Source organism: Eptesicus fuscus, chromosome 7, assembly GCF_027574615.1.
Source record: "Eptesicus fuscus isolate TK198812 chromosome 7, DD_ASM_mEF_20220401, whole genome shotgun sequence".
Taxonomy (NCBI): Eukaryota; Metazoa; Chordata; class Mammalia; order Chiroptera; family Vespertilionidae; genus Eptesicus; species Eptesicus fuscus.
Window position 1 is genome coordinate 9,130,663 of NC_072479.1, and position 144,179 is coordinate 9,274,841.

The 144,179-nt window shown below is 41.6% G+C and overlaps 1 protein-coding gene across 1 annotated transcript; it reads left to right on the forward strand.

Moving 5' to 3' along the window:
• Positions 1 to 24,737: 24,737 nt before the first annotated feature.
• UBL3 (ubiquitin like 3) lies at positions 24,738 to 107,187 on the forward strand. The gene is made up of 5 exons (XM_054718734.1): positions 24,738 to 24,878; positions 89,997 to 90,105; positions 94,780 to 94,866; positions 104,880 to 104,957; positions 105,521 to 107,187. Exons 1-5 carry the CDS (start codon positions 24,852 to 24,854, stop codon positions 105,571 to 105,573), a joined length of 354 nt encoding a protein of 117 aa, XP_054574709.1. The 5' UTR covers positions 24,738 to 24,851; the 3' UTR covers positions 105,574 to 107,187.
• Positions 107,188 to 144,179: the final 36,992 nt, after the last annotated feature.

Sequence of the window (144,179 nt, forward strand, 5' to 3'; positions counted from 1 at the left end):
CAAACCTGCTGTCCCATCAAAACACAGAGGAATGTTGTTCCCATCATGTAAGACATAATCCTATATAATAAAAGGGTAAAATGCAAATTGTCCCCTCAACTAAGAGTTCAACTGAGGTTCGACCGGGGGAGGGGGCGGGGGGGTGGTGCAGCCCGCCAACCACCTGGGGTACCTCCCCCTGGCTAGCCAACCTCCCACATCCCGTGCCCCTGGCTGGCCCAGCCCAATTGGCCCAGATTGGGGCAGGCTGGCTGGACTCCACCCATGCACAAATTCATGCACTGGGCCTCTAGTATTAACATAACTTTCACCATAGTTCCAAGACCCTAATTATGTAATATTCTAGGGTAAGTCCAACTACTTCAAGGATGTTGGAAAATCACCCCCCCCAAAAAAAAAAAAAAAAAAAAACTTTAAAAATATAATATGCATTTCTATACCTCAATCAAAAAGGTAGACAGGTGGTGTGAATAATTTTTGGAGGTGGAAGCATTAATCACCAATTATATAAATACTAGAGGCCCAGTGTACAAATTCATGAACCAGTGGGGTCCCTTGGCCTGGCCTGTGGGATCGGGCTGAAACTGGCTCTCCAACATCCTCTGAGGGGTTCCAGATTGCAAGAGGGTGCAGGCCAGGCCAAGGGACCCCACCTGTGCACGGTCAGGGCCAGGGAGAGACGTGGGAGGTTGGCCAGCTGGGGAGGGACTGTGGGAGGGCTCCAGGGTATGTCTGGCCGGACTCACTCAGTCCTGATCAGCCAGACCCCAGCAGCAAGCTAACCTACCTGTAGGAACATCTGCCCCCCTGGTGGTCAGTGCACATCATAGTGACTGGTCGGCCAGTAGACTGTCTGCCCCTGGTAGTCAGTGCACGTCATAGCGAGCAGTTGAGCGGCCTTGGCATATCATTAGCATATTACACTTTTATTGGTTGAACGGCATATGGGTCGACCGGACACTTAGCATATTAGGCTTTTATTATATAGGACTAGAGGCCAGGTGTATGAAAATTCATGCACTGGGAAGGGATCCCTCAGCCCAACCTGCCCCCTCTCACAGTCTGGGAGCCCTCAGGGGATGTCCTACTGACGACTTAGGCCCGCCCATGGGGAGCAGGCCTAAGCCTCAATCTGACCTCCATCTAGGGGAGGCAACTGCACCAATCAGGGAAAGTGCCACCCCCATCACCCCACTGCTGCTGCCACTGCTGGCCACAGCAGCTGCTGGCCCTCAGCCCTCACAGCCACCATGGCTGCTGGCCCTCAGCCCTGACAGCCACCATGGCTGCTGGCCCTCAGCCCTGACAGCCACTGTGGTGTTTTCATCAACAGGGACTCCCGTCCCTTCACCATGAAAAATGACAACTTTCTTTAGGCATTTTCAAGATATCTCTTTCATAGGATTTCCTTTCTTCCTTCCTTCCTTCCTTCCTTCTTTCTTCTTTCTTTCTTTCTTTCTTTCTTTCTTTCTTTCTTTCTTTCTTTCTTTCTTTCTTTCTTTCTTTCTTTCCTCACCTGAGGATATTTTTCCATTGATTTTTAGAGAATGTGGAAGAGAGAGGGAAAGACAGAGAGAAACATCAATGTGAGAGGGACACATTGATTGGTTGCCTTCTGCATGAGCCCTGACCTGAACCTGGGCCAGGGAGGAGCCTGCAACCTAGGTACATGCCCTTGACTGGAATTGAACTGGGACCCTGCGGTCTACAGGCTGAGGCTCTATCCACTGAGACAAACTGGCTAGGGCAGGATATGACATTTCTTAGCCTCTCCAGCAGCAGACCTCCATTTTCTCCTCCGGGAATGAGGTGGAAAAACCCTAGGTCACCTTCTTGGATTCTTATTACCCAAGTTACCAAGAACGCCGTGAATGGCTTACCACAAGCTTAGCCAATGAGCAGTCAAAAAAAGGTGTTTTCTATGCAGCTCACGTGCAGAGGCAGGCCCTCGCAGCAGCTGCAGCTGCCAGGTCCTCTCCAGCCCTCGAAGCTGCTCGGCTTTGTCTGGAAGGACATCTGGAAGACGTCTGGTCTAATTAGCATATTACCCTTTTATTAGTATAGATATTTGTTCTTTGCCAATTGCCAAGAACCCAAAGGCCTGCACTCTGAAGGATGCTAGATTGTGCTTTGAAGAATGAAAGGCAAAAAAGTAAATAAACATTTATATACATTCAACTTTGACTACTTAAGGGTTAATTATACAATTGAGGAACCTTTTCTTTCTCTTCCTGATTATACCTGGACATTGGGCAATTGTTCCTTAGGATCTTCCCAAGATTCTGGGTTCAGCAAGAGAGAGGATATGAGCGTATTCAACCGTTCTTGCTCAGCTAAAAATATTAATATGTTGTGTCATGGCCTTATGATGGAACAATATGCAGCCACTAACTATGATATTTACAAAAAGTTGTAATGTTGCCAAAGTGTTTACAACTATGAAAAATAAAGGCAAGACTTAAAATTGTATATACAATATGAGTCCAAATATTTTTTTTTAATGTAGAAAACAAGATTAATGGGAAGAAAGAGGAGTTAGTGTTATGGGTGGAATTTGTCAGGCTTTGTATCTTTTTCACATTTTTCATTTTTTTCCCCCCTCTGGTTTTCTTTTCCACATTTCTACTAAGGATAGATTACTTTTGTGTTTGTGATTTTACACAAAATTTTAAAAGACAAATTAGTTTCTATGCCTCTTTTGGCCACAGTCATTCTTTTTTGTTGTTGTTAATCCTCACCTGAGGACATTTTCCCATTGATTTTTAAAGAGAGTGGGAGGGAGGGGAAGAGACAGAGAGAAAGAGACATTGATGTGAGAGAGGCACATTTATGGTTGCCTTCAGCATGTGAGTGGAATCAAGCATCTAACCCATGACCCTTCAATCTGGAGGCTGACACCCTATCCACTGAGCCAAACTGGATAGGGCCACAGTCATTCCTAATTAATCTTCTTGCCAGTTTTGCAAAGGTTAGCGTTAAAGATGCCCCTTAGGTATTGGTATAAACAGAATCCAAAGGAGAGTTGTAGTCCTGACTCAGTTTCACAGAGAGTGTGGATCAGAGGCTAACTTAGAAGGGGTCAGTCCAGACGCAGTACATAATAGAGTACATATTATATCTCTTAAATGGCCCTCATGATTATTAAGGATTACCTTTGAATGGGTAAACAAAGGATATTTTTTTCCTCTAGGAAAAACTAGATGGCTTAGAGGTGAACAATAGCTTAAAAGGGAAACAGGCAGAAAACAGAGAATAGTTCCAGAAGAAACTTGGTCTTTATTTCAGTAGAAGCTGAGCATCAGAAGAGACCTCTTTTTGAGGTCAGAGAAATTTAAGTGGGAGCTCTGCCAAAACTGGGACCAGAATTGAGGACCCAGCAGAAGCCCCGCTCTGGCATTCAGAAAGACCAGTTGGCCCATTGCAGGAATGGACAAAGATGAGTGGGGCTTGCAGGAGCTGGGCAGTAGATGGAAACAAACAGTCCTGTCTTGTGAGGCTGGACAGAGCTGTCCACATCATGCGGGGGTTGAGTCACCTGCATCAAACCAGATTCTATTTTATTACCTCTGACCACCTGCCCACAGACAGATTGCTCCCCTGCCAATTATTATCTGGAAGAAAATTGTTTCCATCACCACACTTGGCAAAGACTGGCCTGCGTGTGTACTAGTATTGCTGGCGTGATGATGATGACCTCCCAGGAAGAAAAATACAGGGAGGATGATAGATTTTTGGTCAAGGGCAGAAAGAAGAATCTCAAGCTCTTAGGAGATAAAAGCAAGGACACAGAGGTCTGTGCTGTGGCGGCATACTCCAGGACATGGCTGCCACAAGCAGCAACACTAATTAAACTGGCATTCCTTATTGCCACTGTTGAAGCTCCTTAGAACATTTTGGCAGGTAAGTTTGTCCCTGGATTATTATCACTGTCTTTTGGTAATCCTTTCCCTTATATAACCAACTTCTGTGGTCATTGTAGGGGGTCATTTTGGCTGGTCCTGTCGACTCTACCTTAAAACATGTCCAGACTCATCAATTCTTCTTACCTAGTTTATGGTAAAAATCTCCAGGTGTATCTCCCTGCTTCTCCTCAAGCCTCTAACACAAGACCCCATTCTCCATATAGGAACTAGAGGGATTTATATAAAACTTAAGTGAAATGTTGACACTGTTCTGCTTAAATCCTCCATGTTCCCCCTACATTAAAATCAAGCCACACTCTTTGCTGGGCTTCCAAAAACCTGCACAAACTACTTATATCTGGATTCTCTGATTTCATCCTCTGCCAGCTCTCCCATGTATACCAAGTTCAAGCTCCACCAATCCTCTCTTTGTCTCTTCAACTCACCAAGCCTGGCTCCATCGGCATTTGCTGGTCCCTCTGCTTGGACAACTCTTACCTCTACTCTTTTATTAATTTTTATTTTTATGTTTGATTTCATCACAGATATTTTTTAAAACTAAACGTTTTCAAATATAATTACCATTCACAAATACTACGTAAAATGATAATATTTTGCTAGGCAAAGTGATCATAGTGCTTTGCAAGCACGTTAAAGTCTGCAAGACTACACAATGAAGTGGGGAGCATCAGCAATCTTGACTAGGAAAGAACATAGCTGAGTGAACCCGCCCCACAAGAGGCCTCTTAATAACTTGACCAAAGTCCAGATTCTGGCTTTCACTTTTCCCTCTACTCTTTATGTTGTTTTTCTTCTTGCCATTAGGACTGAGCACAAATGTTTTTCTTCAGAGAGGCCTTCTCAACTGAGCGAACCTTCCTTCCTATCACTTTGTCCCATCTCCCTGTGTCATTTTATTCCTAGCACTTAATGCAATCTGAATTGGTTCTATGTGTGTGTGTGTGTGTGTGTGTGTGTGTGTGTGTGTGTGTGTGTGTACATATATATACTAGAAGCCCGGTGCACAAAATTCGTGCACTGAGGGGGGTTGTCCCTCAGCCCAGCCTGTACCCTCTTCAATCTAGGACCCCTCGAGGGATGTCCGACTGCCCGTTTATCGGGCCTAAATGGGCAGTCGGACATCCCTCTCACAATCCAGGACTGCTGGCTCCCAACTGCTTGCCTGCCTGCCTTCCTGATTGCCCCTAACCACTTCTGCCTGCCAGCCTGATCACCCCCTAACCACTCTGCTGCCAGCCTGTTTGCCCCCAACTTCCCTCCTCTGCCGGCCTGGTCAACCCTAACTGCCCTCTCCTACAGGGTTGATCACCTCCAACTGCCCTCCCTTGCAGGCTTGGTCCTTCTCAACTGCCCTCCCTTGCAGGCCGGGTGCCTCCCAACTGCCCTCTCCTGCTGGCCATCTTGTGGTGGCCATCTTGTGTCCAAATGGGGACAGGATCTTTGACCATATGGGGGCAGCTATATTGTGTGTTGCAGTGATGATAAATCTGCATAGTACTCTTTTGTTAGATAGGATAGAGGCCTGGTACAGGGGTCGGGGGCCAGCTGGTTTGCCCTGAAGCGTGTCCCTGATCAGGGTGGGGTTCCCTTGGGGCGTGGGGCGGCCTGAGCGAGGGGCCTGTGGTGGTTTGCAGGCTGGCCATGCCCCCTGGCAACCCAAGCGGAGGCCCTGGTATCTGGAATTTATTTTCCTTCTACAATTGAAACTTTGTAGCCTGGAGCAGAGCCAAGCCTGGGGCTCCCTCCATGGCTGGCAGCCATTTCTGTTGGGGTTATAATTGAAACTTTGTTGCCTTAAGCGGGTGGGCCCGGCCAGGATGTGCGGAAAGCTTTGCTTCCCCTGTTGCCGCCAGCAACCCTGGCCTGCTCTCTCAAGCTCCATTCTGCTGCCATTTCTGTTTGAATTTGTTTACCTTCTATAATTGAAACTTTGTAGCTTGAGTGGAGGCTTAGGCCTGGCAAGGTCAGGCGGAAAGCTTGGCTTCCTCTGTTACCTAGGAAACCTTGCTCTCTGTGGCTGTAGCCATCTTGGTTGGGTTAATTTGCATACTCACTCTGCTTGGCTGGTGGGCGTGGCTTGCGGGCATGGCTTGTGGGTGTGTCGGAGGTATGGTCAATTTGCATATTTGTCTATTGTTAGGTAGGACACACACACACACACACACACACACACACACACACACACATATATTAGTTGTTGTATTAGTTTTATGGGTTGCATTAATTAGTACCCAAGACTGGGTGGCTTAAACAACAGAAATTACTTTTTCTAGTTTTATTGAGATTTACAGCATTATATAAGTTTAAGGTATACAATATAATGATTTGACTTAAGTATATCATCAATAGAAATTAATTTTTCACAGTTCTTGAGTTTGGATGTCCAAGATCAAGGTGTGGACAAGTTTGGTTTCTTCTGAGGCCTCTTTTCTTGGGTTGCAGTTGGCTGCCTCCTCACATGTCCATCCTACTATGCAAACATCCCTGCTGTCTCTCTGTGTGTTCTAATTTCTTCTTAAGACGTCACCAGTCAGATTACTAATGGCCCCATTTTTAACCAATTTACTTCTGTAAAGGGCCCTCTCTCCAAGTACAGTCACATTCTGATGGGGTTAGGACTTCAACATTGGAATTTTGAGAGGAACACAATTATTTATTTGCTTCTTTTGCTTGCCTATTTATTTTTGTCTGCCCATACTAGAATTTCATTATCACAAGAGCAGGACTTTATCTTTTGCTCACAGCCCTGATGCTACCACTGTGTCATTTCAGGGGAAGTGATAAGTGTTTGCATAAAGCAATGATCAGTCACTGGTTTTGCATAATTTTTATTACCTTTTCCCAAACTATTCCATTTCTCTGAAAGATTTTTATCTCCTAAACTGCACTTACTAATAGATTCTCATTTATTAATAGTTTTTATTAAATAGATTCTCCCATGAGATAGTCAATGTCATCACTTTCTAGTCCAAATCTAATAAATCTGATATGTGAGTCCCATGAGCAGCTCATCAGTCATAAATATACCATTTCTATTAACCCTTTTGAAGTGTTGAAAGTATCTTGAGGATTTCTTCCTCCTCTCTGCCCCATCACCATCTTTTCAGATCCCTGCATGAAGAAACCCACGCTGCAAATCTCCTGGATCAACCTTTATGTATTTTGCCACTCCAAGTTTCTCAGATTTTATGAGGCACTAGAAAATGTCGGCTGAACAAAACCTCAAAATGTCACCTTTCTCTCAGGACCATGTTCTTCCTTACTTGTCTGTGTGGGTCAAGTGAATTTCAGACCCACCACCAGTCAGGTTAGTTGAGCTGAAAGCAAAAGAGACTATCTGCTTTAGCTAGATAATCCATGGTGAATTGTCCATAAAGAATGATCCGTTCCAAATGGTAGGTCCCTTGATGTGAAAGCTTTGTCATATCTTATAGTTAACAAAAAGTTTTTACAGAATGAAAACAAACATACCCATCGTACTATCAATAAAGGGTAAAGAGGGAGCCAGGTCAAAGACAACCAACTCACCAAAGCATGGGTTTCACCAGGAAGCTGTTCTGAGAACCACAGCACACTCCTCAAAATAAAGGTACCGATGACTGATAATCAAGAATTTTAATTTCACACTTAGCATTATAAGAATCATTACAAATTCAATTTATTTGTAAACTGGAGACTTCACATATTTGATTTACCACAGGGACTATGACAAAATAGCACATGTACATGTGAAAAGAACATACACAATCTCAAGTATAATTAGGGTTTAAATACAGTATTTGGAAGGAAAAAACACCTCCAATGACAGCAAAACCTTCCCCCAAATAGTTTTATAACTGTTTTATATATTCCAAAGGAATCATTTTATTCAGAGTAAACTGGTCTCTTAATTTAATGGCCAGATGGTATCAGCTCCAAAGAATCTCTAGGTCGGGGGCAAAGCACATTCAAGCTTCCAGTACTAACCCTTCACATTGTCTAATGTGCCTCCTGAAAGAAAATTTGACTTTAAAATTTGACAAGTACATCTTTAAAAAATGAGCTTTGGGCCATGTGCTTCCATCCTAACAGGATGGAACTTGCAAGGAAAAGAATGAAAAGTCACAAGTCTTGTTCTGGCCACCAAGAATTTCATAGCATCAGGATATGTGCTTAAGCTTGTCATCATTTTATACCAATAATGTTAGTGCTGTGAGTTGCTTTTAAATAAATGGTAAAATTTTATTTTTATTTCTTTTACTATTTCATGATGCAGAGCTACCTATAATTATATTTGCACAGAAAGTAGGAACACCCTTCCAAGCATAAGACAAACCCAAGCGTGGCTTTGATGAGCAAATTATATCTTTAAAAGAAAGTAAACTCTAGGACCAGCATTTTATTAAGCCAATACTTATTTCTAGGTTTCTAAAGTTACTTATCTGTTTTTGCTATTTTGGAAAGAAAAGTGCATATGCATGAACTCAGAAGAGTGACACTTATGTTCTATATAACTCATGAGCTCTTTTCTTCCTCTGTAACCTCATGAATTGTCTTAAAGATTGCATAAAGTAAAGTATATAAAGCCCTATGATTCCTGACACATGGAAGTCACCAGAACATTTTGGGGGATGAATATTCCATATTCTTTGCCCCTTGTGATTAAAGCCATATGCAGTCTGAAAACTTACAAGAGCTTCACAAATCCATTCATGTCCATGATTTTGTAATTGCTGAATTCCCCTTGGGAAAGTCAGCTAAACAGCCCAGGAATAATTTACAAATGCAAAAGTTGAGAGCTAGGACATAGAAAGGGTCAAGGACACTTGCCCTGGACTCCTCCTTGGGGAAGAAGCAATAACCCATAAGGGGCTTGCTGCCATCCTCTGTCTCTTGCCCAGAGCATGGCATCTGTGTTGACTGGTCCTGTTTTTCCATTTACTTACTGTTTGGCAAACGCTATGGCTGGGTGTACTGACTCTGTCTCTTCCATTTATGTTTGACTTATATTCTATGTAGCACGTCAAAGTATTTGGGATGAAGTGTGTTCTGAGCTCCCTAGGATTTAGGGAAAAGACAACTTTGCTGAAAATATCATGAATAATGGAAATTGCTGGGGTTCACCATTCAAATCTTCAGACTACCACCTGTATGTTGAGAAAATCAAGTACATCTTTGTTCAAATTTCTGCAGTGTTTTGAAGTTTTACAAAATAAAGCATTTGGGGGAAATCCCTCATCTTAGATTTTCTTTGATTAGGAAGTAACCTATTTTCTCAATTTTGAAGCTGGTTTAGAACTCATCTGTGTTTTCATTTTCACACTCAATCTGAGTGTTTGTGTTTAAAGATAGATGGCAAGACTAAAATTCCACTAAACGAAATTGTGAAATGTGCTCTGGGACTTTACCAGATGTAATAAGATTTCTGTACTTCTCTCTTCCACAGGATTTTTTTTTTAACTTAAAAAAATATTTTTAATTTTTTTTAAATTTAATAAATCTTTATTGTTCAGATTATTAGAATTTTTTCTCCTTTTCCCCCCATAGCTCCCCTCCACCTGGTTCCCACCCCACTCTCTGCCCTTACCTCCCCCACACTGTCCTCATCCATAGGTGTACAATTTTTGTCCAGTCTCTTCCCACACCCCCCTCACCTCTTTCCCCCTAAGAATTATCAGTCCATTCCCTTTCTATGCCCCTGATTCTATTATATTCACCAATTTATTCTGTACCAAAGATTTTTAATTCACTTGATTTTTAGATAGGTATTTGTTGTTCATAATTTTTATGTTTACTTTTTTCTTCTTCTTCCTCTTCTTAAAGAATACCTTTGAGCATTTCATATAATACTGGCTTGGTGGTGATGAACTCCTTTAGCTTTTTCTTATCTGTAAAGCTCTTTAGCCGACCTTCAATTCTGAATGATAACTTTGCTGGGTAGAGTAATCTTGGTTGTAGGTTCTTGCTATTCATCACTTTGAATATTTCTTGCCACTCCCATCTGGCTTGCATAGTTTCTGTTGAGAAATCAGCTGACAGTCATATGGGTGCTCCCTTGTAGGTAATTAACTGTTCTTCTCTTGCTGCTTTTCATATTCTCTCTTTGTCTTTTGCCCTTGCCATTTTAATTATGATGTGTCTTGGTGTGGTCCTCTTTGGATTCCTTTTGTTTGGGGTTCTCTGCGCTTCCTGGACTTGTAAGTCTATTTCTTTCACCAGGTGGGGAAAGTTTTCTGTCATTATTTCTTCAAATAGGTTTTCATTATCTTGCTCTCTCTCTTCTTCTGGCACCCCCATAATTCTGATGTTAGTACGCTTGAAGTTGTCCCAGAGGCTTCTTACACTATCTTCAAATTTTTGGATTCCTTTTTCTTTTAGCTTTTCCAGTTGAGTGTTTTTTGCTTCTTTGTATTTCAAATCTTTGACTTGATTCTTGTGTTCCTCTAGTCTGCAGTTGGGTGTCTGTATAATATTTTTTTTTCAGTCAGTGTATGTTTAATTTCTAGTTGGTCCTTTTTCATATCCTCGAGGGTCTCGCTAAATTTATCAGCCTTTTCTAGGAAATTCTTGAAAAATCTTATAACTGTGGTTTTTGAACTCTATATCCAGTTGTTTGTTTCCCTCCATTTCTTTTGTTTGTGATCTGTTCCTTTGTCTCTGCATTTTCACTGCTTCCCTGAGTTGGTAGGGTAGCTTTGTGTGCTAGGTGTCCTATATGGGCCAGTGGCTCAGCCTCCCCTGTTACCTCAGGTGGACACTCTTGGTGCACCCCTTTGTGGACTGTGTGTACATCCTTGTTGTAGTTAAGTCTTGATTGTTGTTGGTATCAGTGGGAGGAGTTGACCTCCAGGCCAATTGGCTGTGAGGATCAGCTGTGTCTATGCTGGAAGAACTTCTGTGCTGGAGACAGCCTTATGAGACAAGACTTGCGAAATTGCAAAAGCCTCTGTGCTCAGCTTGGATGGGGCGGAGTCTCAGGGCTGAGCAGACAGTCTTGGCTTCCCGTCAGCCTTGCCCTATGAGGCCCCTGGGTCTCAGTGTCCCTCGGTAATCGCTGCAAGCACCTCTGAGAGAAAGCCACCCTAGAGTTTCGCCTACTGCCAGACAGTCCAGTTTCTCCCCCAATTAATCTGGATTCCCGGATTCTTGCCCGGAACTGGAATTCAGTGCAGTCGGGAGCTTCTGATTCCCTCCAGCTAGAGAAAGCCAGCGGCACACTCAGCATTCAGTCCTCTCTGCGCTCACTAGCATGCGTGCCTCCAGACCTCTGCCTTTCGCAGCTCCCCTGAGTTTCTGCCTGACAGTCCAGATTCCCCCCTGTAAGAGCCTGGGTCCCCAGGGGCTCACCCAGAACTGGGGTTCAGTGCAGTCGGAACTGGGGTTCAGTGCAGTCAGGAGCTTCCGACTCCCTCCTGCTAGGGAAAGCCAGCGGCAACCTCAGAGTCAGTCCTCTCTGCAGACCCCTGCCCTCCGCGGCTCCCCCGAGTCTCCGTGTGCCTTTCTCTCTACCTGACAGTCCAGACTCCCCCCCGTATAAGCCTGGGTCCACAGGGTCTTGCCCGGAACTGGGGTTCAGTGCAGTTGGGAGCTTCCTTCTCCCTCTTGCCAGAAAAAGCCAGCCAGGCACTCAGCCACCCTTCCTCTCTGCACGTGTGTCTCCATACCTCAGCCCTTTGCAGCTCCTCTGATTCTCCGTGAGCTTTTCTTTTTCCTTCTAGTTGTAGAATTTCCACTCAGCCAGCTTTCCTGTGGTTCTGGATGATGTCCGTTCTGTCTTTTAATTGTAGTTTTGAAATTGTTGTGCGAGGCAGCAGTTTAGGTGCTTATCTATGCCGCCATCTTGGTTTTCTCCTTCCACAGGATCTTGATCTCACAGAAACACATATATTCCTACATTAATGTCACTTGGGCATAAGATCAGGGATGAGAAACTGACAGAGAAAAAATAAACAGTAGGAAACATACAGAGGAACACTTCATAAAATCCTAGCCACAAAGACAAAATAAAAATCCCTCCCCACATACCCATAGACTTTTGAAACCATCAGAAGGGCTCATACCCAGGAGCCAGTTAACAGTTGTGTCTACAAGTCAGAAACATAGAAAATTCCCACTGGCTCTATTTTCCTGGCTTACCCAAGACAATTAGAGGAATCTTGCAAAGCAATATTTTCCCAACAGAGAATGCTAGGTGTGTCTTAAAAGATGCAGAGTCCAGCTCTGGAGCCTTCCCAGTTTCTTCTGTTTAACAATCCAACTCAGCATTTATTGAGCAACTACTATGTACTGGACTCTGATAACATGCTGGTAAGGTTAAGATTTTAGACATTTGTGCATAAAATTTCCTTTAAGTGAAAAGAACCTGGAAGAATCTGTCCCCTACCTCTTCACTAGGTTGACTCCCTCTTTTCTCTCAGGTCTCAGCTCAAATGCCTTCTTTTCCAATACTTCTCTGACCATTCATTCTAGAGTTGCCACCAGCCTCCTGCCTCTTCACTCTTTATTTCGTTACTCCATTTTAGTTTTATTTTCTTTAAAGATTTATGACAATGTGAAATGATCTCATATATTCATTTCTTTATTTGTGGAGTTTATTGGCCATCTTCCCAACTAAAATACAAGCTACATGAGAGCTGGGCCTTTCCTGTCTTATCTGTGCACTCACCAGGTGTCTGACACATAGTGTGCAAATGGAGGCAAATCAGAGTATATACCTACCGAAGAAGTATCATTCAAATGATACACATGGCTGTCCCCAGGGTCGTCCACTGGTCCTTCTGAAGCTGACACTATGATTGAAGTTTGGGTGGGGTAACAGACTACTTTGGGAGGACACTGAGTTTCTAAGGATCAGTAGCACTAGCCAGGTGATGACTCAGGAAAAAGAGACACCAGGTGGGAGGAAAAGCTCATACAAAGGCATGGATGACAGAAAGAATTTACCAAATTTCAAGTTTGCAAATTTTTTGTTGTAACTAAAGCAGGCATTTAAGGGTGAAAGCAGGTTAAAAAAATTAAGTGGGAGAAGGCACAGGTCAAATACCGAGTGAGACAAGCTAAAGTATCGGGGGTATAATTGAGAGATTTTTAAGCAAGGAGACAAAAACTATACTGGTGATGATCAATCAGTGGCTTCTGAGTGAGTGAAACCTAGGTCCAAGTCCCAGTTCCACTACTTAAAGGCTATATGACATGCTGCCTGTGCCATCTCTAAAGCAGGCATAGAACCCACCTCACATGTTTGTTCTGATGCAAAGTTACTGTGCCCTGTACTAGTCACATAAAAGTGTGTAATTGCTTTTAACTCTGATGATGATTATTGGGAATGATGTGGTTCATTTATACATCTTAGAAAGAGTCTTCTAGAATCAGTGCAGAATAGATGTAATAAGCTTTCAGATTTCATGACCTGAAAAACATTTTTTAAACTTTATTCAGATACAGTTAATGCATAATAAACTGCTCATTTTCAAGTATACAGTTTGATAAGAAAAATTAAGAATATTTGGAGATAAATATAGAATGCTAATTTGTAAAAAAGAAAAATAATGATGATGACCTACTATCAACTGCGTCAAAAGCAATTATTTTAACACCATAAAAGCAGGAAGAACATTTTCTCCAAACAAAGGGTGAACATTTACATTGGGGGAGAAATTGCTTTATGAAAACTTAAAACATTATTTTCAACATTTTTTTATAGATCTCTGAGAACTCACCGTTCACTGGTGTGTTGGAACCTTTGATATTCGGATTTTATTATGGAGTATGAACCTAGATGTGGGGAGGCTATCTGGGTGGCAGTCGGTTCCAGGAAAAACTTGTGAAGAGATGAACTAAAGATGTAGGAATGGGGGCAGAAATATGGGTGATGGTTTAAAAAACACTAAGAGGGTAAAATCAGTAGGGCTTGGGTATTGAGTGATTAGGGAAAAGTCAAGGCTAGATCATGGGGAGAAGGAGGCACAACATGGGAGGGGAGAAGGTTTGGTGGAGAAGGTGATGCTTTGGTTTGTAATGAGTTAACTTTGGAGTTGCTGTGAGACATTCCAGAAGAGAGGTCTAACAGGACAGCTGGGATGGATGGATCTGGAGTCCTGGGAAGCAGTCTATACTTAAGATATAAAAGTGGACACCATCAGTTCAGTAGGGCATTTGAAGCCACTGGAGTAGAGGGTGTGCAGAGCAGAAAGGAGAACAAAGGTGAGAGAAAGAAGAGCCATTGGTATTTTTTATTCCCTTCCCTCCAGGGAATTTTAATGAGCAGTCAGGCAGAGAAGCACTGTCGGAGGGAGCAGATGAGATATTAAACTTTGTTAGGAACACCTCATGTTTATAGAGGGATTTAGAGGTTATAAAGTTCTTTTGCATATATAGTTTTTTATTGAATGTTTTCAATCATCCCCTGAGGTAGAAAGTATACCTAGGTAAGGAAACAGGATAAAATAAATAATTAAGAATCAGATGTAGTATAAAAGCTAGTGGGAAAAGATGGAAAGGGAGCAAAGAGGTAGTTGGAAAACCTGGAAAGGGACATATTGTAGAAACAGGTTTTTAAAAATGTAATGATAGTGAGCATTTCTAGACTGACATATTTATTAGCCATTGTGCTAAATATTTTACAACTATTTCATTGGGCCCTGACAACAACTCCATGAAGAAGTTACTATTATTAACCATATTTTACAGTTGAGATGCTCCAAATTTACACAGATTAAGTAAAATTGCTCACAGTGCTATGAGTGGTAGAGTTGGAATCTAATCCCATGAGGTCTGACTCCAGACCTATCCAAGAGCAAGAGAGTGGCCAGTAGTGCCAAGGACTCAGAGAATTGATTGAGGATGACCAAGCTTAAAATGTGTCCATGGCATTTGGCAGTTAAAAATCTTACCTTGAGAGTTTGAGTGAAGTGTGAGGGACAGAGTGGGTAAGGCTTCCCTATCCACTCATTCATGTGTGGTTGGGATAATTGTGCATCACACAACTCCAATTATGACAGGAGTCACTCCTCTGGAGTTGTGAGGTATACAACCAGCACAGCCTTATGCGGAGTCCTGAGTGGAGGTTAAATGGAATTTATGGGACATGGTCCCCTGTACTTTAAAGAAGCTGATGTTGAGGGAGAAACAAGATGGGGTACAAGATAGAGAAGAGCACTGAGAAATGAGCCTGTATTTTTGTTTGTTGTTTTAAATATGGGAGTGATTTGCCATATTTTCATAATAAAGAGAAATTTGCCTGGAGTCATCCCAGCTTTTCTGAGGAATTATTTATTTTTTTTTTTTTGTTAATCTTCACCCAGTGATATTTTTCCATTGATTTTTTTAGGGAGAGTGGAAGAGAGAGGAAAAGACAAAGAGAACCATCGATGTGAGAGAGACACATCAATTGGATGCCTCCTGCATGAGCCCCAGCCAGGCCTGGGCTGGGGAGGAGCCTGCAACCAAGGTATGTGCCCTTGACCAGAAAGGAACCCGGGACCCTTTGGTCCATAGACCAACACTCTATCCATTAGGCCAAACTGGCTAGGGCTGAGGAATTATTTATAGTGCTCCTTTTCCTTTGACTTTTCCTGGTTAGGACAGCATATTATATGGTCACCCTAAAGAGAAGAACTTCGGGACAGGAGAGGCAGAAGAAGTAATATAGAGAAGGACAGTTTGTTGGAACAAGGTTCTGAGACAGAAGGAGTGGCTCCTAGGCAGGTTAGAGAGCTGAATTTTGGAAAGAGGTTGCTAGGGCTTCCCCTAAAGCAGGAGGTTGATGAGATAAAAATAAGTTAGGGACTGGATACACATTTGTGAGAAATCTTACTTGACTCCTTTTCTGGCCGGTATGGCTCAGATGGTTGGAGTGCTGTCCCATACACCAGAAGGTGGCAGGTTCGATTCCGGGTCAGGGTACATGCCCAGGTTGTGTGTTTGATCCCCAATTGTGTGTGTACAGGAGGCAAGCATATCTCTCTCTCTCACCCATCTCTCTGTCTCTGTCTGCCTTCCTCTTTCTCTCTCCAATAAAAAAGTAAGAATTTATTCCTTTTCTCTGTGAAGTAAGAGGCCATGAGGTCACAGTTTAGAGTTCAAATCACTTTACATTATTAGTCATGAGGCTAACAACCTTTTCATAAATTCCACAACCTTTGCATAAACATGGTTCCTTTGGTCGCTGTAGAAAAGGCAGACAAATGGAGATAGATTTGAGCTGAGCATCAACAAATAGCTGAAAACACATGCCTGAATGGAAGTTGGTTTAGTCCTGTCACTATCACGTATGAAAACATTAGCATAGCAGGAAAATAGTGTGAGACAGACCTACACAAGTAACAGGCGAAGCATCCACCACTGTATCCCACTTCATTACGATAATTATAATAGTAGCTTATTATTGAGAGCTAGAAAGAGTTTTGTTTTAATGTATATATTTTAGTGTAATATTCTAAATATACTTTTCCAAGTTTATTTTTATAGATGAGAAAATTGAGTAAGTCACCCAGTTTTACTCATATAGTAATTTAAATCCAAAGCCCACATTCATAACTAACATGGTATTCCCCTCCCCTTCTCTTTCACTAGAATCTGTTGATTTAAGTTTATTTCAGGTCTTCTCTTTTAAGTCAAAGCTTGTTGTTGTGATAAATTAATCATGTCTGAGTCCTCCCACAAAAGATGATACAGTAATCTGATCTGAAAGCTCCTGGCATGGTGGACTAGATGCCCAGGCAAACAGAGCAGTCTCTTCCTGCTGCTACCCTTACAGGACGGTTAGGCAGTTCCCCTGTGAAATCTCTAACAGGCATGCTGGAGGAGGCAACTGCTAACTGGATTACTAAGTTTAGGGAACAAGATCATGAAATTCAACCATATAGGCAGTTGTTGAATAAGGCCTGACTTAAATACTGAATCAGCATCAACAGAGGCTTCCCTGTCAATGTGACACATTGCAAGGCTTCAAGAGCAAGCATAAAGTTTTGGAGAAATCTCTCCTTGATTCCTTATTTGGCTCTTAAATCCTATCTAATAAAGAGGGAATATACTAATTGACTGCCCGCCCTCAAAGATGGCAATGCCCACAGCCAATAAGGAGAGAATATGCTAATTGACTGCCCCACCCTCATAGATGGCAGCACCCACAGCCACAAGATGGCAGCACCCAGTCCCTTCAGCCCCGCTGGGGTGGCAGGCATGGAGCACGGCTAGGCCCACCCCCACGCGGGCCCAGCCACTCTGTGAGCCTGCCTCCGGAATCCCCCAGTCCCCTCAGCCCCCCAGCCACCCAGGGCTGGCCTGAGGCACAGGCAAGACTCGGATGGTGGCTGCCCAGCCGCCCAGGGCCACCCAAGGCTCAGGTAACCAGGGCTGGCCGAGGCTTGCACTGCAGGCAGTGGCAGCAGCAGAGGTGTGATGGGCGTCGCCTTTCCCTGATTGCCGGGTCACCTCCCACCCCTGAGGGCTCCCGGATTGTGAGAGGGGGCAGGCCGGACTGAGGGACCCCCTTCCAGTGCATGAATTTTCATGCACCAGGCCTCTAGTGTTAATATAATGCACAATATGTTTATTGATAAACAGTAAAGTTACCCCCCTTGGTGAATAGAAAAACACAATTTGAACAATGTGAAGTAATGATGGATCAATCAATTAATAAAAAAAAACTAGTATAAAAATGAGTATGGGGAGAAACCAAGATGGCGGCATAAGTAAACACCTAAACTGCAGCCTCGCACAACAATTTCAAAAATACAACTAAAAGACAAAATGGACATCATCCAGAACCACAGGAAAGCTGACTGACTGGAAATTCTACAACTAGAAGGAAAGAGAAAACCACAAGGAAAATCAGAGGAGCTGTAAAAGCCTGAGGTACAGAGACATGAGTGCGCGCGTGCGGAGAAGACAGAGCCGAAGAGGACGGGGCGACTGAGTGCCTGGCTGGCGTTCTCTAGTGGGAAGGAGATAAAAGCTCCCGATTGCGCTGAGCCCCAGTTCCAACTGTACTGAACCCCAGTTCCGGGCAAGACTCTGGGGACCCAGGCTCATACTGGGGGAATCTGGGCTGTAAGGCGGAAACTCAGGGGAGCGGCGAAAGGCAGAGCTTCGGAGGCGAGCACGTGAATTCGCGCAGAAGACGGACTGTTGACTGTGCCGCTGGATTGCCCTAGTGGGAAGGAGACAAAAGCTCCGGACTGTGCTGAACCCCAGTTCCAACTGCACTGAACCCCAGTTCCGGGTGAGAATCTGGGAATCCAGATTCATTGGGGGAGAGACTAGACTGTCTGGCAGCAGGCGAAACTTGAGGGCGCTTTTCTCTCAGAGATGCTTACAGCGAGTACTGAAGGACACTGAGACCCAGGAACCTCATAGGGCGGGGCTGACGGGAAGCCAAGGCTGTAGGCTCCACCCTGAAACTCCGCCCCATTCAAGCTGAGCACAGAGGCTTTTGCAATTTTGCAAGTCTAGTCGAATAAGGCTTTCTCCCGGCGTAGACACAGCTGGTCCTCACAGCCAATTGGCCTGGAGGTCAACTCCTCCCACTAATACCAACAACAATCAAGACTTAACTACAACAAGGATGTACACACAGTCCACAAAGGGGTGAACCAAGAGTGTCCACCTGAGGTAATGGGGGAGGCTGAGCCACTGGCCCATATAAAACACCTAGCACACAAAGCTACCCTACCAACTCCGGGAAGCAGCGAAAATGCAGAGACAAAGAAACAGATCACAAACGAAAGAAATGGAGGAAAACAAACAACTGGATATAGAGTTCAAAACCACGGTTAAAAGATTTTTCAAGAATTTCCTAGAAAAGGCTGATAAATTTAGTGAGACCCTCGAGGATATGAGAGAGACCCTCGAGGATATGAAAAAGGACCAACTAGAAATTAAACATACACTGACTAAAACAAAAAATATTATACAGACACCCAACAGCAGACTAGAGGAACACAAGAATCAAGTCAAAGATTTGAAATACAAAGAAGCAAAAAACACTCAACTGGAAAATCTAAAAGAAAAAAGAATCCAAAAATTTGAAGATAGTGTAAGAAGCCTTTGGGACTACTTCAAGCGTACCAACATCAGAATTATGGGGGTGCCAGAAGAAGAGAGAGAGCAAGATAATGAAAACATATTTGAAGAATAATGACTGAAAACTTCCCCCACCTGGTGAAAGAAATAGACTTACAAGTCCAGGAAGCACCCAAAACCCCAAACAAAAGAAATCCGAAGAGGACCACACCAAGACACATCATAATTAAAATGCCAAGAGCAAAAGACAAAGAGAGAATCTTAAAAGCAGCAAGAGAAAAACAGTTAATTACCTACAAGGGAGCACCCATATGACTGTCAGCTGATTTCTCAACAGAAACTATGCAGGCCAGACGTGAGTGGCAAGAAATAGTCAAAGTGTTGAATAGCAAGAACCTACAACCAAGAGTACTCTACCCAGCAAAGTTATCATTCAGAATTGAACGTCAGCTAAAGAGCTTCACAGATAAGAAAAAGCTAAAGGAGTTCATCACCACCAAACCAGTATTATATGAAATGCTGAAAGGTATTCTTTAAGAAGAGGAAGAAGAAAAAGGTTAAGATAAAAATTATGAACAACAAATACATATCTATCAACAAGTGAATTTGAAAATCAAGTGAATTAAAAATCTGATGTACAGAATAAACTGGTGAATATAATAGAATCAGGGGCATAGAAAGGGAGTGGACTGACAATTCTCGGGGGAAAGGGGTGTGGGGGTGTGGGAAGAGACTGGACAAAAACCGTACACCTATGGATGAGGACAGTGGTGGGGAGGTAAGGGCAGAGGGTGGGGTGGGAACCAGGTGGAGGCGAGCTATGGGGGGAAAAAAGAGGAACAACTGTAATAATCTGAACAATAAAGATTTATTCAATTAAAAAAAATAAACAAAAATAAAATAAAAATGACTATGGTGAAGGTTATTAAGGTAGAAGAAACAGAATTTATAGTTTATGTCGCAAGATTAATGTTAAAGAGAATTCTTTGCCTCCACTTATGTAATGCTTATGTATGCATAATTGTGTGGTTTTTAAAAAAAAATTTAATTGGGTTGAATTTTATTACACTGGTATTCATATTTTTTTTTTCTTTCATTGACTAACCCTATGATGGTGAGACAATAAAAACCAGGAATATTGATTGTGTTTTAGGATATCAATTTGATAATATATTTTATACTTATTTGGGATATTTGTCATTTTTAGGAAAAAATTATGTAATAATTCAACAATTACATAAAGCCAATAGGAATCATTCTGTCTTTTTGTTTCTTGGAACATTTTAGAGGCAACTCATTCTCATGTACACTTGAAAATTACAGAGAAAATGTGGCTGTTTCTCAAGAAGTTTCTATTTCCTCATTTGTTCAAAAAGAGGGAGATGGCATCATGTGTATAATTCTTTCCAGCTTGAGCATTTGCTGATTCAAAAGTATCAGCAAAATTGGGGTCAAGTCATGAAGGCAATATGGGATGCCAGTAAGAGGCAAACACAAAAGTTATTACTTTTCTGGTGGCCTATGAATTTAAATTGCATAAGGTCCATTGTTGAATATTTGCACACAAAAAATTGCTTAAAACTTGTTATCATTAAAAACATAACTCTTTTTTTTTTTCAAAAACGAACTTCTTTTCACATAAAATTTGTTTTCCTTTCCATTCCTTAATTTAGTCGTGGGAAAACAACTGAGCGAAGTCTTGGATATTATTTTTGTGCTCATGAAACACACTTCTAGATCTGAACATAATAGTGGAAGATAGTTCCTGGCTTTACAGAATCACAGAACTGGGAAAAGCTTTAAAAGATTCATCTCTATAATGCATTATTGACAAGGTTTCTTGGGTGTTATTAATTCATTATGCTAAGCTTTGGGGATACAAAGACCCTTAAAACTCCATGGTCACAACAGTGAGTCTAGATCCTAGAATTTATATATCATTGATATTCCTTTTTACTTTAAAAATAAAAGAGTAAATACATACTGGGTTGAGTATATTATGCAGTAGAGTGATTAATAGTCCTTCTTGTTTTTGTAGAAGTTTGTTGGTAGGAGAGGGGATAGTGGGACAAGCTCTGTATTAGGAGTCAGCTTGATCTCCTATTAAACTGGTAGCTTCCTGATCTGTTAAATAAATATTTGGGATTTGATCATCTCTAAGATCCCTGGAGCACTTTTAAATTATCTGAATCCAAGAGGTCATACAAATGACAACTAATTCCCAAAATATAGACAAAATATACTCTTGGAATTCAGAGTCCTTTTCCCATTCTTCTATCAAAACAAATCTTATCTCAACATTCCCTAGTTTAAAATCTTTTAGTGGCTTCCATTTGCTGTCAGAGTAAATCCAAACTAATTTGCAAAAACTAAATTGCAAAGCCCTTAGTGATTGGCCTTCAGTTTCTCTCTTCTGCCCTTTTCTTATCCTATTCCTCCCCACTCCCATGCAGCATTCTGAATTTCAGCAACTTCCCCTCCCTGTACTCTTTCCCTCTAGTCTAGGTTTTGGCCCACCAATGATCTTATATGCATCCTAGAGGCCTGGTGCATGAATTCGTGCATGGGTGGGATCCCTCGGCCTGGCTGGCCGGCCACAGGAGGTTGGCTGTGGGAGCACACTGACCACCAGGGGACAGCTCCTGCATTTAGCATCTTCCCCCTGGTGGTCAGTGCATGTTATAGCTACCAGCCGGTCATCCAGTCGTCTGGTTGACCAGTTGTAACAGTCGCTTACACTTTTATATATATAGATATGCATTACCTAAGGACACAGACAATGGGGTGGTGAAGGCCTGGGGTAGGGTGGGAATTGGGTGGAGAGGGGCAATATGGGGAATATAAGGAGACATCTGTAATACTCTCAACAATAAAGATTTAAAAAAGAAAGAAGATGCTACTCTTCCCTGCTGTGGACAACTGTGCTCTTTCTGCAGCCTCCTGGCTCACCTGTTTGAGTCTGGAGGCAGAGAGTAAAGATAAGAGAATCTACATTGTGTTCAGTAATGCTCTCATGCCCTAACTCAAGTGAATGAAGAGTTAAAATGAGTTTTACTAAGAATAATGTCTCGGCCATTTTATAAGAGTGATTGGAAACACAGCTAGGTGCAGTGACTTTGCTTTTGAAAAATGTGGTCTCTTCTAGTAGTGCACAGGTAGCTGGCAGCAAACAGCAACATCGTGTTGGAAATGTCAAGGTCATGGGCTCCCTTGGTGGTTGTTACACCCTTGCTGCATGGCCCTTGGAAAACAGCAAAAGAGGTGTGAGTTGAAGCTTGCATATGTCCTGCCATGTTATGCTCCTTGCCTTCCTACTTACAGTAGCATGGAGGCCCAACAAACCTCGGCCAGGGCAGCCATTGGATGAAAGTTGGTGTGAGGGGTAGGTTGGGGACTATCTCTGTGAGCAAGAGCCTTCTAACTGTGTTCCAATATTCCTTCTGAACTCATTGGTCAATTGAAGCATTTTCAACTGTCCTTATTTCTGAAGGACTGGGAAGGGGGCTCTTTGCTTGCTAAACATGGTGAACAAGGAACCAAGTACCAAGGCCATGGAAAGTCATGTAGCTAGAGACTCAGAAATGTTTAGACAAAGTCCTGAAGCCTAATTGTGGTGTGATTGGGCCTTTATTTACTTTGTCCTTTGGTTTCTCTGGGTATTTGCTCTATCCTTCTGCCTGGTTACCAACCTAACTCACCATAGAACGAGGTAGGCTGGAGGAGTGCTTGGAATTTACCAGGCTACTTAAGAGGCAGGCACTCTACATGTCCTGTGAGTTTCTATCCTGATGAGACAAACCTGATTGGTTGCTATGGGGAATGACAAGCTGTCAGACAGTGAGTCCCCTGTGCACAGTGCCCGGATTATACATTTTTACACTCCTGATGCCTAGCAGTGCCTGGCACAGTTGTTTGCTGAATGAAGGAGCAGTAACACTTCATATCAAATGATGCATTATTACTTACAAAGTAATCTATTTTCCCAGCATGAAGTCATTCTACTTTAAAAGTGGAAGGTAGGCAAGACTGTCTTACAGATGAGGTCACATAGCTATAGGTTGGAGAGGTGGCTTTCAGACTCTAAGTCTGCTGGCATTTTTACACATGTGTGTTATTGAGACTGACCTTCCTAAGATATGCTGCCAAAGCACTAAGAGACATATGAATATGGATTCAGAGAGACATTTGTGTTTTCTGCATTTTGTTCCTAAATCTGGGGTAGACATATTCTTCATGTGTTTTGAATGGTATTATTTGGTGCTATTTGCTAATCACTGCAGGTATATAGGTTTTCAATTACATTTTGAGTTAAATAGAATTTAGAGATTGGCCTGGTAAACGAGTGAATCCTTGCTTAGTTTGTAGTAGCTGTTTCCTGATGTAGTTTTGGCACTATTCACTATTACAGTTTTTGGTAATTTCAATTAATTACATCGTAGCTCTAAGGCCCTGGGTCTTCAGGAAACACGTGTTCAAACATTTTCCCTGCTTAATAAGATCCATGTTCCTGTTGAACTTGTACAGCCTCATTGGAAATCAATGATTGCCTCTGATCTTCCAAATGTAATGCTGAGACTCAGGAAATCACTACACAAAATGCTTTCAGATTGCAGGATGTGGAGAGCTCTCTGTCATTAAAACGAATGATTCTGCTTAGAAGTAAACCATATTTTAAATCTGTATGTATATTGTATATGAGGGAACTTCTCTGTGCAGAATTATTCCCAGCCTCTCCCCCCCCCCCCGCCCCGCCCCAAATAATTCTCCAGGTCACACCTAACTTCTGGGCCACAGCTTGGCAAAAACTAGCTTTCCTTTCCTAGCAACTGTTACTAGGAGGGGCGTGGCTTCGAAGTCGGGCGAGGGAGCGTGAACTACACTTCCCGTGATGCTTCAGGGTAGCCTCCGTAGTGATGCACTTGGTGTCCGGGAGGGGGACGGGGGCGGCGGCCGCTAGTGGGGGGCGAGCTCCCGGAGTCCCCGACTCGCGTTCAGGCAGCTGCCGCCGCCATGTTGGCTTGAGGGGCGATGACAGGAGGCGGCTGCGGCGTTTGGCACTGAGAAGTGGAGGCGAGACCAAGCTCTGAGAGGAAGCCGTTCCGGACTGAGCAGAGGGAGGACCGGCCTCTTCCGGGGACCGGCTGGAATCGGCGTCGCGGGACCTCGCAAGGCCGGGGAGGGGAGGGGAGGCCGGGGAGGCGAGCGGAGCAGCGAAGACGATGCGCCCCGAGAGCCGCCGCGGCCCGGAGGCGCCCGCGGCCTGAGCCCCGAGGGGCGGTGGGTCCCTGCCCGACCCGAGCTCCCGTCCCCCGCGTGTCGCCTCGGGCTTCGGGCCTTGGCTCCCAACGAGTTAAATGCCCTTGAGCGCGGCTCCGGGCGGCCCGGCCCCTGGCCCCGGCGGCGCGAGGTAAGCCGTTTCCCCCGCCGGCCACTCAGCGCTCACGCGTCCATGTGTAGCCGCATAGTTATCTGTGTACCTCCAGCCGGGGCATTTTGCTGCTTCATGAGGACTGGACTCGGGCGCGAGTGTGAATCACCGCCGGCCCACGAAGGAGGAAGGCGCACTTAACCCCCTCCCGCCGCTCCGTGCCCGTGTGTCACTCGGCGCAGTCCACCTGGCGCGGCCGGTCCTGGGGCTCCCGCTGCTGACGACGACGACGGGGCTGCTCCCTCCGAGTGACCTGCGCTCCGCCGCTGGGCTCCTGGGGATCGCTCCTCCGCGCAGAACCTCGGCCAGGCCGCGGCTTTGGCTCCAGAGCACTTAGTTTTTGGAAAGCACATCACGAACTCATCGAGATCGTTATCATCGTTATCGGTGATTTCTGTGGCTTGAAGACCTCTGCACCTTTTTGTTGGTTGTGTTTTGTTTGTTTGTTTTTTGTTTTTTTTTTTGCGTGAACGTCTGGGTGTTTATCAAGTGGCAAGATGTCCAGTAATGTCCCGGCGGATATGGTGAGTGAAGGCTAAGTTACGACACACTTTGATTTAATTGTGGTTTCCCATCTTATTTAATCTGAAAGGGTGCCGATGTGGGGCGAGCTTGCATGGGACTGTGGAAAAGCCGTCGCGCTGGGAGATTTGGAGAAGTTGGAGGTTCCGGTTCCCCCCTTTTAGCAAGTCGTGCTTTTAGTGTGGGGTTTCTCATTTGGTTGCGTTTTTCAAATCACTAAAGGCAATGGAGAAGTGGAGAAGTCGGGGACAGGAAACGAGGCAGCTTTAAGGGGAGAAGATCTCTTTGCCAGAAGCCCCTGAACAGTGTATCTTGTATCTTAAAGCTTCGGAAAACGTCAGTGACAATGGGCAGAGCCGAGGGCGGGTGTCCCCACCGGAGACTGAGGTTGACAGGAAAACGGAATCTGTGACACCGACGAGCTCATTAATGCACAGGGTGCAAACTGGATCTTTGCGAGACCAGTGTCGTGTGTCTCGCCAAGAAAAAGTCCACAAGAATTTGCAGTGACTTTTTTGAAGTGTGAACAAGTAAGGCAACAAATATTAAGATGTTTGGGAATTTTCACAAATCTAGGCTCACCCTATATTGGGACTTTTAATGAATATTACAGGACTTTTAGTACCAAATATTTGGTAGTACCTATTACATCATTGGACTTTTAAACGCTAATATAACACATTATTGAGCTTTGATCCTTGACTGTTGAGAACTCGAAACGAAAAGTATTGTTTTCTTTTTGTTTGTAAACGCTAGTTTGTGAGTTTGTTGACCAGCAGTAGTAACCATGTAGACTTACCGTGCTGGAGGCGGGTTTGTGTGAGTGTGAAATTACATTTTGCAGTCCTAGGGATAAACATAATGCAATTAACAAGAAGATGGATAATCTTGTTTATACAAGAATTGTTGTTAACATAGTTACGTTCCATTTGAGTGTTCATGTATTCCAGCCAAAAAAGTAAAATTGAACTTTGTTGATTACATTTTAAAATCTCAGATGTTTCTATAGGAGCAAACCTCAGTTACAGATTTTAAAATAATTAAAAAAATTAAATGACCCTAAGTGGTGTATTTTGACCTTGGTTTAAAGACATTTTGCTTATGTTGGATTTCCATTGAAGGTGCTATTTAAATGTGAAGGAACCACAACGTTCTGCCTTTTGGGTGACCATGCAGCAACCTTACACTCTCCTTCCTGAGTGTTAAAACTCTTCCCTTTCCTCCTGCTGTGCACACAGAATATTCTTCTGCCCACTTAATGAGATAACTGGACATGGTTTCCCCACCCCTCTCTAGAAGTTGCCTGGAGAGGTCTCTGGACTGAGCTGGGAAATGCTGTTTCTTGTTTGGTAGGTGCTTGGGCTCATCACCTCCAGCAAAAATTTGATCTCCATTAGGCCACCATTTTATATCATCCTGCACCCTGCAAGATACGTGCACTATTGTATCAGAGAGTTAGAATGAAATAGATTTGTGTTATTAAAACAGTACCATTACTTTCTTTAGCCCCAGTGATGACGAAAAGCTGAAATGTGCATAGCATCAATCACATTGAAATGATTTAGGAAATACTGTTTCCATGTCAGAGGGAAGGTTTGGAAGCTAATGTTTGTTTGGATCATGGGACTGGGAAATAGTGGCAAGGTTTTTATTAATAGCTGCAGTTATAAAATGTAATTATTTCTGTTCTAGACCTTATTTTAAGGCCTTAATGATTCTGTGGTGCTTTGAGATCCTTTGATTAAAGGTGATATGCAAGGGCACAGCAGTATTATATAATAAACATATAATATCTTGATGCTGTTTCAGAGTGTATCTAAGGTACAGCTCAGATGAGATTGTTGTGCGTATTTCTTAGGTCTTGTTTTCTAGCTGTTGAACTTGTTGAAGGTCCATAGATTTCCCCCCCTATGTCAAAAAGCCTTTTAAGCCTTTATTTGCTATTACTTCACATTTTTATTTAAGAAATACCTTCATTTGATATGCTCCTAGAATTCTTGACTTTTTGAAATATAACATGGTAAATACTGGTTAGAAGTTGTTGATTAAGTGCTTCATATTTTTAAGCTCTTCATAGCAGTAATGGCAGTTAATTTGTTTTTATTCCTGACTTGAAGTGAGAACAATTTTACCACTGTGAAAAGCCTCAGCCTTCCCACCCCCACCACTTTCTACAATCTGACATTTTTCTTGCAGCATACCTCTAAATTGATCAGGATATGTGCTCTTGCAAGTATGAATACATACATTTTTTCTAGGTGCAGTAAAATTTTCACTGTTTTCTAAGTGCTGACAGCTAGTATGTGCTACTTAGCAACAAATGTTGCGCTCTTTTCCATGATAATGGTGCTTGTCAGTTGTATAGGAAAATCCTATTTAGGAGATGAGGTGGGCCAGTGAAGTTGCAACCCTGCCATGTTTTCATTAGAGATAATTTATTCTTGAGCTACAGTAATTGCTAAATCAATTGATGGTTTTGGAAAGTCTTATGGCAATGATTGTGATTCACTTTAAAATAAAATAGATTTTTAGCATCTTTATTTTGTAAATATAACTCACATTATAAAATTTATTTTTAAACATTCAGTAAATTTTTGTGTTTTTATATTCCAAATTTAGCAAGTTGATTTTTTGGAAGGGGAGTAGCATCCCAAGGGAATGGATTTGCTGTACTGTTTTAAAAAAATAATTTGCAGTTGATGCTTTTCCTATTAACATTCTGTAAATATGTTCTGTAAATAATATACATGTGTTTTCATAAAATATTGGCTTTTCTTTTGTTGAGAGTGATTGAGTTTGAACTGAGATTTACTTCCAGCATAATAACTTGTGAAAAAAATCTGAGAATATCTGAACAGAATATTATAATGCATTTATATAAGTGATTCACTGCCTTTTTTTTCCCCAGCCAAATCATAGGTCATGATGGGACAATATTCATTGTTTATAATTGTAGCGTGAATGATGTTAATCACTGTAGGTTTTCTGAAAGATAATGTTTACTCTATTTGTTAGTAATAAGGCCTAAGGCTTGGTAGATAGCTAGTACTTTTATTTTCTGGATTAGGAGAGTTATTAATAAATTGTATTTATAAAAGTATTATATAAAACATTTGAGAGCTTTGGACTTAAAATTGTACTTAATGATATCTATAACATTGAAAACTCTACCTGAGAGGAATTGATAATTAGAGAATAATGGCAGAGCAATTTTGGTATTTGAAACATTTTAGGTGATAAATTAGTTTAAAAAGCCCTGTATCCTTTTGAACTGTTAATGTAGAAATTGTAGCAGATGTAAACATTTTAGTCTGGGATTAAATGAGATAATGATAATTTGAATTTTTTCAGTACTTAATGAATTTATTGTAATGTTATATCTCTTCCATTTGTGGGAGAAATAAATATTGGAGCCCTCTGGTGGACAGGAAATTACTAAAATGAATTTCTTTTCAAAGTGAACTTTTATCACTTTTCCAACTTAAAGTAGAATGACAGGTATAGAATATATTAGGGGAAAAGGCCATGCTAGAAAAAGGTCCAGAGAATAGAAAATTGTTAACTTTGACAAAAGAGTATATTAAGATCTAGTGCCCCAAATTTTCCATTTACTTATAGCTCCTTTTAATTTTTCTTTCTCTTGCTAGAGCACTTATTTTAAGACTAAGTTGAGAGGTTTTATGAATGAAGCTAAAGGGTACCAGTTCTATATATAAGTGTGTGACGATGAACAAACAGCTTAATAAATTACGAGTCTCAAATGGAAACTTTCTCTAAATTGTTTTACTCGAATTGTCTTATATTTGGTGTTCTGAATTATTTGTTTTTATTAACGCAAGTAGCAAATTATTTCCCTCAGCTTTCAATGCCCTTACTGGCTCTGAATCCTCCAGTTCATGTCCCTTTCCTGTGAAAATAGTTATTAGTTCATCTTTCCTTCCTGTAAAACATTTTCTATCAGTATATTTGAGATTCTTTTATGATGCCAAGTTTATATGGATATGTATCTTATATTTATATCTCTTGTACTTTCTAATGCAGAATAGACATTTAAAAACTGGTTGAGTGATTTCTTGACTCGTGAAGCATTACTTTGTTACCTATGGAAAAAGTAGATTTGTTCAATACTACAACAACAACAACAACAACAACTACTACTACTAATGGTGTTAAATATGAAGTCTATGATGTTTGCTTCCATTACTACTTTGAGTATTAAAAAATATTTTAATATTAAGGTTTGAAGTTATTTAAATTAGTGGATAACGTATTAATGGCTCCACTGGTTTTCATAATTGGAACAGTAAATGTATTTTAGGAGACTGAAGTATGTGCTTCTTAAATATGCTTTTTAAGAATTCCTCTCATTTGTAGGTAAAATTGAAAGAGACTATAGAATTCATGGTACCTGGAATCTCTGGGTGAGAGATTCTGAATCAGTAAATTTTTGAATATATGAAGGTTGTTTTTGGAAATATCCCAATCTAATAATTTTGAATGACATGTATGCATAATTTAACTTACATTTGGTGACTTAGAGCCATTATTTCAATATCATTGATTCAATTCAATTATTGTTCATTGAGTACTTCTCTGTGTAATGAAGTATCATTCTATAAACTATAACTGTCATACCCTCTGCACCTAATATAAGTTGTGAAGCTTTTGCTCCTTCACTAGTTCAGTAATTTACTAAATTTGATGAGGAAAGTCAACTGAGATATAAAAATTAAAATATTAGAACTTCTGTTTAATTTTTGCTCCCAAAAGGGGGAAGAACTGGCTTTTATATGAATTATGGATTGGCTCTAAGACTATTTTAGGTTCAAATCTAGGTGATTACAATGGCTGAATGTGGTTTGTTGATGAAAGATGTGGGAATTCTGTAATATAGAGATCAACAATAGCACCATGAGCTTCTCCAAGTTCTTGCATTTTTTCTTTTATAGTATACTAGAGGCCCAATGCACAAAATTTGGGCAAGAGTAGGCTTTCCAGCACCCGGCTTCCCTCTGGCACTCAGGCCCCAGTCTTCCCTCCGGCCACAGACAGGCACCCAGGACCTGGGCTTCCTTCCGGCCTCCAACAGGCACCAGGGACTTGGGCTTCCCTCGCAGCCCTGGCTTCATCCAGAAGGTCATCCGGAAGGACATCCGGTCTAATTAGCATACTATGCTTTTATTATTATAGATTATTATAGATTATTATAGATTATTATAGACTAGAGGCCTGGTGCACAGATTCGTGCACCAGTGGGGTCCCTCGGCCTGGCCCGCGGCCTCTCGCAATCCGGAACCCCTTTGGGGATGACGGACTGCCGGTTTCAGCCTGATCTATGTAGGCCAGGCCCAGGGACCCCTCCTGTGCATGAATCTGTGACCCGGCCTCTAGTATGCATATAAGATCTTTGGTTAATCTCTTCCCACCCTCCCCCCTTCCCTCAGAGATTCATCAGCGTGTTTTATGTTTCCATGCCTGTGCGTTGAGTGTCTGCCCCCTGGTGGTCAGTGCATGTCATAGTTACTGGTTGAATGGTTGAATGGTCACTTAGACTTTTATATATATAGATTATATAGTTACTTTTAAAAATGCTTTTTAAAAGTATGTATACTTTATGTTGAGATAAGAGCAGAGGTTCACTGTAAAAGTATTTAGAAGAGTTGTAGAACTCTAAGCTGCATTATGTATTTTTATTTTACAAAAGATTAATATTCTAGATGCCGATTTTTTTCAGGTTGACAAGAAGCTATCAATAGTATGCTACCTAGCAGATATTTTTGAGAAATCAAATACTAGGTTGTTTCTTCAAGGCAAAATTGACATTTCAACCAATAAATGAGAAAGTACCTTCTTTTCACAAGAAACTAATGTTATGGAGAGAATATTTTGAAAACATGTTTAGGTATTTCCAGTATGTTGAAAAATCTTCCTTACACAGAATTTCAATGGACTTTGAATTCCATTTTTTTGAAACATAAAAAGTAACACATTTTGCTTAGTTTGCAAAAATATATGATGTCAAAAAAAAATAAAATTTTAATAACATTGACATCAGGTAACTGACTTTTAATAAAAGCCTGTGCATATTTGGTGATAGAATAGAAAAATGATATGATTTAGTAAACCAGTAAGCAACATATTCTTTTATATTGATTTATGCCTCTTAGTGAGCTAGGTTTTTCAGTTTTGACTATTTCAGCTCTTAAAATCAAATGTCAAAATACATTGAACTTTGCAAATTGGGAAACCAAGATTTTAAAAAACAGAAGCGTATTCAATAACAGTACTTTCACTTAACATATTAATAGTATTTTTAGTGATTGCAAGATTAAAACAAATTAGCATTTTGAATAGTTAACATATATAATATACATGAATACATGATTTATAAATGAATATGCATATATCAGAAGTATATGCTCAAGTACTTTATATCTGGGATTTTCAGTCAAAAAATTTTTTTGAAGCCATTGCATAAGATAACAAAATTGCCGAGTATTTTAAGTTCTTGTGCTTGATAATTACAGTTTTTCTGTCTCTTGCCTTGTTGAGCGATTATATTTTTCTGTGGTCAGTATGCCTACTTATCCCTCTCTATTTACAGTTGCTGACTCTTATTTGCTCTGGTGTGGAAACCAGATTTTCAAAGTTTATTAGAATAAAGTGTGTTAAAACTGAGGAAGTAGTGTCTGAATAGAATTTTCAGGAGACACCCTATGGCAGAGTGTATGATCTTTATTTCACGGACAACCAAGAGATCTGTTTACTTGGGCTTATTTTTTTAATTTTTTTTATTTTCTTAAATTTCTTTATTAATTAAGGTATTACATGTGTCCTTATTCCCCCATTCCCCCCCAGACCCCCCCAATTCATGCCCTTACCCCCCTGTTATCTGTGTCCATTGGTTAGGCTTATATTCATGCATACAAGTCCTTTGGTTGTTCTCTCCCCCTTACCCCCACCCTCCCCCACCTTCCCTCTGAGGTTTGACTGTCCGATTGATGTCTCTCTGTCTCTGGATCTATTTTTGTTCATCAGTCCATGTTGTTCACTATATTCCATAAATGAGTGAGATCATGTGTATTTATCATTCTCTGACTGGCTTATTTCACTTAACATAATGCTCTCCAGTTCCATCCATGCTGTTGCAAATGGTAAGAGTTCCTTCTTTTTTATACAAGTGTAGTATTCCATTGTGTAGATGTACCACAGTTTTTTAATTCACTCATCTGCTTATGGGCGCTTAGGCTGTTTCCAAATCTTAGCTATTGTAAATTGTGCTGCTATGAACATAGGAGTGCATATATCCTTTCTAACTGGTGTTTCTAGTTTCTTGGGATATATTCCTAGAAGTGGGATCACTGGGTCAAATGGGAGTTCCATTTTTAGTTTTTTGAGGAAACGCCATACTGTTCTCCACAGTGGCTGCACCAGTCTGCATTCCCACCAGCAGTACACGAGGGTACCTTTTTCTCCGCATCCTAGCCAGCACTTGTCATTTGTTGATTTGTTGATGATAGCCATTCTGACAGGTGTGAGATGGTACCACATTGTTGTTTTGATTTGCATCTTTCGGATGATTAGTGACTTTGAGCATGTTTTCATATGTCTCTTGGCCTTCATTCTGTCTTCTTTCGAAAAGTATCTATTTAGGCCCATTGCCCATTTTTTGACTGGGTTCTTCCTTTTGTTAAGTTGTATGAGTTCCCTGTAAATGTTGGAGATTAAACCCTTATTGGTGACATCATTGGCAAATATGTTCTTCCATGCAGTGGGCTTTCTTGTTGTTTTGTTGATGGTTTCCTTTGCTGTGCAAAAGCTTTTTATTTTGATGTAGTCTCATTTGTTTATTTTCTCTTTAGTTTCCATTGCCCTAGGAGCAGTATCAGTGAAGAAATTGCTTCGACATATGTCTGCGATTTCGCTGCCTGTGGATTCCTCTAGTATTTTTATGGTTTCCTGTCTTATGTTTAAGTTCTTGATCCATTTTGACTTTATTTTTGTGTATGGTGTAAGTTGGTGGTCTAGTTTCATTTTTTTGCATCTATCTGTCCAATTTTCCCAACAACATTTATTGAAGAGACTGTCTTGGCTCCATTGTATGTTCATGCCTCCTTTGTCAAATATTAATTGAGCATAGTGGTTTGGGTAGATTTCTGGGTTCTCTATTCTGTTCCACTGATCTATATGTCTGTTCTTGTGCCAGTACCAGGCAATTTTGAGAACAGTGGCTTTGTAATACAGCTTGATATCTGGTATTGAGATCCCACCTACTTTGTTCTTCTTTCTCAGGATTGCTGCAGCTATTCGGGGTCATTTTTTATTCCAGATGAATTTTTGGAAAGTTCGTTCTAGATCTGTGAAATATGCCATTGCTATTTTAATGGGGTGTGCATTGAATTTCTAGATTGCTTTGGGTAGTAGGGACATTTTGATGATGTTGATTCTACCAGTTCTTGAACACGGTATGTTCTTCCATCTGTTTATGTCTTCCTCTATCTCTTTTTTCAGTGTCCTGTAGTTTTCTATATATAGGTCTTTTACCTTCTTAGTTAAGTTTATTCCTAGGTATCTTAATTTTTTTGGTGCAATGGTAAATGGGATTGCTTTTTCAGTCTCTCTTTCTGTAAGTTCATTATTGGTATATAGAAATGCCATAGATTTACTGGCGTTAATTTTGTATCCTGCTACATTGCTGAATTCATTTATTAAGTCTAATAATTTTTTGATGGAGTCTTTAGGGTTTTCTATTTACAGTATCATGTCATCTGCAAATAAGGACAGTTTTACTTCTTCTTTTCCAATTTGGATGCTTTTTATTTCTTCTTGTCTGATCTCAATGGCTAGTACTTCCAGCACTATGTCGAACAGGAGTGGTGAAAGTGGGCATCCCTATCTCATTTCTGTTTTTAGGGGAAATTGTTTTAGTTTTTGCCCATTGAGTATGAAGTTGGTTGTGGGTTTGTCATATATGGTTTTTATTATGTTGAGGTATGATCCTTCTATTCCCATCTTGCTGAGAGTTTTTATCAAGAAAGGGTGTTGGATTTTGTCAAATGCTTTTTCTGTATCAATTGATATGAGTATGTGATTTTTATCTCTCATTTGTTTATGTGATATATCATGTTTATTGATTTGCAAATATTGAACCATCTTGCATCCCCGGGATAAATCCTACTTGGTCATGGTGTATGATCTTTCTGATGTACTGCTGGATCCGATTTGCTAGAATTTTGTTGAGGATTTTGGCATCTGTGTTCATGAGGGATGATGGCCTGTAATTCTCTTTCATTGTGTTATCTTTATCTGGTTTTGGTATTAGGGTGTTGCTGGCTTCATAGCAGGAGCTTGGAAGTGTTCCTTCCTCTTGAATTTTCTGAAATAGTCTGAGGAGGATAGGTTTTAGTTCTTCCTTGAATGTTTGGTAAAACTCCCCTGTGAAGCCTTCTGGGCCCGGGCTTTTGTTTGCTGGAAGCTTTTTGATGACTCCTTCAATTTCTCCCATAGTTATCGGCCTATTGAGATTTTTAGAATCTTCCTGAGTGAGTTTTGGAAGGTTGTGTTTTTCTAGGAATGTGTTCATTTCCTCCAGGTTGTCTAGTTTGTTAGAATAGAGTGGTTCATAGTATTTTTTAACAATCCTTTGTATTTCTGTAGGGTCTGTTGTTATTTCGCCTTTTTCATTTCTGATTTTGTTTATTTGGGTCCTCTCTCTGCTTCTTGGTGAACCTGGCTAGAGGTTCGTCAATCTTGTTTATCCTTTCAACAAACCAGCTCTTGGTTTCATTGTTCTTTTTTTTGGTTTTGTTTTGTTTTGTTTTGTTTTGTTTTGGCCTCTATGTCATTCATTTCTGCTCTGATCTTTATTATTTCCTTCCTTCTGCTCACTGTGGACTTTTCTTGTTGCTCTCTTTCTAATTCTTTGAGTTGTAGAGTTAGATGATTCATTACCATTTTTTCTTGTTTTTGAGGTAGGCCTTTAGAGCTATAAACTTCCCTTTCAGGACTGCTTTCATTGTGTCCCACAGCATTTGCATTGTTGTGTTTTTATTGTCATTAGTCTCCAGGATGTTTTTAATTTCTTCTTTGATTTCATTGGTAACCCAATCATTGTTTAATAGAATGCTATTCAGCTTCCAAGTGTTTGAATTTTTTGGAATGTTTTTATTGTAGTTTATTTCTAATATTGTGCCATTGTGGTCTGAGAAAATGCTTGATATGATTTCAATCTTCTTGAATTTGGGGAGACTTTGCTTGTGCCTCAATATGTGGTCTATTTTTGAAAATGTCCCATGTGCAGTTGAGAAGAACGTATATTCCATGGCTTTGGGATGAAATGCTCTGAAGATGTCAATTAGGTCCATCTGATCTAGTGAGTAATTTAGAATTGCTGTTTCTTTGCTGATTTTTTGTCTAGAGGATTTATCCAGTGATGTCAGTGGTGTATTAAAGTCCCTACTATAATTGTATTGTTGTCGATCTCTCCCTTGATATCTTCCAGGAGTTTTTTTATGTATTTGGGTGCTCCTGCATTGGGTGCATATATGTTTACCAGAGTTATATCCTCTTGTTGTATCGATCTCTTTATTACTATGAAGTGGCCTTCCTTATCTCTTCTTATGGCCTTTACTTTGAGGTCTATTTTGTCAGATATAAGTACTGCTATCCCAGCTTTTTTTTTCATTTCCATTTGCCTGAAAGATGTTTTTCCATCCCTTCACTTTCAGTCTGTGTGAGTGAGGGGCTTATTTTTTGGCATTTAGCATGTTTTGCAGAGATGTAGATTTTTGATAGTGACAAACTATGTAGATGATTAAAAAATAAAATTACATGTTTATAGCTTTATTTTATACTCATAGGGGAGAGAAGCTAATAGTGGTTCTGCACTTGCTATTCACCAGGCAGATGCTTGGCATTTTACATGATAACATTTCCTCTAATCTTCACAGTGATCCAGGGTAAATACAGTTGGTATATAGATAAAACTGCTACTGCCCACTAGGTGAAGACCACCAGGGATGCATCTGTAGTGGAACACATTAGGTTTGTTTATTTGCTGCAGCAAGGAAGAACACATACCTGAGGAACCCTTAGTAGTTTCAGGAAGAGGGATTGAACAAATTTTTGGTAACATTAGTTAGAGACCAGGGTAAGTAGATACTAGCTCTGGATGGAATGCTGTCACCCATGAAGTGGAAGTACAGTAGTGATTAGATGTCATAGCCATCTTTGTTTAAGAGGCAGGAGCAATGAATGGGTTTGGGGTAGATCTTTAGTCATTTTGGAGCTGTAGCATGGCCCTGAGAGAAATTGTTATCGATGGTCTTCTGTTGGCCTTGTCTGTTTTTAAGAAACATCACAGTGTGATTATCAGCAGAGATGATTTTTATTTTCTCAAAGCCTAGGTTCATAGGGGTTCATACTAGCTACATGACCTCAAGGAGCTTCTTTGAGGTCATATAGCTAGTAAAACGTAGAGCTAGGATAAGAATTTGGATCTGATGGTAATAGTGATAAACATATTAAGCCCTTATCCCCTGCCATACATGAGCAAATCTTGCTAAATCCTTCAGGCACACTTTCCTAAGCAGAATATCTCAGATTCCTTCCCCAAGACCTTGTTTCATGCAGTCACTGCTGATTACTCTGAGTTAGCATGGTCCAGTAGAGATAACACTTACTTAAATATGTTTGCAAACTACTATATATATATACTCTCTGGGTTGGAATTATTTTAATGAAGGTAAATTGTTTTATTGCTAAAATTAAAGGGAGTTTTCTATATAGTCTTTGGAACTTTGAGTTCTCTTGTGTATCTCATATATAGAAAAGAATTTTTCCCTATAAACTTACCACTTTGAATGCAGAAACTATATTGTTTTATATATGTAAAACAGATTGATATACAACGATTTAGTGCTTTTAGGGTATTTTGTTTTTTTCTTTATGCTATAACTGCTTATGTATGATGCAAATTTTCTGTTGATTTGTTTAAATCTATTTATGGTGTAAATAAAATACATACATGGGCAATTTTCTATGACTAGATTTTGAGAAGGAAATGTTCTTTCCACTAAAGAAAATTGTCCAAGTTAGGCATTATATTTTTGTGAATTTAAATTAAGATGGCAATTCATCGTGTCTAGACAAAATGTTCTCTCATGATACATGTTTAATTTTCGTTACTTTCAAATAAAATTAGTGCCTTTGCCTTAGAAATATTCCTGCTTTTGTATCCTGCCTCTTTCATTTAGTAATATATCAGGAACAGCTACCATACCTATAATTATAGAACCACATGCTTTTGAATGGATTCTGATAGATGTACATAAATTGTTTAGCTGATTCCGTAGTCATGCATATTTAAAAGCTATTATAAACGAAATAATGCATATTTTAAAACATATCTCTATACTTGTCAGATAATTTTCTTAGGATGAAATTCTTAAGAATATAGTTGCTGTGTGTTGGATATGTGTTAAAAATTTGGTGGGATGGAGGAGACACATATTTACTGATTTCAAAATATCCTTGAATTTCTGGATAAACCTCACTTCATTATGCATTATCTTCTTTATATGCTAGATTATATTTCATTTATAATGTTTGCAATTTTCATGAACAAGATTGACTAGTAATTTTAATTTCTTGTAAAGTCTGACAGATTTAGGCATCAGGGTTATGCTGACTTCATAAAATAAGCTGGAAGATGTAGTTTTACTCTCTGGAAGAGTTTGTGAAGATCGATTTTATTTCATCCATAAATGTTTGGAAGAATTCGCTAGTGAAGCCATCTGGAGTTTTCTTGGGGAATATTGATTCAATTTCTTTATGACATATAGGACTATTCATATTTTATATTGTCAGTTTTGACAAATTTTGATTTTCAAGGGATTTGTCCATTTTATCTAAATTTTCTTATTTGGCTTAAAATTTTTCACAATATTGTTATTATCTTTTTGATGTTTGTAATAGTATCTGCTTTGTAAAATCTGTTGGTAATTTTGTGCTTTCTGCTTATCAGTCAGTTTTTTAAAGCCAACTTTTAGATTTAAATATTTAAAAAATTTTCTATTGGGTACTACTTTCACCTTTATTCTGGTTTTTATTTTTAATTAACTTGCTGTTTTTTTTTTTAGGTTTCTTTACTTTTTTTTATTGATTAAGGTTTTACATATGTGTCCTTATCTCCCCTTTGCCCCCCACCCCACTCCCGTTTATGCCCTCACCCCCCTGGTGTCTATGTCCATTGGTTATGCTTACAAGTTTCTTGAGATGGGTACTCAAATCATTGATGATCAGTCTTTTTTTCATTTATGCATTTCAGTCTGATATTTCCATATAAATGCAACTTTAGCTGAATCTCACAAGTCTGATATATTTTTATTTATCACTTAATTCAAAATACTTTGAAAATTCCACTGTGATTTCTTCTTTGATCCATGGGTTATTTAGAAATAGTATAATGTACAATATCTAAGCATTTGGGGATTTTTTTTTAAGCTATAATTTTGTTGATATTCAGTTTAATAGTACTGTGGTCTTAGGATTATTTTTTCTATGATTCCAATCATGAGTAACTTGTTATTTGCTTTATAGTTAATTTTAGAAAATTGAGTGTGGTGTGCTTAGTATTTAAATCAAATTTGTTAATTATGTTCAAAGCCTTATTTTGGGGGGTTTGTAATCAATTTAGAGAAGTGTGTTAAAATCTTCAACTGTGTGAGGATTTTTCTCTATGTTTTTTTAGTTACCTCCAATTTTGCCTCATATTTTGAGGCTAAGTTAATGGCTGCAAATAAATTTATGATTATTGTTCAGCATCTCTTGATTGCATCATTTTCTTTTGTGCTTAATTTAATCTCGTGTTATTTTGTACAGTAACATATTGTATAGGCTTATGGCCTAGGAGTAATAGGCTACAACATATGGCCTAGGTGTGCAGTAGGCTATGCCATACAGGTTTGTGTAAGTGCACTCTGTGATGTTCACACAGTATGAAATAATATAATGACCCATTTTTCAGAACCTATCCTGTGGTTAAGAGGCACCTGATTGTATTGTGAACTTATGTGTGGCTTTTATTGTAATTCTGCATGGCATTTGTAGAGTGCCTTGAATCTATGGTTTGCTATCTTTTTTTTCACTTTGGGAATTTTCTAAGCTGGTATTCTTTAAATATTGTTTCTATTTAAATTCTCTCCTTTACCTCTGGGACTACAGTTACATGTATGTTAGGTCATTTCATAGTTTCCATCCTCCCTTCCCCCACTGTGTATCAGATTTGATATTTTTCACTGATCTATCTTCAAGTTCACTTATGTCGTTTCTGTCCAATATCCAGGTATACCCAATTATTGAGTTCTTAAGTTTGGATTTTGTATTTTCAGTCTTAAAATTTACACAGATTCAAGTTCTCATGATGTTTTCATCTACTTTTTGGTTATATTAATCATGGTTGTAATATTCTTGTCTGATGACTCTAATATCTAGATCATCCATGAGCCTGTTTCAGTTGTCTGGGTTTTCGATCATTTGATCCTTTTTTGTAGTATGCCTGGTAATGTTTTATTAACATTGTGATGAAAAATTATAGAGGAGCAGAATGATATTATCTTTCGATAGGATTTCATATTCTCTGGCAGGGCAGTTAAAAAAACATGGATCACTTTGATTCATCAGTGATTGATATGACATAAGGCGGAATTCAGGGCAATCAAGAGATTCAGATAGACTCCTAGTGCGTAGTGCTTATGAGGTTTCACTTGAAAGTTTGGAGTATTTACTAAGATTTGTCTTTTTTGGCAGGCCCTGAATTCCAAGTGGTGTGAAGCTGATAAAAGCTGTGCTTAGCTTTTTTAGCCTCTTTGCAGCATCTTTTCATTGAGTTTTCCTGCCTGTCAGTTCTGTTGTCTATGATTCAGCATATTCCTTCTTGAAGGGCAAAAACTGAGCAGAATATAGGGCTCATTCTTTTATCTGGGAGCCTCAATTTCTGGCTACTGTGGTAGTGCAGAATTTCAATTTTTGTCTTCCTTACCCAGTGAAACTGATACCAGGGCCTGGATGTTGTTTTCTGTGTGGCTCTGTTCCCTGTACTGGTAATTGGCAGATAACTCGAGGGGAAAAAGTAGGGATCTTCTCAATGTGTTCCCTTCTCTAAGAGCTCTTGATCCCTAATGTCCTGGCACTCTTAATTACTCTCTCCATATCTCAAATAGCAGAGTTTTTGTTTATTAGTTTTGTATTTTATTTCTCACTTTCATAGTTGTTTTCAGTGGGAAATTTGGTCTGATATTGCTATTCTTTCATAGCTTGACCCAATTGCCCTTTCTTTTTGTATAGCTAAAATTAATTAAATAATTAACCATGGCACCATCAGCCAAACAATTTGCTTAAGTTAGACATCTAGGAGTCATCCTTGATACCTCTCTTTCCCTCATCCCCAAATTCGATCCATTTCAAAATATATCTGGAATCCATCAACTTTATTTTCATACTACCACCCTGTTGCAAGCCATCTCTCTCTCCTGGACTGCTGTATTGGTCTTGGGACTAATTCTTTCATTTCTGTTCACATTCCCCTGTAATACATTTTCCAGAAATAGCTTGAGTGATCTTTATGAGACATAAATTGAATTATCTTTTCCTCTGAAAAACAGGAAATTTCAGCAGGTTCCCATCCTATATAATAAAAGCCTAATATGCTAAGTGTCTGGTCATCCATTCAATCAATCAAAGCCTAATATGCTAATGATATGCTAAGGCCTCTCAACTGCTTTCTGTCATGTGCACTGACGACCAGGGGGCAGACAGTCGACCGGTCCAGTCACTATGACGTGCACTGACCACCAGGGGGCAGACAGTTGACTGATTGACCAGTTGCTATGATGTGCTGGGGGCAGACAGTTGACCGGTCGACCAGTCACTATGATTTGCACTGACCACCAGGGGGCAGATGCTCTGACTGGTAGATTAGCTTGCTGCTGGGATCCAGCTGATCAGGACTGAGCGAGACGAGCCGGACATATCCTGGAGCCGTCCTGCAGTCCCTCCCCAGCTGGTCAACCTCCCGTGTCCCTCTCCGGCCCCGATCATGGGTGGGAGGTAATCAACCAAAGACCATCCTATATAATCAAAGGCTAATATGCAAATCGACCTAACGGTGGAATGACTGGTCACTATGATGCGCACTGACCACCAGGGGGCAGACGCTCAACGCGGGACCTTCCGCCTGGTGGTCAGTGCTGCACTCCCACAAGGGGGAGCGCCACTCAGCCAGAAGCCTGGCTCACGGCTGGCGAGCACAGCCCTGGTAGTGGCATCCTCTCCGTGTCAGTTGGACATCCCCCGAGGGATCCTGGACTCCTAGAGGGTGCAGGCCAGGCTGAGGGAACCCCTCCCCCCCCAGTGCATGAATTTCGTGTACTGGGCCTCTAGTTGAAAAATAATTCTCGTGGCATAAGATCACGGATCCTTACCAAGGCCCTGCAGAGTTCTGTAACATCTGGCTCCTGTGTGTCTCTATGATCTTACCTCATTGGCTTAATATGCTTCCACTAGAGGCCCAGTGCATGAAATTCGTGCACAGGTAGGGTCCCTAGGCCTGGCCAGAGATCAGGACCGATCTGTGGGGCGACTGGCACCCACCTTGGTCAGCCTGGTGCCACCTGCTCGCCAGCCCCACCCCCCCACCACCGCTGCCGGTCCTCTCCCTCTGGGGGGTGATGCAGGGCAATCGGGGTGGGGGAGGGGGCTTGCTGGCACCTGCCTTGACTGGCCTGGGGCCTGAGGGCTAAGGGGAGTTCCTGCATTGAGCACCTGCCCCTTAGTGGTCAGTGCGCATCATAGCGATCGGTCGTTCTGCCAGTCATTCTGCCGTTCGGTCGATTTGCATATTATGCTTTTATTATATAGGATTATACTGGGTTCCTCTCAGTTTCTCACATAAGCCAAAAGCTCTTCATATAGCTGGGCTGAGCTTTTGCATGTTATCATCAGTGTTTTGCCTAAAACACTTACCAGTATACTGTGTGTGTGTGTGTGTGTGTGTGTGTGTGTGTTTTACATTTAGGTCTAGGACTCATTTTGAGTTAATTTTTATGACACTTCCACACCCTCATATTGGTAATGCTTTCTTAGGTTTTCTGTACTCAGAAACACTTTTTTAAAAATATATTTTTATTGATTTCAGAGAGGAAGGGAGAGAGAGAGAAGGAGATAGAAACATCAATGATGAGAGAGAATCATTGATTAGCTGTCTCCTGCACACCCCCTATTGGGGATAGAGCCCGAAACCTGGGCATGTGCCCTTGACCAGAATCGAACCAGGAACCCTTTAGTCTGCAGGCTGACGCTCTATCCACTAAGCCAGTGGTCAGCAAACTCATTAGTCAACAGAGCCAAATATCAACAGTACAACGATTGAAATTTCTTTTGAGAGCTGAAAACCGACTTCTGTGCATGGGCCACGAAGTTTCAATCGCACTGTACGTTTTAATCGCACAGATATTTTGTGGAAGAGCCACACTCAAGGGGCCAAAGAGCCGCATGTGGCTCACAAGCCTCAGTTTGCCGACCACTGCACTAAGCCAAACTGGCCAGGGCAGAAACACTTTTCCTGACCACATCTAAAGTTGAGTTTTCTCTCTCCCTTTCTGTCTCAGGTCCTTACTGGCTTTCTCCATAGCACTTGTCACACTTTGTAATTCATTTGTTTGTCTTTCCAGTAGACCATACATTCTGAGAGTAGGTGTGTGTCTTGTTCACTTGCCACTGTAGCCAGCATCTGGAATGGCACCTTTTGTGTAGTAGGTAGTTTCTTCATGAATATTTGTGGATTAAAGGAGTAAATGACTGTGATAGACGCTATGCCAAACTTATTACTTAAAATATATTTAATCCCCCCCAAAAAATCTCAGAACAAGTCTATCAGGTAGGTAGGTGCTAGTGTTAACATTTTATTAATGAGGAAAATGAGGCATAATCATTGTGTTCTTGGATTTTTTTATTTTTCTAACTTTTTGGCCATTCTTTACCTATCTTATGTCATATCCTTTTCCTATATCACTATATCTTAAAGCTAATGGCTATGATTATACTAATATTCCAGTATTTCAATTTTAGCTACTTGCCTTCGCTTAACATCTAATAATAGCCAAAATGAAGAAAAGAAATTAGAAATTTGGAAAATCGAGAAAGTGTTAATACTTAAAGTGGTATATTTGTGGTGTGTCTATCAAGTATTGTGAATGATATTTCAAGCTATAAAATTCTCTCATTACTTTGTAACTATAAATAGACTGTTACAATCCTATCTAATAATAGAGTAATATGTAAATTACCATCACTCTGCTACGCCCACGATTGGGCCAGCGGAGGCGCAGGGGGTGGTACTTGGGGTGGCCGGGGTGGCCGATTGGCGACGCTGGGGTGCGACGGATGGCAGGCAACTGGCGGTCAGGCAACTGGCGGTCAGCTCCTGCGATCCAGGACGCTGGGGTGCGGCCGAGCCCAAGGAGAGCCTGTGACGGATGGCAGGCAACTGGCGGTCGGCTCCTGCCACAACCAGAAGCTGACTAACTGGAAGTCAGTGCTGGCCCCGCCCCCAAGCAAGCGGTTAGGGGCAATCAGGCAGGCAGAGGGGTTAGGGGTGATCAGGTAGGCAGAGCAGTGGTTAGGGGTGATCAGATAGGCAGGCAAGTGGTTAGGGGAGATCAGGTAGGCAGACAGACCCTCACTGGGCTGGCCCCGCCCCCAAGCAAGCTGTTAGGGGCAATCAGGCAGGCAGGCAGAGTGGATAGGGGTGATCAGGTAGGCAGACCAGTGGTTAGGGGTGATCAGGCAGGTAGGTTAGTGCTTAGGGGCAATCAGGTAGGCAGACAACCCCTTGCATGGCTGGCCCCACCCCCCAGCAAAGAAAGAGGGAGGCCCAGGCCAGCCAATCCATTGCACCCCAGCCTGTCGCCTGCAGAGGGAGGCCACCGGTGGCAGGGAGTGGAGGCAGTGCTGCACAGATGGCAAGCAGTGGCAGCGGCGGGGGTGGGGCCAGCTTCCTGCAGACCTGGGAAGGAAAGACCCGATAGGTCCTGATCTCAGGCCAGGCCTAGGGACCCTACCCGAGGGGTCCCGGATTGTGAGAGGGTGGTTGGGCTGAGGGATGCCCCCGAGTGCATGAATCTTCATGCACTGGGCCTCTAGTTATGTACATTTGAATATGTTATATGTATAAAATATATATTTTAAGAAAACTTTGACCTTTTTTACTTAAAAGACTGTTTAGTTATACAGATTTTTAATTTTGGCACTCAGAATAATCAGTAGAATTTCCATGTTAGATATTTTATATCTATAGTCTACATGTAATAATCCTGCTCTTTTTATTCTTGCTCTTTGCATTATTCATTCAATCAAATCAACAAGTATCTGTTGAACACATGCTATATGCCAGGCACTGTTTTAGGCTCTGGTGTGCAGCGGTGAATGAAACAAAACAAAATAGGCAAGTAAAATGTATAGAATGTTAGATATTGATAAGTACTATAGATAAGAATAAAGAAGGAGAGGGTTGGAAAGTACTAAGAGAGTATGCCTGTGTTGTCCAATTTTAAATAGTATGATCAAGGGAGAGGTCACTAAGATGTTGACATTTGTACAGAGGTCTGAAGGAGACGGGAACAAGCAATCCAGATATCTTGGGGAATCCCCTTACAGACAGAGGGATTATTGCCTCTTGATTTCTTGGTTCCTTTACAGTTTCTCTCACTCTTTCTTCTACCAGTCCTTCCCTTAAATTTTTGTATTTCTCGAGGGTTTTTGTTTTCTTCCCTTCTCTGTGATCTAAGTGGTCATTATCTTATTCAGTAATTTGTGCAACAAACATTTATTAGACACCATTGTGCCAGATAGGTTCTGTCAGGAGTTAGAGCCAGTTTTTTTTGTAATGTCTCAAATCAATTTCCTCTTCTTTACCTTCAATCAGTCTTCATCCAGATATGTTCCCTTTATTTATCTACCACTGTCTGAATTTCACCCTTTCCCCAAATTTGTCTTTTGAAAACACAAACCTCATCATTTGTTGATTTACTTAATAAAGGCTGGAAGGCAGGGTGGGTGGGTGGGAAGAGATCAACCAAAGAACTTATGTGCAGATACAGTGTAGTGAAGGCCTGGGGCGGGGAAGGAAGGGTAGGGTGGGCTAGAAAGGGTGAATGGGGAAAAGGGACAGATGTAATACTTTCAACAATAAAGATTTTTAATAAATAAGTAAAGTTGTCTGTCACTTACAGACTGGTCCAGGCCAAATGTTTAGATGGTGGTGTTCAGAGTCTTAGTAATTGGGCTGTGATCCAGCCTCATCTTCTGCTGTGGTCCCCTTGTATGTACCTTACATTTGAGTTGTAATGAATCCTCTGCTTGCCCACAAATCTTTCCACTAACTTTTATGCTTACCTCTTGCATCCTGGCTTCTTAGCCTTCCCTTTTTGCTCCATTGGCACATGAGACTTGTTTTCAATTGAAGCTTTAATTTCTTGGTCATGCCTTCACACTTTGCCAGATCCTTAGCCACTATAGGTATAGCATATGCTGGGAGCTCCAGACCCAAAATGACAGTTGAGGCAAAGCTGTCTCCTAGGATGGAGTAAGGGAAAATAGCCAGAGTGGCAGAACAGCTTCCCCTCCTGCCCACTCCCCTCCCCCCCCCCCCCCCCCCCCCCCCCCGAGCTGCCAGCAGTGTAAGCCATCAAGTCCAGAGTGACAGAGCTAACTTAAAGCCTGTGTGTATATCAGCATCTGGTTCTGACAGCCCAGAGATTACTAGGTAGTGGTGAGTGTCAGCATTAATTGCTATACCATTCATTATAACACCTGTTAAATAAGGCCAAGTCTGCAAAAAAGGCTAGGGAAAAGGATTGGAATCCTAGCTAATTGGTCTGAAATTCAGAGTTGGGCCCCTTAACAATTACTCTCTCATAAATATCATTATCTCTACTCTAGAACTTGTAAATATTTTGTTTTCTACACTAGACAGGCATATGCTCTTTTAAGGCATAGAGAAGCCTCTTACTACTTTTTTATCTCCCTGTGCCTAGCATGGTGCCTACCTACACATAGAGAATACTCAATAAAGGCTCAGTCAGCACTGCAGCTTTGTCCAGTAGAACTTTCTGGGATGATTCTAATGTTATTTTTCTCTGTTGTCCAATAAGGTACCTGTGGCTAGTATAACTGAGGAACTGAGATTTTTTAGTCATCTGGCTAATGGCTACTATGTTGTAAAGTGCAATTATATGTAGTTTATGTAAATCTTTCAGTGGACTAAAGAGATCTCTGATTTTTTGTGGAAAGGGGACTTGTATTCCAAATGGTCCCTGATTGCTAAGCTTTAGGTTTTACATTGTGATTTTTTTGTTCTTTCAATGTCAGCATCTGTTTTTTGCTATTATTATTATACTAGAGGCCCAGTGCATGAAATTCGTGCACGGGGGTGGGGGTGGGGGTGGGGGGGGGATGGTCCCCTCAGCCCAGCCTGCACCCTCTCCAATCCAGGACCCCTTGGGGGATGTCCGACTGCCGGTTTAGGCCCCATCCCCAGAGGCCCGATCCCCAGGATTGGGCCTAAACTGGCAGTCGGACATCCCTCTCATAATCCTGGACTGCTGGCTCCTAATTGCTCACCTGCCTGCCTGCCTGGTCACCCCTAACTGCTCCCCCCACTGCCGGCCTGGTCGCTCCTAACTGCCCTCTGCTGCCAGCCAGGTTGCCCCCAACTGTACCCTCCCTGCCGACCTGGTCGCTCCTAACTCCCCCGCCGGCCGGGTCAACCCTTTCTGCCCCCCCCCCCCAGCTGGCCTGGTTGCCCCCAACTGCCCCCCTCTGCCAACCTGGTTGCCCCTAACTGCCTCCCCCGCCAGACTGGTCACCTCTTACTGACCCCCCTGCTGGCCTGGTCGCCCCAACTGGCGCCTGCCCCCCCCCCCCCCCCCCCGCTGCCTGGTCGCCCCACGCAGACTGCTTGTTCAGTTGTTTGGTCGTCCTTCACTTACCCCCTGCCAGCCTGGTCATAGGTAGCCATCTTGTGAGGGCATGAGGGTCAATTTGCATATTACCTCTTTATTATATAGGATGTATACTAGAGGCCCAGTGCATGAATTCATGCACAGTGGGGTCCGGCTGGCCTGGCCCCAATCAGGGAGGATTGGGGCCGTGCCTTTCAGGAGGAGGAGATGGTGGGAGGTTGGCCAGCCAGCCTGCCCCAATTGGGGCCCGATCAGGGCTGGGTCAGCTGTGGGGAGGGGCTGAGGGTGATTGTCCAGCAGGCCCTGCCCCCGATTGGGTTGGGAGGGCCAATTGGGGGTCAGCGGCTGGGGGAGGGGGCATGGGTGGTTTGCTGGCCGGCCCTGCCCATGATCCGAGTTGGGAGCCGATTGGGGTGGTGGGGGCCCATCGGGGTCAGGACTGGTCGGGGGGAGGGGCCTCAGGTGAGTGGCTGCCCAGCCTTGCCCCTGATTGGGGGGGGGGGTGGGAGGGCTGATCTAGGGTGGGGCCTGGTGGGGGGAGGGGCTTCAGGAGGTTGGCTGGCTGGCCCTGCCCCCTATTGGGGTAGAGGGCTGATCAGGGGTGGGACTGGCCAGGGGGAGGGGCTGCGGGCCGATTGGACAGGTGGGGGCCCATCGGGGACAGGGCTGGCCGGGGGGAGGGGCTGCAGGCCGATCAGGGTGAGGGGGCCAGCCAGGGAGAAGGGCCTTGGGGGGTGTTGGCCACTGCCCGACTCTCGATCGCTGTGAGAGAGGCCAATCAGGGGCGGGCTGGCTGGGGGGAGGGGCTGCGGGAGGTTGGCCGGCTGGCCCAATCAGGCTGGTTTGCTGGCCACAGTGGGCATCATAGTGACCTGTCGTTCTGTTCATTCCAGTATTCCGGTTCCTGGCTTTTTATATATGTAGACTAGAAGCCCGATGCATGAAGATTCGTGCTAGAATGGGCTTTTCTTTCCCTGGCTGCCGGCACCACCTTTCCACTCGGGCCCAGCCCCTTTCCGCTCAGGCCCCGGAGCCGCCTCTTTCCGCTCCAGGAGCTGCCTCTTTCCACTCCGGGAGCAGCCTCTTTCCACTCCGGCCCCGCCTTCCCACACTGCCTAGAGGCCCTGAGAGACCGGGGGTGGGGCAGAACGCCTGCGTCGCCTCCATGGCGCCTGTGTATGCAAATTAACCTCCATCTTTGTGGGGTTAATTTGCATGTCACTCCTGATTGGCTGGCGTAGCGGAGGTATGGTCAATTTACATGTTTGTCTATTATTAGGTAAGACTAGAGGCCCAGTGCATGAAATTTGTGCATGGTGCGGGGGGTGGGGAGTCCCTCAGCCCAGCTTGCACCCTCTCCAATCCAGGACCCCTCAGGGGTTGTCCAACTGCCTCTTGCAATCCAGGACCGCTGGCTCCTAACTGCTCGCCTGCCTGCCTGCCTGATCGCCCCTAACCACCTCTGCCTGCCTACCTGATTGCCCCTAACTGCTCCCCTACCGGCCTGATTGCCCCTAACTGCTCCCCTGCTGGCCTGATTACCCCTAACTGCCTCTGCCTCACCCCGCACCCGGGACCCAAGATTCTCTCTGGCTGGTCGCAGGCACCGGGGACCTGGGCTTCCCTCCCTCTGGTCGGCTGCAGGCACCCAGGTCCTGGGCGGGCTTCACCCGGGCCAGCCGCAGCCGCAGCGGACCGTGGGCGGGCGACTTTGCCCAGGCTGCAGCCATAGGCACTGGCGCCCAGGACTGTGAGGCGGGTGGCTTGTCCCTCTCCCAGGCTGCAGGTGCAGACGCAGCTGCTGGCGCCCGGGACTGTGGGGACTATGGGACCATGGGGCATGCAGATTGTCCCTCTCCCAGGCCACAGGCACTGGCGCAGCTGCTGGTGCCCGGGACCGCGGGGCAGGCAGCTTGTTCCTCTCCTGGGCTGCAGCCTGGCTGGTCCCCATTCCTCTCTCGTGAGCTTATTTGTGCCTGGCTGGTCCCTATTCCTCTTCCCCAGTTTTGAGTGTCTGAGCCGTTATGGTTTTGAGATTACATTGCATGTTAGCTCTTTATTATATAGGGTTGTCATCAAGTTTATAGAATTACTTTTTTTTTTTAAGTATGTTTTTATTGATTTTTTTTTTTTTTTTTTTTTTTTTGAGAGAGAGAGAGAGAAACATCCATTGGCTGCCTCCTGCATGCCTCCCACTGGGGACTGAGTGCGCAACTTGTGCATGTGCTCTGATCTGGAATCCTACCTGTGACCTTTAGATGCATGGGATGATGCTTAATCCATTGAGCCACATCAGTTGTGCTAGAATCCTCTTTTTAAAAAACCAGATACTCTAAGAACCTGGGAGTCATCACTGACCTCTCTTTAACCCCCAGTAAGAATGTGAAATTAGCCCTCAGGAAAGAAAGAGAGGGCTAAAAATATAAATTAGTGTGGGCATTTAATTGAAGAAAAATAATACCAATATGAGATTACATGAATTCACCCAGGGGAGGGAGGGCATCCTAAAAGCACAGTGGAGAATTTTAAAGTGACTAAAGTAATAGAGTTACAGGAAAAGTAAAAAAAAAAAAAAAAAATTATCTTGAAAGCCATTCAAGGAGAAACTCAGGGAGGAGGAGTGTTTGGGTAAAGCATACACTGAAGGGTGGTGAAGAATAAGGACTAAAGTCCATCTTGTGTAATCTGGTGAAGGCTGTATCTTAACTCATCAAGTGTGGTCAAACAGTGTTTTTGTTTTAATTACCAGTTTTCTTTCATATTGAAGTGTTATGCATAGAAGAATTAAGTATGTACACTTTTTTTGAAGTTATTACTGTTTTTGCAGTTTCTGTGCTCATATCTAACTTTTCTCAACACTTTCTATTTGTTAGAATGTTTTGTTTTGTTCCTGTATATAATCTGGACAAGTATTAATAATATTTGCTTTTTGCTCTGAGATTGAGCCTTTTAAAATCCGGCAGAAGTACAGAACCTAATAGGATTGTTGGTTCCGTAGCAACCATTCAGTTCATGTTTTGGTGCAGGGTTTACTAAGAGATGTTGTGTCTTGTTAAATTCTCTATATCCAGAGAAAGACATTTTACTTAAAAATTGGGACATCTTGCCTTTCAGAGGTGTTGTCAGAATTCCAGCTGGCACAGGAGGCAGCAAAAGGCTCTTTCATTTCCCTGAGTACTGTCTACCTTACTCTTTTGGGACTTAGGACAGACAGCCAAGAAAAATAAAAAGATGAGAAAACATTTTCCTTCAATATTTTTATTATGAAGTAGAGGTGAGTTCACTCTTAAGTTGTGTATAGTGCAGATGTAAGCTTATTATTATATCTTTTATTTTCAAATTTGCCAATACATGAGTCATTTGTGAAATATCATTTCTTAATTAGAACCATTAGATATACAGCTGAAGTCTTCCTGGACCAGTTCAAGTGGCCATCCCATTGGACAAAAGGGAAAGCAGTCTATCCTGAAATTGTAAAATTATTTTGTTGATTCCTAGGTGACTTGAATAACTATGTACATTATAGTTACCTGTGAAGTACACCAAAGATAGTCACAAGGACAAAAAGGAGATGTCCCAGAATAGGTACATTAGATAGTATTAGTACAAAGGCAAGAACTGTATTACCCTTTTACTCTATTTGAAAACAGTCATATATGTGGTCATTTATTATTAATTTTTGCTAAAGAGCTAAGTTTCTAAGATTTTCCTTATTTTGTTAATCTTAGCATCTGATAGTTTTAAAAAATAAACTATTTAGATTAAGGAAAGGTAATCATAATTATGCAATATCAAGTAGGTTAATGTGATTGCCATTCAGCTATGGGTGAAATGTAACTTATCTCTATAGTGAATTGAATGACATTTATCCTTTCTGTGATCTCTTGATATACTTGACCTTTTCTAAAGGGAAGTGTTTTTTTGGCTTGCCTTATTTTGCCCTTTCTTGGCCAAAGTCTATTTATTTTATATATTTGTATTTAAATATAAACCTTTTTTATTGTCTTATTCTAATTGTGTTACTGACTAGAAAAACAATAGGATTATTGTAAAATAGGAAACATTTAAAAACATATAATGCCATTTATAAAATTTTGTTACTTAGTATAAATGTTGTGAATGTTTTGTTCTCTTACCTCTATCTAGACTTGGTGGGGGGAATGTTTGTACAGTTGATGATTCATTTTTATATGTTCTGATTTGGGGAGGTTTTAAAGATCAAATTTAACTATGTGTAGGCAGTTTATATTCATTCACTCATTAGAAACCTCTAAGTCTTTGAGTTTTTCCAAATAATAAAATTGGCTTCTTTTTAACACATCTTATCTGTACCATTTTTCCTTTTTAAAATGCAGTGTTCTTTCTGGGGATTCTATAGAGTCTAATATAGATGTGCCAGTGACAAGAAACATTTTGCTAATTTTAATTCATGAATCACCCTAAAGTTAAAGCAAAATAAACATTTGCCTAAACAAGAGTACGTTATTTCAGTAGAATAAAAAGGAGGGGGAGTTTGAGCTTATGTATATTTGAGATTTGCAGAAATGATTATTTTAGAAGTCCTTGGGACCTCACAGAAGGAATTTTTTTAAAAGCTCCTCGCCCCCCATTAGTACATTATATTGTCTATCCTACTTATAGGTTTGGAAATACATATATGGTATATAGATACAACATCTATATATGAGATTTTTTAAAATAATCATACACTTTAATGTTTTATAGTTTATTTACTCCCCCTTCCACCTGTCTAAAGTAAAAAAAAAAATCTCTGAATGTATGATTTACAAAATTTATACATTTTGTTTAGAAAGTCAACCAAAGAAGTTAGGACCTCTCAATCAGATTCTTCTCATCTCTGGTATATCTCTTTTGTAGGGTCGCTAACATACCACTATCACTAAGGTCTTCATTAGAGAACCTTCTTTACAGAAACAAAACAAAATACCTGGTGCTGGAAGTTAAGAGACATTGTTAGGCTTATCTAAACACCATAAATCATTCTATTAAGCTGACATGTAGAATCTGTGACATTTCTGAAGTGGTTGAATTTTATCCTTGCAATTGTCTGTAGAAAAATTTGGGGAGTAAGGGATGAGGAAAATGGATTATTCTTGAGTTATCACCTGTGATAGAGGTCTAAGGTCTTTTAATCAGCTTTGACATTAGTGAATGTTGCTCATTAATTCTATTGAGAGGAGGTCCTTGGATTCTTTCAAAATCGTCTCTCTCCAATTTGCTAATATGATTCTTTCTCTCTCTCGTTGTTGTTAAATGGTGTCCTTTTTGGTAGAAAGAACACATTTTATTTTAGAAAACTGCTCATGAAAAATCTATATAATTTGTAGTGCCCTTGTATTTTAATTCATTATTATAAGTAAACAGTAATTATCCAGGATTGGTTGCTGAAAACATACTGCTTTTATTAGATAAAATCTAATTCCATGAATAGGTAGGTTAATTTTTTTCCAGATATATGGTAGTACTGTTATAGCAATCTCCTTAGTTTATGCTCGTGGCTCACTCTTTTATTCATAGGCAGCTGTATTTCTTATGAATTCTATAATTATGTTTTTTTATTCCAGGATTTCTACAACTTTACTTAGCCTTTCTCTTCCATCTTTCATTATTTCTCATTTTCTGTCCCAAAGCTAAATTACTAGTTTTACAGTTGGATTTAACTTATTTATTTATGTACTAGAGGCCCGGTGCATGACATTCATGCACTGGCGGTGGAGGGGGGGGGGCAGTCCCTCAGCCCGGCCTGCGCCCTCTCACAGTCTGGGACATCCCCCGAGGGGTCCTTAGCACTGCTGCGGAGGTGGGAGAGGCTCCTGCCACCACTGCTGCACTTGCCAGCCTTGAGCCTGGCTTCTGGCTGAGCAGCGCTCCTCCTGTGGGAGTGCACTGACCACCAGGGGGCAGCTCCTGCATTGAGTGTATGCCCCTTGGTGGTCAGTGCATGTCATAGTGACTGGTCATTCCACAGTTTGGTCGATTTGCATATTAATTAGGGTTTTATTATGTAGGATTTACTTTTTATTTTATCAATTTACTTTTTATTTCATAGTTTGCATTCAGTATTAGTTTGAATTAGTTTCAGGTATACTGCATAGTGGTTACATAGTCATATACTTCACAAAGTACTCCCCCCCTCCCCGATATTTCCAGTACCCACCTAACACAATACATAGTTATTACAGTCTTATTGACTATATTTCCTATGCTGTACTTTTCATCCCTATGACTGTTTTGTAACTACCAATCTGTACTTCTCAATCACTTTACCGTTTTTACCAGTTGAGTCAACTCTTTTAGATTATAACATTGAATCACTTGGGTGGGATTTTGTAAGCACTGTTTTAACTTTTATGAAAAATTTCAGACAAACACAGAAGTGGAGAAAATAGTATAATGAAACCCCATGTACTCATGTCCCAGATTCAACAATTATCAACTAATGGTCAATAATTTTTTATCTGTAATCTGCTGTATTTGCCCTTCCTGGATTATTTTTAATCAAATCCCGAATATTATATATGATATTTTAAGTATATGTATGAGATATACACCTCTTTAAAAATAGCCATAATACTCATCACAGTTTCAAAGTTAACAATAATTACCTAATATTATAAAACATACAGCTATAAAGCATATAAAGACAAATTTTTATGCTAAATTTTAGCAATATGAAGACACTAAAAATTAACATTTCAAAATATGTTTAGCATTAAAGTGTTTTTTGTCTTATGAACGTTGAGAAGTGGAGAAGGCACAGGAAAGACAGTATTCTTTAGTTCTCTGTTTTTCTATCTTACCTCTAAAAGAAGTAAAAAATATTCTGACTTTGCTGCCCGAATTTACAAACTATTATACATTGGCCACTGATGTTGAATACAAGCACATTTGCAACAATGAAATAAGAACTTTTAAAATAAATAACACTTTTTGTTAAGATTTAGAGATAGTTTTTGAATAGGGAAATATCATTCAGGAGATTGATTGGCTTTGATTTGGGAAATCACTAGGTTGCTGTCGCCCTCTTTTATTGGAAGAGAAAGGGTAGTATCTGTACCTCTGGTCAAGTGACCTAGTTTGTTCTCTTTTTCCTTTGCTCTATAATAGATTAGTAGTTCTTTAAATAATTGATGTTAAGTGTCTCTGAATCCCTGTGGTTTGAAGGCTCTATAGATACTATTAACTTTCTTTTCCTGACTAAAAAGGATGTGTTAGTATCTTTGTTTCCTTAGACACTCTAAATTTAGACTTTTTGATCATGAATTAGAAAGCTTGTGTGTTGACTAGAAGTAAATTATGGCTGTTTTCTTATTTTTAGCTTTTTTTTTTTTTTTTTGCTTCTTTTTTTTTCACGCCTTGATACAATTAAGGGTTAATGGAGAGTTACAAATAAATGTTTGTGAACAGTTCAAACTAGAAGAAGTTACTTTCCTATTGCTCTTGAACTAAATAAAAGCAAAAATTTTAAAAAATTATCTGAATCAAGTTTCATTTGGAATCCTTGGTTTACAGAGAAAGTGTTTCTTTATTTCAGGCTGCCATTTTACTTAGCTGTCTACTCTCCCAATCTCTCAAAACTTTGGCCCAATTCTGGATTAGAGTAGGGATTGGCCACATGCACAAGAACATACATGCTTATGTACGTGTACATGGGAATTTGTACTTGAGTCTCCCTTTTAACAAATGATAATGATCTGTTGACTGGAATTTCATTTTTTGTGTGGTTTGTTTTTTAATATATGATTACTTTCTGATTTTAGAATTGGATGACAAGATTGACATTTTAAAAATAGAATACCTCTAGAACCCTGTCCTTTCTAATACGTTTAGGCTATCTTGTTTATGGTCCCTTTCCTGTTCCTTCCCAACCCATTTTCTCATTCCCATCAGTGCAGCTAGCCTTATTATATCACTAGAGGCCTGGCGCATGAAATTCATGCATGGGGGTGGGGTTGGGGGGGGGGGGGGTTCCCCTCAGCCCAGCCTGCACCCTCTCCAATCCAGGACCCCTCAGGGGATGTCTGACTGCCGGTTTAGGCCCCATCCTGGGGATCGGGCCTAAATGGGCAGTCGGACATCCCTCTCACAATCCGGGACCACTGGCTCCTAACTGCTCACCTGCCTGCCTGCCTGATTGCCCCTAACTACCCCGCCTGCCAGCCTGATCACTCCTAACCGCCTCTGCCTCCCCCCCCCTGCTGGCCTGGTCGCCCCCAATGGCCCCCCCACCTCCAGCCTGGTCGCCCCCAACTGCTCCCCTCTGCTGGCCTGGTCGCCCCTAACTGCCCCCCCTGCTGGCCTGGTCGCCCCTCACTGCCCCTCCTGCCGGCCTGGTTGCCTCCAACTGCCCTTCTGCCGACCTGGTCGCCCCACACAGCCTGATGTTTGGTCGTTACTGTGATGGCATCCCTGACAATTTGCATATTCCTCTATTATTAGTATAGATAACCCTGCACCCTCAACCTTCAAAGGTGTAGAGGGTCTAAAGCAATGATTAAAACATAAGAGCAAGGCTGGGTGGCTTAAATCATATGGTTAAAAATTCAAGGTTTCTGCTGCTTCTACAGATTTGTCAAACAGGAGGCAAAGTAAACAGAAACAAATTTAGTTGTTACCTTTTATATTTTCACTAGAGGCCCGGTTCACGAAATTTGTGCACGGAGGGGGGGAGTGTCCCTCAGCCCAGCATGTACCCTCTCCAATCTGGGACCCCTCGAGGGATGTCCGACTGCCCATTTAGGCCCGACCCCAGTGGGATCGGGCCTAAATGGGCAGTTGGTTATCCCTCTCACAATCCAGGACTGCTGGCTCCCAACTGCTTGCCTGCCTGCCTTCCTGATTGCCCCTAACTGCTTCTGCCTGCCAGCCTGATCACCCCCTAACCACTCTGCTGCCAGCCTGATTAATGCCTAATTGCTCCCCTGCCAGCCTGTTTGCCCCTAACTTCCCTCCTCTGCCAGCCTGGTCACCCCTAACTGCCCTCTCCTGCAGGGCTGATCACCTCCAAATTCCCTCCCTTGCAAGTCTGGTCCTTCTCAACTTCCCTCCCTTGCAGGCTGGGTGCCTCCCAACTGCCCTCCCCTGCTGGTCATCTTGTGGTGGCCATCTTGTGTCCACATGGGGGCAGGATCTTTGACCACATGGGGGCAGCTATATTGTGTGTTGTAGTGATGATCAATCTGCATATTACTCTTTTATTAGATAGGATAGAGGCCTGGTACAGGGGTGGGGGCCAGCTGGTTGGCCCTGAAGGGTGTCCCAGATAAGGGTGGGGGTTCCCTTGGGGCATGGGGCAGCCTGAGCAAGGGGCCTGTGGTGGTTTGCAGGCCAGCCATGCCCCCTGGCGACCCAAGCGGAGGCCCTGGTATCTGGAATTTATTTACCTTCTACAATTGAAACTTTGTAGCCTGGAGCGGAGCCAAGCCTCCTGCATGCTCCACCAGCAGCCATTTCTGTTTGAGTTAATTCACCTTCTATAATTGAAACTTTGTAGCCTTAAGCAGAGGCCTGAGCCTGGCCAGGGTGTGCGGAAAGCTTTGCTTTCTCCGTTACCGTGGTTAACCCTGGCCTGGTCTCTCCAGCTCCGTGGCTGCCACCATTCTGTCTGAATTTGTTTACCAACTTCTATAATTGAAACTTTGTAGCTTGAGTGGAGGCTTAGGCCTGTCAAGGGCAGGCGGAAAGCTTGTTTCCCTCTGTTGCCTGGGAAACCTTGCTCTCGGTGGCTGTAGCCATCTTGGTTCGGTTTATTTGCATACTCGCCCTGATTGGCTGGTGGGCGTGGCTTGGGCTGGTGGGTGTGGCTTGGGTGTAGCGGAGGTATGGTCAATTTGTATATTTGTCTATTATTAGGTAGGATTTTAAACACTATAGCATCCTGAGCTATAGTAACTAGTAGCCTTACCCCACATTGACATTAAAAATCTAAGAATCAAAAATGCTTTTGTTTCTTTATTCCAGAATGAATAAAATATAGTCAATAAGAAATTAAAGTACTCACCTTCTACCCATGATTTCAAAGATTGAAGTAGTATTTTGCACTGTAGCTTGGAATTGAACAGTCAGTCCTCAGCACAATGTGTTAGAAATAAAGAGGAAACAACACAGCGGTATTGCTACAGTTTTCGTCTTGATCTCGAGGATTGTTACATGCAGTTAAGATCATGTGTGTTCCATATTTAGAATTGAGACATTATACAATTTAGGATAAATAATCCCTAATTTAGCTAGTGGTTATCTGTATAACAATCCCTGTTCCCTAGAGCATAGCCAAGACCAAGAAAATAACAGTCTCCAAACAGCAAAAATTCTTGTAACCAACTTGGTTCCTAAAAGATTTTCAGAATTCAACATTAACGGCATAGTTGTTCTTAATTTAGACACAATTTAAAACTGATTAACTCAGCCCATAATAAGAGATATGCTCCCTAAGTAGCCACAACTGGTAGCTTCTCTGATAAAAATTTCTTATTAGTTGGTTTCAAAACGTTGTTCGTAAAATAAAACTATACCAGTTGCTTAGGAACAGGAAATTTTTTCTCATGACACCGAAGTCTGAGAGAAATTTCTTACATAGGCCTTTATTAGGAGATATCAAGTAATATAGTAGCTTTCTCCAAGTAAATATAAAAGTGAGGCTTTAATGGTATAACTCCTAGTCACAATTGGGTAAAAAAATGATTTTTTTAAAGAACAGCACTGTCCAATAGAAACACAGTGCAACAATATATACAATTTTAAATTTTCTATTAGCTATATTAAAAAAGTAAAAGAAACAGGTTAAGTTAATTTTAATATATTTAACCCAACATATCAAAAATATTATCTCTAATTAATTATCTAATTGTCTGTAATTAATATAAATGATTATGGTATTTTAAATTTTTTCATACTAAGTCTTTGAAATTGACTTACAGCACTTGTCAATTCAGATGTTAAATTTTTATCAGAAATAGTCATAAAATATTTCATAACATTTACAGTCAAAAAGTAAATATATGGACCCAAATTCCAAACATACTTAGAATTTTCCAGTAACTGAATCTCACATATCAGATTTAAATTTAAATTAATTTCAAATGCTCAGTATCCACATATAACCAATAGCTAACATATTGAACAGTGCAGCTGGAGAATACTAGAGTAGAAAAAACTTACCCAGAAGTATACATCAAAATCGCCTGGGGCCTTGAACATACGTGCCCTTGGAAATGATTCAGTCACTCTGGGGTGCTTCCTTGGCATATGTATTTTGGAAAAGTTTCTCAGATATATTCTAACTTACACTCTTAATTAAGAATCACTGATGCTGGGAATGAGTTGTATATATTTAAAGTAATGTGACAAGGACATTTTTGGTAAAGGTTGCAGCAGCAGGAACATGGATTCATGTATTCTGTGTTCCCAGCCTGAAACCTCTTAGAATTGTTTTTTTAAAATATTTTTTATTGCAGTCTTGGTCTTTCTATTCTGTTGTTAGGGTTCAAAATATCTGGAGAAGGGGCTGCTGTAAATTAATCAAGAGACTAGAAATATAAATTTGTAATCCATGGGGGAGCCAGAAGAGGGCTTAGCTTCAGTAACCAAGTTCTCTCTGTCTCAGGACTCCTTGCTCTTTATTAACACAAATTGTCCTAAGGCAAGGTAGATATACATATCAAACGTTAAGGTTTAGTATACAGAGGCATTGTCAGTTTTGGGGAAACGGCCTTCGGCTATTCAGGTGTTTGGCCAGCAGGAAGCAATAACATGTAGATTAAAATGCCCTCAGCTGTCTGGCAACAGGCAATAATATATGCAAATCTTTAGGTGTGGGGAAATGCCCTTCAGCCATTCTAGTAGGTAATAACATGTATTCAGCCCTGCTGAATCCCCAAGTTCCATCAACCTTTTGATGAAACTTCTCGCATTTATGACATGCTGGAATTAGCTTCCGGCAATTTTTTAATTGATTTTTAGGGAGAGAGAGAGAAAAAAAAAAATCAATATTATAGGGAAACATCTATCAGCTGCCTCTTGCATGCCCCCTACCAGGGACTGAGCCCAAAACCTGGGTATGTGCCCTCAACGGGAATCAAACTGGCACAGGATGACCCTCAATGAACTGAGTCACACCAGCCAGGGCTAGAATTGAATTTTGAATTGGCTAAATACTGTGCCAGCTTGAAAGTGAGGGTTTACATGGAGAATAAAATACAGGAGATGAAGAATAGGGAGTGACTGTCAATAAATGAATGGAGAGAATTGTGGACTTCAGGACATAATCCTATGTTTCGCTGGGGAAAGTCCTTGAGGGCCACAGGAATTAAGCTAGACTCTATAAGATTAGATGGGAGAGCATTCCAAGGATGAAACTAGTATAATTTCAACCGATATTGGAGAAGACATTTTGAAATGAGATACAAAGCCAGAGTAATGGAGGAACTTTTGTTTACTCAAAGGGTAGCATGAAGGCACATGGATATTTGAGAGAAGGAAGGAATGCTTTTAGCTGGAGGAAAATCCCACCTTTAAAAAATGAAGGTTACTCTATTGATAATGACTATCAATAAAGGCATTTATCTTATACTAGAGGCCTGGTGCACAAAATTTGTGCACGGGGGGAGAGGGTCCCCTCAGCCCAGCCTGCACCCTCTCCATTCTGGAACCTTTCGGGGATGTCCGACTGCCGATTGGGCCAAAACCAGCAGTTGGACATTTCTCTCACAATCCGGGACTGCTGGCTCCTAACTGCTCACCTGCCTGCCTGCCTGATCGCCCCTAAATGCCCCCCCGCCGGCCTGGTCACCCCCAACTGCCCCCCCGCCGGCCTGGTCACCCCCAACTGCCGCCCCTGCCGGTCTGGTTGCCCCCAACTGCCCCCCTCTGCCGGCCTGGTAGCCCCCAACTGCCCCCCCTTTCGGGCTTGGTTGCCCCTCACTGCCCCCTCCCCTCGCCGGCCTGGTCGCCCCATGCAGCCTGCTGGTCAATTGTTTGATTGTCCCTCGCTAACCCTCCTGCTGGCCTGGTCGACCCACGCAGCCTGCTGGTCAGTTGTTTGCTCATCCCTCGCTAACCCCCCTCCTGGCCTCGTTGCCCCACACAGCCTGCTGGTCAGTTGTTTGGTCATCCCTCGCTAACCCCCCTCCTGGCCTCGTTGCCCCACACAGCCTGCTGGTCAGTTGTTTGGTCATCCCTTGCTAACCCCCCTGCCAGCCTTGTCACCCCACGCAGCCTGCTGTTTGGTTGTTACTGTGAAGGCGTTGTGACCAATTTGTATATTACCCTTTTATTCGTATAGATAACAAGAAATCTGGAGAAAGCTACTCTGTGTCTGGTATAACAGCTTAATGATGTCAACAAGCTGCCAGGTTTTTTTTCATTATTAGAGACTAGGTTTTTCACCTTTGTGCTTGTTGCCCTGTGGTTTCAAGATAGCTATGTGGTTATGGATATCACAGCCTGGTCAAAGGCAGAGGGCAAAGGATGGGGTGGAGGGCATAGCAATGACAGCCCAACTACCGTTTTCCTTCAGCTCTCTTATCAGCAAAGGATAAAATTTCCTGGAAGACCCATCAGTCTTTCTTGTACCCCATTGTTGAGAACTAAATCACATAACCACTACTTGTTGCAGTGGAGTTTGTTATAGTTCTAATGTCTTCTTGTATTAAACATTACTTCTTTTTAAAGTACTGTTACTTAGGAAGAAATGAAATGAACTAATATGGCATGTATCAGTATCCTCCACGCACTTTCCCACAAGTTGTCTTTTGTTTGTTTCTTTGTTTACATATCCAGTATGTCCATAGTAGGTGCTAATTTGTTTTTTCTGAGTGCATGATTAATACCATGGAGAGATTCTTATATTATTTGGGAAAAACAAAAGAAAGAGCATTTACATACTATTGAGCATTATCACACGTTAAAACCATTAATAGTCTTTAGATAGTAGAAATATTTTCTTAATTAACTTTTCTAATAGCAAAAGAAAACTTAAAAACTTCTAACTTGAACTGACTTCTAGATATAACTTTAGAGATCATTGAATATAATTACTACCTCTCTAATAAGGGAACATAGATAATAGTATGCTATTTTATATTTTTATGAAAAGTTTACAAAATACATTAAAATACATGTTGTCTCATTTGAGCTTCAAAACAAATTCTGAATAGGTAGGCTATTATCTGTATGTAAGCCCTAGTCTTGCCATCAGGAATGTGACCTTGGGTAAGCCATCTGCAAAATGAGAAAAGGAGAGTGGTATGGGTATCATTTGCATTAAAATATAGGAAAACATTTTGCAAACAACAGTATGAGCTGGCCAGTGTGTCTTAATGGTTGAGCATCAATCTAGGAACCAGAAGGTCACAGTTCAATTCCTGGTCAGGCCACATGGCCAGATTGCAGGCTCAATCTTCAGTGTGGGGTGTGCAGGAAGCAGCCAATCAGTGATTCTCTGTCATCATTGATGTTTCTATCTTTCTTTCCCTTCCTCTCAGAATCAATAAAAATATATATTTAAAATACACACAAAAAAAATCAGTATGAAACAAATGTTTGTAGTAGTGGTGTTAAAACTGAGAAACTTAGCATCCTGGACAGTCAGGTATGTAGTATGTCCAGAATGTCACAGCTATTAAGTGGTAGGGCTGATAACCAAACCCAGGCTGCATAGTAAACTGGAAAAATCTAGGGTTTTGGGTAATAACATATTAGAATGTCTTCATAACTTTGTGTTTTTGGACAGGCAATACCATGTACTTTTTTTAGAAACAATACAATAAATTGGTAGTTATTTTCCTAATTCCGAAATTCGTGCACTGGTAGGGTCCCTAGCAGCTGCCGGCTGCCAGCCAGGGCCTCCCTCCCTTATGGCTTCCTGCTGCTGCTGCCGCTGGCCAGGGCCTGCCTCCCTTCCCCTGGCCGGCCCCGCCCCTTGGTCCAACTCCAGGATGAACTCCTGGTCGAGAGGACAGTTTGCATACTACGCTTTTATTATATAGGACTAGAGGCCTGATGCACCAATTTGTGCGAGAGTAGGACTCCCTTCCCCCAGCTGCCGGCACCGGCTTCCCTTTGGCACCTGGGACCCAGGCTTCCCTCCAGCCACTGCCAGGCACCTGGGACCAGTGCTTCTCTCCAGCCACCGGCAGGCACCCAGGACCCAGGCTTCCCCCTGCCACCGCCAGGCACCGGGGACCCGTGTTTCCCTCCGGCTGCCGGCAGGCACCCGGAACCCAGGTTTTCCTCCTGTTGCCACCAGGCACCTGGGACCCGGGCTTCCCTCACAGCCTTGGCTTCGTCCGGAAAGACTTCCAGTCTAATTAGCATATTATTCTTTTGTTATTATAGATTATTATAGATAGTAAGATCATGCTTTAAGTTTATTAAATGGACAAATATATATATATATATACGGTACAGAATGCATTGAGTATACATAGAGACATAAGCAGTGTGTGGCACCATTTAATAAGTTTGCTACAAAGTTAATTTGCTAGCTGTACATTAAATATTTAATATTAAAAGTTGTACCCTAACCGGTTTGGCTCAGTGGGTAGAATATCACCCTTGGACAGAAGGGTCCTGAGTTCTATTCTGACCATAGCCATGTACCTTGGTTGTAGGCTCAATCCCCAGTAGGGGGCATGCAGGAGGCAGCTGATCGATGTTTCTCTCTCATTGGTGTTTCTAACTCTAGTCCTCTCCCTTCCTCTCTGTAAAATAAATAAATATTTATACACACACACACACACACACACACACACACACACACACATATATATATATATATATATATATAAAGTTGTATAAAGACTCTAAAATAGATCATTAATTAAAGCTGCCTACACAGTGACTCCTTTTCTATCACTTTTTTCTTTAGCAAACACTTTAAGAATTCCATTATATATACCTGATACCTCCTGAAAGTACTATAAAAGCTATTTAATGCACATTTGTTAATGATAATTGTGATTTTGCCCACTACAAAGAATTCATAAAGTAGATTATAAATTGCATAATCCATTAAAAATAAATAATTCTTTTAAAAATTTAGAAAGTATAGAAAATATTTTTTAAAGTTGCAGAAAAATCACCCATATTGTTCCCACCCAAAGATGACCAGTGTAAATATTATGGTTTATTTGTTGTTAATCTTGCAAGTAGTAATTGCTCAAAGTAAATCTTTGAATCAACTTTGTCATCTTTTCTTCAGAGTTCTTTAGATTCCCCGCCCCCCCGAAACTACACTATAATAAGCAAAGCTGGTTATTGTTAGCTCAAATACAGCCCTCAAGGAAGCAGTGGTGCAAACTTCCACTTGACACTATGTTCACAATTACTAAACAATTCATACTTCAATGAACAACAATAAAAAGTTACTGTCACTACTGGAGAAAAAAGAGCTCTAAAAATTAATAGAATTAATATGGCAAACTGGATGTAGAATTGTGGTTAAAAAAGTAATTAGGTGGGGAGGAGAGAGAGAAAGGGTAAAGGTAGTGAGAATTGAAGTATGGAATACTAGATTCACAGAACTCAGAAGCAGTATAGGGAGCTAGACTAGCAAGCTAGATTCTTGTCCAGCTCTCCATTTTATTGTGGGCTGGGAGTCAGGCCATATCCTATCTAATAATCCTATCTAATAAAAGAGTAATATGCAAATGACCATCACACCAGGACACAAGATGGCCGCCCCCATGTGGTCAAAGATGGCTGCCCCCATGTGGACACAAGATGGCTGCCACAAGATGGCCTGCAGGGGAGGGCAGTTGTGGGAAGTTAGGGGTGACCCAGAGAAGGGCAGTTGGGGGGGGACCCAGGCCTGCAGGGGAGGGCAGTTGGGGGAGACCAGGCCTGCGGGGGAGGGCAGTGGTGGGCGATCAGGGAGGGCAGTTAGGGGTGACTGGGCCGGCAGAGGGCAGTTGGGGGAGACCAGGTCAGCAGGAGAGGTCAGTTGGGGGAGACCAGGACTGCAGGGGAGGGCAGTTGTGGGGGGGGGGGACCAAGACTGCAGGGGAGGGCAGTTGGGGGGGACCAGGACTGCAGTGGAGGTCAGTTGGGGAGGGGGGACCAGGCCTGCAGTGGAGGACAGTTGGGGGGACCAGGCTTGCAGGGGAGGGCAGTTGGGGGGGACCAGGCCTGCAGGGGAGGGCATTTGGGGGGGGACCAGGCCTGCAGGGGAGGGCATTTGGGGGGGGACCAGGCCTGCAGGGGAGGGCAGTTGTGGGTGGGCAGGCCTACAGGGGAGAGCAGTTTTGGGGGGCCAGGCCTGCAGGGGAGGGCAGTTAGCAGGGGACAAGGTCTGCAGGGGAAGACAGTTGGGGGGACCCAGTCCTGCAGGGGAGGGCAGTTGGGGGGGATCAGGCCTGCAGGTTGTGAGAGGGATGTCCAACCACCTGTTTAGGCCTGATCCCAGTAGAATCGGGCCTAAATGGGCAGTCGGACATCCCTCGAGGGGTCCCAGATTGGAGAGGGTGCAGGCTGGGCTGAGGGACATCCCCCCCCCCCCCCCCGTGCACGAATTGCATGCACCAGGCCTCTAGTCTATATGTAAAAGGCTAAGCAACCATCTGACCAGTAACTATGATGTGCAATGACCACCAGGGGGCAGACCTCAACACAGGAGCTGCTGAGCTGTAGTGACTTGGCAGCGGTGGTTCTTGGGTGACGCACCCGGAACCAGAGAAGAGGGAGCCCAATTCCGGGGTGCATCACCCAAGAACTGCCCTCCGACAATCTTGGACCCCCTCGGGGGATGTCGGAGAGCCGGTTTTGGCCCGATCCCTGCAGGCCAGGCCGAGGGACCCCTCCTGCCGGAGGGACCCCGCTCATTCCACAGACCTTTGAGCTATGGCAGCGCCCCAGGTGCAGCCGGCCGGGGAGGGACCAGGGACCGCAGGAAGTTGGCTCCAGGGCGTGTCTGGCCTATCTTGCCCAGTTCTGCCCTGCTGGCCACCTTCTAATTTTCTTTCAATGTGCATGAATCTGCACCGGGGCACTAGTATTGTATAAAAGCCAGGATTAGGAGAATCCAAGGCTCCTGACTTCCAGTTTATTTGTTATTCTCCTATACATAAAAAAGCAAAAAGTAGCCGTGACTTTATAGAAGGTGAATTATATAAACGTTAACATTCATTATATGAAATTTGTGTATTCTCTAACAGTTGAATCTTCGTGGAAAAGAAATGAGAATAGCAGAAACTTTCTAATTCAAAAACCTGAATTCAAATTCTAACCAGTTTCTTTTTGATATCATTGATCGTTGTGATTTCATCATTTTAAGCAACACCTCATATTAAGTGATATAGTATATATTAAAAATTAATTGGGAAATATAACCCCACAGTAGGAAAAAAAGAGGTGATTATTGTAAGACCTAAAAACTGCTCCATTGATGCACAAGCTCCTGAATAAACCATTGCTAATTACAAAACAAAACAGAATTATGAGTATGCAGATGTGTCACTGGGTTAATGGAGATGACATAGCCAAGGCCAATATATCTTTTCAGTCAATGGCCATGTGATATACACAGAAGCAAATTTTGGAATAAACAAAATGTTTTTTAATACAGTCAGTATTTAAGCTAAAGAACGCCTCACTTAGTATTCACAATGAAGAAAATATGTTGGTACAGTTTTAAAAGGCATTAGACTGGAGTCAATAAATATAGGGTGACCTCCCCCAAAAATGTATACACACACTTTGAGTAATTATAAAGGCAGTGCTTATTAAACTACATTTCATTTTCAAAATTGAGCTACCAGCTGTTAAAGTGTGTATACAATTTTTTGGGACACCCTGTATATGGCACCCTTTTACCTTAGCTCTGGACACCACCTCAGTCTCCAGCCCTACTCTTTGCTCATGACAGACATGGATAACTAACCACAACTAGAGTTCCCCAAGAACATTGTCTTTGTGTTTCAACAAGTTAAAGAGCTTAATCCTATGATTCTTAACTAAGATGATTTTGCCCCCTGAAGACCTGTGACTATGTCTGGGGATATTTTTTTATTGCCATGATTTGAGGGAGGGCAGGGTCTACTAGGGATGATATTATACATCTAACAATGCACAAAACAGCCCCCACAACAAAGAATTATCCAGTATGAAATATCAATCATGGTGAAGTTGAGAAACCCTATCTTAGCCTAAGATCTTGGACTCAGAAATCATTAGATCTATATTCAGTCTTCCAGTTCACTTCGCAAGATTTTTAATCTCAGTCTCAGTTTCCTCATCTGGAAAAAAAAATATCTGCTTTATGTAATTTTAGTTACCACAGTTCCTGACAAACGGTATTGTTATTATCACTGCCAACAATAATATCAAGCATGTCAAAAATTATTAGAGTGGTAAAGTTTGATGAGTACTATAAGACTTACAGTTTTTCAATTTCTTTGCTAAATTCCCCTGTTTGAGCAGTAGTAATTCACCTATACTTTGTGTATGTAACAGCTGTGTAACAGCAGAGTGAGACCACTAGAAGTCTTTTGTTTTCCATGTATTTTCTAATTATACAAGCTCTGGCTACCTAATTTAGGTTTAAATGATTGAAATAATAAATGGTTTCAAGACTGAAAAATTTGTAGAATGGTTGCAGACATTCCGAGTACCTTGGGTCTTTGGAATAAGGATTATTTCTTCCTAAGGCTGTGTGCTGAGCTCTAGCTACTGCTCCTTGGGATCAGTTCTTCAGTAGTTGCTGGTGCTTGTTAGAGATTGTGGTTGATGATGGAAATTGTGGTGTTTTCTCTTTCTCTCCAACGGCCCCCAGTGATTTTATTGATGCAATTAGGGAGGATGATTAGCTGGTTCAGTACTTGTACCATGCCTTCATTAAACATGTATATGGAGCCCAGCTGGTGTTGCTCAGTGGTTGAGCATCAATCTATGAACCAGAAGGTCACGGTTCAATTCCCAGTCAGGGCACATCTCTGGTGTGGGGCGTGCAGGAGGCAGCCGATCAATGATTCTCTCTCATCATTGATCTTTCTATCTCTCTCCCTTCCTCTCTGAAATCAATAAAAATCTATTTAAAAAAACACACAAAACATATGTGTAATGATGCTAGCACAAATACATACCCACTGTGAAAAACTGGCTAATGGTGAGAGAAAGCAGAAAGAAGTGAAGACATAGAAGGAGTACAAGGCCTTGTGATTCCTGCCCTTGAGGAGTGTACTGTCTAATCAAGGAGATATAACTTACACATTGAACACTCAAAGGATTTATAGACCTAAATGTATGGCAGATCTCATATATAAGGTAGTAAATAATTGAGCAAGGTTAGGAAAAGGACAAATCAAAGATAACCATCTCATTTGATTGAAGCTAATTACTACTTACATATAAATATGAGACTTATGGCACTTTAAGGTCTTATAATTTACAGTAAATGTCCATACTTGTTTTATTGGATCTTTGCAGTAGCCAAAAAGATAAAGTAATAATTATTAAAGTGCCTGCCAAATGCATGTAGGTAATATATGTGATATAAATTAAGTTATAGATTTGAAAATATATTGGGACATGCCAGTTAGAATTAGAAGAGTAATAGTCTGTCTCCAGCACTAGCCTGGCCAGTGGACATAAATGTGTTAGGAGACCTTGAAGAAGAAGGGTATTCACTTGATGGAACCTTCCTATAGAGACATTTCACTCCTTTAATTCTAAAGTTCTGTCTGAACTCCTCAAACTTACTTTACTCACAAACTAAGCCTGTTTTCTTTACTGTCAGTATTACGTTTCTTTCACAAGTTAGCAAAGCATATAGAACACATTTCTATCTCCTTTTTCTAATCTGAAGACATGTTGGGGTGTTTTTTTTGTTGTTGTTTTTAAATCCTCACCCAAGAATATGTTTTTATTGATTTGAGAGGAAAGGACAGAGAAACATCGATTGGTTGCCTCCCCTGCGTGCCTGACTGGGGATCAAATCCACAACCTACGTATGTGCCCTGCACAGGAATTGAACCCACAGGGCGTGATGCTCCAACCAACTGAGCCACCCAGGCAGATCTGATGAAATATCTTTTATATGGGAAGACAAAAACCAATAGAACACAGGTGCTAAAATATGGAGAATAAGAAAAATACATCACAAAGTGTTTTTCTTTATAGCCTATTTAATAGGTTGTGTTTTTATAAGGTGTTTATTTATACTAATTAATTTATAAATAATTGATTTATAAATATATTAACTGTTTATTCCATGGCTCTATAATTGAAATGTCAGTGGTTATAGAAAAGAGACACTTAACAAACCATGTTCTCTTACATAACAGATAGTCCCTGTCCTCAAATTTTTTCCTATCTCTTCCTATAATTTCCCTACATGTAGAATATGAAACCCTTGGGGAATATCAGCTGAATTTTGAACAGTACTTAATGAAAAAGCTGAAAGAATCTACAAATACCTTTCAGTGGAATGATATTACCACTTGTGATCAGAATTCAAATCAAGTCATGAGAAGGATTCAAGATTAATTCATTTTCTATTTTATCACCTAAAAGAATTGTAGCTCAAAAAGATAGGAAATATATGAAAAGATACATAGTCTATCTACCAAGTTTGAGGTTCTTGGATAGTGTATGAAAAGACATTTACAACATCTTTTTAAAATTTTTATTATAGACCTTCATTTACACATCTTAAGGTTCAAATAAATAATAAATCTAATCAGTGCTGTAACCATCTGAGGAAGGGTAGAGATTTCTTTGAGTAGGCAAAAAATTAGCCCTGACTTGTTTGGCTCAGTGGATAGAGCGTCGGCCTGCAGACTTGGGGGGGTCCCAGATTCGATTCTGGTCAAGGGCATGTACCTTGGTTGCGGGCACATCCCCAGTAGGGAGTGTGCAGGAGGCAGCTGAGCAATGTTTCTCTCGCATCAATGTTTCTAATTCTCTATCCCTCACCCTCTCCCTTCCTCTCTGTAAAAAAATCAATAAAATATATATATTTTTAAATTAGATAGTATACACATCCTATCTAATAAAATAGTAATATGCAAATTGACCGTACCTCCGCTACACATAAGCCCCACCCACCGGCCAATCAGGAGTGAGTATGCAAATTAACCCAACCAAGATGCCTGCAGCCACGGAGCGAGCAGGAGGCTTGGGTTTCCCCGGCACTGGAGGAAGCCAAGCTTTCCACACACCCTGGACTCCACTCAAGGCTACAAAGTTTCAATTATAGAAGATAAATAAATCCCAACAAAAATGGCTGCAGCCACGGAGCAAGCAGGAGCTTGGCTCCACTCAAGGCTACAAAGTTTCAATTATAGAAGATAAATAAATCCCAGATACCAGGGCCTCTGCTTGGGTCGCCGGGGGGCATGGCTGGCCCGCAAACCACCACAGGCCCCTCACCCCAGGCCACCCAACGCCCCAAGAGAACCCCCACCCTGATCTGGGACACCCTTCAGGGCAAACCAACGGGCCCCCACCTGTGCACCAGGCCTCTATCCTATCTAATAAAAGAGTAATATGCAAATTGACCATCACTCCAACACACAAGATGGCTGCCCCCATGTGGTCAAAGATGGCTGCCCCCATGTGGACACAAGATGGCCACCAGAAGATGGCCAGCAGGGGAGGGCAGTTGGGAGGGAAAAGGCCTGCAAGGGAGGGCAGTTGTGGGCGATCAGGCCAGCAGGGGAGGGCAGTTGGAAGGGACCAGGCCTGCAAGGGAGGGCAGTTGGGGGAGATCAAGCCTGCAGGGGAGGGCAGTTAGGGGTGACCAGGCCGGCAGAGGAGGGAAGTTGGGGGTGACTGGGCCTGCAGGGAAGGGCAGTTGTGGGGGGGACCCAGGCCTGCAGGGGAGAGCAGTTGGGGGAGACCAGGCCTGCAGGGGAGGGCAGTTAGGGGTGACCAGGCCTGCAGGGGAGGGCAGTTAGGAGCAAACAGGCTGTCAGGGGAGCAGTTAGGCATCAATCAGGCTGGCAGGGGAGTGGTTAGGGGGTGATCAGGCTGGCAGGCAGAAGCGGTTAGGGGCAATTAGGAAAGCAGTCAGGCGAGCAGTTGGGAGCCAGCAGTCCTGGATTGTGAGAAGGATGTCCGATTGCCCGTTTAGGCCTGTTCCTACCTGGATCGGGCCTAAACAGGCATTTGGACATCCCTCAAGGGGTCCCAGATTGGAGAGGGTGCAGGCTGGGCTGAGGGACACACACCCTGCCCCCTGTGCACGAATTTCGTGCACTGGGCCTCTAGTTTATATATATAAAAAGCCAGTGACCGTAACGACCAGTGGCTATGATGCCCACTGCGACCAGCAAACCAGCCCGATCTGGGGTGGGGACAGCTGTCCAACCTCCCGGGGCCCTGCCCTCTGGTCAGCCCTGCCCCCGATGGACCCGCCCCACCCCAATTGTCCCCCAGCCCCTCCCCCTGGCCGGCCCCACACTAATAGGGGGCAGGGCCAGCCGCCCAACCTCCTGCAGCCCCTCCTCACGGCCGGCCCTACCCCTAGTCAGCCCCCACCAGATGGGTCCCCAACACCCCGATCAGGGGCAGGGCCATCCGGCCAACCACCCATGGCCCCTCCCCCAGGCCACTGGCCCCTCATGGGCCCCTCCACCCCATTCGGGGGCTGGGCTGGCCAGCCCACAGCCCCTCCCCATGGCCGGCCCCACCCCCGGTCAGCCCCCACCAGCCCAATCAGCCTGTAGCCCCTCCCCCTGCCAGCTCCACACCAATTGGGTGGGGCCCACTGGCCAATTGCCCGCGGCCCCTACCCCCAGTCGGCCTGGCCCTGATTGACCCCAATCGGGGCGGGCTGGCCGGCCAGGCCAACCTCCTGCCATCTCCTCCTCCTCTCCTTGACAGGCCTGGCCCTGATCCGCCAATTGGGGCTGGGCTGGCCAGACCCCGAATTCGTGCACTGGGCCTCTAGTTAATAATAAACCTAAATCTAAGGGTCATTCAGGTTGTCTCATCCAAGGTAAAGGCACCTTTCATATCAAGTGGATCTTTGATTATTTTGGAAGTTTTAAAAATCCTATATAATAAAAATGTAATATGCAAATCAACCGAACAGCAGAATGACCAGTCGGTGGGGGCAGGGCCGGCGAGCAGGTGGCACCAGGCCAGCCAAGGCACGTGCCAGCAGCAGAGGGAGGAGTCGGCGATGGGGGGGGTGGGAGGCGGCAGTGACCAGCAGAGGTGGAGGGGCAATGGAGGGGGCGGACGGGGCCATGCTGGCTGGTGCATCCCCTGATTGGCCTCCCGGTCTCCTCCCGCAGAGGGAGGTTGCTGGTGGCAGCAGCGGCGGGGTGATGGGGGCGGCGCCGTCCGCTGATCGCCCGCCCGGTCACCTCCTGCAGAGGGAGGCCAGCAGCGGCAGCACTAGTGGCAGCAGCAGGGTGATGGGGGCGGTGCTGTCCCCTGATTGGCCCACCTGGTAGCCTCCCACAGAGGGATGCCAGACTGCAGCTTAGGCCCGCTCCCTGAGGGCCTAAGCCGTCAGTAGAACATCCCCCGAGGGCTTCCGGACTGTGAGAGGGCACAGACCAGGCTGAGAGACACCCCCCCTGAGTGCACAAATTTTCATGCACTGGGCTTCTAGTTCTTTATTATAATTGTTGACTGCAAAGATAGGTGATTTGTATATACTTTTTGACAACCTTCTGGCAGATAATAGTCAAGTGTCTTGTTTAGAGGAGAATAAGTGATCATTTAGGTTTGAGGGAGGCTTCTGAAGGACCTGCCTCTTTAAGTTATGGAGTCTTTGATATCTATCTAACAATAGGGTAATATGCAAATTGGTTGGGACACATCATGTAACAACCAATCAGCAGGCTGCGTGCACAGCGGGGCCGAGTGGGCAGAGACTTGCAGCATCGGGGACGGGGACAGGGGAGATGGGGCCCAGCGGAGAGCGGCCTGTACTCCCCTCATGGTGGCGGCGGCTGTGAGTGCTCCCGATGGCCACTGCCGCTTGCCCAGAAGGACCACAGGTTCCTTCTGTCAAGTGGCAGCAGAGCTGCTCTGCCGGGAAACCTCTGCACTGGCAGTGAAGGCAGGTGAGCGAGGGAAAGCCCAGCAGCGAAGGCAGCTGAGGGAAAGTCCAAGCTCCAAGGTTCAGAGCTCCCGGCCCGGCCACGACCCATCTTGGCCTCTGGCACTGCAGGTGAGGGGTTCTGAGAAAGGCAGCTCCTTCCTGTGGCTCCTCAAACTCCCAGGCCATCTCCATCGCCCCGCAACTCCCCTCTGCACTGGCAGTGAAGGCAGGTGAGCGAGGTCAGGGTCAGGAATCAGTGGAGGCCTCCAGGTATCCAGGCAATCAATCAATGTAGGGAATTTCCTCTAGCAGCCGGACCCAGTGACCAGGGCCAGAGTTAGACCTGCACCCTCCCCTGCATCCAGGAGAACCCTGGAAGACGTGTCTGTCCATCACCAGATGAGTGCACCCGATTGGTTAAGTACGGGGAAGCTCATGGCCGATGGCCACTGCTGCTTGCCCAGGGCCATCCTGGGGCTCCGGCAAGCCGCCAATGGCCACTGCCACTTGCCCAGGGCCGGCCCGGGGCTCCGGCAAGCTGCCGATGGCTGCTGCCACTGCGAGGGCCTGAGGCTCAGGCAATGAGAGCTGGGCAAGGCTCAGGCAGGCCGAAGTAGCTGCAGTGGCCGAGGCTCAGGCAGCCTCGCGGCTGGCAATGGCAGCAGCAGAGGCATGATGGGGGTGTCGCCTTCCCCTGATCGCAAGGTTGCCTCCTGCAGAGGGAGGCCAGAGGCAACAGTAGCTAGGGGGTGATGAGGGCAGTGCCTTCCCCTGATCAGCTGGTCACCTCCCACAGAGAGAGGCCAGACTGTGGGAGGGAGTGGGCTTAAGCTGTCAGTAGGACATCCCCTGAGGGCTCCTGGACTGTGAGAAGGGGCAGGCCGGGCTGAGGGACCCCTCCCCGAATATCGTGCACTGGGCTTCTAGTAACAGCTATAAAAATAAGTTCAGTCTGGCAGTTGTAGTTGCAGGCAAGAATTCATCCTTGTCCTACCAGGGCCTCTCTAGTCTTGAAGCAACTGTAGCAGCCAAGAAGGTCACCCTAAAAGTTTCATGTGAAAGTTTTCTTAAAATTGTTAGTGATGATATGTTTTATTAGACAAATTTCTTTTACTTCCTGGAAGATTTTGAATTAAGTTTAAAAAGAATGCACAAATAAGCAACCTGTATATTTGGCAGTATATGTAGTTTTCATAGTTAAGACAGTTTGACTTCCTACAGCAGGAGTGGGAGACCTTTTTTCTGCCAAGGGCCATTTGGATATTTATAACATTATTCACAGGCCATACAAAATTATCAACCTACTAATTAGCCTACTGTATTTGGTCAGACATTTAATTCACCTCTAATGCCTTGACCAAATGATTTTTGTGGGCCTCATACAGCCTTTGGGCTGGACATTCCTCACCCCTGTCCTAGAGTAATATGACTGCCTTATAATTATAAGTTTTTGAAAACTTTCCATTATACAAAGTTTCAAACATTCATTAAAGTAAGAAAGATAATCTAAAAGACCCCTATGTACCTATCACCTACTTTAAATATCAATGGCATATACTACTTATTTTTTTTTATATTTACCCGAGGACATGTTCATTGATTTTGAGAGAGAGAGAGAGAAACATCAATCAGTTGCTTTCAGCATGCATCTTGATAGGGCTAGGGATTGAAACCACAACCTAGGTATGTGCCCTGACCTGGAATCGAACCTTTGACCTTTTGATGTATGGGACAGTGCTCCAACCAACTGAACCACACCAGCCAGGCTATATCATTTTTAACTCTGTATCAGATGATTTTCTTATCTCCATTTCTTTTATCTCTTCTTCTGGAGAATTCTCTTGTTCTTTAATTTGTGGGTTGTTTCTTTGTCTCATTTTGGCTGTCTGTTTGGGTTTGTGACTATGTATTAGGTAGATCTGCTACACCTCTCAATTTCTAGTGCAGGACAGTGTGAAACGCTTTTTCTGTCTAATCAGATCAGGCAAAAACTCAAAGCCTCCAGACACTGCCTCTGCCTACAGACTGATAGGATTTAGTCTTGAATTGCCCTCAAGCGATTGTCCACAGGTGTGGGGAGTTTTTTTTAGTAGGGTGGGGCAATTGCTTCTGCCTGAAGGCTATTATTCTCAGTCTCTTATTGAGCCTCAGAAACTCCCCACAGTGGTGCAGGGTGTTTTTCAATAGGGTGGGTCAACTGTCTTCCCCCCAGGTAAAGTCGCCTATATAGCTAATGCCTGTGTGAGAAAAATGTCCTTCACAGCATGAGGGAATGACTCAGCATAGGAAGCCAGGGTGTCTGCCTTCTGAGTTCTAACCCCTAAGTCCCTGATCCTGGCTTCTGCACACACACCTCCAGTCCACTCTGCCCTCCCTCTATCAGAGCACAAGATGGGTGACTCCTCAGGGAATTTTGTGCATTGGCTCTTTAAGAGGGTGCCTAAATTTCCATCCATCTCTCCCTGGCAGGCAGCAACCCCACTGCTTTTCACAGCCAGATGTTATGTGGGTATCCTTCTCAGTTGTGGTGCTCTCTGCTGGGGGGCCCAGCTTGGGGATTAGAACCTAGAGTTCTCAGTGACAATCCCCCCCAGCTGAGATATCTCTCTGGAACTTCAGTTGCTGTTTGTGGGTGCCTGGACAACCCTTTCGAGCCTCCGCCTCTCCTGCCAATCTCTGTGGTCTCCACTTTCTATCCTCAGTTATCAGGGTTCTCTCTCACAAGTCTTCCATTGATTATTTAGGAAGTTTTTCTGTATTTTAGTTGTAATTCCAGTTTGGACCTGGGAGTGTGTCAGAGCAGCATCCACTTACTCCACCACCATTTTTAATCTATTTATATCATTCTTATTACATCTAGTCACCACCATCCTTCCCCACCAATTATTTTTAATAGAGTATTTTAAAACAAATATCCCAGATATCTTGTAATTTCCTCTTGAATTTTGTAGATATGAATCTCTAACAGATAACAATATCTATAATCATGACTTCATTATATGACAGTAATTCCTTGGTAACACTTAATCCCCAGTCCATATTCAAATTTCCCTGATTAATAGTTGGTTTGTTCAAATTGACATCTAAAAAGGATTTGCACATTACATTTGATTGTCACTTAAGTCAGCGGTCGCCAACCTTTTGGACCTCGCGGATCACCAGTGGTGAAAATGTCTTTTATTCTTGAGGTTCCCTCTCTCCTTATCCCCCTTTCTCTCTCCTATGCCATTGATTTGTTGGAAGAAAAGGACTTATATCCTGTAGAATATACTACATGTTAAATTTGGTTAAGTTTTGCTTTTTCATAGTGTCATATTATTTTTTCCTCTATTCCCCAGTTTTCCTGCAAACTTAGAGACTCAATTAGATTCAGGTTCAGTGTAATTCCACTTCTTAAAAGTTGCGATATAATTCACACACGATAAAAATTCACCCTTTCAAAGTATACAATTCAGTGGATGTTTAGAATACTCATAAAGTTTTACAAATATCTGCTTAAGGTTATGTATTGATTGGTTGATGAAAATGTTGTGACCACAGACTCACAACCTAACCCTGTATTTCCCCAAAAGATGTAATGGTTCACTATTCTCTAGTTCAGTCTTCACAGGACTGTGTAGAACGGAACTACTGTGAATAACAAGAATCAACCATACCTGAGGACTGGAATTGTTGGATTGTAGGATAAATTTATGTTTAACATTTTGAGGAGGGCTAAACTATTTTCCAGAGTGACTACACCCTTTAACATTCCCATCAGCAATATTTGAGAATTCCAATTTCACCACATCTTTGCCAACACTTGGTTGTCTTTTTAATATAGCAAACCTAGTGGGTTTGAAAAGGTATCTCATTGTGGTTTTGATTTTTATTTCTTTGATGATTAACTAATGATGTAAATCTTTTTTTTTTAAAATATATTTTATTGATTTTTTACAGAGAGGAAGGGAGAGGGATAGAGAGCTAGAAACATCAATGAGAGAGAAACATCGACCAGCTGCCTCCTGCACACCCCCCACCGGGGATGTGCCTGCAACCAATGCACATGCCCTTGACCGGAATCGAACCTGGGACCCTTCAGTCCGCAGGCCGACGCTCTATCCACTGAGCCAAACCGGTTTCGGCTAATGATGTAAATCTTTTCATGCACGTATTGGTCAGTGTACTTTCAATTTAAAATATGTAATTGAGTTGATGTAGCTTGTGACAAGTTTATTTACATTATTGTAATAACATGTACGAGAATTTAAGGTTCAGTTTTTGTAAGTTTATTTTATTAGTTTTATAAGAATTCTTAATTAATTGAAAAGATTTGCCATCAGGTGGTCTAAATAGCTAAAAGGTAAAAAGAGTCTATTCAATTATAATTGCAGTTTAAAATCTAAAGAATTAATGGAAAGCTACTCATAAGTGATACATTTTGACAGATTTGTAAATTGAATAAAAATTAAAGGTAACTTTAAAAGCTAGTACTAACTTTGAATTTGTAATTTTCATAAATCAAGTGTTAATTTAATAAACCAAAATGGAAGTAAACTTCTAAATATAATTTTCTGTGTACAAAAAACTATTTGTGGCACACAAAAGCAACCTCTGTGGGCTCAAAAGCAACTCACATTATTATTTTTTATTAGGATAGCTCTAATAATGCCTCCTCCTTTGCAATGGATCTTTATCATCAGTTCTCTTTTCTGTCTTTTCCATCTCCATCATAAAAATTGACCAGCAGAACGAAATTATTTTTGATGTCATTGAAAATAAAAACTTTAAAATTACTTATTTAAAAAAACAAAACTCCAACCACCACTACAACCACTCATAGACTTTTAAAAAGTTGTCCTCAGTATTGGTTTTACATCTCATCAGAAGCTCTGACTTGGTAGAGACTATGGAGTTTTAGTTTAACTTGTGCGTGGACCAGTTTGCTTGGACCAATATTGGACAGGTTATTTATTTAGTAGAAGTACAGTTTCAAGAATACCGGTATGATTCACAAGGAATTATACGATGTTTTTACTTTTTATTTTAAAAAAATATTTATTGTTGACAGTATTACAAATGCCCCTCTTTGTTCCCCTCATTGTCCCTCTCCACCGGGTTCCTGCCCTGCCCCAGGCCTTCACCACCCTATTTTCTATGCCCATAGGTAATGCATATATGCATATAAGATCTTTGGATAATCTCTTCCTGTCCCCTCTTCCCCCTTCCCTCTAAGATTTGTCAGTCTCTTCCATGTTTCTATGCCTCCGATTCTATATTATTCATCTGTTTATTTTGTTCATTAGATTTCTTGTTCATTTTTTTTATTTTTAGATTCAATTGTTGATACAAATGTATTTGTCATTTTATTGTCCATATTTTTTATCTCCTATTCTTCTTCCTCTTTCTTAGTCCTCTTCTTCACCTTCTTCTCCTTCTCCTTCAACATTTAATGTAATACTGATTTGGTGGTGATGAGCTCCTTTAGCTTTTCCTTGTCTATGAAGCTCTTTATCTGCCCTTCAATTCTAAATAGCTTTGCTGGGTAGAGTAATCTTGGTTGTAGTTCCTTGCTCTTCATCATTTTGAATATTTCTCATCAATCCCTTCTGGCCTGCAAAGTTTCTGTTGAGAAATCAGCTTACAATCATATGGGTGTTCCCTTGTAGGTAACTAACTGCTTTTCTGTTGCTTTTAAGATTCTCTCTAATTTTAACCTTTGGCATTTTATTTATGATGTGTATTGGTGTGGGCCTCTTTGGGTTCCACTTGTTTGGGATTCTCTGTGCTTCCTGGACTTGTAAGTCTATTTCTTTCACCAGGTAAGGGAAGTTTTCTGTCATTATTTATTCAAATAGGTTTTCAATATCTTGCTCTCTCTTTTCTCCTTCTGGCACCCCCATAAATGCTTGAAGTTGTCCCAGAGGCTACTTAGACTATCTTCATTTTTCTTTTCCTTTTCGCTTCTGATTGGGTGTTTTTTGCTTCCTCGTATTCCAAATTGCTGATTTGATTCTCAGAATCCTCTACTCTACTTTTGAATCCCTGTAAATTGTTCTTTATTTCAGTTAGTGTATGCTTACTAGTAATTTCTGACTGGTCCTTTTTTGTGTCTTTGAAATTCTCACTTAATGTCCTTGAAAGTCTTACTAAGTCCCTTGAAACTCTCATTAAGTCCCTTGAAGCTCTCATTAAGCTCTCATTAAGATCCAAAACCATTGTTTTGACTTTATATCCAGTAGTTTGCTTACTTCCATTTCTTTCACTTGTGACATCTTTCTTTGTCTCCTCATTTTGGCTGCTTCCCTGTGTTTGTTTCTGTACTTTAAGTAGAGTTGCTATGTCTCCTGGAATTGGTAGAGTGGCCTTGTGTAGTAGGTGTTAGGGTCCAGTGGCTCAGCCTCCCAGTCACCTGGGCTGTGTGCACAGTCTTGTTTTAGTTGATTGCTGTTGGTGTTGCTGGGAGGAATTGACCTCCAGGAAAATTAGCTATGAGGACCAGCTGTGACTATGGTGGAACAGCTGCACACATGCTGTGTTGGAGACATCCCTATGGAGCAGGATTTGCTTCAGTGGAGCTGTGGTGCTCACTTAGTCTGACCCTAGAGTGTGTAGCTTGTGGGTGTGTAGAGTTGTAATCTAGTATGGCCTGAAGCTGCCCACTGGGTACACTGGCTCTGGGGTCTCCTGGGAGATGCAAAGTCAGCCACTGCCTGGGGCCACCTGGCAGGAGCTACAGAGAGATCTGCAGATGGCTGCTACTTATATTGGGCTTGGAAGTGCCCAGGGAGGCTCAGCTGTGAAAAAAGGCTGGCTGATGCTAGTGCCAGGTCTTGGGCCTTTTATTGATAGGTTTGGGGCCTGCTGATGCCAGCTACAGCTTGTTTGAGAGATTTTAGCAAAGTTTTAAGGCTGAGCCTGGACAGGCCATTCATATGTAAAAGCCACTGCAAACAACTTGGGTGAGGCTGCAAATTGGATGGGGCGGGGTCTCAGGGAATCACCTGGGCATAGGGAACAGTGTGGGCAAGGTGATGGAAACTCAGATATGGCTGCCAGTAATCTCTGTGATGGGAAATGTCCCAGCACAGGAACAGTGACCCCTATGAGCACCCTTGTCTGGGAGAAAGCCATCTGGAAGTTCCTCCCATGATGCCAGACAATCCAGTTCCTCTCCATATGTTCCTGGTTCCCCTCAAGCTGTTACCCCAGTGCTGGAGCTCAGAGAAAGCAGACTGTGTAAGTTTGTGTGCCAGCCCTTGAAGAGGAACTGACTGGGATACCAGCAGCCTCCATGTCACTCAGCCACAATCCCTGATGGTTTTTACAACCCAAAATTATGGGACTTCTCTTTCCAGCTCTGGAACCCTGGGAGTGGGATCTGGTATGCGGCTGAGACCCCTTGCTCCTCACAGGAGGCCTCTGCAGAGACAATCTCCCTCCTGATTAAAAACAATGCCACACGTAGGTGTCAGACCAGCCTGTTACGCATCTCCACACCTCCTACCTGTTTCGATGTACTTTCTTCTTTACTTCTCTAGTTGTAGGACTTCCATTCAGCCAGATTTCAGCTAGTTCTGAATGTTGGTTGTTCTGTATTTCAGTTGTAATTTTGATGTGGTTGTGGGAAGCAGCAAGTACTGGTGTTTACCTATGCTACTATCTTTGTTCTCTGCATATTGTTTTTAAGCAGATATGATTACTCTAAAGTTAAGCTGCAAGTCATGGGAGAAGAAGGTATTGTCCCTAATTTGTGGGTTCATGTAGTGTGATCACAGCCCTATGTTTTCTGCTGCTCCACAGTTGTTCTGTTCACTTACACCTTGGTGAAGAGCTAGATTTTTATTTCACACTTGTGCTTCCATAAAAAGTGATTAAGGTATCCAGGATTATTGACCTAAATTGTCTGCAAGTTATGGGGTCAACAAATAGTTCATACTTCACACCTTCAAGGATTTTTCTTTTTTTCCCCCTCTTACTTAGAGACTATGTTTCTTCATTTCTTTCACTTTAATTTGAATCATTATTGAGCTTTCTTCTCTTCTTTCTCCAGTCCTTCACCCATCCCTATTCTTTTCTTCACAGAAAAACTAGTCTAAAAATAGGCCCATTCACAAAAGTGAATCTTTGTGATTTGAACCCATGTTAGTAGCTTCTTTGAATCTTTGTTTCTTGGGGCAAGATGGTGCTACCAAGGTTAGTATTGCCAAGATCAGTGGCGGAGGAGAATTGACAGAAAATGAACAGATGAAAATGTCAAGTTATAACTTTGCCCCAGTAAATATAACATACAAGACAATATTAAAAACTGAAATCAAAATTTAATTCAAGCCCTGGCCCGTGTTTCTCAGTGATTAGAGCTAGTCTGCCTGTGCACCGAAGGATCGCAGGTTCGATTCTGGGCATTGACCTATACCTGGGTTGCAGGTTTGATCTCCGGCCCCCATTGAGGCACGTATGGGAAGCAGCCAGTTGATGTGTCTCTCTCACATCGATGTTTCTCTCTTTTTCCCCCTCCCATCTTTCTAAAAAATCAATGGAAAAATATTCTTGGGTGAGGATTAACAATAACAAAAAAGTTAATTCATTATATTTCTGGAGTGATTGGAAGTCATGGCAGTATTTGCCCTTGCAGTTAACTTCCTGACCAAGATTTTTGTTTTGTGTTATTTTTTGTTTGTTTTAAGCCAGACAACTCATATTTTTTTTATTTAGGAAACATATATTTTGGAGACAAATGGGGAAGTCTATATGCTTCAGCTTCTCCGGGGTCTCTGACTATATAGACGGATCCTGAAGTAAATTCTATCTATATCACAAAAGGCCTGTGGACGTGAAGCCACCATGGCGTCATGACCAAATACCGGACTCACCAGGAGGTGCATTGATGGGTCCTGTGGAGGCCGCAGCGGGCGGTACTTCTGGAGCATGGGGGGGGGCGGGGGCACCAGCAGCATCTGAGGAGCATCGGGGGCCGCCAGCAGCGTCCGCGGAGTGTGCGAGGCTTCTCGGAGTGTGCGAGGCTTCGTGGTGCTGTGACATGGCCCTGATGGAAGGTTAGGCCTAGGGGACCCTACATGCACAAGATTTAATCTTGCGCTTTGCTTCTAGTATATACATATGTGAGCAATTCCTGAAATAACAATGACTAAGTGAAGAAATGAAACCCTTAGTCTTCAGGAGAACCTTAACCCTTTGCACTCGCTTGCTTTTTTCTCGAGCTGCTACCGATGCTAACCGTGTCGAGTCACACTCGACATCCGAGTGCAAAAGGTTTAAAGTATGAGATGAGTCATTTGAAGTAAAACCATGATGTACTTTAAAAAATTTGGATTCTCCGTATTAACTACCATAAACTTTGTAATAGTCCTAGTCAATTGAACAGTGGTTAAAAAGCACAGACCTTGGACCCAGGGTTGGTTGGAGACCCTGCTCAGCTACTTCTTAGCTGTTGGCCCTTGGACCAGTATTTAGTCTCTATTATAGTTTCCTCCTCTGTAAACATGGATGTAATAATAGCAATTTTCCTCTCGGTTGCTGTGAGGATTAAATGAGGCAATGTATGTAAAATAGCTAAAAGAGAACCTGGGTGTTTGTGATTATTAATAATGTTACTATTTTCACTGCATATTAGGTATACTTTAGTTATGTTATGAGGTTAAATAGATTTAGGAATTCCCTGGGAAACTAACTGCCATAAATAGCCTTTTTCTATAGAAATGTAATCCAGGTTACAAACAATGGATTTACAAATGTGAAGCCTTGGGACATAAAAGCTTACTAGTATACATTAAAATTGGTTAGAGTCCAAAGTATTCAGTATTTGCTATATTAAAGCCATTAATAGTAGAGTTGTTCCTGGAAGGCATTAAGTTCTGTGCACATAAAAGCTTATAAAAATTATCAAAACCATTAACTTTATTCATGAGTGAATAGTATGAATACTGGAATATGCAATTAATGTTTTCAAGTCTTACCACTTAAGAGTGCCAAGAAAAGACTATATTGGCTCCAATAGACAATAATCATAACAGTAACTTTGAGTAGAATTCTGCCTTTGTTTTTTTGCTACCTGGATGCAATTAGTTCTTCCCCACAACTGCTGCAAAAAAACATAATCAGATGCATAGCCAATTTCATGATCTCAGAAGCACATATGGGAAGTTTACCTGCTGGTTTCTATTACTTTGTAGGTCTTGAATATTAAAGCATTCACATAGTAGGTCCATGATAAGTGCCTGGTAAACGTTTGTTGCATGGATGAGTTATAGTGCACAGGATTGATTAGAGCAAGATGCATGAGGGGAGGGTGCAGAATGCCCAAGAAAAACCAATTAATGGTTTACTTAACGAGTGATAAGGGTCTAAACTAGGATATTGACAGATGAATGTGGTTGTGGGGACAACAGATACAGAAGGAAAAACATTAACAAAACCTGCTAACTGTGTGGCTATGGAAAAATAGTTGTGATCAAAATACCATTTAAAATCATATCACTAGTAGCCTCACTTGTTGAAGAATCCATGTTCTTCATTATCTTCTACTAATTTCTAGAATCATTATTGATTCTCTAAATTAAATTAACGTATACCTGGGTTTCCTCCTGAAAAAGAATAAACTAGGCCACAAAAGGTCAGTATACACATTGGTATGTCCATGTGCGTGTATGTATAGAGCTATTACATATTCCCTTACCATTGTTGAGTTGCTTTTGAAGAAACTGGGGGAAAATAATTTTACTATATTCCTTAAGAAAGCATTTTATGCTGTAGTCATACTTTCTGAAAATAAAAATCTAATTATTTTAATGAGAGGTCCAGAAACTCATACCTTTGTCTGACTTTTATATCTGTTTTATGGTGTTAGTTATTCTGAATTATTATTGATATAACAGCAATTTTTGAAATTCCTCACATATTGTTGCAGTTGTGTTAATAGACACAAATGTAGGCTATTTCATTGATTAAAAATTAGCACATTGTTCAGCATATAGTCCAAATCAAAGGATTGTCATACATAACTGACCTGAATAAATTTACTTGGATTTCGAACTGTTTTCTGGTTTCTTTATAACTTGAGATAATTTTTCTTTAATTCAAAAGCTAAGTCTAAATATGCAAAAAGTATAATGTGGTATTTTCTAATTCAGTGTGGCGGTTCTTTATTTCCTGAATTGTTTCTCTTGTGATGATGCATTCTTCTCTTTTCATGTCCATGTCTTTAGATAATTGTCTAATCTGCTCATAACAATCTTTCCGGTTTATAAATATTCCTTCTTTTTGCTGTTTGTTAGTCATTTACTTTTTCCCAGGAGTTCATCTGTTTTTCTGCTTAACGATTTCTTTATCAAGTTTTTACTTTTAATTTATACTTTACTACTCTGTGGTTCTCTTTATTTCTGATCTTTGAAACCATATCTTTTGCTTTCTGTATTATAATACTAAATGTTTTTGTGTTTATGGATTTATATTCTGTAACCACTTTTTATGAGCATTCAGCGTTTTCTTAAAATGAATAGCACCAGTGATTATATTAATTAACATTCTTAGCTTAGATGGTATGTGCTGCATAGTTGCAGGATTTTATGCTATCTTTTACTGGTAATTGTGTTTAATATTACATACTGATCCTGATACATTTGTTACATTTGCCCATCTTATTCCTGCTTGTACAGAGCTCTGCCTCTGAATAATTTGTCATGCTGATCCTAAGTAAGCTGATAAATTATTTATTAGGATTAAAAATTTTAATAATAATTAATATAACACAATTGCATTCAAGTATGAATTCATGAGTATTCAAGAGAGATTAATTTATAAATGAGAACCTCAATCTTAAGAACACATGAGGTCATAGCTGTCTGGGACACCACTAAAGACAGTATCCCTAGTCACAGGTTGATGCAGATTGCCTGTGCAAGCTGAACAGGACTGCAGAGCACAGGCAGCCTAAACAATTGTTTTCTTCATAGTCAGACAGAGTGTATTCTTCTTAACTAGGAGAGCTTGCTATCACTTTTGAACAATGAGTGGATTGACAAGAGTATGGTAAAGAATAGGAAGATTTTTCTTAGTGACTTTTTTTTTTTTTTCCTTCTTCGGGTCAGCTGATTTTCATTATTATCCTGTGGTCTGTTTCAGAGCCTGTATTCCATGATAGCTGTGTGTGGGAAATAATGTGTCATCACCCACTTTGTATAACAGTAAAACATGTTACAGTGTATTTTATCATGGTAATTGTTGGTAGATTCACTTCCTCGTTGTATTTAAAGTATCCTATTACCTTTACATTATTGAAATATTTTAGGAATGTTGGCTACAGTCTGAAATATTCTGGTACATTATTCATTCATCTTCCAATATATTAAATACCTGCTATTTTTCAAGCACGGGTAACTATATACGTTAACTATATGAATTAATTTAAAATGTATACTGGTATTTTTTTTTAATCTAAAAGCAGGATTTAATTAGGAAACAAAACTCAGCCAAAGGCACATCATTTCCAAAACCAGTCTATAGTCACACATGCAAGAGACTGTGCTATTTGATATAAGTTATCAATTTCTGAAAGAAGAGAACTATTAAGGAGTCTTAAGATTGATTTTCCACCATCAAGGAGCATTATTTAATTGCACAGTTAAGAAACATACGTAAACTGTCTGTTGATTCAATAAAATGTTATAATATGTGTAGAATGGCCTTATAATTTATTGTCTAGATTGAAATACTTTTGAGGGCCCTGTTCATAATAGTGAGAAAGCAAATATAAATCAGAAATGTCTCAGGCAAACATTGACACATAGGGTCTCCCTGATCCTCACCTGTGATTGGATAGGAACTCTGAGGGAGGAATGAGCAGTGTAAGCCAGAGTGGTCACATAGGCTTCAAAGAAGGCATTAGAACTTCAGTGAGGAAAATCATTCTTGTGATTCTTGCCAGGATATAAATATATTCATTTATAATGAATATATCAATTTGGATGGTTTAGAAATTTGGATAGGGAAATACTAGTAGTTGGATTGGGCTGAGAAGTTTGGGTTATGAACTATGTGATCTTCAGAAGTTACTTAAACTTAGTGTCCCAGTTTGCCATCAACAACATGGAGATAGCAGTACCTATCTCATAAGGTTGTACAATTAACTATGTCCTCCTAGAAAGTACTGTGTTAACTACCTGTGGCACACTGACAGAATTTTAAACCGTTGAAAGTGTTTGGCAATGTGCAGAATAGATTGGGATGAGAGAGGCAGAAGAGGGGATTTTAAAGAATTTAGTAAGTGATGAAGAGGAGATGAGAAAAGGGGGCTGAGTAAATTATGACTCTGAGCTTCCAAGCCTGCATGACTGGGAAACCAGGAGAATTTAGCAAAAATAGTAAGTCAGGAGGGTTACCTATTATTTAGGAAGAAAAAGTTCAAATTCAAACATACCAATTTTGAGGGGAGAACAGGCTATCCAGTTAGAAATGGTCAGCTGGCAGTTGGAGGAATGAAAGTGGTGCTCATTAAGAATGAGTTTGGGAATGTTCCAAATAGGTAACAGCTGAAGCCTTGGGCATAGATGATGAGCTCTCTCAAGGATAGACTGTAGGGGGAAGAAACAGTTGATGAGGGAAACTTGGAAGCCCATATTTGTAGTACAAGAGGAAAAAAACAACTAAAAGAGAGAACCAAAGAAACAGGTATAGTATTTCCCAGAGTATGTTTTACCAAACACTAGATCTATAGTGTGGTAACAAGGCATATCTATACTAATAGAAGAGTAATATGCTAATTAGACTGGGAGACCCTCTAGACAAAGCCATTGTGGCAGGGCCGAGGCAGAGGCAGTTGGGGGCAATCAGTCCAGCAGGGGGGGCAATTGGGGGTGAGCAGGCCGGCAGGGGGGGGCAGTTGGGGGCGAGCAGGCCGACGGTGGGGGGGAGGGGGGGAGTTGGGGGCAATCAGTCCAGCAGGGGCGGGCAGTTAGGGGTGATCAGGCCGGAAGGGGGGCAGTTGGGGTTGATCAGGCTGGCAGGCACAGTGGTTAGGGGCAATCAGGCAGGCAGGTAGGTGAGCAGTTAGGAGCCAGCAGTCCTGGATTGCTAGAGGGAGGTCCGACTGCCGGCAGTCGGACATCCCCTGAGGGGTCCCAGATTGGAGAGGGTGCAGGCTGGGCTGAGGGACACCCCCCCCCTTGTGCGAATTTTGTGCACCAGTCCACTAGTAGGAAAGAAAATTGGTTCTGTGGTTAAATTCTACAACTCTGTTAAATTAGTTCATTGCAAGAATTACCTGGTTTTTAGTATGTTAACATGCACAGCAAATCTCCAAGAAGGAAATATATGAAGTAATGGTTTGCAGATGTATTCGTTTGCTGAACCCTCTTCTCCCCCAAAATACTTCATAGAGGCTAGTGCTCCATAAAACACACTTAGGGAATTATAGAAACCTAACAAGGAAAGATTTTCAAGAAGGAAGGAATTAAACTTGTCAAATGTTGTAGAGAGATTAAGGAAGATGAGAAATGAGAAGAAGCTATTAGATTTTTTTTTTATTAAGTTATCCTACATGGCCTTTAAGAATACAGTTCAGTAGGATGGAGTGTGCCATGCCAGCACAGCCAAGGGTTCAGCAAGTCTGAGGGAGGGTGGTGAAGGATTGAAGAAAAGACAAAGAGAATAAGCTGGGTCTAGGTGGATCTCCTGAGCCTGGCTAAGGCCACAGAGAAAAGATCCAGATGGCAAGCTGATGCTTTATTTTACAGTCAGAGGTAAACAAGGTAGTGGTCACCATAGTTACAATGTTCTTGTGAGTTTCACTTGTTTTGGCAGCACTTGCTGCACCTCCCATAGCCCATTAGCTACCCAGGAAGGATCTAGGGGGCATCATAAGGTCAAGCTTAATTATGCTAAGAGGGCTGTGACCTCTAAGCTGGGACTTGTTTGTGGCTTTGCCAACAGGTCAGTCCGAGGCTTAACCCTATAGCCGCTCCCTACATTTCACCCTTCTTTTATTTTTAAGCTACTGCAGTAAAACTTACACATCAAGAATAAAGCTCTGACTATTAGAACAATAACAGAACAATGCCAATGCAAAACCCAAACTACAGACATGTTAACATTTTAAAACTTGAACATCAAGAACAAAACAATGCCAATGCAAAACCCAGACATGGCTATTAACAAAACAATGCCAGTGCAACACAGCAATAAGAGAGAAATCAAACTACAGTAACATTTTTTCTACTAAATGAAAGCTTCTTTTGCTGATTTACTCAGAGTCCTCGGACTTGGCTGCACAAGACTTTTCAGAAGACTGGCAGCTAACCAATGCTAGCATGGCCAGAAACATGGTTGAGGGAGTAGCTTCCACTTCTTGCTTTTCTACCATCTGCTGGGCCTCAGTTGTTAACTTCTTCAGCTGACCCCATGTTGGCACCTCAGTCCCTTGCGTAGCCTTTGTTTCTTCTTTTTCCACTTTGCTGTCATCGGGGCAACACTCAGTCTTTTGAATGATGGGACAAGGAGCGTCTCTGGGTCCATTGTGGTGATGCACGTAACGCTCTGGCACCCTAATTGGCTGCTCTGCTCCTTCTGGAAAGATAAAAACACAACCTCTTCCCCACATTATTACTGAATCTGGTAAAACTCTTTGTCTGGTTTGTGCATCCTTCCACCAGGCTAACCCGGCAGAGGCTATTATACAGGAAGCCCGGTGCCTTTCGGCTGTTGTACAACTCTCTGCATTGTAATTCAGAAAATGTAACACATAACATCCTTCTCCCCCTTTTTTTATTTTTAAGAGTAGAATTGGCTCTTTCCACTATTGCCTGAGTCCTGATCTATCACCCCAGGGAGAGCTTGCCAATCCTGCGCTTCCCGGGGTGACATGATAAAGGTTTACTGAGCCGGCTGGAAAGACTGCAGTGGGGTCAAGGATAAGGACCCTACTGTCTGGTGGGACCCAGGCTGGCCCCGCTTGAAGTTTCCCTGCCTAGGGGGCATTGGATTATCATCAACATCAGTCTTGGAGCGGCATTTATTTACCCAATGCTTTCCTCTCCTGCATCTTGGACATAGTCCAGGCTGCTTGTTTCCACTCCATGTAGCCCTTTGACTTCTATTTCCAGTATTACAGTCTTTAGCAAAATGCCCTAGTTTGCCACAGTTAAAGCAGCCCCCTTTCCTTTTCTGATGACCAGTGAGTACCTTTCCTTCCTCAGGAAACCATGGGCAGGTTTTACTTACAAAATCCAATAAATCGAAAAGCTGTTGATACCTCACACAACAGCCCTGTACTTGGAGCATAGCATTAAGCATGGATACGTATCTTTTCCTGTGATCCTGAATTGCCCATGTTTTTACACCAAGTTATTACTAAACTTCGCTCCTTACCTTCCTTTTTGCTTTCTGCACGTGCTTCACTGGAGCGTCCTTTCACCTGACAACTGCAGTTCCCCTGAACTCAGGCCCCACATTGGGCGCTACATGTGCCCTGCCAGCACAGCCAAGGGTTCGGTGAGCCTGAGAGAGGGCGGTGAAAAGACAGACAAAGAGAATAAGCTGGGTCTAGGTGGATCTCCCATGCCTGGCTAAGACCACAGAGAAAGATCCAGACGGCAAGCTGATGCTTTATTTTACAGTCAGAGGTAAACAAGGTAGTGGTCAACATAGTTACAGTGTTTTTGTGAGTTTCACTTGTTTTGGCAGCACTTGCTGCACCTCCCATAGCCCATTAGCTACCCAGGAAGGATCTAGGGGGCGTCATAAGGTCAAGCTTAATTATGCTAAGAGGGCTGTGCCCTCTAAGCTGGGACTTGTTTGTGGCTTTGCCAACAGGTCAGTCCTAGGCTTAACCCTATAGCCGCTCTGTACAATGGAGGACCCGGTGCACTCTCCCTTCCACCTTTCCTCACTCCCAAGCTCTAAGGGCCCTTCTTTTACATCTATGGCGTGTTTCCTAAGCCTATTTATTCTAGGAATTACTTTTTCTACCTCTGTGATTTACCAAATAAATGTTCTCTTATAGTTTCGGGAAAAAATACAGTTCAGTAGTGTGGCTTCAATAGACACTGGTTTATAGGGAATTAAAGATAAGAGTTATTCATGAGGAAATGAAGACACTAGGTTTACATCATTCCATTTCTATTAATTCAAATATAAAGTGTGATTGATAGGAACAAATTGGTCATTACTGAATATTTTGTGTCCTGTGTATATTTTATTATATGTAATAAAATTGTTATTTTTATAAATAATATGGCCTTTTGTTTAATGCTAATCCTATCTAATAAAAGAGTAATATGCAAATTGACCATCACTCTAACACACAAGATGGCTGCCCCCATGTGGTCAAAGATGGCCACCCCCATGTGGACACAAGATGGCCGGCAGGAGAGGGCAGTTGTGGGTGATCAGGCCAACAGGGGAGGGCAGTTGGGAGGGACTAGGCCTGCAGGGGAGGACAGTTGGGGGTGACCAGGCCTGCAGGGGAGGACAGTTGGGGGTGACCAGGCCTGCAGGGGAGGACAGTTGGGGGGATCCAGGCCTGCAGGGGAGGGCAGTTGGGGGGACCAGGCTTGCATGGGAGGGCAGTTGGAGCAACCAGGCCAGCAGGGGAGGGCAGTTAGGGTGCAATCAGGCTGGCAGGGGAGCAGTTAGGCATCAATCAGGCTGTCAGGGGAGTGGTTAGGGGATGATCAGGCTGGCAGGCAGAAGCGGTTAGGAGCAACCATGAAGGCAGGCAGGCAAGCAGTTGGGAGCTAACATTCCTGGATTTTGAGAGGGATGTCCGGCTGCCCGTTTAGGCCGGATCCTACTGGGATCGGGCCTAAACGGGCAGCCGGACATCCCTAGAGGGGTCCCAGATTGGATAGAGTGCAGGCTGGGTTGAGGGACACCTTCCTCCCCCACCCCCCGTGCACGAATTTCATGCACCGGGCCTCTAGTATATAAATAATTATATATCAAATTCCCATTCTCTAAAAAAATGTTTGCAGAGCTTAAGTTAAATAAAAATGAGAAATTGGTAATAATTTAGAATGTGATTAAAATAAAAAAAACTGAGTTATTTATTACTTTAAAATTTCAAGGTTTATATTAAGAGCATCATTGTCTTCTTTCAGATCAATTTGCGTCTCATCTTGGTAAGCGGAAAGACAAAAGAGTTCCTGTTTTCTCCAAATGACTCTGCTTCTGACATTGCCAAGCATGTGTATGACAACTGGCCAATGGGTGAGTGGTGTTTTTCCTATTGAGATTGAATACTGTTACTTCTCCATGCCCTTATTTCACAAACATTCTGAAAAAGTTTTAAATATATAAGAGATAAGAGAACAAACTAATTGAGGGTATAAAGGTCAAAGGTAAAAGGGACCACCTTCCCTATTTTGCTCTTCAGCTACCTCAGTGCAAAATGGTAAAGGACTCATAATGCCAAGTCCCTGTTTTTTACTTAGAACTGCTTGATGTAAATGAAAACTGTTTTTAAAAGTAAAACACAATGTAGCAAACATACACTTTCATTTATGCTGAGACACAACGTAAAGGGAAAGAAAAACTACCTTAACAGATTATAATACGTTCTCTTTGGTCTGTTCTATACATAGCCTATTTAAAATTGAGTTTAACACAAAGTTAATTTCTAATTCATGTCACTTCATATGTTTTCTGAACTACTTACAAGGTCAAGAAGGTATTAAGTCCATTTGTGCTTTACATATTTAAGCTAGTATCCATGACACCAAAATTGGGGGGTGGCATTCCTTCCTTTCTCTGGTTTTCTGTGTAATAAGACTCCATCTTGCCTTCCTAATGTGAGTCTTTAGCTTATGTTCTTCCTTTGCACTTTCCCCATGTTCTCTTGATCCTTTTATGGCATGTACCATAATGATATGACTGTTTCAGCTGATTTCACTTAATTTTACTAGCCAAAGCAATTTGGACTTTTAAAGGACAAGACTTGTTTCAACAAAGAGCGAAGTATATACAAATGACTAAATTATATCAGTGTCTCTCAACCTTAAATAATATATGGAATTCCTGTAGAGGAAGAAAATCCTTATAGATTCCTTAGTGCTGACTTAAATTATTTTTATCACAATGTTTATTTTTAAAGATAGAAACATGAAACTCAGTTAAAACTCTTTATTCTTATTAACTGATATACTTAACTAAAATAGATCCACAAGGAAAATGCAAACATAACTCTAAAACCAATAATATTCAAATTAACAACATTATTGTGCCCTATGATGTATTTTTACTAAAACCAACTTAAGGCTTACACCGTAAGTATGGTTGTTGAGTTGGCGTGCATGTGTTCTTGCTTGGGGAATGAGGACCCAGTCACCACAAAACCTTCATTCACACAGTGTACCAAATTGTCATTCAGCCTTCACTCAACAACAATTGATTGATTATGTATTAAGTCAACCTCTGTTCTTTCGTTGTTAGCCCCTTGGCAATTAAAAGTTAAGTCCTACTTGGCACCAGTTCAATCATGAACTTAAACACATACATGGCTTTAAAATCCCAAGGCTGTATTCTTGGTTATAAAGTGATTATTTGAATTATATAGAATATTTCTTCCAGATTATCATTAAAATGAAAACACAGTTTAAAAATTCTTGAAGAGGACTTTCAGATCCTAAGAATATGTCTTTGTGGATTCATAGATCTGAGTTTAAGAAACACTGAGAGACAGATACTTTCAAATAACTAGATCTTTCTTCCCATTGGTAACCAAGGGTCAAGTCAGTGTTAGTCCTGAAGCAGGGAGCTACTGAAGCTAAAGGTTATAGGTAAGAAGGAATTTCAGAAAAGATGAAGTGGGCTAAACTTGGGGCTCTTGGGATATTGGAATTTCTTCATTGCCAGGAGCCAGGCAGGAAAGATAGCTGTCAGTATGAAGAGCATTTTTAAAATACTTGTTTAGTAGTGATGTTTTAATAAGTATGACACAACATTACTTTTGTGATTTTGGAGGAAAAGGAGGGTAAAGATGACATATATGGATATTATAGAAAAGATCAAACAAGACAAAAAACGAGTAATCAGTCTCAAAAATTTTTTGAGGGCAACATTGTAATTTGAGCTAAAAGAAATACTTTTACCTTCATAATTGTTTGACTTGGATATTAAAATTAGTTTTAATTCCTTAGAATATACTGACTAATGGGAAACAAAGTTACAACCCAAGTGCAGGTCTTTGCTATAAATAGTTTCCTAAATGAATGAACCATCTACAGCATTGGAAATTTATTGTGTCAATCCTATGGTAAGTACACAAAAAAAGCTTTTGAAAATTTTTTATTTTGTATTGATTTTTAGAATAGGAAGGGGGAGGGAGAGAGCGAGAAACATCTATGTGAGAGCAAAACATAGATTGGCTGCCTCCCACATGCCCCCTACCCAAGATCAAGCCTGCAACCATGGCATGTGCCCTGACCAGGAATCGAACCAGTAACCTTTCAGTGCATGGGACAATGCCTAACCAACTGAGTCACACCAGTCAGGGCAAAAGTTTTGAACCCAGCCTTTCCTCAGTTTGTCAGTTGTACTCAACAATTTTAGACAATGCAGGGAATAAAAATAAATAATTTTTATTTTCTATAAAATATTTGTTAAAAATACATTTCTACATTGTATTACATAAATGCACCAAAAGTCAATAAATGTAAATATTTACTTAGTAATAAAACTGTAGTAAAAATTAAATCAGTCAAGAAAATACTTTGCACAATATATTTTTGGAAGGAATTGGATTTTCTTGGTATAATCCTATGCAGTGTAGTGGATTATTGTTAATAGTTGGAATAGTGCCACACATAGCTGTTACTGAATCAGAGATTCAAAATATAATTTACTAAAATATGTTTCTATAGCTGAAATTGCTCCTTGAAGCATTGTTCTTCTGCAGTTCTCTAAATTTCAGATCCTCTGAGAGGGTAGGGAGTTAGCATATTAAATCAGTGGTGTATGCAGAAATCAGGACACTCTGTGTAAGATAATGAAATAAGGGTGCTGGGTAGGGGCTGGGAAGAGTTGGGAATGGGGGAAAATGGGAGATATCTGTAATACTATCAACAATAAAAATATATTAAAACAAAACAAAAAGGTAAATATGTGGCTTCAAGTTTCTACAGCACAAAAATACTTTAAATATTTTTAGAATATGTTTTCCTGTGAACTGGACATTTGCTGTAATTTTTCTTTTATATCTATGAAACACATCTTGACCATAAATATTCTAATAAACCATAATTTTGGGTATGATGGATTCAGAGTAATCCATACAAAAGTGTTCAAGGCTTACTTGACCTTTCTTCTAGAAGAGGAGGGAATCTAGGAACTCTAGAGTCAGAAGGAGTGAAGACATGCCAGGGGGAGGGAAGAGGGACAGGAGGAAAGGCTAGGGGAAGGGAGAGAGGGGAAAGGAAGGCGGGAGAAATTACATTCATTTTTTCACTACCCAGTTTGTTGTGCTGAGTCACACTGAGAGGCACTAGTTTTATCAAATTCATATTCATTATTTTGCACACACACACAAAAATGGCAAAAAGGAAGTGCTCTACTTAGCCCCATTCTCTGCTATCACTTCCTCTTCAGGATTTTTAAAAAAAGATAACTTTATTGATTTCAGAGAGGAGGGAGGAGGGAGAGAAGGATAGAAACATAAGTGATGAGAGAATCATTGATAAGCTGCCTCCTGCATGCCCCCTACTGGAGATCAAACCTGCCCTGACCTGGAGTCAACCAGTGACCTCCTGGTGCATAGGTCGACACTCAATCACTGAACCTCACTGGCTAGGCTCTTGGGGATATTTTAAACTAGTTTATGTGTTGGGAGTTATCATCTGATAATAGGAGCTTCTGTAAGAAACAAACACATCATACTAGAATTGTTGAGAAAGATAATGATGGAAATCTCAAATCTCTATAAAAATCAGAGCTTAATTATATCCACAAGCTAGAGAAAATTACTAACCCTATACCCTATCACATGCCAGTGTCCTTACACCATCATGTTAACAGAGTAGTGTTTCATAAGTTACACACTAAAATGAACTATTCTGTTATTCATCCTGCCCACCAGTTTGTCTTTTGACTTTCTTTATGAACTTTCCTAGCTTCCATCATACCTTCTAATATATGGGGTGTGTTTGTTTTTTTTCAAGTTTCTCAAGTATTTTGGGTAAAGTGAATTAAAGTTGTGTCTTCTGTAATATTTATCAAATTACTTAAAAAAAGACAATAAAGTAATAAGTCACCATTGTCCAAAAGTAAACACAAATTTTTTGTGATTCTCTTTTAAAATTTTTGTTCTCTAGTTTTAGTGAGATATAATTTTTTGTTATTCTCTATAGCAGTATATTAACCCTTTGCACTCGCTTGCTATTTTCTCGATTCCTTTATTCTAATGCTAACCGTGTCGAGTCACACTCAACATCCGAGTGCAAAAGGTTAATTCTTTTCAAAATCTATGTGAAACATATTGTTTCTAGCCTCATATATTTTAACAGGTACAAATATTAGAATATTAAAATATCCTCTGTTAATTACTGGTAATTGAAATTAATTTTCAAATGATATTTCTCTTCACCAGGGATTAGATTTTTTGCAGCTTTTTTTTTTTTTAATTTTTAAACTTCAGGACTCTATTTTGGCACATGTTAGTGTTCTCAAAAAGCAAAAACTAGTCTTTCTGCAGCTCTGACTATTTAAGGCGAAGAACTAACAAGAACCGAGACCGCAGTGATTGCATGAGTAGTGCCTGCTTTTACTGAAGTGGAAGCTCCAAGTGTGTTCCTTGATGTATCCTATTTGATTTGATCAGAAGTTTAGAACAATGCAGTAGTATTTTAATTATGCGTTGAAATACTTAACAAGTTCATTGGTTCTTTTCAGACTGGGAAGAAGAGCAGGTCAGCAGCCCAAATATTCTACGACTTATTTATCAAGGACGATTTCTACATGGAAATGTCACATTAGGAGGTAATAGTCGCCTTTGTTAATGGGATTTATGTCTGTTCATGGCAGCATTATCCATTTGTTTGTTTAATGCTAATGTCTGATTTTACTAAAAAATTATAACTTCAAACTTAATGTGAATTCTGCCTAGTTTTTTATGTCCACTTCTTTATATTTTGCATTCTGTTAAATTTAATTTTAGCATTATAGTGTTTACTACCTTGTGAAATAAACTCTGTCCATACCTATTTTATAAATATAATTTTATTTACTTCTGGATAATATAATTTAAATGTAATATTTAAAGGTAAAGCCAGACAAACTAGGAAACATTTATAATTGGTTTTCAAATATAATGATGAAGGAATGTTTTCAGTTTGACTTTAACTGTTGTAATGGCCATTCATGCAAGAATGATGAGTAACATTAGAGAGACGGTGTCATATAGCGGCTGAAAGAGCAGATTGTAGAGCCAGACAGTCCACGCTGCACCCTGGCTCCACTGCTCACCGGCTGTGTAACCTTGGCAACTGACTTAACTGCTTTGTGTTCCAGTTTCCGCATAGTAAAATGGAATAGCCATAGCACCTGCCTCCTAGGTTTGGGAGGGTTAAATTTTAGGGTGAAGCTTTTAGAACAGTGTTTGGCACTTAGTAAACACTTGTTAGCAATTACTACTCTTTACATGTGATTGGAGATATGTAGCTCAATGGTGCCCCCTTATGGCTACATTTTCTACCATCATCAGGGTTTGTTTTGTTTTTGGTACATGTATTTCAAAAATATTCTGATGATTAGAAATTTGTAGGCAAATGAATGATCTACTTCAGCGGTCGCCAACCAGTGGTCCGTGGAGGTCCGAAAGGTTGGCGACTGCTGATCTACTTTAATATGTCTTTGTTTAAATTACAATCTGACTTTTTTCTCTAAAACTAACATGAAATGTTTAATTTGTTTTTCCTTGAAGGTAGACTATTTTCATTTTTTCTTCAGCATATACTAATTCCTATGTGCCAAAACTGTGCTAACCAATTGAAGATATATCAGTAAAGGGTAAATAAGATAGAATCTCTTCCTTCAAGGTGCTCTAGTAATACATAGAAACAGATAAAATCCACTATTAAAATACTGTGTGATCAGAGCTGGAGTAGCTAAGTGCAAATGATGAGTATAATAATATCAAGTAGGTAGAACATTTCAGGATATATTTTCACAAATAACCACGTTTCAGTGGCAGTGTAATAACTGGCTAAGGGTTGCTGCTACCTACTAAGAGATATCTGTTATTTCAAATACAGTTTTTTTGGCTTATAGTTTTTTTTATAGCTCTTTGTGTAGTTACATGGACCAACTCTTAGTGTAAGAATTGACTATTAGCTCCCTGGCTGTATTGAACATTCATTAAGGATGGGGCCATGTTTTAGTTTCTTTTTTAGTGTCTGTGTCTCACATAAGCTCTTGTACTGTTGATGGGTAAATGTTGAGTGAAGTTAATCTATTGACTACGTAAATGAATCTTGACACTCCGTTTCCTTTGAGTATTGATCTATGTGAGCAATTTCCCACCAACTTGAATTCTTTATCTTTTTGTTGTGCCCCACAGTTCCAACTATGGAATTAAAGATTGTGGAATTTGTGTTAAAATCAAACTATTGATTTTATTCCTATTACAATTTAAATTTTTACCAGTATTTTCTGGGAATTTTTTTGGAATAATTAACAGATTGATTTACTGTTGTTATTGTCATGCTGTGGTGCTGTCAGTGTTTTCAAAAACAAAATAAACCATCTCTGGCTTTAGTGATTTAGGCAAATAGCATAGGAGCATAACCTAGACCTTTCAAGTTGGTCAGTATTTCTGGGTGTTTGATAAAGGTTGAGTCATGTTCAACTATTTGGTGTTTTGGTTGCAACTTTTCTTTTTAGTCTTCTTTGTCCTTGAATGTGGATAATGAAGAAGATAGCACACAGGGTCATAGCAACTGTCTCCTTATATTCTAATGGCAAGTGTTGGGAAGACTTCGGCTTGTGACTTGCTCTATAGCCCGGTGACTTAGATGTTGGACCAACAGCTGGAAGTCAAAGGCAGACAGCTTTCTATTCAATACCAGAAAGAATATTTGAACAGTGGCACTGCCTAAAGAAAGAATGAACCTCCGTGAGAAAGAGTGAGGTCCTTGTTATTGGTGACATTCAAATAGTAGATGAATACAGCCATGGGTAGGGGTCAGTCATTATGTTAAACCAGGAGACCTGGGCATTCTCTGCCACTGTTGAGATTTTGTGGTTTAATAAATTTCAGGTTTAAATTTTTGTTAACAAGTTTCTTAAAACATAGCCCTGGACCCCTTTTTTGTTCTCAGTTACATAGAATTTCAATCTACTAAAGAAAAGGTTTGATAACAGCCTTACTAATTGGGGATAAAGAAGGTCAGCTACAGGTTTGACGTTCAGTACATTCCAGATCAGTGTTTCCCAAAATGTGGATGAGCTGGTGAGCTTGAGACTCCCTTGGATACTCTTAACAGATTCCTGCATGTCCTCTCTCCCTTCCCCCATCTCCCATCTTCTACTGAACTGAAGTCCTGGGTGATGTTCATGTGAAGGTTGAAAACCTCTGTTCTGGATATTGCGCAGTTTCATAGCAGAAAGCAGAAGCATGCGCAGTGAAGGAAATACAAAGCATTTCGGATCCTTGTACTCCCTTCCTTTAGCTTCTTTGATGCTATTAGTATCAGTACCTATTCTTTCTAGTGAAAATTAAAATGGAGAAGAAGAACTATAGCCTCCTCAATCCAAGTTTTAGCTTCAAATGGCCAGCTTCTCAGCAGCTTTCCAGGCCTGTCCAACATTTCTCTAAATTGCCATCTCAGTTCTCTGCCCTGTTTCCTGAGATCCATTTTCCTTGCTGTCTCAAAAGGTTGATGTTAATGATGGCCATGGTAACACATACTGATTGCTTTCCTTTGTGCCAAACCCTGAACTAAGCACTTTACTTGGATATGTTTAATTTAATCAATAGAACTGTTAAGGGGCAGGTGATAGAATTACTATTTCCAATTTAGGTGGAGGAAATTGAGGCTTAGGGAGGGGAGGTCAATAACACACAATTCCTTTCACACAGTTGGTGAGTAGCAGAGGTGTGATTTTAAAAATATATATTTTATTGATTTTTTACAGAGAGGAAGGGAGAGGGATAGAGAGTTAGAAACATCGATGAGAGAGAAACATAGATCAGCTTCCTCCTGCACACTCCCTATTGGGTATGTGCCCTCAACCAAGGTACATGCCCTTGACCAGAATTGAACCTGGGACCCTTGAGTCCGTAGGCCTACACTCTATCCACTGAGCCAAACCAGTTAGGGCAGAGGTGTGATTTTTACCTCAGGTCTTGGCATACTAGAGTTAACAAGATGATATGACAGTGATGCACAGGTGGGCATGTGTACATATTAAATTAAGTCAGGCTTTCCCAATACATTTAGTGAAATTTTTAATAATAATGACATCTTATTTGCATTTTAATGTTAAGTCAGGTTTAGGAGAATATCCAAAAAAGGCCCTCCTTTTTCCATTATCATGTGTATTTATGGGCCATCATGCTTCATTTGAATTTCAGAAGTTAAGAGAATAGACCAAATAATGGCTGGCTAATTTTAAATAAGGTGGAAACTCACCTTGATTACATGAAATACTAAGATTGAAGATAATTGTGACTCTTAATCCACAAGTTGAATATCATTCAACAGAGCAGGATTTAAAAGGCAGATAGCAAACAGGAGGATCATACTTGCTAAGTAATGGTCCTAAGCCTGCCTCCAGTTTGTAATTAGTGAAGAGCAAGTAGTTTGGGATGTCAGAACTCAGAGGTCACAATGATGGAAATAACTCTAGAAGTTAGATATGCTGGATCTTCTAATTCTATACACTGAATAACAAAGGAATATACCATGAAACTTGATGTTTTATGTAACCCTATACTGTTTTTCATAGTGGCTACACCAGTTTACAGTCCCACCAACAGTACCCTAAGGGTCCCCTTTTATCCACATCCTCGCCAGCACTTGTTATTTCTTATCTTTTTGTTGACAGCCATTCTGACAAGGTGTGTGATGATATCTCATTATGGTTTTTATTTGCATTTCCCTGATATTTAGTGATGTTGAGCATCTTTTCACTTGTTTGTTCGATATCTATGTGTCTTCTTTGGAAAAGTGCCTTCTCAGGTTTTCTGCCCATTTTTAAAATGGATTATTTGTTTTTTTATGCTGAGTTTTATAAGTTTTTTATATATTTGGGATGTTAACTCCTTATTAGGCATATCATTTGCAAATATTTTCTCCCATTCAGTAGGTTGCATTATTTTTTTCATAAAAATATATTTTACTTTATTGAATTTCAAATTTTAATCAAATTTCTTTCAGTAAAACTAGAGTACCTCCAGTGACAATATGTAAGTACTAAGAAAGAATAAGGTCCATTGCACTTGTCTAAAGATCCTTAATATTTTGGTAACTGAATAATATGTTCTTTATTTTTTTTTATTTCTTTATTGATTAAGGTATTACATATGTGTCCTTTTTCCCCCATTACCCCCCACCTCCCATTCATGTCCCCACCCCCCTGTTGTCTGTGTCCATTGATTAGGCTTATATGCATGCATATAAGTCCTTTGGTTGATCTCTCCCCCTTACCCCCACTGTCCCTTACCTTCCCTGAGGTTTGACGTTCTGATTGATGTTTCTCTGTCTCTGGATCTATTTTTGTTCATCAGTTTATGTTGTTCATTATATTCCACAAATGAGTGAGATCATGTGATATTTATCTTTCTCTGCCTGGCTTATTTCACTTAGCATAATGCTCTCCATCTCCATCCATGTTGTTGCAAATGGTTTATTTTGTTCATAGTTTCCTTTGCTGTGCAAAAGCTTTTTATTTAATACAACCCCATGTATTTATTTTTTCATTTTGATGCCCTTGCCTAAGGAGACACATCCAAAAATGTATTTCTAAGACCAATGTCAAAGAGTTGACTGCCTGTGTTTTCTTCTAGGAGTTTTATGGTTTCAGGTCTTAAATCAAATCTTTAATCCATTTTGTGTTGATTTTTTTATATAGTGTAATCAAGTGGTCCTGTTTAATTCTTTTTCTTGTAGCTATCCAGTTTTCCCACCACCACTTATTGAAGACTTTTCCCCATTGTATATTCTTGCCTCCTTTGTTGTAAATTTAATTGACTATATAAGCATAGTTTTCTTTCTGTGCTCTTTATTCTGTTCCATGATCTATATATCTGTTTTTGTGCCAATACCATACAGTTTAGATTACTATAGCTTTGTAGTGTAGTTTGAAATCACAGAGAGTGAAGTCTCCAACTTCAATTTCATTTACTTTTGCTCTGGTCTTTATTACTTCCTTCCTTCTACTAACTTAGGGCTTTGTTTGCTTCTTTTTCTACTTCTTTTAGTATAAGATTAAATTATTTGAGATTTTTCTTGTTTCTTGAGGTAGGCCTATATTGCTGTAAACTTTATCCTTAGAATGGCATTTGTTGCATCCCATAGATTTTGTAACATTTCCATTTTCATTTGTCTCAAGATTTTTTTAATTTCCTCTTTGATTTCTTCATTGATCCATTGGTTTTTTTGGTAGCATGATGTTCGGTCTTCACATATGTTCTTTCCAGTTTTTCTCTTACAATTAATTTCTGGTTTCATGTCATTGTGGTCAGAAAAGATGCCTGATATGATTTCAGTCTTTTTAAATTTATTGACATATTTTGTGGGCTAACATTTTATCTATCCTGGAGAATGTTCATGTTCATTTAAAAAGAATGTGTATTCTACTGTTTGGGAATGGAATGTTCCATATATATCTATTAAGCCTATCTAGTCTAATGTTTCCTTGTTGATTTTGTCTGGATGATCTGTCCATTGATGAAAGTAGGATGTTTTAGTCCTCTATTATTATTGTATTACTGCCAATCTCTCTCTTTATGTCTGTTAATTTTTGCTGTATATATTTTGGTGCTCCTATGTTAGGTGAATAGATTTTTGTGTTACTTTCTCTAGTTGGATGATCTCTTTATTATTATGTCGTAACCTTGTGTTTTGTTACAGTGTTTATTTTTTAAGTAAAGCTACCCAGCTTTCTTTTCATTTCCATTTGCATGGAATATCTTTTTCCATCTTCTTTCAGTTTGTGTGTATCTTTAGATCTGAAGTGAGTCTCTTATAGGTAGCACTAGTGTTCCCGTTGCAGGAAAAATCCTGCAATAGGATTTCCTGCTGCACTCTACCCCGCCTCCGTTCCTCCCTTGTCACCTGCCCCGCCTTCTCCGCCAGCCCGCCTGCTTTTCCCTTCGCCCCCGGCCCCGCCTCCGCTCCACTCTTGTCACCCGCCCCGCCTTCTCCTCCAGCCCGCCTGCTTTTCCCTTCGCCCCCGGCCCTGACTTCGCTCCTCCCTTCTCCCCCCCCCCCCCCCCCCCGGCTTGCTTGCTTCTTCGAACCTTTACTCCCTTCTGCAGCTCTTGGCTTCTTTCGATGCTGTCTTGATATGCAAATTAGCCGTCATCTTTGTTGGGGTAATTTGCATACTCCTCCTGATTGGTTGGTGGGCGTGGCTTGGCTGGTGGGCGTGGCTTAGGTGTAGCGAAGGTGCGGTCAGTTTGCATATTTGTCTACTATTAGATTAGATATGTGTGCATCTTTTTTTTATCCATTCACCCACCCTATATTTTTTGAATGGAGCACTTAGTCCATTTACATTTAAAGTAATTATTGGTAGGTAGGTATTTATTACGATTTTGTTTTCATACTTGCTTTATAAGTGGTTCGTCTACTACCTTTATTACACGTTTGCCCTTATTAGTGAGATTTTCTTTCTTTTATATATTTTCTTATTTCTAGTTTTGGTCTTTTCAAGCTTAAAGAATTCTCTTTAACATTTCTTATAATGCTAGTTTAGTGGTGATAAACTCCTTTAGCTTTTGCTTGTCTGAGAAACTATTTCTCCTTCAATTCCAAATGATAACCTTGCCTGGTAGAGTATTCTTAGTTGTAGGTTTTTCCCTTTTATCATGTTTAATATATCATGCCACTCCCTTCTGGCCTGCAAATTTTCTGTTGAAAAATCAGCTATAAATCTTAGGAGAGCTTCCTTGTAGGTAACTGTGTTTCTCTTGCTGCTTTTAAGAGACTCTTTATCTTTAACATTTAAAAAATATGTAGTTCTATTGATTTCAGAGAAGAAATGAGAGGGAGAGAGAGAAATATCAGTGATGAGAGAGACTCATTGATCAGCTGCCTTCTGCAGGCCCCATACTGGGGATCAAGCCCACAACCCCGGCATGTGCCCTGACTGGGAATCGAACCATGACCTCCTGGTTCATAAATCGACACTCAACCACTGAGCCATACCGGCCAGGCTATCTTTTACTTTTTTTAACATTTCATTTATGAGGTGTCTTTGATGTGAGTCTCTGGTTCGTCTTGTTTGAAACTCTCTGTACTTCCTGGACTTGGATGTCATTTCCTTCACAAGGTTAGGGATGTTTTCAGCCATTGTTTCTTCAGATAGGTTTTCTGTCCCTTTCTCTTTCCTCCCTCTGAGATTCATATGGTGTGAATGTTAATATGCTTGATGTTGTCCCAGGTGTCCCTTATGCCATCCTTATTCTTTTTAATTCTTTTTTTTTGTAATCTCCCAGTTGGATGATTTCCACTATCCTGATTGTTGATACATTCTTCTGCATCATCTGATCTGCTGTTGATTCCCTTCAGTGCATTTTTCATTTCAGTTGATATAGTCTTCAGTTCTGATAGTTTTTTTTATATCATTTTTATCTCTTTGTTGAAGTTCTATACTTATATGCAGAGTTTGATGCACATCTTTATGATTGTTACTTTGAACTCTTTATCTAGTATACTAGTGGCCCGGTGCATGAAATTCATGCACATTAAAAGGGGATTAATTAGAGGAAATATTTTAATATTGCTATTTGCCCTTTCTCTATAATAGAAGTATCAGAGATGAAAGAAAATTAGTAAAATGTATATGAAAATCTTCCTCCTGTCAGAGTCTAGGGTGCACCATGGGACCCAGAGTCAAGTCCCCGCCCACCCATGTGTGCCTCAAAATCGCATGAGACCCAGACCCTGCCGCCCCCCTGCCCCATTAGGCTAGATCCAGACCTGGCTGGTCCCACCCTTGTCAAGCCCTGCTGGGCAGGGGGCGCAGCCTCAGGTCCCCTGGCCTGGTGCCGGGGTAATGGGGGCGATGCCTGAGGTCCCTGCTGATTGCTCATTAAGGCTCGTTACGGGAACACGGCCTCCACTGTGGGTGCAGCCATCTTGTGTTACGGAAACCCCGCCTCTGCTATGGGTGCAGACATCTTGTGTTATGGAAACCCCCCTCACCCCCGCTGTGGGCGCCGCCATCTTTGTGGCAGAGTGACAGTGAATTTGCATATTCCCTCTTTATTATATAGGATAGCTTCCTTTTAGTTTAGTTCTGTTTCTGGGGTAATGTCCTTTTTGTTTGTTTGTATCATATGCTTTTGTCTCTCCATTTTGTCTGTTTCTATAAATTAGGTAGATGAGTTACATCTCCTGGCCTTGAAAACGTGACCTTATTGAGGTGTACTGTGGGGCCCAGAGGTGGAATCCTTTCTTGTCACCAGAGCCAGATGCTCCAGAGATGTGCACTAGTGTGGCCTTCGGTTGTGGTTGGTCCCCAGCTGCTAAGGACTTACTGGCAGGCAAGGCTGGTCCCTGGCCCATCTAGCTGTGGACTGGCCACAACTGTTGTGGGCATGCTGGTGTGCAGGGCAGTTTTTTGGTATGAATGGCTTCAAAGCCCAGCTTCGACTACTGGAGACACACTGCACTGTGTTGATGCTGACTGAGGCAGTTCACCAGGTGTAGCAGGGCAGGAGTCCCTTTGGAAGGTGGGCAGCTATATGAGTCTTCAGGGAAACACCAGAGTGGACTGAACATTCTTAGCAAGGTTAAAGGAGAATGTCGGAAATGACGCCTGCCAGCATCAGACCAGCTAGGTGGAAGGAGAGTTTAAAAGGGGGGAAATGGTGCCCACCAGCACTCTTGTCCCTGGAGAAAGTTTCAGTAGATCCCTATCCCTCCAGCACATGCCCTCAAATTAGTCAGTGTATCACCTTCACATATGGCCCAGGTACTTTTCAAATTGCTACCTTTGTGCTCATTTCCTACAGCTCTTTGACTCTCCTAGGCGTAAGCCCCACTGGTTTTCATATTTTATGTGGGCTCCTCTTCCTGGTGCAGGTCCTATAGGCTGGGGCTAGGACCACTCCCTCTGCAAAGGGGTACATCACAATTGTGATATCCCTCCCACTTGTGGGTTACCACACTGCAAGTGGGGGTAGGGTAGGTCCTGACTATACTGAGTCTCTGCCCCTCCTACCCTTCTTAATGTGGCTTTTTCTTTATATCTGTAGTTGTAGAAAATCTGTTGTTAGTCTTCAGGGCATTCTCAAAGATAGCTATTCTTTATATTGTTGGAGTTTTGATATCAGGGCGAGGAGGTGAGCTTAGGATCTTCCTACTCCACCATCTTGAACCTCGGTTCTGAGCCTTGCTCTTGAAGGCAAATTTAGCTTGTCCGTGAGACGTTGTTCCTTGTGGTTGGTGCATTGTCCCTGGTGCATTGTTTCCAGATCACCAAGGTACTGCCTTCAAAAATAATTTTTTTATTCCTTTTCTTCTCTCTTCTAAAGGTAATTTCCAATATTAACCAGTTATACATTTTCTTTTGTTGCCTTCCTTAAACAGTGTAGTTTATGTATCAAGCTAATGGCCATATCTGAAATTCTGAATTGTAAAAATTGTTTTCAATAATATTAACCTAATTTCATTTTTTAAGAGATATTCTATCCTGGATGCAGTTTAACCTGTTGAGAAAGTCATACAAAAAACAAAAAATGTGTTAAATGGTTTCAGTTCTGGTTAGTGATTTCGATAAGTTGATGAATATGTAACAAATTGTCTTCTACTTTCACACAGCATTAAAACTTCCTTTTGGCAAAACAACAGTGATGCATTTGGTGGCCAGAGAGACATTGCCAGAGCCAAACTCTCAAGGTAAGCCAGGCACTGGAGAAGGGTCTCACTTGAGCCACAGAGACAAGCATTAAAAAATGGCTCAGTTTTGCCCTACCTGGTTTGGTTCAGTGGATAGAGCATCGGCCTGCAGACTGAAGGGTCCCGGGTTCGATTCCGGCCAAGGGCACATGCCTGGGTGGCGGGCTCAGTCCCCCAATGGGGGGCATGCAGGAGGCAGCCAATCAATGGTTTTCTCTCATCATTGATGTTCCTATCTCTCCATCCCTCTCCCTTCCTCTCTGAAATCAATAAAATATATATATATATATTTTTTTTTTTTTAAAGGCTCAGTTTTTCTTGAACAAGAATTCTTAGGGAAAGGAAGTTTTCATAGTTTATGAATAGAATGTGTTGAGCAAATAACCAGACATTCTGGAAATAGACTAAAATTAAAAGCATTTATTATAGCTTTTTAATTGCAAAAAAATGCAAACATTAAAAAAACACTATTGTAATTCTTGGGTTGGGTGCCTTTCTTCCCACTTCCTCCTACCTCCATTTGAAGCGTTATTATAAACAAGGCTTTTCTTCATTTTCTCCAGGTCAGAGGAATCGTGAGAAGACTGGAGAGAGTAATTGTTGTGTAATCTTGTAAACACTGTCTGCTAAATGTGATGTGATGTCGTCCTTGTCTTTCATGCTGCTGGGACAGAAGAGACCCAACATTGCTTCAGAAACCCTTAGACAGTCTGCCTGTAAAGCCATGGAACTGAGTGATCACATGAACACTGTCATCTTCTCTCATGAAAGTAAAAAGAACCGAGAACATTTTTCACTATGATTTTCTGTTCCTAGTATTTTTGTTTATGTTGAGCAGTTTTAAAATACTGGTTTTTGAATGCAGTCAATCTCCAAGGGAAAAGTTAACCAAGTTACTTTTCATAGCAAAAGCCTTTCTGCTATCACAAAAATTTTATCACCAGAACTAACAAATCAACTGTTCCAAATACACTTTGCACTAAAAAAGTTTGACATTATTTTTTTCATCAGCAGAATTTATAGTTTAGTTTATGGTACCTAGAAATACTCATGTATACAATTCCACTGGAAAACACTCAGCAGTTAATGTAGTTAATTACTGGGCCAACTGGAGAGGAAAAAAATGGAAAAGAAACTAAAATGGGTGAATTCTACCCAAGTCAGCCGTGGTGGCTGACCTGGCACGGACACTAAACTGGGTGTGACGATCTTCACCGCAGCAAGTGAAGAAACTGAAGAAACAGATGTGCCTGGTGTTTGAAGCACTCAGTGGAGAGCTGATGAGCAAATTGTTTTCCTTTCACACATGCACTCTTGAGTCATAAGTAACCGAGTGCTAGTTCACACAGCACAAAAGGGATGAGTGTGCTTCCTAGCCTTAATGTGGAGGGGTAAATTCCAATCACTCATAGACTTTCATGATTGGGCAGAAATATTAGAAAACCTCATTTACTGTTCAATTTTATGTATTTGAATATCAGTAGATGGAATTTTTTCATAATTTTTGCTCATCTATAATTGTGTCCAGTGTCAGACTTACTCATTAGAGAGTTCAGATGAATTCTTAAAATTTAAAAATTCTCCATAATAACTGACTTGTTTCTTTATGTAGTTTGCATTTGGTATCAGTGCTTGCAATTGTATTAAAATCAATTATTTCATTTTAAATCAATAATTTAAAAATGGATATGCTAAAAACAATTTGCACAGCACTAAAGCATGAGCTAGTTTCATCTAAACCTGTAAAAATATGAAAGATTTTATATTTTTTCACTGGGGAGAAATTTTCTTCCTAGATGAAATTACAAATATGTGTAGATTATATTTAATAAAAAAACTTATAAAATACCTAACCATAGAACTTAAATATAGATTGGCGTGTAGTATATAGAACAATAATCCATATTAATAACTTTAGCCTTTATAAAATGAAGTTGCAGGCTGACATGTTCTGTACTTAAATTTAAGTGTCCACGGTCCTTACAAACATTAAGTGTAAAGAGTTTCAGATTGTCAGCTTTGTTTAAAGATAATCAGATTATTTTATTCATTGTTAATGCATTGATGAAAAGGCTTTATATGCAGGTCTACGAAAATATTGTTCATACTGATAGAATTAAATTTGTATAGAGCAGAGTTTTAAAAATGAATGTAAATAGCACTAAACATTTTTTTCTGCAACCTGTACTTATAGATTCTTTCTGTAAACTAAATAAAAAAGTATCGTGCATTTCGGTGGTCATTCTAAAAGGTCTTGATTAGGTTAGTAATTGTTTAAGTGCTGTCATTCATGTTATATTTGTCTTCTACTTTTATTTCTTAATCTTTAAAATTTTGTTTAATTACTATTCTGTTGTTAGTTTTGGGAGTTATTTACAGTGTATCTTTGATATTTAACCTGGTTAATTTGCACACAGTCAAAATAATGGTTAGAATTATGTAGTCTCTGTTATCACTAAAATGTTATATTCAAGAGATGTTAAATTATGCTTTGTTGACTAGCTCAAATGTGAGTTCTGTTAGTGTTGACTAAAGAAGAATCTGGTAATTACTTAATTGGGCAATTTAGTCATGTATGGTTCTTCTTCTTTTGTAAAACAAACTACTGGTAATTATTTTTAATACCTACTTTAATTCTATTTACTTTTCTGTTTTTCCATAGTTAAAAACTATCAGCTAATTGTGATTGAATTTTTACTATGGTTAAAAATATTCTCTACTGGTTTTTAATATATTTTCCTGTGTGCTCCCACATTATACATTTCCCTCTCACAAGACCTCAATTTAAACTTTGCAAAATGGATAAACTTGTTTATTATTAGAAAAAGAATTATGTCACTTAATATGTAATATCATTGTTGTGCAAATGAAAAAAAAATAAAAAATAACAGTAAAATTATATACTGAAAACACCAAAAATATAGATGCCTTAATAGTATATTCATGAAAATACTTATCTCTTTAAATAGTCCTTGGACTGCCTGATGTCTGAAATATGATTAGTCATAGCCACGGCTACTGCTGAAGGTCCCTCTGTCAAAACAACAGCTCACTTACCAAAAGGTGAAAGCTGCATAGACCCAGTAATGTAAATAAAGCCTGAATTGTGGGCCTGTGACACTGCCCAGCGCTTGGTATCTATCACACCTCTTTTACATAAATTATCCTAGACTTTAAGTATTCTGGACAAGGCTAAGCTTTCCTTCACCATTAAACCTCAGCATGTCTCCTTGGTCTGAACTATTTGCTTTCTCTTCAAGATAAGTTGTATCTTACCCTGTCATGAAAAACATAGTATCTCACATTGTCATTCACATTAAATGAGGTTTTCTCATAACAAACATTTATCCTTAATTTTATGTCATCTTGACCTTTGTTACAGTAATTTCTGTTAGCTGATTGTGGTAAACAATGTTTAATGTGAAAAGAAATTAAAAATTTCATCTGTTGTAGAATACTTCCTCTATTTCTATTCACAATTTTGGTGTATTTTCCTGTTCTTTATCTTTCTACTGTTTTTCTTTCTTCCCTTCAATTTACTTTTATTACATTCTTCAGTAAAATCAGTATTGTGTGTTCCAGCCTTTATTCTTTTAGAAAGAGAAGCAATCAGCCAAAATTTAGTGTGCCATCTTTAATGGTAACTCACAGGCATGTCTTCAAGTTTTCCACAACATTTCTATAATAATATAGTCTCTTGTTAGCCAAACAGTGATTTGGGTGAGATGAGGGCTTGAGAGAAGAGTATAAAATCTAGAATTATGATGGACACACTTGTGCAGACTGCTGCCCGTTATCCAGGCACACTTTCCCCAGCCCAGGCGGAAAGGGGATGTCGGTTACTGTACAATTCAAGCGATACCAAAGGAGTTGGTTGGGTAAGCACACACACACTTCTTACAATGAATCTGGAAGGGATTTAAGTTTCACATAGAGACTTCCATTGTTTTCAGATAGAGTTCAACATTCAAACATCATTTAGTATCTGATTTTTATTTTCTACAGACTTTTCTTGAGCCTTATTTTGATGATGTCTACAATGTAATGAGAAATTTCACTCTATTTTAAATTTACTTTAAATATGTTTTTGATTTTAGGGAGAGAAGAAGGGAAAGAGAGAAACATCAATGAGAGAGAGAAACATTGGGTGCGTAGGACATTGGACGATGCTCAACTGAGAGCCACACAGGCCAGGGCAACTTTGCTGTATTTAAATAACATGAAGGAACAGACTCTAGAAGTAGTAACTGACCATCAGCAGAGCTAGAACCTCAAGGTTCCAATGGGTGTTGCATCTGCCCAGACATTCCATGTGAGTATTTATTCAGTTTCCAGTGGGTGGCCTTTAAGATGGTTTTTCCAGCATTCTGCAGCCTTATCTCACTGTTTAGTTTTTCACTGGGGGCATTGCTTTCCTGAATTCCACTAATTGGTATGCTGCCCCCCACCCCCACCCCTACACACACTTTCTCAGATGCCCTTTTGTTCATTTGAACAGTCCATTTTGACTGACACTCATTTGGTCGTCAGATTTCAGAATCCCATGAGATTGCTGGGCTTTGAAGTCAGGCCTGGTTTCAAGCTGGGTGACTGAACAAATTAATCTTCGGACTTCTGTTTTGTTCATATCTATACTAATAAAAGAGTAATATGCAAATTGGTTAGGACACCCTCACACTAATGACTGAACAGCAGGCTGTGTGGGGCGACCAGGCCGGCAGGAGGGGCAGTGAGAGGCAACCAGGCTGGTGGAGGGGGGGGGGGGCAGTTGGGGATGACCAGGCTGGCAGGGGGGGCAGTAAGGGATGACCAAGCAACTGAATAGCAGGTTGCATGGGGCAAAAAGGCTGGCAGGGGGGTTAGTGAGGGATGACCACATGACCGAACAGCAGGCTGCGTGGGGCGATAAGTCCAGCAGGGGGGTTAGCGAGGGATGACCAAATGACTGAAGAGCAGGCTGCATGAAGCGGCCAGTCTGGCAGGGGGGTTAGTGAGGGACAACCAAATGACCTAACAGCAGGCTGCATGGGGCGTCCAGGCCAGCGGGGTGGCGGGGGGGGGGGGGTCAGTGAGGGATGACCAGGCTGGCAGGGGGGGCAGTTGGGGGTGACCAGGCCAGCAGAGTGGTGCAGTTGGGGGTGACCAGGCCAGCAGTGTGGGCAGTAAGGGATGACCAAACAACAGCAGGCTGCATGGGGCGTCCAGGCCAGCGGGGTGGCGGGGGGGGAGGGTCAGTGAGGGATGACCAGGCCAGCAGTGTGGGCAGTAAGGGATGACCAAACAACAGCAGGCTGCATGGGGTGACCTGGCCAGCAGGGTGGGTTAATGAGGGATGACCAAATGACTGAACAGCAGGCTGCATGGAGTGGCCAGACTGGCAGGGGGGTTAGTGAGGGACGTCCAAATGACCAAACAGCAGGCTGTGTGGGGTGACCAGGCCAGCAGGGGGGCAGTGATGGGCCACCAGGCCAGCAGGGGGTCAGTTAGGGGTAACCAAGCCCGCAGGGGGGGGAGTGAGGGGTGACCAGGCCGAGGGGGGAGCAGCCATTATGGAAAACAGTATGGATTTTCCTCAAAAAAATTAAATATGGAACTGCATTTGACCCAGTGATCCCACTTCTGGAAATATATCCTAAGAAACCCAAAACACAAATCAGAAAGAATGTATGCACCCCTATGTTCATAACAGCAAAATTACAATAGCTAAGATCTGGAAACAGCCCAAGTGCCCATCAGTAGATGAGTGGATATAAAAAGCTGTGGTACATTTATATCATGGGATACTATGCAGCAGTAAAAAAGAAGATCTCTTACCCTTTGAGACAGCATGGGGGGACCTGGAGAGTGTCATGCTAAGTGAAGTCAGTCAGAGAAAGACAAGTATCACATGATCTCACTCATATGTGGAATCTAAGTAACAAAGTAAACTGATAAACCAAGTGGATCCAGAGACATAGAAGCATGGAACAGAGTGCAAAGTCTCAGAGGGAAGGCTGGGGAGGGTAGGTGAGTGGGAAGTAATCAACCAAGAACCTTGTATGCATATGTGCATGGCCCATGGACACAGACAATGGGGCAGAGGGGTCCCAGATTGGAGAGGGTGCAGGCTTGGCTGAGGGACACCGCCCCCCCCCCCCACAGTGCATGAATTTCGTGCACTGGGCCTCTAGTCTAATATATTTGTCAATGTAAGAAACATTCAAACTGGTAGAGAATTTTTGTGAGTTTATTTAAGCCAAACTGACAATTCCCAGGAAGCAAAATCTCAGTGAATTGAGAAAGTGCTCTGGAAAAAAATGGCAGTTTTGCACCTTGTTTTATACATTACAATCAAAAGAAGACGTAAGTGGGTTACATGAAATCTGGGTGATAGATTAGGAAGGTGGGAAAATGCAAAGCTGGGAAGCCTCTGTAACTGGATAAAGAAGTAAAATGATAGACTCATTTCTTTTACATAGGTGGGTACAGGATAGTTAACAGTCAACAATTAACAAGACAGCAGTAACAATGAGGAGGGTTGTATTCTCCACTTCAGGTCTAGTACCTGTGCTTTGAGGGGTCTGGAAAAAGGAAAATTACTTTGGCACTCCAAAGGTATGTTATTGTAGGTGCAGAAAGGTAATAGGCTCAATGAAGGTAAAGATTGACTTTTGTCAGGGAGGATTCTAGCTTAGGACATGACTACCAGCCATAAACTGCTTTCAGACCATCCTATGTGGTTACTTTAGGTCTCTGAGTTTGTAAGGCCACCACACAGACCTCCCTTTAGCTTGTCAGGGTTAGTATGTGACCCCTTTCATACATAATTTCTTAGAGTTTTTTCCTACTTCTGTTACTGGTGGAAATGGGATTCTTGCAATATCCCAAGAAAAGGAATTTTCTAAGACTAGCACTGGAGGATGAGATATTATAGAAAGCTTTATTTCTGTGGAATCAAGTCCCTAAGTTCCCAAGGTCCCCTTCCTCATTGTGCTGCCAAAGAAGTGTAGCTGTGGCTCAGGAGAGCAAAGATCAAAGCCAGTGTCCAGAGTTCTCGCTCCATGTTAGGGCATAGTCCGGTGCAGCATCAGGCTAGTTTAGTTTGAGTTTCCTGCTGCAGTCCATTGTGTGTGGAGTTTATGTGGCTGTGGCCATGCAGCCATAGAGGCAACATGTCAGGGAAAAAGCCAAAGGAGTCAGAGAGCCAGGAGAGAGAGATCCATTTTCTAGGGGATTATATATTCCCAAGTTTTCATGGGCTTGCAATGGCCCTTCCCATTCTGACCAATGATTTCTGTTCCCAGGTTTGACTGACAGGCATCTTACCCACACCACCCGGACTTTACTGCACATGCGTCCATGTCCGTTTTGTCCTGTCCCTTCCCTCAGTGATCTGTGGGGAATGAGCTGGTGGTTCCCTGGGGAGTGTGAAGTTACAACTTCCTGCTGAAGCTGCCCAAATGGCATGCCTATAATGTCTGGCCTTCCCTTTGCTCCTTTCCTATCCTATCTAATAAAGAGGGAATATGCTAATTGACTGCCCCGCCCTCAAAAATGGCAGCGCCCACAGCCAATAAAGAGGGAATATACTAATTGCTGCTGCCATGCCCTCAAAGATGGTGGCACCCACAGCCAATAAGGAGGGAATATGCTAATTGACTGCCCCGCCCTCAAAGATGGCAACACCCATAGCCAATAAGGAGGGACTATGCTAATTGACTGCCATGCCCTCAAAGATGGCAGCACCCACAGCCAATAAAGAGGGAATATACTAATTGCTGCCATGCCCTCACCAGACATCCGGAGAATAGAGACCATGAGGAGACAAAGAAATAGCCCCCACAGGAAAGAGAAGCAGGCATCACCAGAAAAGGAAGTAAACGATTTAGAGGCAAACAACCTATCAGAGAAAGAATTCAGAGAAATGGTCATAAAGTGGCTGAAAAGGATGGAAGACAAATTCGACAATATGAGTCAGAACCAAGAAGAAATGAAGAAGAACCAAGAAGAAATGAAAAATGACATCGCTGCTGTAAAGAACTCAATAGAAAGCATCAAGAGTAGACTAGACGAAGCAGAGGACCGCATAAGTGAGCTAGAAGACAAGATGGAAAAAAAATACCCAATTACAACAGCTTCTAGAAACAAAAATTAGAAAGATTGAGGAGAGCCTAAGGGAACTTCGGGACAACACAAAACAAAACAACATCAGGATAATAGGGGTGCCAGAAGGAAAGGAAACTGAGCAAGGAATAGAAAACCTGTTTGAAGAAATAATAACAGAAAACTTCCCTGATATAGGGAAGAAAAAACCCACACAAATCCAAGAAGCTCAGAGTTCCAAGCAAAATGAACCCCAAAAGACCGACACCAAGGCACATTATAATTAAGTTGGCAAACACCAACGACAAAGTAAGAATCTTAAAAGCGGCCAGAGAGAGAGAGAGACAGTTACATACAAAGGAACCCCCATCAGACTAGCAACTGATTTCTCAACAGAAACTCATCAGGCCAGAAGGGAATGGAATGAAATATACAAAGTCATGCAAAGGAAGGGTCTAAATCCAAGAATACTGTACCCAGCAAGGCTATCAATCAAAATTGAAGGTGAAATCAGGAGCTTCACAGACAAAAAAGGACTAAGGGAGTTTATCACCACCAAACCAGCAATGAAAGAAATGCTAAAGGGTCTGCTGTAAAAAAAAAAAAAAAAAAAAGAAAGAAATAGGAAGCAAAGAAGGAACACAGGGGTATAGAATAAAAATGGCGTCAAATAAGTACCTATCAATAATAACTTTAAATGTAAATGGATTGAATGCCCCAATCAAAAGACACAGGGTAACAGACTGGATAAGAAAACAAAACCCAGATATCTGCTGTCTACAGGAAACCCACCTCAAAAAAAAGGATGCATACAGACTGAGAGTAAAGGGATGGAAAAAGCTTTTCCAGGCGAATGGAAATGAAAAAAAAGCTGGGGTAGCAATACTTATATCTGACAAATTAGATCTCAAAGTGAAGGACATAACAAGAGATAATGAAGGCCACTTCATAATACTAAAGGGAGAAATCCAACAAGAAGAAATAACTCTGGTAAACATATATGCACCCAATACAGGAGCACCAAGATACATTAAAAAAACTCCTGGAAGATATCAAAGGAGAGATTGACAGCAATACAATCATAGTAGGAGACTTCAATACCCCACTATCACCATTGGACAAATCCTCTAAACAAAAAATCAGCAAAGAAACATCAATCCTAAATGACTCACTAGAACAGATGGAATTAATCGACATCTTCAGAACATTTCACCCCAAAGCCACAGAATATACATTCTTCTCAAGTGCACATGGGTCATTTTCAAAGATAGACCATATGTTAGGACATAGGCAAAGTCTCTCCAAATTCAAGAAGATAGAAATCATATCAAGTATCTTCTCAGATCACAGTGGCATAAAACTGGAAATCAACTACAATAAAAACAACCCAAAGAAATCAAACACTTGGAGACTATACAGCATGCTATTAAACCATGACTGGGTTACCAAAGACATCAAGGAAGAAATAAAAAACATCATGGCAACAAATGACAATGAAAACACAACAATCCAAAATCTATGGGACACAGTGAAAGCAGTCCTGAGAGGGAAGTTCATAGCTCTACAAGCCTACTGCAAAAAACAAGAAACAATGGTAATAAATTACATAACCCAACAACTCAAAGAGTTAGAGAGAGAGCAACAAGATAAGCCCAGTGTAAGCAGAAGGAAAGAAATAATAAAGATCAGAGCGGAGATAAATGACATAGAGACCAAAGAAACAATACAAAAGATCAACAAAACCAAGAGCTGGTTCTTTGAAAGGATAAACAAGATTGATGAACCTCTAGCCAGGCTCACCAAGAAGCAAAGAGAGAGGACCCAAATAACAAAATCAGAAATGAAAGAGGTGAAATAACAACAGACCCCGACGAAATGCAAAGGGTTGTTACAAAATACTACGAACAACTCTATTCCAACAAACTGGACAACCTAGAGGAAATCGACATATTCCTAGAAAAATACAACCTTCCAAAACTCAATCAGGAAGAATCTAAACAGCTCAACATGCCAGTAACTATGGAAAAAATTGAAGCAGTCATCAAAAAGCTTCCGATTTCTTGATATTTTTAGATTTAAATTGGTAACTTTCTATAATTAAAATGTTTAGCCACTGGTTCATTAAAAGTGTTAAAGTCATAAAAAAAAAAAAAAAGCTTCCGGCAAACAAAAGCCCGGGGCCAGACGGCTTCACAGGAGAGTTTTACCAAACTTTCAAGGAAGAACTAAAACCTATCCTCCTCAGACTATTCCAAAAAATTCAAGAGGAAGGAACACTTCCAAGCTCCTTCTATGAAGCCAACATCACCCTAATACCAAAACCAGATAAAGACAACTCAATGAAAGAGAATTACAGGCCAATATCCCTCATGAACATAGATGCCAAAATCCTCAACAAAATTCTAGCAAATCGGCTCCAGCAGTACATCAGAAAGATCATACACCATGACCAAGTAGGATTTATCCCAGGAATGCAAGGATGGTACAATATCCGCAAATCAATAAATGTGATACATCACATAAACAAACTGAGAGATAAAAATCACATAGTCATATCAATAGATGCAGAAAAAGCATTTGACAAAATCCAACACCCTTTCTTGATAAAAACTCTCAACAAGGTGGGAATAGAAGGATCATACCTCAACATAATAAAAGCTATATATGATAAACCCACAGCAAACATCATACTCAATGGGCAAAAACTAAAACCATTTCCCCTAAGAACAGGAACAAGACAGGGATGCCCACTCTCACCACTCCTGTTTGACATAGTACTGGAAGTATTAGGTATCGCAATTAGGCAAGAAGAAATAAGAGGCATCCAAATTGGAAAAGAAGAAGTGAAGCTGTCCTTATTTGCAAATGACATGATATTGTACATAAAAAACCCAAAAGATTCCATAAAAAAACTAATAGACAATAAATGAATTCGGCAATGTAGCGGGATACAATGTTAACGCCAAGAAATCTATTGCTTTTCTATACACCAATAATGAACATACAGAAAGAGAGACTAAAAAAGCAATCCCATTTACCATCGCACCAAAAAAATTAAGATACCTAGGAATGAACTTAACTAAGGAGGTAAAAGACCTATACGCAGAAAACTACAGGACACTGAAAAAAGAGATAGAGGAAGACGTAAACAGATGGAAGAACATACCATGTTCCTGGATTGGTAGAATCAACATCATTAAAATGTCCATACTACCCAAAGCAATCTACAGATTCAATGCACTCCCCATCAAAATACCAACAGCATATTTCACAGACCTAGAAAGAACTCTCCAAAAATTCATCTGGAATAAAAAAAGACCCCGAATAGCCACAGCAATCCTGAGAAAGAAGAATAAAGTAGGTGGGATCAATACCAGATTTCAAGCTGTATTACAAAGCCACTGTTCTCAAAACAGCCCGGTACTGGCACAAGAACAGACATATTGATCAATGGAACAGAATAGAGAACCCAGATATCGACCCAAACCACTATGCTCAATTAATATTTGACAAAGGAGGCATGAACATACAATGGAGTCAAGACAGTCTCTTCAATAAATGGTGTTGGGAAAATTGGACAGATACATGCAAAAAAATGAAACTAGATCACCAACTTACACCATACACAAAAATAAACTCAAAATGGATACAGGACTTAAACATAAGACGGGAAACCATAAAAATACTAGAGGAATCCACAGGCAGCAAAATCTCAGACATATGCCAAAAGAACTTCTTCACTGACACTGCCCCTAGGGCAATGGAAGCTAAAGAGAAAATTAACAAATGGGACTACATCAAAATAAAAAGCTTTTTTACAGCAAAAGAAACAACAACAAAACAACAAGAAAGCCCACTGCATGGGAGAACATATTTGCAAATGCTATCACTGATAAAGGTTTAATCTCCAACATCTACAGGCAGCTTATGCAACTTAATAAAAGGAAGATAAATGATCCAATAAAAAAATGAGCAACAGACCTAAATAGAATCTTTTCAAAAGAAGACAGAAGGAAGGCCAAGAGACACATGAAAACATGTTCAAAGTCACTTATTATCCGAGAGATGCAAATCAAAACAACAATGAGGTACCATCTCACACCTGTCAGAATGGCTATCATCAACAAATCAACAAACGACAAGTGTTGGCGAGGATGCGGAGAAAAAGGAACCCTCGTGCACTGCTGGTGGGAATGCAGACTGGTGCAGCCACTGTGGAGAACAGTATGGAGTTCCCTCAAAAAACTGAAAATGGAACTCCCATTTGACCCAGTAATCCCACTCCTAGGAATATATCCGAAGAAACTAGAAACACTAATCAGAAAGGATATATGCACCACTATGTTCATAGCAGCACAATTTACAATAGCTAAGATTTGGAAACAGCCTAGGTGCCCATCAGCAGATGAGTGGATCAGAAAACTGTGGTACATCTACACAATGGAATACTATGCTGCCATAAAAAAGAAGGAATTCTCATCATTTGCAGCAACCTGGATGGAATTGGAGAACATAATGCTAAGTGAAATAAGCCAGTCAATGAAAGAAAAATACCACATGATCTCACTCATTTATGGATAGTAAAGAACATTATAAAGTGATGAACAAAAAGATAGATACAGAGACAGTAAAGCATCAAACAGACTTTCAAACTATAGGGGGAAAGTTAGGGAGAGGTGGGGGAGTTATGAAATCAAACGAAGGACTTGTATGCATGCATATAAGCATAAACAATGGACGCAAAACTCGGGGGGGTGAGGGCATGAATGGGTGTGGGGTGGGGGAGGGTAATGGTAAGATATGTACACATATAATACCTCAATAAAAAAAAAGAAAGAAAAAGATGGTGGCACCCACAGCCAATAAGGAGGGAATATGATAATTGACTGCCCCGCCCTCAAAGATGGCAACACCCATAGCCAATAAGGAGGGACTATGCTAATTGACTGCCACGCCCTCAAAGATGGCGGTGCCCAAAGCCACAAAATGGTGGCGCCCAGTCCCCTCAGCCCTGCTCGGGCAGCAGGCACCTGGCAAGGCCGGGCCTGCCCCCAGGCAGGCCCGGCCTTGCCTCGCACCTGCCTCTGGAGTCCCCTTGTCCCCATAGCCCCTCCAGGCCCCCAGCCATCAAGGGCTGGCCCGAGGCACAGGCAAGCCTCGGATGGCGGCTGCCCAGCTAACGCCTGAGGCACAGGCAAGCCTCAGATGTCAGCTGCCCAGCTGCCCAGCTGCCCAGGGCCAGCCCAAGGTGCAAGCAAGCCTCGGATGGCAGCTGCCCAGCCGCCCAGGGCTGCCTGAGGCTCAGGTAACCAGGGCCGGCCGAGGCTTGCACTGCCAGCAGTGGCAGCAGCAGAGGTGTGATGGGGGCATCGCCTTCCCCAGATCACCGGGTGGCCTCCTGCCCCTGAGGGCTCCCAGACTGTGAGAGGGGGCAGGCTGGGCTGAGGGACCCCTCCTCCAGTACATGAATTTTCATGCATTGGGCCTCTAGTTATTAATAACTAGCTAATTACAACGTGTCACTTCCACTCATAAAGCATCCCTAATGGTAAATAGAAGGGAGGGTTGCATTTCAACACATACTTCAAACTTTATGAAATTAGCTTACAAAAAGATGAGAAAAAATAGGAAGATGATTCTGTGTTCAGATCTCCCCAAAATACATCTCTGAATGTATGAGCACAAATTATCTATAATAATAAAAGCATAATATGCTAATTAGACCAGAAGGCTGGACAACCTTCCAGATGAAGCCAGGGTTGCGAGGGACAAGGCAAAAGCCATGGCTGCGAGGGCTGAGTCCCTTGCACAAATTTCATGCATCGGGCCTCTAGTACTGGTGATGAAGGAAAAAGATGTCTAAAGAGACCATTGTGGCTACAAATCAGTTCTTCAATCTTATAATTTTTAAAGGCATGAGAAGAATGAGGTTTTGGGTCTATAAATGAAGGATGAATAGCAAATGTCAACCACTTCTGATAAAAATGTTAGGAAGGCCTGAAGTAAGCTGGAGTTGACAAAACATAATAAAAGTATGTGTTTGCTCTGTTTAAAACAGAAGAGCAGTGAAACACACACACACACACAACAGAAGAGCAGCGCAGGGCTGCACTGCTGGTGGCCAGCCCTGCCTCCTTCACCTGGATTTAATCTGAGCACTTGTGGCTTGGAGCAGTCGCCTTGGTTTTTGCAGATGACCAAAACAGAACCATGTAAATATTTCAGGGGGATACAGCAGAAAGGTGGGGATAAGTGTAGTTAAGATGGCATTGGAAACCAAGTGAGATGATGGAGACAGGCACAAGGTGCCATCTACTGTGGGAGTAAGTTGCCAGACCCAGATAACTTGCACTTTAGGATTCTAAGAAAACTCGTGTACTCTCCAAGCAATATTGTCCTCTGCCCACCTCCTGGTGCCATCATCAGGAGTGAAGAGGGAACCGAGACCCTCACCTTCCTACAGCCCTGGCACAGGCTCACCACCACTGCCCGCTCTGAGACCACAGAAGGCACAGACAGCCAGGCCCCCACTCGGTGTCCTCACCATGATCCCCATGTGGCCCTAGGATGTCCACTTCCTGTCCCATTTCCTACCACTTACCTGCCCCCCTCCCTCCCCCCGACCCAGAAACTCAGGAACCAGTAGAAACCTGCCAGTTGGCCTCTGCCTTGTCTCTGGAAGTCCCTTTCATTCTTTACTCAGACTCCATCTCTCCCCTGAGGGGACTTTCACCCTGCAATCCTGGGAGTGTTATGCTTTCAAAGGCTATCATTTACTGAGTGTTCACCCAGTGATAAGCACTGTTAAGGTCATGATGTAGGCCTATTTGCAGGTGATAAAACAGGCCCAGAGGAGTATAGGATATATATATATTTTACATAAGAAGTTCATTTTTATCAGGCAGAGATTATTCTTAAAAATATTCTTTTTTCCTACTTTTAAAACTGATATTTGTTCATTGTAGGACATCTCATGATTATGGAAAAGTATAAGGAAAAGTAAACTAATCCCTCCTCTGGAATCAACTATTATTATCATTATAAATTTCTTCTAGTCCTCTTTATTAACATGTATACATTAAAATAAAAAGTGTACTTCATACAGAGTTTATAAGTTGTTTTTCATCTTTAACATATCATAAGCATATCCTCAATATTGTATTATTTAACAACACATTTGTTTATATTTATATAATACTCCATTTCCATGGGCATATTATTTTTATTTACACAATTAATAAAAGTTTAGTGTTAAAACTACAATAAAATATCACTACATCCTCACTAGAATGGCTGAAATGAAAAGGATTGACAATATTAAGTGTTAGCAAGATGTGAAGCAAACACCTGGTCGGTGTTGCTCAGTGGTTGAGCATCAACCTATGAACCAGGAGGTCATGGTTCAATTCCCAGTCAGGGCACATGCCCGGGTTGTGGGCTTGATCCCCAGTAGGGGGTATGCAGGAGGAAGCCAATCATTATTGATTCTCTCTCATTATTGATGTTTCTATCTCCCTCTTTCTCTCACTTCCTCCTTCTGAAATCAATCCTATATAATAAAAGCCTAATATGCAAATTGACTGAATGCCAGAACGACCAGCAGAACAATCAGTCGCTATGTTGCACACTGACCACCAAAGGGCAGACACTCAATGCAGGAGCTGCCCCCAGCCCACAGGCCGCAGGCCAGCCAAGGCGGGTGCCAGGGGGGGCCCTCCTGATCGCCCCACAGAGGGAGGCTACTGGTGGTGGTGGAGCCGGCGAGTGGTGGCAGCAGGCCGGTCAAGGCAGGTGCCAGCAGGGGCCCCCTGATCAGCCTGCCAATTGCCCCACAGATTGGCCCTGATTGCCATCCAGGCCTAGGACCCTACCTGTGCACAAATTTCATGCACCAGTCCTCTAGTAAAAACATATTTTAAAAATATATATGTGAAGCAACCAAAACACTCATATATTCCTAGTGAGAATGTAATTGAGAACAACTGTATTACAAAAGCATTTTGTAGTATCAACCAAGTATATGTATATGCTATGACCCAGAAATTCTTCTCCTGGATAAATATCCAACAGAAAAAACTGTGTCTGCCCATAAAAGACATGTACAAGAATCTTCACAGCCACTTTATTCATAAACAAAGAGCATCCCAAATGTCCATCAACAGTAGAGTAGACTTTGATATTGTGCAACAATGATATTAAGGGAAGAAGCCAGACATGAAAGAATACATACTGTGTGAGCTCATTTAAATCAAGTCCACAGAGAGCTGCTATAACTGGGAGCCCAGCCTCACTTCCACCCAGGGTGCCCTCAGAGAATACCTGGGACTCTACAGCCACCCCTGCCAGGGACCTGCTACCTAGGCTGTGGTCCCATAGTCAATGAGTCTCCAGCCACCCTGGGAACAGGCTCCTGTGAGTTCTGAAGCGCGCTCCCCTCTGACCGGCCCAACGCTTTAGCCCAGGGCACTGCAACCATGTGAGCAGCAGACACGTGAGCAGCCCACTCCTGTCCAAGGAGAAGCAACCCCGTGAGCAGCCCGCCCCAGGCCTAAGAGCAGCAGCCTCACGTGGCCTGCCCCTGTCCAAGGAGCAGCAGCTGTGTGAGTGGCTCAATTCCCCATCTGAGGAGCAGCAACAACGCGAGCAGCCCATCCCATCTGAGGAGCAGAAGCCGCAAGAGCAGCCCGCCCACGATTGAAGAGTAGCAGCTGCACGCAGCCCGCACCCTGCACCTGTCTGAGGAGCAGCAGCCACACGAGCAGACTCCCCACGTCCGAGGAGTGGCAGCCACGCAAGCAGCCCACCCCTGTACAAGGAACAGCAGCCCCGTGAGCAGCCCATCCCCCATCCGAGGAGCAGCAGCCACACGCAGCCTGCAACAGTCTGACCAGCAGCAGCTTGGTGAGCGGCCCACTTCTGTTCAAGGGGCAGCAGCTGCATGTGCAGCTCACTCCTGCCTGAGGAGCAGCAGCCACGAAAGCAGCCCGTTCCCCGTCCGAGGAGCAGCAGCCACCCGAGCAGATCCCCATGTCTGAGGAGTGGCAGTCCTGCACAGCCCACACTACTCTGAGGAGCAGCAGCCACACACAGCCTGCACCTGTCCAAGGAGCAGCAGCCACACGAGCAGCCCACCCCTGTCCAAGGAGCAGCAGCCATGCAGGCAGCCCATCCCCCATCAGAGGAGCAGCAGCTGAGTGAGGAACCCGCACCCATACGAGGAGCACCAGCCTGCCAAGCAACCTGCCCCTGTCCAAGAAGTGGAAGCCTCACTAGCAGCCCGCCCCATCTGAGGAACAGCAGCAGCGTGCAGACAGACCCAATCCAAGGAGCAGCAGCCACGTGAGCAGTCCGCCCCTGTCCGAGGAGCAGCAGCCACGTGAGCAGTCCGCCCCCATCCAAGGAACAGCAGCTGCATGAGCAGTCTCCCCCACCAGCCAGAGGAGACACCACTGCTGCGAACAGCACCCACCAGAGGAGCTGCTGCCAACTGAGGAGCAGCCACTTCAGCGAGCGCCTGAGGAGCAACCGCAGCCCGAGGAGCCACTGCTACCCCAGGAGCAGCCCCTGCACGACTCAACATCTAGATCAGTTGGTGAGACCAAAAATGGGTAGACAAAGAAACCCCCAAAGGAAAGACAAGGAGGAATCACCAGAAAAGCAGGTAAGTGAAACAGAGGTCAGCAATATGTCAGAAAAAGAATTTAGAATAAGAGTCATCCAGTTCATAAACCAACGGAGGAAAAAATCAACAACTTATGTAAGAATCAAGAAGTAATGGATGAAAAAAATCAATAACTTATGTAAGAATCAAGAAGAAATGAAGAGTGATATAGCTGCAATGAAAAACACCATGGAAAGTTTCAACAGTAGACTAGGAGAAGGGAAGGACCGAATTAGCGAATTAGAAGACAGGGAAGCAAAACACACCCAAACTGAACTGCAATTGGAGAAAAAAATTAAAAGACAGGAGGAGAGCCTAAGGGAGCTATGGGACAACATGAAATGAAGCAACATACAAATAATAGGGGTGCCAGAACAACAGGAAGAGGAACAAGGGTTAGAAAACCTATTTGAAGAAATAATGTCAGACAACTTCCCTGGTGTGGGGAAGATAAAGGTCACATAAGCACAAAAAGTTCCAAACAAGATGAACCCGAAAAGACCCAAACCAAGACACGTCATAATTATGATGGCAAATGTTCAGGACAAAGAGAGAATCTTAAAGGCTGCAAGAGAGACAGAAAGTTACATACAAGGGAGCTCCCATTAGATTATCAAATGATTTCTCAACAGAAACACATCAGGCCAGAAAAGAATGGAAGGAAATTTACAAAGTGATGCAAAGCAAGGGACTGAATCCAAGAATACTCTATCCAGCAAGGTTATCATTCAAAATTGAAGAGAAAATAAGGAGCTTCACAGACAAAAAAAAGGGCTAAGGGAATTTATCACTACCAAGCCAGCAATGCAAGAAATGCTAAAGGGACTGGTGTAAAAAGAAGAAATAAAAAGGTAAGAAAGAACATAGGCACAAAAAATAAAAATGGCTACAAACAATTACCTTTTAATAATAACTTTAAACATAAACAGACTAAATGCTCCAATCAAAAGACATCGAGTGGTGTAATGCCCGGAACGCTGGCCGCACTCACAAAGCACCAAGAGACGTTCTCATGCAAAAAGCAAAGGGTTTATTGGTACAGGCATGCCCGGTCCCACAACATACTCTGAACACAGAGCAGAGGTTGTGGGCCCCGAAGCAGGGTTTGAGCACAGGTTAAATACACTTTAGGGGGCAGGATCTTTCCATTTTACAACCCGGTAACTTTCCACTGTGGTTTTCTGCTTCCTGGAACAATTAAGACAATTAAGTCTGTTGACATACAAACATTTTTCTTTAGGTATACACAAGCTCTTGGTATCGGTTCCCCCCAGCCATAGATGGCTATCTGGTTTCTATCTCAACATTCTTGGCTGACTTGTCCTAATTGTCTTCAACTGACCTTGTCTTCAACTGACCTCAGGCCCTTACTGAAATGCTGGCTTTTAGGATTTTACAACTCTTCAGTGGTTGAATGGATAAAAAACATGACCCATATATATGCTGTCTACAAGAGACCCACCTCAGAACAAGGAACTCACACAGACTGAAAGTGAAGGGATGGAAAAATATCTTTCAGGCAAATGAAAAAAAAAAAAAAAATCTGGGGTAGCAGTACTTATATCTGACAAAATAGAACTCAAAGTGAAGGCCATAACAAGAGATAAGGAAGGCCATTTCATAATACTAAAGGGATTGATACAATAAGAGGATATAACCCTGATAAACATATATGCATCCAATGCAGGAGCACCCAACTACATTAAAAGACTCCTGGAAGATATCAAGGGAGAGAATGACAACAATACAATCATACTAGGGAACTTTAATACACCACTGACATCACTGGATAAATCCTCTAGACAAAAAATCAGAAAAGAAACAGCAATCCTAAATGACTCACTAGATCAAATGGACTTAATTGACATCTTCAGAACATTTTACCCCAAAGCCATGGACTATATGTTCTTCTCAAGTGCACATGGGACATTTTGAAAAATAGACCACATATTGGGGAACAAGCAAAGTCTCCCCAAATTCAAGAAGATTGAAATCATATCAAGCATTTTCTTAGACCACAATGGCATAATATTAGAAATAAACTAAATAAAAACAACCCCCAAAATGCAAACACTTGGAAGCTGAATAGCATGCTATTAAACAGTAATTGGGTTACCAAAGAGATCAAAGAACAAATTAAAAACATCCTGGAAACTAATGACAATAAAAACACAACAATCCAAAATCTATGGGACATAATGAATGCAGTCATGAGAGGGAAGTTTATAGCTCTACAGGCCTACCTCAAAAAAACAAGAAAAATGGTAATAAATCATCTAACTCTACAACTCAAAGAATTAAAAATAGAGCAAAAAGAAAAGCCCAGAGTGAGCAGAAGGAAGGAGATAATAAAGATCAGAGCAGAAATAAATGACATGGAGACCAAAAAACAAAAACACAAACAAAACAAAAAAAACGGTACAAAAGATCAATGAAACCAAGAGCTGGTTTTTTTGAAAGGATAAACAAGATTGATGAGCCTCTAGCCAGGCTCACCAAGAAGCAAAGAGAAAGGACCTATATAAACAAAATCAGAAATGAAAGAGGAGAAATAACAACAGACCCCACAGAAATACAAAGGATTGTTAAAAAATACTATGAACAACACCATTCTAACAAACTAGACAATCTGGAGGAAATGGACATATTGCTAGAAAAACACAACCTTCCAAAACTTAGGAAGATTCTAAAAATCTCGATAGGCCAATAACTATGGAAGAAATTGGAGCAATCATCAAAAAGCTTCCAGCAAACAAAAGCCCAGGGCCAGACGGCTTCACAGGGGAGTTTTACCAAACATTCAAGGAAGAATTAAAACCTATCCTCCTCAGACTATTCCAAAAAATTCAAGAGGAAGGAACACTTCCAAGCTCATTCTATGAAGCCAGCATCACCCTAATGCAGGAGCCCCTTTCACGTCCCGTGTGTTTCAGGGTTCCCGTTCAGGTCCAGTTTCTGGAGAAGGCCGCAATCAAAATGAAAAGAGACTGGAAAAAGAGTTAATTTGGGTAAATGGGGGGCCAGGCAGGAGTCCACCTCTAGGGGGAGGACTACCACTAGGCTCTGGCCTTGCTATCCCTTTTATTGAGACTATGGGATACACCCATTACCCTTAAGCAGGTTTGGGATACACCCATAGCCCTTAGGCAGGTAATAAGCGGATTATCATATCAGTAAGTATTTACATGGTTACAAGATGGGGAAGTTGCCTCAGTTACCATTGTCTCAATTAGATAGACAGTGGTTGGCTCTGACCTTTCAGAGCTTCAAGGTTGACCAGTCTTTTACATCTTTTCTATAGTGAGACAATGGTCGATTTCCGGCACCCTAATAACAAAACCAGATAAAGACAACACAATGAAAGAGAATTACAGACCAATATCCCTCATGAACATAGATGCCAAAATCCTCAACAAAATTCTAGCAAATTGGATCCAGCAGTACATTAGAAAGATCATACAGCATGACCAAGTAGGATTTATCCCGGGGATGCAAGGATGGTACAATATCCACAAATCAATGAACATGATACATAACATAAACAAATTGAGAGATAAAAATCACAAAGTCATATCAATTGATGCAGAAAAAGCATTTGACAAAATTCGACACCCTTTATTGATAAAACCTGTCAGCAAGGTGGGACTAGAAGGATCATACCTCAACATAATAAAAACCATATATAACAAACCCACAGCCAACATCATACTCAATGGGCAAAAACTAAAACCATTTCCCCTAAGAACAGGAACAAGACAGGGATGCCCACTCTCACCATTCCTGTTCAACATAGTACTGAATGTACTGGCCATTGCGATCAGACAAGAAGAAGAAATAAAAGGCATCCAAATTGGAAAAGAAGAAGTAAAACTGTCCTTATTTGCAGATGACATGATACTATACATAGAAAACCCTAAAGACTCCATCTAAAAAATTATTAGACTTAATAAATGAATTCGGCAATGTAGCAGGATACAAAATTAATGCCAAGAAATCTATGGCATTTCTATACACCAATAATGAACTTACAGAAAGAGAGACTAAATAAGCAATCCCATTTACCATCACACCAAAAAAATTAAGATACTTAGGAATAAACTTAACTAAGAAGGTAAAAGACCTATACACAGAAAACTACAGGACACTGAAAAAAGAGATAGTGGAAGACATAAATAGATGGAGGAACATACCATGTTCATGGATTGGTAGAATCAACATCATTAAAATGTCCATACTACCTAAAGCAATCTATACATTCAATGCACTTCCCATTAAAATACCAATGGCATATTTCGCAGACCTAGAACAAACTTTGCAAAAATTCATCTAGAATAAAAAACGACACCAAATAGCTGCAGCAATCCTGAGAAAGAAGAATAAAGTAGGTGGGATCAATACCAGATATCAAGCTGTATTACAAAGCCACTCTTCTCAAAACAGCTTGGTACTGGCACAAGAACAGACATATAGATCAAAGAAATAGAATAGAGAACCCAGAAATCAACCTAAGCCAATATGCTCAATTAATATTTGACAAAGGAGGCATGAATATACAATGGAGTCAAGACAGTCTCTTCAATAAATGGTGTTGGGAAAATTGGACAGATACATGCAAAAAAATAAAACTAGACTACCAACTTACACCATACACAAAAATAAACTCAAACTGGATAAAGGACTTAAACATAGGATAGGAAACCATAAAAATAGTAGAGGAATCCACAGGCAGCAAAATCTCAGACATATGCCAAAGCAATTTCTTCACTGATACTGCTCCTAGGGCAATGGAAGCTAAAGAGAAAATAAACAAATGGGACTACATCAAAATAAAAAGCTTTTGCACAGCAAAAGAAAGCATCAACAAAACAACAAGAAAGCCCACTGCATGGGAGAACATATTTGTCAATGTTATCACCGATAAGGGCTTAATCTCCAACATTTACAGGGAACTCATACAACTTAACAAAAGGAAGATAAACAACCCAATCAAAAAATGGGCAATGGGCCTAAATAGATATTTTTCGAAAGAAGACAGAAGGAAGTCCAAGGGACATATGAAAACATGCTCAAAGTCACTAATCATCAGAGAGATGCAAATCAATACCACAATGAGGTACCATCGCACACCAGTCAGACTGGCTATCATCAACAAATCAACAGAGGACAAGTGCTGGTGAGGATGTGGAAAAAAGGAACCCTTGTGCACTGCTGGTGGGAATTCAGACTGGTGCAGCCACTGTGGAGAACAGTATGGAGTTTTCTCAAAAAACTAAAAATGGAACTCCCTTTTGACCCAGCAATCCCACTTCTAGGAATATATCCCAAGAAACTAGAAACACCAGTTAGAAAGGATATATGCACTCCTGTGTTCATAGCAGCACAATTTACAATAGTTAAGATTGGAAACAGCCTAAGCGCCCATAAGCAGATGAGTGAATTAAAAAACTGTGGTACATCTATACAATGGAATACTACGCTGCTATAAAAAAGAAGGAACTCTTACCATTTGCAACAGCATGGATGGAACCGGAGAGCATTATGTTAAGTGAAATAAGCCAGTCAGAGAATGATAAATACACATGATCTCACTCATTTATGGAATATAGTGAACAACATGGACTGATGAACAAAAATAGATCCAGAGACAGAGAGACATCAATCGGACAGTCAAACCTCAGAGGGAAGGTGGGGGAGGGTGGGGGTAAGGGGGACAGATCAACCAAAGGACTTATATGCATGCATGTATGTAAGGATAACCAATGGACACAGACAACAGGGGGGTGAGGGCATGAGTGGGGGCATGGGGGGATAATGGGGGAATAAGGACACATATGTAACATCTTAATCAATAAAGAAATTTAAAAATAAATAAATAAATAAGAATGCTTATTATAACTGCTTAAAAAAAATCAAGTCCACAAACAGGCAAAACTAGTGTATTGAGATAGCATCAGAATAATTGTCAGCTTTAGTGGGGAGGGGTGCTACTAACTAGGAGAGAGTGAGGGGTGCTAAAAATGTTCTATATTTGAAATGCAATATACATACACATGTAAAAATCAAACTGTACACTTCAGATTTTTATATTTAATTGTATGTAATTTCTGGCTATAAGTTAGACCTCAAGAAAAAAGAAATTTAATAAGCCAGGAAATATGCCACCTGGTAGAGATATAATGGCAGTAATCCAGGGCACTTCTGAGCTCACTATATTTCACCCATTCACCTAATTTTGGACATTTAAGCTATTTCAAATATTCATACACATAAATCAGTAGAAGAAATTACAAAGAAATTATGTCAGAATTGACTCTATAAAAATGGAAAATTTTTAAAATTTCCTTAACTTTGTATTTGAAAAATGTAAAACTTAGAGAAAAATTGCAAAAATAGTCTATTGAAAACTCATTTTTCCTTCATCTATATAGTCATATTTGCTAACATTTTGTCATATTGTTTTCTATATGTAGAGAGAAATACATATCCTAATATATAAAAATCATGGGTCCAGCATGACTGGAGGCTCGACCAACCAGAAGTCAGTCCTGCAGTCAGCACTGGGTTGCCATGGCGACCCAGCTCTGACTGCTGTGGCTGCAGGCACGGTGACCCAGCACTGACTGCTGAGGGGGCTGCGAATCAGGCCTGGAGAGAGGCCTGAAGAGAGAAGCAGGGTCCGATCCGCAGCCTGTGTGGCAGCTATTGACCAGCACTTGCTTCTCTCTTTCTCTCTGGGCTAGGCCAGCAGCCACACCTCCATTTCTCTCTAGGCCTCCAACAGGGCTGCGGATCAGCCCCGCCTTTCTGATCAGGCCCTGTTGATAGGCCCAGAGAAGCTAACTAGCATAGAAACCTACCAATCAGAACCAAATCTGGGTGATGTATGAGGAGCCAATGGCTGCCTAGGAGGCGGAGCTTTTGACACTGACTGGCATAGAAACTGACCAATCAGAACCAAATTGGCCAGCAGAGGAGGGCAATTGGGGGTGAGATCAGGCCTGCAGGGGAAGGCATTTGGGGGCGAGATCAGGCCAAGAGGGGTGGGCAGTTGGGGGCAACCAGGCCGGCAGGAGAGGGTGGTTGTGGACGAGATCAGGTCGGCTGGGGAGGGCAGTTGGGGGCGAGATCAGGCTGGCAGGGGTGGGCAGTTAGGGGCCATCAGGCAGGCAGGCAGAGAGGTTAGGGGTGATTAGGCAGGCAGGCAGAGGGGTTAAGGGCAATCAGGCAGGCAGAGGCAGGTAGGGGCAATCAAGCAGGCAGGCAAGCGGTTAGGATCCAGCGGTTAGGATCCAGCGGTCCCTCTGGGATCGGGCCTAAACCGGCAGTCAGACATCCCCCAAGGGGTCCCCAATTGGAGAGGGTGCAGGCTGGGCTGAGGGAACCCCCCCCCTCCTTGCACAAATTTCGTGCACTGGGGCACTAGTAAGTAATATAAAGAGATAGAGATTTGGGGAATAAAAGCTGAATCCTTTGAAAGTAGATTTTGAGTCTTTTTATCCCTAAATTCTACAGCATATATTTCTTAAGAAATATTCGAGGAATTCACCTTATATTCAAGAAATGTAACATTAACTCAAAATATATTATCTAAAATACTAGAGGCCCAGTGCACAAGATTCATGCACTGTGGGCTGGGGAGGGGATTCCCTCAGCCTGGCCTGCACCCTCTCGCAGTCTGGGACCCCTCAGTGGACATCCGTTAGCACTGCCGTGAAGGCGGGAGAGGCTCCTGCGACTGCCACTGTGCTCGCCAGCCATGAGCTTTGTTTCTGGCTGAGCAGCACTCCTCTGGTGGGAGCGCACTGACCACCAGGGGGCAGCTCCCGCATTGAGAGTCTGCTCCCTGGTGGTCAGTGCATGTCATAGTGACTGGTCATTCCACCGTTAGGTCAATTTGCATATTATCCTTTTATTATATAGGAAGGATAGCCAATATTTAAATCCTACAATTGTCCCAATAATGCCTTTGAAGCTATTGGATCACAAAACTGGTACATGTATGACTTGGGGAGCATGCATGATGGTTGATGTGTCAACTTGACTGAGCCATGGGATATTATTCTAGGTATTTCTATAAGGGTGGTTTTGGATGAGATTAATATTAAATTTATAGAATGAGTCAAGCAGATTGTCCTCCCTAATGTGAATGGACTTTATCCAATCAGGTGAAGATGTGGCAGAACAGAAAGGGCGATCCTCCTGGAGTAAAAGACTTTTCTGGCATGTGTTACAAGGATGAGCATTGAAGACACTCTTCTTGTAAGTGAAATAAGCAACACAAAGGTCAAATACTGTTTGATCCTATGAAGTACCTTGAATAGGCAAATTTGTAGAGACAGAAGGTAGAATAGAGGTCATCGGGGCTGGGAAAAGGGGGAATGGAAGTTAGACAGAGTTCAGATTGGGAGGATTAAAAGAGTTCAGGAGATGGATGGTGGTGATTGTTGTACAACAGTGGGAATGTTCTTAATGCCCTTGAATTGTACAATGAAAAAATGGCTAACATGGTAAATGTTATGCTACATATTTTACCTCAATAAAAATGATAATAATGAAATATGAGTAAACATTATCCAGGAGCAGGAACATGGATGGTGGAGGGCCAGAGAGAGAGAAGGCAAAGGTTGGACAAACAGAAATGCAAAAGGCCAGAAGTGAGAGCAGGTGAACTGGCCAGAAAACTATGAGTAGATCTATGTGATGAGAGTGTGCAACACATGACTTCAATAGGGAGAAAATAAGAAAGCTGAGTCTGGAAAGTAAGCAGGAAGTGTGCTGTGAAGAACCTTGGAACCTTGAAGTCCAGACCTTTCTGAAGACAGTTGCACAACTAAGTATCATCCACAGTCACATCATGGAGAATGAACTCCTCACATCATCTTGGCATATACCCCTCCAGCCTTCCTGGTGCAATAACTTACAAATTATTTTTTATTTAAAAAATGCTTATTATAAAAAATGCAAACAGTCCTGAACATGAAGAGATGCAAGTGTTGCCCAGATAGCGTGGCTCAGTGGTTGAGCATCAACCTATGAACCAGGAGGTCAAGGTTCGATTCCCAGTCAGGGCACATGCCCAGGTTGGGGGCTTGATCCCCAGTATGGGGCATACAGGAGGCAGCCACCTATCAATGATTCTCTCTCATCATTGATGTTTCTATCTCCCTCTCACTCTCCTTTCCTCTCTGAAATCAATAAAAACTATATTTTTTTAAAAAGAGATGAAAGTGTTTATATCAATCCAAACCCCTTGCTCATAAATAAGAACATGGTCTGAATATATTCTATTCATATAGATAGTAAAAATGGCTTATAAGCAAAATTGCTTTTATAAATGTAGACTCATATAATGGAAGCTGTATGAAGAAAAAAGAGGCTGGGTTATTGTTTATTTTTACAACTTTATATCTCAATTTTGAAAATACTGATCGATTCCTTTCTATGAAAGATTAAACTGTTAATACTTCCTCCATTTGACCCCCTCTGAATTTTATTGGTGAAAAATATTTTAATATTTTTTTAGCTTCTAACTCATACGTGTGCTCTATATTTGTGTCCTCATAATTATTTAGTTTCAACTCTCTAAGTGGCATATGGATGGATTTTCTTTGTTTCTCAGTCATGATTCATCTATCAGTTAGTAAGCTTTTATTGTAAATATATATATGTATATTATATTTATGCTTTTATTGATTTTTAGAGAGAGATGAAGGGAAAGGGAGAGAAAGAAACAATTATGAGAGAAACATTTGGTTGGCTGCCTCCTATACACCCCCTACTGGGAATCAAGTCAGCAACCTGGGCAAGTGCTTTGAATTGGAATTGAACTGGCTACCTCTTGATGCATGGGACAATGTGCAACCAACTGAGCTGCACTGGCCAGAGCTAAAATTATTTATTTTAAGACTCATGATGAAAGATTAAAAATGGCGGCAGAGTAAGTGATGCTGCACAGACACTCTCCCAGAAACAAACTGGAATTAAAACTAAAATACAGAAAAACTTTACTGAATAATCAAAGGAAGACTCACAGGAGAGAACCCTAATACCTAAGGACCAAAAGTGGAGACTGCATAGGGACTGGTAGGAAGGGTGGAGGCGCAAAAGGGCTGGCCAGGAGCCCACAGACAGCAACTGAAGTCCTGGAGAGATATCTCAGCTGTGGGGGGTTGCCACTGAGAACTCTAGGGTCTAATCTCCAAGCTGGGTCCCCCAGCAGAGAGCACCACAACTGAGGTTACCCATATAACATCTGGCTGTGAAAAGCAGTGGGGTTGTTGTCTGACAGAGAGTGACAGCTGAAAATTCAGGCACCCTTTTGAAATGCCAATGCACAAAATTTCCTGTGGAGCCACCCACCCTGTGCTCTGGCAGAGGGAGGGTGAAGAGGACAGGAGCTGTGAGAGCAGAAGCCAAGACTAGGGAGTTAGAGATCAAAAGGCGGACGCCCCCAGTTTCCTGTGTTGAGTCATTTCTTCATGCAGCAGGGGACATCTTTCCAGCACAGACATTTGACTTGCCTGGGGGGAATACAATTGAACCACCCTATTGGAAAATACATTGCTCTGAGGCCACTTAAGAGACTAAAAATAACAATTAGCCTCCAGGCAGAAGCAACTACCCCCACCCTGTTGAAAAAAACTCCCACCACACCTGAGGACAATTGCCTGAGGACAATCTTAGTAGTCTGTAGGCCAGTGATGGCAAACCTATGACACGCGTGTCAGCACTGACATGCGTAGCCATTTCTGATGACATGCGGCTGAGGCAGCTGCATGCTGAGGATGAAACATTTGTTGCTCCTGAGGATGAAACATTTGCGAAATAATGTTTTTTCCTCAAAGTGACACACTACTCGAGTTATGCTCAGTTTTTTGGCGAAGTTTGACACACCAAGCTCAAAAGGTTGCCCATCACTGCTGTAGGCAGAGGTGGTCTCTGAAGACATTGAGTATTTGCTTGATCTAATTAGTCAGAAATAGTCTTTAACACTGTCATGCACTAGAGATTAAGAGGTGTAGAGCACCTAAACCATAGTCACAAACCCGAACAGAAAGCCAAAATAAGGAGACAAAGAACCCCCCAAATAAAAGAACAAGAGAATTCTCCAGAAGAAGAGATAAATGAAGCAGAGATAAGAAATTTATCCAAAACAGAGTTCAGGGTAATGATGGTACAGATGCTCAAAATCATAAAAAAAGAAATAGTAACTATGAAAAAAATAACGGTCGGAAATAAAGAATGACATAACACAAATAAAGAACTCATTGGAAGGAATACACAGTAGATTAGGGGAAGCTGAGGATCAAATCGGTGAATTAGAAGACAGCTTTGAAAAAATCAATCAGAGAACCAAAAAGAAAAATAATTAAAAAACAGGAGGACAGCTTAAGGGAGCTGTGGGACCATGTGAAACATAACAATATTTGACTAGCAGGTGTGCCAGAAGAGGCTGAAAGGGAGAAAGGGATGGAGGACGTATTTGAAGAAATAATGGCAGAAAACTTCCCTAACCTGGTAAAGGAAAAAGTCGCGCAACTTCAGGAGGCACAGAGTCCCAAGCAAGGAGAACCCAAACAGGCCCATGCCCAGACACAGCATAATTAAAATGCCAAAAATTAAAGACAGAGAGAGTATCTTAAAAGCAGCAAGAGAAAAGCAAACTGTTACCTGATTTCTCATCAGAAACTCTACAGGCCAGAAGGGAATGGCATGAAGTACTCAAGGTGATGGAAGGCAAGGATCGGAACCCAAGATTACTATATCCAACAAAGCTATCATTCAAAATAGATGGTCAAATAAAGAGCTTCCCAGACAAAAAAAAAAAAAAAAAAAAGGCTAAAGGAGTACATTACACCAAGACAGCATTATAAGAAATGCTAAAGGGACTGCTATAATGAGAAGAAGAAGCAGAGAGAGAAACCTAGGCATACAAATTAAAGTGACAATAAATAAGTACCTATCAGTAACAACCTTAAATGCAAATGGATTAAATGCTCCAATCAAAAGACATTGGGTAGCCCTGACAGGTTTGGCTTAGTGGATTCAAGGGTCCTAGGTTTGATTCTGGTCAAGGGCATGTCCCTTGGTTGCAGGCACATTCCCATTAGGAGGTGTGCAGGAGGCAGCTGATGGATGTTTCTCTCTCATTGATGTTTCTAACTCTCTATCCCTCTCCCTTCCTCTCTGTAAAAAATCAATAAAATGCATTTTTTTTTAAAAGACATTGGGTAGCTGAATGGATACAAAAACATGACCCAAATATATGCTGTCTATAAGAGACCTACCTCAGAACAAAAGACACACACAGAATGACAGTGATTGAAAGAGAAAAATTTTTCCATGCAAATGGAAAAGCAAGAAAAGCTGGAGTAGCAATACTCATATCTGACAAAATAGACTTCAAAAATGAAGGTCATCACAAGAGACAAAAAAGGCCAGTATGTAATACTAAAGGGATTGATCCAAGAAGCTCATATAACCCTAGTAAACATGTATGCACCCAATATATAAACTTCTAGAGGACTTTAACAGAGAGATGAACAACAATACAGTCATAGTAGGGGACTTTAACACCCTGCTGACTTCCCTGGATAGATCTTCCAGACAAAAACTTAACAAGGAAACAGTGACTCTAAAGGACATGCTGGATTAGATGGATTTAATTGACATTTATAGAACATTTCACCACAAAGCAGCAGAATATACATCCTCCTCAAGTATGTATATATCAGAATATATCATTTACCAAGATAGATCATATGTTAGGACTTAAAATAAGTCTCTACAAGTTCAAGAAGATTTAAATCATATCAAGCATCTTCTCAGAACACAGTGGAATGAAATAAGAAATCAACTATAGTAAAAACACCCAAAAACATTCAAACACATGGAGGCCAAATAGCATGTTATTAAACAATGAATGGGTTACCAAGGAGATCAAGAAAGAAATAAAAAAACTTCTTGGCAATAAATGAAAATAAAAACACAACAACCCCAAATCTCTGGGACACAGCAAAAGCAGTCCTGAGAGGAAAGTTCATAGCACTACAAGGCCTACCTCAAAAAGCAAGAAAAAGCCGAAACCGGTTTGGCTCAGTGGATAGAGCATCAGTCTGTGGACTGAAGGGTCCCAGGTTCGATTCCGGTCAAGGGCATGTACATTGGTTGCGGGCACATCCCCGGTGGGGGGTGTGCAGGAGGCAGCTGGTCAATGTTTCTCTCTCATCGATGTTTCTAGCTCTCTATGCCTTCTCCCTTTCTCTCTGTTAAAAATCAATAAAATATATTTTTTAAAAAAGCAAGAAAAAGCAGCAATAAACTATTTAACCCTCCAACTTAAAGAACTAGGAAAAGAACAACAATAAAAGCCCAGAATAAGTAGAAGGAAGGAAATAATAAAGATTAGAGCAGAAATAAATAACATAGAGACACATAAATAAATAAATAAATAAATAAATAAATAAATACATAAATAAATAAATAAAACCAAGAGTTGGTTCTTTGAAAGGATAAACAAGATTGATAAATCATTAGCCAGATCATCAAGAAACAAAGAGAGAAGACCCAAATAAAATCAGAAATGAAAGTGGAGAAGTAACCACTGACACACAGAAACACAAAGGATTGTAGGAAAATACTATGAACAAACTATATACCAACAAGCTGGACAATGTGGATTAAATGGACAAATTCCTAGAAAAATACAATCACCCAAAACTGAATAATGAGGAATCAGAAAACCTGAATAGGCCAATAACAACCGATGACATAGAAGCAGTAATAAAAAAACTCCCAGCAAACAAAAGCCCAGGTCTGGTGGCTTCACAGGGGAGTTTACCAAACATTCTAAGAAAAACTAACACCTATACTCCTCAAACCATTTTAAAAAATCCAAGAGGAAGGACCACTTCCAAACTCTTTTTATGTGTCATTCTTTTCAGCATTATTCTAATTCCCAAACCAGATAAAGATACTACAAAGAAATAAAATTACAGGCCAATATGCCTGATGATAATAGATGATAAAATCCTCAACAAAATATTAGCAAATCACATCCAGCAATATATTAAAAAGATCATACACCATGACCAAATGGGATTTATTCCAGGGATGCAGGGCTGGTACAATATTCTCAAATCAATAAACATGATACATCACATAAACAAATTGAAAGACAAAAATCACATGATCATATCAATAGATGCAGAAAAAGCATTTGACAAAATCCAGCAACCAATCTTGGTAAAATCTCTCAGCAGAGTGGGAATAGAGGGAGCATATCTCAACATGATAAAGGCCATATAAGACAAACCTACTGAACATCATACTCAATGATCAAAAACTAAAAGCATTTCCCCTAAGAACAGGATTAAGACAGGAATGTCCACTTTCACCACTCTTACTCAACATAGTACTGGAAGTCCTAGCCACAGCGATCAGACAAGAAGAAATAAAAGGCATCCAAAATGGAAAGGAGGAAGTAAAACTTTCATTATTTGCAGATGACATGATATTGTACATTGAAAACCCTAAAGATTCCACCAAAAAAATCCTACTAGATTTAATTAATGAACTTGGCAATGTAGCAGAATACAAAATCAACACCCAAAATTCAATGGCTCTTTTATATACCAATAATGAATTCTCAGAAAGAGAAATTAAACAAACAATCCCATTTACCACTGAAACAAAAAAAATTAAGATACTTAAGAATAAACTTAACCAAGGAGGCAAAAGACCTGTACTCAGAAAACTACAGGACATTGGAAAAAGAGATAGAAGAAGATATAAACAAGTGGAAGAATATACCATGTTCATGGGCAGGTAGAATCAACATCATTAAAATGGCTATACTACACAAGGCAATCTACAGATTCAATGCAATCGCTATTAAAATGCCAACGGCATATTTCATAGAGCTAAAACAAATACTCCAAAAATTTATTTGGAATAAAAAAAGACCCTGGGTAGCTGCAGCAATTTTGAGAAAGAAAAACAAAGTTGGAGGAATCACAATACCAGATTTCAAGTTATACTACAAAGTCACTGTACTCAAAACAACCTGATACTTGCACAAGAACAGACATATAGACTAATGGAACAGAACAGAAAACCCAGAAATTGACCCAAGCCATTATGCTCAATTAATATATGACAAAGGAGGTAAGAGCATACAATGAAGTTAAGACAGTCTCTTCAATAAATGGAGTTGGGAAAATTGGACAGATACATTCAAAAAAATGAAACTAGATCACCAACTTATACCATACTCAAAATGGATAAAAGACTTAAATGTAAGTCATGAAACCATAAAAATCCTAGGAGAAACCATAGGCAGCAAAATCTCAGACATCTCTCATAGCAATATGTTTACAAATACACCTCCTAAGGCAAAGGAAACTAAGGAGAAAATAAACAAATGGGACTGCATCAAACTAAAAAGCTTCTGCACAGCAAAAGAAACCATCAACAAAACAAAAAGAGCTCTCACTGTATGGGAGAACATACTTGGCAATGATACATCTGATAAAGGGTTAATATCCAAAATATATGAGGAACTTATACAACTTAACAAAAGAAAGACAAACAATTTAATTAAAAAAAAATGGGCAGAGGACCTAAATAGATACTTCTCCAAAGGGGACATACAAATGGCCAAGAGACATGAAAAAATGCTTAAAGTCACTAATCATCCAAGAGATGCAAATCAAAACAACAATGAGGTACCATCTCACACCTGTCAGAATGGCCACCATCAACAAATCAACAAATGACAAGTGCTGGTGAGGATGCGGAGAAAAAGGAACCCTCGTGCACTGCTGGTGGGAATGCAGACTGGTGCAGCCACTGTGGATAACAGTATGGAGTTTCCTCAAAAAATTAATTATGGAACTTCCATTTGACCCAGTGATTCCACTTCTAGGAATATATCTTAAGAAATCCGAAGCACCAATCAGAAAGAATGTATGCACCACTATGTTCATAGCAGCACATTTTACAATAGGTAGGATCTGGAAACAGCCCAAGTGCCCATCAGTAGAGGAGTGGATAAAAAAGCTGTGGTACATTTATACCATGGAACACTATGCAGCAGTATAAAAGAAGAGTCTCTTACCCTTTGAGACAGCATGGAGGAACCTGGAGAGTACATGCCAAGTGAATTAAGTCAGTTAGAGAAAAACAAGTATCACATGATCTCACTCATATGTGGAATCTAAGTAACAAAATAAACTGATGAATGGAGTGGATCTAGAGTCATGGAAGCATGGAACAGAGTATGGAATCTCAGAGGGAAGGCAGGGGAGGGTAGGTAGATGGGAGCTAATCAACCAAAGACCTTGTATGCATATATGCATAACCCATAGACACAGACAATAAGGTGCTGAAGGCCTGGGGTGGGGAAAAGGGGGGAGGTGGCTAGCTGGAGGTGTCAATGGGCGGAAAAGGGGACATATGTAATACTTTCAACAATAAAGAATTATTAAAAAATAATAATAAAAGCCACTTCTCTGAAGAAGAAGAAGAAGAAGAAGAAGAAGAAGAAGAAGAAGAAGAAGAAGAAGAAGAAGAAGAAGAAGAGGAAGAGGAAGAAGAAGAGGACTCATGATACAGTCTGAAGATGTCTGTCTGCTGTCTTTACATTTGAATGATATATTGACAGGGTATAATAATCTTAGGTGGCACTTTCTTCCAGAACTTTGTAAATATCACTCCATTGTTTTAAGGCTTCAATGGTTGTGAAGAATTTTGAGGTCAGTCTAGTATGTTTCTTTTGCAGTTGATTTGTATTTTTCTGGACTAGAGATTTCTTTGTTTTTATACCTAACCTTCAATAGCTTCTCCAGGTTCTGCCTTAAAACAGAACCTTTAGGATCAAAAGCTCCAACAACACAGAAAGTGCTTTCATCTGCACATTCAATTCTGTCTGGAAAAGTTTTTGTATCTATCTTTGAGTATATCATTTGCTCCATTTGTTAATCCTCTTCTTCAGGGACACCTGAAGATAATGTTAGTTATCTTCATGTCTACACCATATCTATTATCTTCTCTAATTGCCTGAACATTTGTGTTTATTCCATTTGAAGTCACTGAGATTACCTCAGGTCTTTCTTCTATGTCTGCACTTGGATTTTTAGTTATGTCTAGTTCTTTCAATTTTTAAAAATTATAGATAGAGAGTAAGGTGGGGGTGGGGAGGGAGAGAGAGAGAGGAGAGAGAGAAATATTGATCCATTGCCTCCTGAACATGCCCTGACTAAGGTGGAACCTGCAACCTGGGTATGTGCCCTGACTAGGAATCAATGTATGGGATGGTGCTTCAACTAACCGAGCCACTCAGGCCAGAGCTAGTCTTTTGATTTTTTTAAATTTCTACTTTAGTCCTCTAATTGTGATGTTCTGGAGTTTATGGAAATAGGCAGGGGAGTCAGAGAATGGAAGAAAATAGAAGGAAACTCGGGTGCAGCAATGTGTGTCTCTGTGGGAGGAACTGCACTCTGCACTCTGTGGACGAGTCTTGAGTGTCTGGAGCCAGCATTCCCACCACTTAGTTGAGGGCACTTACATTTCCCTATGGGATTACCCTCAGAGGTCAGATTGTTCTTTCAACTCAGGGATAGTCCTAGAATCCTCATTTCTGCTAAAGAATCAGCTCTATTTTTCACCATCTCCCATTCTCTACCCCTGACTCCTTGCAAAGTGCTCTTTCTATTCCTTTTCATGTTACTGGTCACAAAGAGGGAAAAACAGCAAAATCTATGGACTCTTATTGTTTTGAATATTTATCTAATCACTTGTTTTTGATGATTACAAACTATCTTTGATGCGTCCTTCTCATTCATTTGTCATTCATTGGGTGCCTAAGCTGTGTATTGGGGCACTAAGAGTCCAAGGACACGTGATATAGTCTCTGCTCATAGGGTTTATGGTTTATGTCATTGCCCAGCTCCCCAGTCAGCAAATACTCTCGGTTTCATATTAGTTATTGTCCCCTTCCTCCCTTCTCCTACTGTCCATGCCTTCATTGTCTCTGACATGACTATAGTACAGCCACAGTCTGCTCCATAGTCTTTTACTTGAGACTCCTGGAGACAGATTCAGCCTGAACAATGTTTGTAGATAAATCTTTTCAAATCACTTTCTCATGGCTTTCCCTGGCCAAGTGCTTGTTACTTCTGACCTCATAAATCCAAGCTCCCACACCCAGGTCTCCATCCTGCAGCCCCAGCTCTCTCCCTCTGTAGTGAATATGGAGGACTGGCTTGTTCAACCTCTCTTCCAAGCCCTTTCTGGAGCATTCCTTCAGGTGCTGCGTAAGTGAAAGCAAAACACCTCCTTTCCTGACTCCCTTGCAGCTGGTGTTCCAGCTGTAATTTAAGTGTCTCCTTCTGGCTGCACACAGGTTCAATTTTGATTCACCTCGAGGTTTGTGGAGAGGGAAACTGGGCACAAACCGTTCGTTTCGCAGGTCTGGAGTGTGGCAGGGGCAGGGGTTCGGGTTTGGAAGCAATGGCTGCCTGGTTTGTAGGCAGCATCTTAATCTGACAGCTTTCTGATCACTACAGAGGCTTCAGCCCAGTTTTGCCAGGTGGTTAAGGGGCCAATTCTTGGAGGCTCAGCTTAGAGACTGTTTATTTTTTCTGCTTTCTGAGTATCATGAACTGCTTAAGTTCTTTCTGCTTTAACTGGTTAGCATGGCTCCTGGATTTTGCAGTCATTAACTCTGGGCAATACGTTACTCAGCTTTAATTCTCACTTTCCCCCAAAACCTATTGCGCTGGTCTCCTTTCTGGTCCCAGAAGTGCACCCTATTCATCTCTGCCCTGTGCCTTACTCGCCCCCTCACTATCCCATGACATGTAACTATCCCCTGGGTCCTGTAATTCAGACCTCAGGCAAGCCATGTCTCCGCCGGAGCTTCTCTGACCCCCGTGGTCTCCGCTAGTCCTCTCACCAGTTTAAATAGTGTAGTTTCTTTGAGAAGGAATAGGAATGGTTATATCAACTTGAATAAATTGTCACACCTCTGAGACCTTCAAAAGAACAAGGGGACTTTTTCCAAAACAACTTACTGTACACCCAAGCTGAAGCAGGTTTCTGATGGTTAGTGCTTAATTGCTGGCTTGTGGTGTCAGCTCTTCCACCCAACTGTGATTGTTGAAAAACTAGTCCTGGGTCTCCTTTGCAACAAAATGTAAGGTTGGACCACCTGAGCACTGCCTTCTCTTTCAATTCTAATGCTGTTGAAACTTTAAGAACAGCTACGTCCCAATTCAAAAGTGCCCAGCTGCTCTTAAGCACCTTTCACTTAAAACTCTGGGGCCTCTTTATCTCCTGACACCTGTTCCCCCTGGTTGACCAGTCACGTGTGGGTGGTTTACTGTCACTGGTAGGAAGCAGTTGGTGCAGCTGCCAGAGCCAGGCTCCCAGTGATGAGACGCACCAGTCCTCTTCAACAAGGCAGCTCCTCCTCCCAGCGTGGTCACCGGCGTGTGGGCAAAGTAAACAAGTTGCACATATTCAATTAGCCGGCCTGTCAACCGAGACCTCCCCGCCAAGCCAAGGCCTATTGGGTGAGGGTCCAAAACAGAAGTCCCAAAGGAAGCCTGCACAGGCCCGCAGCACAGAGCGCTCCCAGCACTGGGCCTCGTTGTGGGCTCTGGAGCTTGGGGGTGAGTGCCCTGGCAGATGAACTAGGCCAGTGTGACAGCCCTTCTGCTTCGGAGAAACCGGCTGGTCTGATCCCCACACCACAGAGGCTATGTCATCAGGTAGATCAGGTTCCTGGAGGAGGAAAGTTGTGTTCCGAGGCCATCCCAGGGCACACAAGTTCTGGGAGATGCTCACCGCCCCTGCCCCCATCTGTCCCTGCTCTTAGCCTGTTCATCATCCAACAGCTACAGCCCATTACTTGAACCACCCACAGAAATGCCTTCCTAGAGGGACACTGGGGTCTCACCTTTAATCAAAGGATAATGTAAAGAGTGGCCAGCTGACAGATGCTTCTGTTTATGTACATGGCTTCACACACACATCCTAGAAGATGTGAGTGCTGCTTTTAAAAAATAAAGCATGTAAGCAACTTACTTGAGTCAGGAATGACTCCAGACTTATCCTGTTTCCATCTACTTTGACCTCTTCAGTCACTGGTCCCTTCCTACACACACACACACACACACACACACACACACACACACACACACACATATGCCTGGCCCATACCCTTGTGGCTTAGAGACCTCACACTAGCCTGTTCATTTAGACTCTGGCCTGGCATCTCCTTGGTGCCTTGCTTCTAGTAATTGTCATTCATATCCCCACACTGCTCACATCCCCAGACGCCCCCCAAAACTAAGCCCAGACCATTTTGACCCCCATTTTCCAAGAGAGGTAAATTAGGCAGCTCCTGAATGTTGTCAGACTTTGGACATAATTATTGATCCCATAATTACAAAAGATCTTCGTAATTTTGTCAGAAAGTTTCAAATTTTCCAGGAAGTTTCTTTTTCTTGACCTACTAACTTTATTTGACCTACTAATCAGATAAGCACCGGCAGTCTGTTCCTTGGTTGCCTGGAAACTCTCAGCTCTGCCTTATACCCATTTGCAGCAGTCACCTTAGTCTACTGTTCTGTTTATTGTCTACACAGCTGACCAGGCTCTATCTGACCCCTGTTGCTAAGGTGGAAAAGCACAAGCTCAAAGTCTGGTTCTGAGTCCAAGACCTACCATAAACTAGTCACATGAATGTGGGCACTCACGTGAACTTCTCCAAACATCAGCTTCTCCATGTGAAAATACCTTGTCTCCAAGTGGGTTTTACATTAATGAAATTTGATGAGCTGACATCTGCACAGAACCATACACAGGGAAAGATGTGAATTCTCTTCCCTTTTTCTTTTTAAGTGGACCTATCCTGGCTTCTTTTTTGTTTATTTTATTTTATTATTGATTTTCAGAGAGGAATGGAAAGGGAAGGAGAGATAGAAACATCAATGATGAGAGCAAATCATTATTGGCTGCCTCCTGCATGCCCCCTACTGGGGATTGAGCCCACATCCGGGAATGTGCCTTCGACAGGAATCAAACCTGGGACCCTTCAGTCTGTAGGCCAACACTATTCACTGTGCCAAACCGCTAAGGCCATCCTGGTTTCTTAATACTTATGGATGCATGGGAGGCAGGCCATCCTGAACAAAGAAGTTAAAATTGGGGCTCTGTGGTACCTGACCCACAGCTGCTAAAATGCCTGGATTTTAAGCAACAGAATGATCAGAATCTAGTGCTTGACAGGGTGGGGTCGAAGCCTGAGCCACAAACACAAATTTGTTCTCTGGTCTCAGTTTCCAAAACTTCTCTGGAGATCCCCAAGTCCAGCTCCCAAGTAAGAAATGTAGCTGTAAATAGTTGAGAACGGGCTCCAAGAGCATAAAAAACATGAGGGCCAGAACGAATGTGTGCCCGGCCTGGAGACTGGT

Coding starts and splice junctions, on each gene's coding strand:
- UBL3 (XM_054718734.1), top strand. CDS start 24,852: ATGTCCAGTAATGTCCCGGCGGATATG. Junction 90,106..94,779: donor GTATGACAACTGGCCAATGG/GTGAGTGGTGTT, acceptor GGTTCTTTTCAG/ACTGGGAAGAAGAGCAGGTC. Junction 94,867..104,879: donor TGGAAATGTCACATTAGGAG/GTAATAGTCGCC, acceptor ACTTTCACACAG/CATTAAAACTTCCTTTTGGC.